The sequence below is a fragment of the Oncorhynchus masou genome, chromosome 17 (genome assembly GCF_036934945.1).
Source record: "Oncorhynchus masou masou isolate Uvic2021 chromosome 17, UVic_Omas_1.1, whole genome shotgun sequence".
Classification (NCBI taxonomy): Eukaryota; Metazoa; Chordata; class Actinopteri; order Salmoniformes; family Salmonidae; genus Oncorhynchus; species Oncorhynchus masou.
Window position 1 is genome coordinate 41,891,835 of NC_088228.1, and position 144,179 is coordinate 42,036,013.

Here is a 144,179-nt window from a genome sequence, read left to right on the forward strand (position 1 = left end):
GATGACATAGGGATGTCTGGGCAGTGATACTGGTACCTCTCCATCGCTCGTTTGGGTTGATTTCAGAATGTCGCTTTTGGTGATGGTACCTCACCGCTTAAACATATTGCTAATGGACAAGAGTCACCTGCAAGTCACCGTCCATCAGTCAATTTGATATCATTCTGACACCAAACTGATACAAACTGACACCAAACCCACTTTTCCCAACTCATTTAGGAGCCAAGTATAACATACTTCAGAGCTGGCCCAAAATTCACAAGGCCTTCGGTACAAAACATTAAAAAACCATAAAACACATAGTTACTTTCTAGCTGCGGGGCCAGTTCGGACATTATGTGTAGTCCTGTGAGGCGACCCCGAATCCCGAGTTTCGGCCCGATAGGTCATTTGGTGTCCGAGTAAAAGCCTAATTGGTGCTGAAAATCCACTTTTTTCAATGCCTTGCTACGGGGTCCTTGAATGAGCTATCGGACCGAGATGTTGGGTTCTGTCTCTATGGGCCGAGACGGTCACAATGCACCTAGTCTTGTGTCTCTGGGACATTTCTAAATGTCGCCATTTTCGTAATGGTCAAAATGAATTGAAGTCATTGCAAATGTTCGACGCTGTTTCTCGGTCCGAGAACCTCCTAGAGCGCCGTAACTCACCACGCACTATCTACCTGAGGTCTAGAACAGGATTCTAAAGTTTCGGAACTCTAGGTCTGACGGTTCTTTTTTAGCTCGAACAAAGCTAACTATTGGAGGCACTGTCAGTCTCTACACACCCCAATACGTCCCTCCATCCAAGTTGTGTATCTGTGTGATTTATTTTTCCTTTGAATTTTTATGGGAAAAATGACTGATTTACAGTTCATGGGGGTTGTCTAATCACACATATGAAGTTTTGGACAGATCTGATTTTTTTAACCCTTCCAAACAGCCCCTGAGACACCAATTATGGCACTTCCGGTTGGCACAGGAAGCTATAAATACACACATGTCTTGACTGACATAGAAACCTAGGGAATCCTGAGTTTTAAGTCTTTAAGTTGAGAATTGACTGATCTACACAGGGTTGAATAATGCAGAGGCCTCGGCACCTTTCGAGGTGATGTACATCCAAATACCTTTTGGGTCAATTTAACCACTTCCGGTTGCTCCAGGAAGCTTAGAATCGACACAGGTAGACCTCATAGTGGTCTGATGGAATGTCATAGAAGACAGGTTCATACAGCATTCATAACCCATAAAGACCCCAGGTTGTATTTAGGGGAGCAGGCAATGTATTCCTATGGGGAGAGAAGTCAATGCACACTGTTTTTTTGTAAACACCTTCTTTTAACTGTGAAAGGTTAATGCCACACAGTCAAGGTTAGGCTTGCACAGATCGGGAGGACCTTAGGAACAGTCCTGTGTTTGAATTGTCCTTCTAAACCTAACGGTTCCGCCGCTGTCACCCAAAATCCAATGACATTGTGGTGCAGGCATCATTGTGGGCCTATTTTTCTCATGGTCGCTGCGCTCAGACCGAGCGAGCTACGGTCAAGAGGGGCACCTCGTTGGACTCGGCACGGCCTTGGGATTATGTTTATGCCATTGCCTGCTCTCTGTGTCTTTAAACACCACGCTTTGTCACTCCATCCTTGCTGTGTGTGTGTGTGAGAGCTTTTCTTTGACATCTGTTGGGAAAAATGACTGATTTACAGTTCATGGGGGTTGTCTAATCACACATATGAAGTTTTGGACAGATCTGATTTTTTTAACCCTTCCAAACAGCCCCTGAGTCACCAATTATGGCACTTCCGGTTGGCACAGGAAGCTATAAATACACACATGTCTTGACTGACATAGAAACCTAGGGAATCCTGAGTTTTAAGTCTTTAAGTTGAGAATTGACTGATCTACACAGGGTTGAATAATGCAGAGGCCTCGGCACCTTTCGAGGTGATGTACATCCAAATACCTTTTGGGTCAATTTAACCACTTCCGGTTGCTCCAGGAAGCTTAGAATCGACACAGGTAGACCTCATAGTGGTCTGATGGAATGTCATAGAAGACAGGTTCATACAGCATTCATAACCCATAAAGACCCCAGGTTGTATTTAGGGGAGCAGGCAATGTATTCCTATGGGGAGAGAAGTCAATGCACACTGTTTTTTTGTAAACACCTTCTTTTAACTGTGAAAGGTTAATGCCACACAGTCAAGGTTAGGCTTGCACAGATCGGGAGGACCTTAGGAACAGTCCTGTGTTTGAATTGTCCTTCTAAACCTAACGGTTCCGCCGCTGTCACCCAAAATCCAATGACATTGTGGTGCAGGCATCATTGTGGGCCTATTTTTCTCATGGTCGCTGCGCTCAGACCGAGCGAGCTACTGTCAAGAGGGGCACCTCGTTGGACTCGGCACGGCCTTGGGATTATGTTTATGCCATTGCCTGCTCTCTGTGTCTTTAAACACCACGCTTTGTCACTCCATCCTTGCTGTGTGTGTGTGTGAGAGCTTTTCTTTGACATCTGTTGGGAAAAATGACTGATTTACAGTTCATGGGGGTTGTCTAATCACACATATGAAGTTTTGGACAGATCTGATTTTTTTAACCCTTCCAAACAGCCCCTGAGTCACCAATTATGGCACTTCCGGTTGGCACAGGAAGCTATAAATACACACATGTCTTGACTGACATAGAAACCTAGGGAATCCTGAGTTTTAAGTCTTTAAGTTGAGAATTGACTGATCTACACAGGGTTGAATAATGCAGAGGCCTCGGCACCTTTCGAGGTGATGTACATCCAAATACCTTTTGGGTCAATCTAACCACTTCCGGTTGCTCCAGGAAGCTTAGAATCGACACAGGTAGACCTCATAGTGGTCTGATGGAATGTCATAGAAGACAGGTTCATACAGCATTCATAACCCATAAAGACCCCAGGTTGTATTTAGGGGAGCAGGCAATGTATTCCTATGGGGAGAGAAGTCAATGCACACTGTTTTTATGTAAACACCTTCTTTTAACTGTGAAAGGTTAATGCCACACAGTCAAGGTTAGGCTTGCACAGATCGGGAGGACCTTAGGAACAGTCCTGTGTTTGAATTGTCCTTCTAAACCTAACGGTTCCGCCGCTGTCACCCAAAATCAAATGACATTGTGGTGCAGGCTTCATTGTGGGCCTATTTTTCTCATGGTCGCTGCGCTCAGACCGAGTGAGCTACGGTCAAGCGGGGCACCTCGTTGGACTCGGCCCTGCCTTGGGATTATGTTTATGCCATTGCCTGCTCTCTGTGTCTTTAAACACCACGCTTTGTCACTCCATCCTTGCTGTGTGTGTGTGTGTGAGAGCTTTTCTTTGACATCTGTTGGGAAAAATGACTGATTTACAGTTCATGGGGGTTGTCTAATCACACATATGAAGTTTTGGACAGATCTGATTTTTTTAACCCTTCCAAACAGCCCCTGAGACACCAATTATGGCACTTCCGGTTGGCACAGGAAGCTATAAATAAACTCATATCCTCATTGGGGTATGCCTTTACAGAATCCTGAGTTTTAAGTCTTTACGTTAAGAACTGAGTTATTTACGGAGGGTTTAGTGAGTGTGTGTTATTTCAGAAAATCATAGAAAATCACAGAAATGTCGCAGAGCTCCGCAGCACATTTTAAAAATACTCGTATGAACACCCTGCAACTGGATCTGTAACCGTTGAAAAAAAAAAACACCTATATCTGAACATCACGATCTGGTCAACGTACGATTTCTCGTAAATGACGATAGATAAATGGCCGATTTTTTTTTTTTATTGACACCGGAGGCTCCTTGACTTTGACGTGAAGTGAAAAAATCTTTTCTCTATTTTCATTTTGGACCTTTAATCCCAGAAATATGGCCATAACTCAAAAACCGTTGAGGCCTAGACGCCATCTTGTTCGGGGCCATCTTCCCATAATGCCAAACCTACGCTCACCAAGTTTCGGCTTCGAAATATTTTCGGTTTCCGAGATATGGCACGTCGTGATTCGTGATGTTTTGTCCAATAGCAATATGATTGCTTATGCCCTCTTGTGGGATATTTCGGCATTGCGCAAAAATGGGCTAAAATTTGTTTATTTTATTAAACGAAAACCGAATGTCCGACAAAGTTCATTTGATGACTTCCCGGTAGGTCTGGCCCTACCGCTCGGCCCGACGCCGTCCCCGAATTTCTAAAATGTTTTCGGACGTCTAGTAAGGGACCGTACAGTTCCAATAGGGACTTTCTCACTAACTATACGGTGATTGTCGAAATGTTCCCTTAAGGTATGTAATGTCCTTAAAACAAGTCAAAATGAGGCTCAGTAGTGTGTGTGTGTGGCCTCCAGGTGCCTGTATGACCTCCCTACAACGCCTGGGCATGCTCCTGATGAGGTGGCGGATGGTCTCCTTAGGGATCTCCTCCCAGACCTGGACTAAAGCATCCGCCAACTCCTGGACAGTCTGTGGTGCAACGTGGTGTTGGTGGATGGAGCGAGACATGATGTCCCAGATGTGCTCAATTGGATTCAGGTCTGGGGAACGGGCGGGCCAGTCCATAGCATCAATGCCTTCCTCTTGCAGGAACTGCTGACACTCTCCAGCCACATGAGGTCTAGCATTGTCTTGCATTAGGAGGAACCCAGGGCAAACCGCACCAGCATATGGTCTCACAAGGGGTCTGAGGATCTCGTCTCGGTACCTAATGGCAGTCAGGCTACCTCTGGCGAGCACATGGAGGGCTGTGCGGCCACCCAAAGAAATGACACCCCACACCATGACTGACCCACCGCCAAACCGGTCATGCTGGAGGATGTTGCAGGCAGCAGAACGTTCTCCACGGCGTCTCCAGACTCTGTCACGTCTGTCACGTGCTCAATGTGAACCTGCTTTCATCTGTGAAGAGCACAGGGCGCCAGTGGCGAATTTGCCAATCTTGGTGCTTGCTGGCAAATGCCAAACGTCCTGCACTGTGTTGGGCTGTAAGCACAACCCCCACCTGTGGACGTCGGGCCCTCATACCACCCTCATGGAGTCCATTTCTGACCGTTTGAGCAGACACATGCACATTTGTGGCCTGCTAGAGGTCATTTTGCTCTGGCAGTGCTCCTCCTTGCACAAGGGCGGAGGTAGCGGTCCTGCTGTTGGGTTGTTGCCCTCCTACGGCCTCCTCCACGTCTCCCGATGTACTGGCCTGTCTCCTGGTAGTGCCTCCATGCTCTGGACACTACGCTGACAGACACAGCAAACCTTCTTGCCACAGCTCTCATTGATGTCCCATCCTGGATGAGCTGCAATACCTGAGCCACTTGTGTGGGATGTAGACTCCGTCTCATGCTACCACTAGAGTGAAAGCACCGCCAGCATTCAAAAGTGACCATAACATCAGCCAGGAAGCATAGGAACTGAGAAGTGGTCTGTGGTTAGAGAACCACTCCTTTATTGGGGGTGTCTTGCTAATTGTCTTTAATTTCCACCTGTCTATTCCATTTGCACAACAGCATGTGAAATGTATTGTCAATCAGTGTTGCTTCCTAAGTGGATAGTTTGATTTCACAGAAGTGTGATTGACTTGGAGTTACACTGTGTTGTTTAAGTGTTCCCTTTATTTTTTTGAGCAGTGTATATATTTTTAGATTAGTCCCGTCTGGTTTGCTTAAAATAAGGAATTTAAAATTATTTATACTTTCACTTTTTATACTTAAATACATTTTAGCAATTTGTCACCTGTACTCCCTCTCTGGCTTCTAGGTCATCAGGCTGTTGATTATCCTGTACACCTGTCACCTATACTCCCTCTCTGACCTCTAGGTCATCAGGCTGTACACCTGTCACCTATACTCCCTCTCTGACCTCTAGGTCATCAGGCTGTACACCTGTCACCTATACTCCCTCTCTGACCTCTAGGTCATCAGGCTGTACACCTGTCACCGATACTCCCTCTCTGACCTCTAGGTCATCAGGCTGTACACCTGTCACCTATACTCCCTCTCTGACCTCTAGGTCATCAGGCTGTACACCTGTCACCTATACTCCCTCTCTGACCTCTAGGTCATCAGGCTGTACACCTGTCACCTATACTCCCTCTCTGACCTCTAGGTCATCAGGCTGTACACCTGTCACCTATACTCCCTCTCTGACCTCTAGGTCATCAGGCTGTACACCTGTCACCTATACTCCCTCTCTGACCTCCAGGTCATCAGGCTGTTGATTATCCTGTACACCTGTCACCTATACTCCCTCTCTGACCTCTAGGTCATCAGGCTGTACACCTGTCACCTATACTCCCTCTCTGACCTCTAGGTCATCAGGCTGTACACCTGTCACCTATACTCCCTCTCTGACCTCTAGGTCATCAGGCTGTACACCTGTCACCGATACTCCCTCTCTGACCTCTAGGTCATCAGGCTGCTGATTATCCTGTACACCTGTCACCTATACTCCCTCTCTGACCTCTAGGTCATCAGGCTGTACACCTGTCACCTATACTCCCTCTCTGACCTCTAGGTCATCAGGCTGTACACCTGTCACCTATACTCCCTCTCTGACCTCTAGGTCATCAGGCTGTACACCTGTCACCTATACTCCCTCTCTGACCTCTAGGTCATCAGGCTGCTGATTATCCCATACACCATTGTCAAGCGCACCAACGCCTCCTTGATTGTCTTCCCTGTATCTGTCACTCCCCTTGGTTCTTTCCTCAGGTGTTATTGACTCTGTTTCATGTCGGAGCGTTGTTTGTTTCGTGTTTATGCCTTTATTTAATAAAACACTCACTCACTCCCTGTACTTGCTTCCTGACTCTCAGCACTTGTTACACAAGTCCATTTACTTTTGATAATTAAGTATATTTAAAACCAAATACTTTTATTAGACTTTTACTCAAGTAGTATTTTATAGGGTGACTCACTTGAGTCATTTTCTATTAAGGTATCTTTACTTTTACTCAAGTATGACAATTGAGTACTTTTTCCACCACTGGTGTTTACAAACTTGAATTGTTTGAAATAGTATTTACACACAATGGCACACTTTACATGTTGTATTTCCAAAGCTACATGTGAAGTGGCTCACAATCACACCTGACAATAATCCTCCAGACTGGATGTGAATGAACTCCCATGGTTGAGTGCTCAACTCCTTTCTGCCTCGAGTCCTTTTGGATGTGAATGAACTCCCATGGCTGAGTGCTCAACTCCTTTCTGCCTCGAACTAGTCCTTTTGGATGTGAATGAACTCCCATGGTTGAGTGCTCAACTCCTTTCTGCCTCGAACTAGTCCTTTTGGATGTGAATGAACTCCCATGGTTGAGTGCTCAACTCCTTTCTGCCTCGAACTAGTCCTTTTGGATGTGAATGAACTCCCATGGTTGAGTGCTCAACTCCTTTCTGCCTCGAACTAGTCCTTTTGGATGTGAATGAACTCCCATGGTTGAGTGCTCAACTCCTTTCTGCCTCGAACTAGTCCTTTTGGATGTGAATGAACTCCCATGGTTGAGTGCTCAACTCCTTTCTGCCTCGAACTAGTCCTTTTGGATGTGAATGAACTCCCATGGTTGAGTGCTCAACTCCTTTCTGCCTCGAACTAGTCCTTTTGGATGTCAATGAACTCCCATGGTTGAGTGCTCAACTCCTTTCTGCCTCGAACTAGTCCTTTTGTATGTGAATGAACTCCCATGGTTGAGTGCTCAACTCCTTTCTGCCTCGAACTAGTCCTTTTGGATGTGAATGAACTCCCATGGTTGAGTGCTCAACTCCTTTCTGCCTCGAACTAGTCCTTTTGGATGTGAATGAACTCCCATGGTTGAGTGCTCAACTCCTTTCTGCCTCGAGTCCTTTTGGAAGTTTTTCTTGGTAAGCCCTTTTCCAATGGGGCAAAAGGAGATCTCCACCTATGATACCCAAACATTAACAATCCCTTATAGCTAGTACTGTGGCACCAATCCAATGTTGAACTCCAATGGGGCAAAAGGAGATCTCCACCTATGATACCCAAACATTAACAATCCCTTATAGCTAGTACTGTGGCACCAATCCAATGTTGAACTCCAATGGGGCAAAAGGAGATCTCCACCTATGATACCCAAACATTAACAATCCCTTATAGCTAGTACTGTGGCACCAATCCAATGTTGAACTCCAATGGGGCAAAAGGAGATCTCCACCTATGATACCCAAACATTAACAATCCCTTATAGCTAGTACTGTGGCACCAATCCAATGTTACTGATAGAATATCTGTCTGATGTAATGGGATATAATGCATCTAATCGCCCTAATCTTAACCCTGTTGTTGATCTTTTATCTATCTGAATAGTAGACAAGTAACTGAATAACATACTTTTGTTTTCTTCTTTTTATGGCCATTTTGAATTTTCAACATGTCCAATAGACACAGATTCACAGATTTGTTCCTGGAACTTCATGGTCTAGGTCTGGAACCAAAAAGGGTTCTACCTGGAACCAAAAGGGGTTCTTCTTTTGGGACAGCCAAATAATGGAAAATAGTTTGGCTGAAACAATGGTTTTGGCAGAGGAGATATATATCTTATTAAATGTTTTAAAAATGAATAAAAATCACCAAACTATTCCTGAGATATTTACGTACTAGAAACAATTTGAAAATCAAACTCGCAAAAATAATGACACAATTATACGCATTTCCATCAATACATGTATTTTTAAAGCCCTTTTTACGCCAGCAGAGTTGCAAAGTGCTTATATTATATGCAGATGTAGAAGCACTGTGGCTACGTTCCAAACTTCTGCCATCTAAGAATGATGGAGGCCACTGTGTTCTTGGGGACCTTCAATGCTGCAGACATCTTCTGGTTCCCTTCCCCAGATCTGTGCCTCGACACAATCCTGTCTCAGTGCTCTACGGACAATTCCTTCCACTTCATGGCTTGTTTTTCGCTCTGACATGCACTGTCAACTGTGGGATCTTATATAGACAGGTGTGTGCCTTTCCATATAATGTCCAATCAATTGAATTTACCACAGGTGGACTCCAATCAAGTTGTAGAAACATCTCAATGATGATCAATTAGAAACAGGATGCACCTGAGCTCAATTTTGAGTCTCATAGCAAAGGGTCTGAATACTTATGTAAATGAGGTACTTCTAAAAACATATTTGCTTTGTCATTATGGGGTACTGTGTGTCGATTGACGAGAACATTTTTTTTTAGAACAAGGCTGTAACGTAACAAAATGTGGAAGCAGGGAAGGGCTGAAAACTTTCTGAATATAACATAGTCACTGGGGCACAGGGAGTGTTCAGTTTAGATCTACCATTGAAACATGTGTAGAGAAGCGCCTCAGATGTAAGCCTATGCTTAAGTAGCTTTTTGTCGAGCATAACTGTCCGACCCGGAGTACAGAGACCCTGTACACTGTAGAATTTCCTGCTGTGGGGTGGCTCTCTGACATGTGTAGAAGGGCACCTCACATATATAGAATGGTGTCTTTGTTAGTACCAAATACTAATCTCACTGCATCCCCCCTCCATGGCCCACTAAACCGACAGGTAGTAGCCTTTTACTTCTTGCCGTTTCTTGTTGCACTTGGTGGAACGTATCTTCATCGGGAAGTCAGGCCAAGACTTACAGTCTTGTTTGAAGTGTCCATCCTCTCTGCATTTATAGCAGAAGAAACCAGGTCTACCTTCATCCTTGGTAGGACCTTGAAATGGATCAGCATTCTTCTTTCTGACTTCGACAGTGGAATCTGACTTCTCAGTGGATGTGTCAGGCATCCCTGTGGTGACAGCAGTGGACCTAAGACAAGTCATCTCAGTTTTCAAGCCACTCATTCCTTTTCTCAGCAACTCGATGTCACTGTTAGATTCTGTGGTTGCAGCAACAACTGTAGTGACAGCTGCTGACATCACAACACTTGTGGGAACATTCCTGTCTTGAATCATGTCTTCCTCCTCCCTTACCTCGGAAAGCCGCTCTGAGAAGGCAGGTGGAAGGTCATCCGTATGTGTAGAGCAACCATGTTGTGTGACAGTGCACCTCTCGCTTTCTGTTCAGTGTGTTTGCGATTCATCTCAGACAGTTGAATTCCTCCGTGGCGAAACACGCTGCGCAGCAGTTTGTTTAATCTCAGCACATATGTAGACAGCTTCTCTCCCTCATTCTGGAACGTGCTTCTGAACCTTTCCATCAGATCGGATGCACTCTGTGTTGCCGAATGCAGTATCAAGAGCATTCGTGTAAAAGCAGTAGCAGTGGGATTCCCAATGTCAGCAACAGGGTCCTTTAGTCTCAACTATTCTCTGCTTCTTCACATTTTCAGTACACTGCCATTCATCCAGCAGATGAGTGGTCTGCTCAGCCCAAGCATCATACTCCTCTTCTAGACTGGGAGTAGGCTTCACACCAGAACACATGCGTAGCTTGCAGTAACCTGGCATATTAGTAGGTACACAGTGACATTTCTTCACCAATGAGCTAACGGCACTAAACAACTCAGTGTTCAGATCAACAGCAAGGGAGGGACTTATCAGGCCTTTAACAGTAACAATCTTCCCTCTCAGCAGCAGATGCAGGTGATGCACAGGCCAGGGACCAACCCCTCCCTACAACATCTGGTTTAGGTTAACAAGTATACACAATACACCAGTATCGTTCAAGGAAAACAACTGAATTACATCCCAGACAGAGGCCCCAAAAATGAAACCCTCTGAAATCAAATTTTATTAGTCACATGCTCCGAATACAACAGGTGTAGACCTTACAGTGAAATGTTTACATGAGCCCCTAACCAACAATGCAGTTTTAAAAAATACAGATAAGAATAAGAAATAAATGTAGCAAGTAATTAAAGAGCAGCAGTATTATAACAATAGAGAGACTATATACAGGGGGTACTGGTACAGAGTCAATGTGGAGGGTATATTCAGGGGGTACCGGTACAGAGTCAATGTGGAGGCTATATACAGGGGGTACCGGTACAGAGTCAATGTGGAGGCTATATACGGGTATACCAGTACAGAGTCAATGTGGAGGCTATATACAGGGGGTACCGGTACAGAGTCAATGTGGAGGCTATATACAGGGGGTACCGGTACAGAGTCAATGTGGAGGCTATATACAGGGGGTACCGGTACAGAGTCAATGTGGAGGCTATATACAGGGTGTACCACTACAGAGTCAATGTGGAGGCTATATACAGGGGTACCAGTACAGAGTCAATGTGGAGGCTATATACAAGGGGTACCGGTACAGAGTCAATGTGGAGGCTATCTACAGGGGGTACCACTACAGAGTCAATGTGGAGGCTATCTACAGGGGGTACCACTACAGAGTCAATGTGGAGGCTATATACAGGGTGTACTGGTACAGAGTCAATGTGGAGGCTATATACAGGGGGTACCGGTACAGAGTCAATGTGGAGGCTATATACAGGGGGTACCGGTACAGAGTCAATGTGGAGGCTATATACAGGGGGTACCGGTACAGAGTCAACGTGGAGGCTATATACAGGGTGTACCAGTACAGAGTCAACGTGGAGGCTATATACAGGGGGTACCAGTACAGAGTCAATGTGGAGGCTATATACAGGGTATACCAGTACAGAGTCAATGTGGAGGCTATATACAGGGGGTACCGGTACAGAGTCAATGTGGAGGCTATATACAGGGGGTACCGGTACAGAGTCAATGTGGAGGCTATATACAGGGTGTACCACTACAGAGTCAATGTGGAGGCTATATACAGGGGTACCAGTACAGAGTCAATGTGGAGGCTATATACAAGGGGTACCGGTACAGAGTCAATGTGGAGGCTATCTACAGGGGGTACCACTACAGAGTCAATGTGGAGGCTATATACAGGGGGTACCACTACAGAGTCAGTGTGGAGGATATATACAGGGTGTACCACTACAGAGTCAATGTGGAGGCTATATACAGAGGGTACCGGTACAGAGTCAATGTGGAGGCTATATACAGGGGGTACCGGTACAGAGTCAATGTGGAGGATATATACAGGGGTACCACTACAGAGTCAGTGTGGAGGATATATACAGGGTGTACCACTACAGAGTCAATGTGGAGGCTATATACAGGTGGTACCGGTACAGAGTCAATGTGGAGGCTATATACATGGGGTACCGTTACAGAGTCAATGTGGAGGCTATATACAGGATGTTACGGTACAGAGTCAATGTGGAGGCTATATACAGGGGGCACCACTACAGAGTCAATGTGGAGGCTATATACAGGGTGTACCACTACAGAGTCAATGTGGAGGATATATACAGGGTGTACTGGTACAGAGTCAATGTGGAGGCTATATACAGGGGGTACCGGTACAGAGTCAATGTGGAGGCTATATACAGGGGGTACCGGTACAGAGTCAATGTGGAGGCTATATACAGGGGGTACCGGTACAGAGTCAATGTGGAGGCTATATACAGGGTGTACCACTACAGAGTCAATGTGGAGGCTATATACAGGGGTACCACTACAGAGTCAATGTGGAGGCTATATACAAGGGGTACCGGTACAGAGTCAATGTGGAGGATATATACAGGGTGTACCACTACAGAGTCAATGTGGAGGCTATCTACAGGGGGTACCACTACAGAGTCAATGTGGAGGCTATATACAGGGTGTACTGGTACAGAGTCAATGTGGAGGCTATATACAGGGGGTACCGGTACAGAGTCAATGTGGAGGCTATATACAGGGGGTACCGGTACAGAGTCAATGTGGAGGCTATATACAGGGGGTACCGGTACAGAGTCAATGTGGAGGCTATATACAGGGTGTACCGGTACAGAGTCAACGTGGAGGCTATATACAGGGGGTACCAGTACAGAGTCAATGTGGAGGCTATATACAGGGTATACCAGTACAGAGTCAATGTGGAGGCTATATACAGGGGGTACCGGTACAGAGTCAATGTGGAGGCTATATACAGGGGGTACCGGTACAGAGTCAATGTGGAGGCTATATACAGGGGGTACCGGTACAGAGTCAATGTGGAGGCTATATACAGGGTGTACCACTACAGAGTCAATGTGGAGGCTATATACAGGGGTACCAGTACAGAGTCAATGTGGAGGCTATATACAAGGGGTACCGGTACAGAGTCAATGTGGAGGCTATCTACAGGGGGTACCACTACAGAGTCAATGTGGAGGCTATCTACAGGGGGTACCACTACAGAGTCAATGTGGAGGCTATATACAGGGGGTACCACTACAGAGTCAGTGTGGAGGATATATACAGGGTGTACCACTACAGAGTCAATGTGGAGGCTATATACAGAGGGTACCGGTACAGAGTCAATGTGGAGGCTATATACAGGGGGTACCGGTACAGAGTCAATGTGGAGGATATATACAGGGGGTACCACTACAGAGTCAGTGTGGAGGATATATACAGGGTGTACCACTACAGAGTCAATGTGGAGGCTATATACAGGTGGTACCGGTACAGAGTCAATGTGGAGGCTATATACATGGGGTACCGTTACAGAGTCAATGTGGAGGCTATATACATGGGGTACCGTTACAGAGTCAATGTGGAGGCTATATACAGGATGTTACGGTACAGAGTCAATGTGGAGGCTATATACAGGGGGCACCACTACAGAGTCAATGTGGAGGCTATATACAGGGTGTACCACTACAGAGTCAATGTGGAGGATATATACAGGGTGTACTGGTACAGAGTCAATGTGGAGGCTATATACAGGGGGTACCGGTACAGAGTCAATGTGGAGGCTATATACAGGGGGTACCGGTACAGAGTCAATGTGGAGGCTATATACAGGGGGTACCGGTACAGAGTCAATGTGGAGGCTATATACAGGGTGTACCACTACAGAGTCAATGTGGAGGCTATATACAGGGGTACCACTACAGAGTCAATGTGGAGGCTATATACAAGGGGTACCGGTACAGAGTCAATGTGGAGGATATATACAGGGTGTACCACTACAGAGTCAATGTGGAGGCTATATACAGGGGGGTACCAGTACAGAGTCAATGTGGAGGCTATATACAGGGAGTACAGGTACAGAGTCAATGTGGAGGCTATATACAGGGTGTACCGCTACAGAGTCAATGTGGAGGCTATATACAGGGGGTACCACTACAGAGTCAATGTGGAGGCTATATACAGGGGGTACCACTACAGAGTCAATGTGGAGGCTATCTACAGGGGGTACCAGTACAGAGTCAATGTGGAGGCTATATACAGGCTGTACCACTACAGAGTCAATGAGGAGGCTATATACAGGGTGTACCAGTACAGAGTCAACGTGGAGGCTATATACAGGGGGTACCAGTACAGAGTCAATGTGGAGGCTATATACAGGGTATACCAGTACAGTGTCAATGTGGAGGCTATATACAGGGGGTACCGGTACAGAGTCAATGTGGAGGCTATATACAGGGGGGTACCGGTACAGAGTCAATGTGGAGGATATATACAGGGTGTACCACTACAGAGTCAATGTGGAGGCTATATACAGGGTGTACCACTACAGAGTCAATGTGGAGGCTATATACAGGGTATTACGGTACAGAGTCAATGTGGAGGCTATATACAGGGGGGTACCACTACAGAGTCAATGTGGAGGCTATATACAGGGGGTACCGGTACAGAGTCAATGTGGAGGCTATATACAGGGGGTACCGGTACAGAGTCAATGTGGAGGCTATATACAGGGGTGTACCGGTACAGAGTCAATGTGGAGGCTATATACAGGGGGTACCGGTACAGAGTCAATGTGGAGGCTATATACAGGGGGTACCGGTACAGAGTCAATGTGGAGGCTATATACAGGGGGTACCACTACAGAGTCAATGTGGAGGCTATATACAGGCTGTACCACTACAGAGTCAATGAGGAGGCTATATACAGGGGGTACCGGTACAGAGTCAATGTGGAGGCTATATACAGGGTGTACCACTACAGAGTCAATGAGGAGGCTATATACAGGGGTACTGGTACAGAGTCAATGAGGAGGCTATATACAGGGTGTACTGGTACAGAGTCAATGAGGAGGCTATATACAGGGGGTACTGGTACAGAGTCAATGTGGAGGCTATATACAGGGGGTACTGGTACAGAGTCAATGTGGAGACTATATACAGGGGGTACTGGTACAGAGTCAATGTGGAGGCTATATACAGGGTATTACGGTACAGAGTCAATGTGGAGGATATATACAGGGTGTACCACTACAGAGTCAATGTGGAGGCTATATACAGGGTGTACCACTACAGAGTCAATGTGGAGGCTATATACAGGGGGTACCAGTACAGAGTCAATGTGGAGGCTATATACAGGGTGTACCGGTACAGAGTCAATGTGGAGACTATATACAGGGTGTACCACTACAGAGTCAATGTGGAGGCTATATACAGGGGGTACCGGTACAGAGTCAACGTGGAGGCTATATACAGGGTGTACCAGTACAGAGTCAACGTGGAGGCTATATACAGGGGGTACCAGTACAGAGTCAATGTGGAGGCTATATACAGGGGGTACCGGTACAGAGTCAATGTGGAGGATATATACAGGGGGTACCACTACAGAGTCAGTGTGGAGGATATATACAGGGTGTACCACTACAGAGTCAATGTGGAGGCTATATACAGGTGGTACCGGTACAGAGTCAATGTGGAGGCTATATACATGGGGTACCGTTACAGAGTCAATGTGGAGGCTATATACAGGATGTTACGGTACAGAGTCAATGTGGAGGCTATATACAGGGGGCACCACTACAGAGTCAATGTGGAGGCTATATACAGGGTGTACCACTACAGAGTCAATGTGGAGGATATATACAGGGTGTACCACTACAGAGTCAATGTGGAGGATATATACAGGGTGTACTGGTACAGAGTCAATGTGGAGGCTATATACAGGGGGTACCGGTACAGAGTCAATGTGGAGGCTATATACAGGGTGTACCACTACAGAGTCAATGTGGAGGCTATATACAGGGGTACCACTACAGAGTCAATGTGGAGGCTATATACAAGGGGTACCACTACAGAGTCAATGTGGAGGCTATATACAAGGGGTACCGGTACAGAGTCAATGTGGAGGATATATACAGGGTGTACCACTACAGAGTCAATGTGGAGGCTATATACAGGGGGGTACCAGTACAGAGTCAATGTGGAGGCTATATACAGGGAGTACAGGTACAGAGTCAATGTGGAGGCTATATACAGGGGGTACCACTACAGAGTCAATGTGGAGGCTATATACAGGGGGTACCACTACAGAGTCAATGTGGAGGCTATCTACAGGGGGTACCAGTACAGAGTCAATGTGGAGGCTATATACAGGCTGTACCACTACAGAGTCAATGAGGAGGCTATATACAGGGTGTACCAGTACAGAGTCAACGTGGAGGCTATATACAGGGGGTACCAGTACAGAGTCAATGTGGAGGCTATATACAGGGGGGTACCGGTACAGAGTCAATGTGGAGGATATATACAGGGTGTACCACTACAGAGTCAATGTGGAGGCTATATACAGGGTGTACCACTACAGAGTCAATGTGGAGGCTATATACAGGGTATTACGGTACAGAGTCAATGTGGAGGCTATATACAGGGGGGTACCACTACAGAGTCAATGTGGAGGCTATATACAGGGGGTACCGGTACAGAGTCAATGTGGAGGCTATATACAGGGGTACCGGTACAGAGTCAATGTGGAGGCTATATACAGGGGTGTACCGGTACAGAGTCAATGTGGAGGCTATATACAGGGGGTACCGGTACAGAGTCAATGTGGAGGCTATATACAGGGGGTACCGGTACAGAGTCAACGTGGAGGCTATATACAGGGGGTACCAGTACAGAGTCAATGTGGAGGCTATATACAGGGGGTACCGGTACAGAGTCAATGTGGAGGATATATACAGGGTGTACCACTACAGAGTCAATGTGGAGGCTATATACAGGGTGTAGCACTACAGAGTCAATGTGGAGGCTATATACAGGGTATTACGGTACAGAGTCAATGTGGAGGCTATATACAGGGGGGTACCACTACAGAGTCAATGTGGAGGCTATATACAGGGGGTACCGGTACAGAGTCAATGAGGAGGCTATATACAGGGGGTACCGGTACAGAGTCAATGTGGAGGCTATATACAGGGGTGTACCGGTACAGAGTCAATGTGGAGGCTATATACAGGGGGGGTACCGGTACAGAGTCAATGTGGAGGCTATATACAGGGGGTACCGGTACAGAGTCAATGTGGAGGCTATATACAGGGGGTACCACTACAGAGTCAATGTGGAGGCTATATACAGGCTGTACCACTACAGAGTCAATGAGGAGGCTATATACAGGGGGTACCGGTACAGAGTCAATGTGGAGGCTATATACAGGGTGTACCACTACAGAGTCAATGAGGAGGCTATATACAGGGGGTACTGGTACAGAGTCAATGAGGAGGCTATATACAGGGTGTACTGGTACAGAGTCAATGAGGAGGCTATATACAGGGGGTACTGGTACAGAGTCAATGTGGAGGCTATATACAGGGGTACTGGTACAGAGTCAATGTGGAGACTATATACAGGGGGTACTGGTACAGAGTCAATGTGGAGGCTATATACAGGGTATTACGGTACAGAGTCAATGTGGAGGATATATACAGGGTGTACCACTACAGAGTCAATGAGGAGGCTATATACAGGGGGTACCGGTACAGAGTCAATGTGGAGGCTATATACAGGGGGTAACGATACAGAGTCAATGTGGAGGCTATATACAGGGGGTACCGGTACAGAGTCAACGTGGAGGCTATATACAGGGGGTACCAGTACAGAGTCAATGTGGAGGCTATATACAGGGGGGTACCGGTACAGAGTCAATGTGGAGGATATATACAGGGTGTACCACTACAGAGTCAATGTGGAGGCTATATACAGGGTGTACCACTACAGAGTCAATGTGGAGGCTATATACAGGGTATTACGGTACAGAGTCAATGTGGAGGCTATATACAGGGGGGTACCACTACAGAGTCAATGTGGAGGCTATATACAGGGGGTACCGGTACAGAGTCAATGTGGAGGCTATCTACAGGGGGTACCACTACAGAGTCAATGTGGAGGCTATATACAGGGGGTACCACTACAGAGTCAGTGTGGAGGATATATACAGGGTGTACCACTACAGAGTCAATGTGGAGGATATATACAGGGTGTACTGGTACAGAGTCAATGTGGAGGCTATATACAGGGGGTACCGGTACAGAGTCAATGTGGAGGCTATATACAGGGTGTACCACTACAGAGTCAATGTGGAGGCTATATACAGGGGTACCACTACAGAGTCAATGTGGAGGCTATATACAAGGGGTACCGGTACAGAGTCAATGTGGAGGATATATACAGGGTGTACCACTACAGAGTCAATGTGGAGGCTATATACAGGGGGGTACCAGTACAGAGTCAATGTGGAGGCTATATACAGGGAGTACAGGTACAGAGTCAATGTGGAGGCTATATACAGGGGGTACCACTACAGAGTCAATGTGGAGGCTATATACAGGGGTACCACTACAGAGTCAATGTGGAGGCTATCTACAGGGGGTACCAGTACAGAGTCAATGTGGAGGCTATATACAGGCTGTACCCCTACATAGTCAATGAGGAGGCTATATACAGGGTGTACCAGTACAGAGTCAACGTGGAGGCTATATACAGGGGGTACCAGTACAGAGTCAATGTGGAGGCTATATACAGGGGGTACCGGTACAGAGTCAATGTGGAGGATATATACAGGGTGTACCACTACAGAGTCAATGTGGAGGCTATATACAGGGTGTACCACTACAGAGTCAATGTGGAGGCTATATACAGGGTATTACGGTACAGAGTCAATGTGGAGGCTATATACAGGGGGGTACCACTACAGAGTCAATGTGGAGGCTATATACAGGGGGTACCGGTACAGAGTCAATGTGGAGGCTATATACAGGGGGTACCGGTACAGAGTCAATGTGGAGGCTATATACAGGGGTGTACCGGTACAGAGTCAATGTGGAGGCTATATACAGGGGGGGTACCGGTACAGAGTCAATGTGGAGGCTATATACAGGGGGTACCGGTACAGAGTCAACGTGGAGGCTATATACAGGGGGTACCAGTACAGAGTCAATGTGGAGGCTATATACAGGGGGGTACCGGTACAGAGTCAATGTGGAGGATATATACAGGGTGTACCACTACAGAGTCAATGTGGAGGCTATATACAGGGTGTAGCACTACAGAGTCAATGTGGAGGCTATATACAGGGTATTACGGTACAGAGTCAATGTGGAGGCTATATACAGGGGGTACCACTACAGAGTCAATGTGGAGGCTATATACAGGGGGTACCGGTACAGAGTCAATGAGGAGGCTATATACAGGGGTACCGGTACAGAGTCAATGTGGAGGCTATATACAGGGGTGTACCGGTACAGAGTCAATGTGGAGGCTATATACAGGGGGTACCGGTACAGAGTCAATGTGGAGGCTATATACAGGGGGTACCGGTACAGAGTCAATGTGGAGGCTATATACAGGGGGTACCACTACAGAGTCAATGTGGAGGCTATATACAGGCTGTACCACTACAGAGTCAATGAGGAGGCTATATACAGGGGTACCGGTACAGAGTCAATGTGGAGGCTATATACAGGGTGTACCACTACAGAGTCAATGAGGAGGCTATATACAGGGGGTACTGGTACAGAGTCAATGAGGAGGCTATATACAGGGTGTACTGGTACAGAGTCAATGAGGAGGCTATATACAGGGGGTACTGGTACAGAGTCAATGTGGAGGCTATATACAGGGGGTACTGGTACAGAGTCAATGTGGAGACTATATACAGGGGTACTGGTACAGAGTCAATGTGGAGGCTATATACAGGGTATTACGGTACAGAGTCAATGTGGAGGATATATACAGGGTGTACCACTACAGAGTCAATGAGGAGGCTATATACAGGGGGTACCGGTACAGAGTCAATGTGGAGGCTATATACAGGGGGTAACGATACAGAGTCAATGTGGAGGCTATATACAGGGGGTACCGGTACAGAGTCAACGTGGAGGCTATATACAGGGGGTACCAGTACAGAGTCAATGTGGAGGCTATATACAGGGGGTACCGGTACAGAGTCAATGTGGAGGATATATACAGGGTGTACCACTACAGAGTCAATGTGGAGGCTATATACAGGGTGTACCACTACAGAGTCAATGTGGAGGCTATATACAGGGTATTACGGTACAGAGTCAATGTGGAGGCTATATACAGGGGGGTACCACTACAGAGTCAATGTGGAGGCTATATACAGGGGGTACCGGTACAGAGTCAATGTGGAGGCTATATACAGGGGGTACCGGTACAGAGTCAATGTGGAGGCTATATACAGGGGTGTACCGGTACAGAGTCAATGTGGAGGCTATATACAGGGGGGGTACCGGTACAGAGTCAATGTGGAGGCTATATACAGGGGGTACCGGTACAGAGTCAATGTGGAGGCTATATACAGGGGGGTACCACTACAGAGTCAATGTGGAGGCTATATACAGGCTGTACCACTACAGAGTCAATGAGGAGGCTATATACAGGGGGTACCGGTACAGAGTCAATGTGGAGGCTATATACAGGGTGTACCACTACAGAGTCAATGAGGAGGCTATATACAGGGGGTACTGGTACAGAGTCAATGAGGAGGCTATATACAGGGTGTACTGGTACAGAGTCAATGAGGAGGCTATATACAGGGGGTACTGGTACAGAGTCAATGTGTAGGCTATATACAGGGGGTACTGGTACAGAGTCAATGTGGAGACTATATACAGGGGGTACTGGTACAGAGTCAATGTGGAGGCTATATACAGGGTATTACGGTACAGAGTCAATGTGGAGGATATATACAGGGTGTACCACTACAGAGTCAATGAGGAGGCTATATACAGGGGGTACCGGTACAGAGTCAATGTGGAGGCTATATACAGGGGGTAACGATACAGAGTCAATGTGGAGGCTATATACAGGGAGTACCACTACAGAGTCAATGTGGAGGCTATATACAGGGTGTACCACTACAGAGTCAATGTGGAGGCTATATACAGGGGGTACCAGTACAGAGTCAATGTGGAGGCTATATACAGGGTGTACCGGTACAGAGTCAATGTGGAGACTATATACAGGGTGTACCACTACAGAGTCAATGTGGAGGCTATATACAGGGAGTACCGGTACAGAGTCAACGTGGAGGCTATATACAGGGTGTACCAGTACAGAGTCAACGTGGAGGCTATATACAGGGGGTACCAGTACAGAGTCAATGTGGAGGCTATATACAGGGTGTACCACTACAGAGTCAATGTGGAGGCTATATACAGGGGTACCAGTACAGAGTCAATGTGGAGGCTATATACAAGGGGTACCGGTACAGAGTCAATGTGGAGGCTATCTACAGGGGTACCACTACAGAGTCAATGTGGAGGCTATATACAGGGGTACCACTACAGAGTCAGTGTGGAGGATATATACAGGGTGTACCACTACAGAGTCAATGTGGAGGCTATATACAGAGGGTACCGGTACAGAGTCAATGTGGAGGCTATATACAGGGGGTACCGGTACAGAGTCAATGTGGAGGATATATACAGGGGTACCACTACAGAGTCAGTGTGGAGGATATATACAGGGTGTACCACTACAGAGTCAATGTGGAGGCTATATACAGGTGGTACCGGTACAGAGTCAATGTGGAGGCTATATACATGGGGTACCGTTACAGAGTCAATGTGGAGGCTATATACAGGATGTTACGGTACAGAGTCAATGTGGAGGCTATATACAGGGGGCACCACTACAGAGTCAATGTGGAGGCTATATACAGGGTGTACCACTACAGAGTCAATGTGGAGGATATATACAGGGTGTACTGGTACAGAGTCAATGTGGAGGCTATATACAGGGGGTACCGGTACAGAGTCAATGTGGAGGCTATATACAGGGGGTACCGGTACAGAGTCAATGTGGAGGCTATATACAGGGGGTACCGGTACAGAGTCAATGTGGAGGCTATATACAGGGTGTACCACTACAGAGTCAATGTGGAGGCTATATACAGGGGGTACCGGTACAGAGTCAACGTGGAGGCTATATACAGGGGGTACCAGTACAGAGTCAATGTGGAGGCTATATACAGGGTATTACGGTACAGAGTCAATGTGGAGGATATATACAGGGTGTACCACTACAGAGTCAATGAGGAGGCTATATACAGGGGGTACCGGTACAGAGTCAATGTGGAGGCTATATACAGGGGGTAACGATACAGAGTCAATGTGGAGGCTATATACAGGGGGTACCGGTACAGAGTCAACGTGGAGGCTATATACAGGGGGTACCAGTACAGAGTCAATGTGGAGGCTATATACAGGGGGGTACCGGTACAGAGTCAATGTGGAGGATATATACAGGGTGTACCACTACAGAGTCAATGTGGAGGCTATATACAGGGTGTACCACTACAGAGTCAATGTGGAGGCTATATACAGGGTATTACGGTACAGAGTCAATGTGGAGGCTATATACAGGGGGTACCACTACAGAGTCAATGTGGAGGCTATATACAGGGGGTACCGGTACAGAGTCAATGTGGAGGCTATATACAGGGGGTACCGGTACAGAGTCAATGTGGAGGCTATATACAGGGGTGTACCGGTACAGAGTCAATGTGGAGGCTATATACAGGGGGTACCGGTACAGAGTCAATGTGGAGGCTATATACAGGGGGTACCGGTACAGAGTCAATGTGGAGGCTATATACAGGGGGTACCACTACAGAGTCAATGTGGAGGCTATATACAGGCTGTACCACTACAGAGTCAATGAGGAGGCTATATACAGGGGGTACCGGTACAGAGTCAATGTGGAGGCTATATACAGGGTGTACCACTACAGAGTCAATGAGGAGGCTATATACAGGGGGTACTGGTACAGAGTCAATGAGGAGGCTATATACAGGGTGTACTGGTACAGAGTCAATGAGGAGGCTATATACAGGGGTACTGGTACAGAGTCAATGTGTAGGCTATATACAGGGGGTACTGGTACAGAGTCAATGTGGAGACTATATACAGGGGGTACTGGTACAGAGTCAATGTGGAGGCTATATACAGGGTATTACGGTACAGAGTCAATGTGGAGGATATATACAGGGTGTACCACTACAGAGTCAATGAGGAGGCTATATACAGGGGGTACCGGTACAGAGTCAATGTGGAGGCTATATACAGGGGTAACGATACAGAGTCAATGTGGAGGCTATATACAGGGAGTACCACTACAGAGTCAATGTGGAGGCTATATACAGGGTGTACCACTACAGAGTCAATGTGGAGGCTATATACAGGGGGTACCAGTACAGAGTCAATGTGGAGGCTATATACAGGGTGTACCGGTACAGAGTCAATGTGGAGACTATATACAGGGTGTACCACTACAGAGTCAATGTGGAGGCTATATACAGGGGGTACCGGTACAGAGTCAACGTGGAGGCTATATACAGGGTGTACCAGTACAGAGTCAACGTGGAGGCTATATACAGGGGGTACCAGTACAGAGTCAATGTGGAGGCTATATACAGGGTGTACCACTACAGAGTCAATGTGGAGGCTATATACAGGGGTACCAGTACAGAGTCAATGTGGAGGCTATATACAAGGGGTACCGGTACAGAGTCAATGTGGAGGCTATCTACAGGGGGTACCACTACAGAGTCAATGTGGAGGCTATATACAGGGGGTACCACTACAGAGTCAGTGTGGAGGATATATACAGGGTGTACCACTACAGAGTCAATGTGGAGGCTATATACAGAGGGTACCGGTACAGAGTCAATGTGGAGGCTATATACAGGGGGTACCGGTACAGAGTCAATGTGGAGGATATATACAGGGGGTACCACTACAGAGTCAGTGTGGAGGATATATACAGGGTGTACCACTACAGAGTCAATGTGGAGGCTATATACAGGTGGTACCGGTACAGAGTCAATGTGGAGGCTATATACATGGGGTACCGTTACAGAGTCAATGTGGAGGCTATATACAGGATGTTACGGTACAGAGTCAATGTGGAGGCTATATACAGGGGGCACCACTACAGAGTCAATGTGGAGGCTATATACAGGGTGTACCACTACAGAGTCAATGTGGAGGATATATACAGGGTGTACTGGTACAGAGTCAATGTGGAGGCTATATACAGGGGGTACCGGTACAGAGTCAATGTGGAGGCTATATACAGGGGGTACCGGTACAGAGTCAATGTGGAGGCTATATACAGGGGGTACCGGTACAGAGTCAATGTGGAGGCTATATACAGGGTGTACCACTACAGAGTCAATGTGGAGGCTATATACAGGGGTACCACTACAGAGTCAATGTGGAGGCTATATACAAGGGGTACCGGTACAGAGTCAATGTGGAGGATATATACAGGGTGTACCAATACAGAGACAATGTGGAGGCTATCTACAGGGGTACCACTACAGAGTCAATGTGGAGGCTATATACAGGGTGTACTGGTACAGAGTCAATGTGGAGGCTATATACAGGGGGTACCGGTACAGAGTCAATGTGGAGGCTATATACAGGGGGTACCGGTACAGAGTCAATGTGGAGGCTATATACAGGGGGTACCGGTACAGAGTCAATGTGGAGGCTATATACAGGGGGTACCGGTACAGAGTCAACGTGGAGGCTATATACAGGGTGTACCGGTACAGAGTCAACGTGGAGGCTATATACAGGGGGTACCAGTACAGAGTCAATGTGGAGGCTATATACAGGGTATACCAGTACAGAGTCAATGTGGAGGCTATATACAGGGGGTACCGGTACAGAGTCAATGTGGAGGCTATATACAGGGGGTACCGGTACAGAGTCAATGTGGAGGCTATATACAGGGGGTACCGGTACAGAGTCAATGTGGAGGCTATATACAGGGTGTACCACTACAGAGTCAATGTGGAGGCTATATACAGGGGTACCGGTACAGAGTCAATGTGGAGGCTATATACAAGGGGTACCGGTACAGAGTCAATGTGGAGGCTATCTACAGGGGGTACCACTACAGAGTCAATGTGGAGGCTATCTACAGGGGGTACCACTACAGAGTCAATGTGGAGGCTATATACAGGGGGTACCACTACAGAGTCAGTGTGGAGGATATATACAGGGTGTACCACTACAGAGTCAATGTGGAGGCTATATACAGAGGGTACCGGTACAGAGTCAATGTGGAGGCTATATACAGGGGGTACCGGTACAGAGTCAATGTGGAGGATATATACAGGGGGTACCACTACAGAGTCAGTGTGGAGGATATATACAGGGTGTACCACTACAGAGTCAATGTGGAGGCTATATACAGGTGGTACCACTACAGAGTCAATGTGGAGGCTATATACAGGGTGTACCACTACAGAGTCAATGTGGAGGATATATACAGGGTGTACTGGTACAGAGTCAATGTGGAGGCTATATACAGGGGGTACCGTTACAGAGTCAATGTGGAGGCTATATACATGGGGTACCGTTACAGAGTCAATGTGGAGGCTATATACAGGATGTTACGGTACAGAGTCAATGTGGAGGCTATATACAGGGGGCACCACTACAGAGTCAATGTGGAGGCTATATACAGGGTGTACCACTACAGAGTCAATGTGGAGGATATATACAGGGTGTACTGGTACAGAGTCAATGTGGAGGCTATATACAGGGGGTACCGGTACAGAGTCAATGTGGAGGCTATATACAGGGGGTACCGGTACAGAGTCAATGTGGAGGCTATATACAGGGGGTACCGGTACAGAGTCAATGTGGAGGCTATATACAGGGTGTACCACTACAGAGTCAATGTGGAGGCTATATACAGGGGTACCACTACAGAGTCAATGTGGAGGCTATATACAAGGGGTACCGGTACAGAGTCAATGTGGAGGATATATACAGGGTGTACCACTACAGAGTCAATGTGGAGGCTATATACAGGGGGGTACCAGTACAGAGTCAATGTGGAGGCTATATACAGGGAGTACAGGTACAGAGTCAATGTGGAGGCTATATACAGGGTGTACCGCTACAGAGTCAATGTGGAGGCTATATACAGGGGGTACCACTACAGAGTCAATGTGGAGGCTATATACAGGGGGTACCACTACAGAGTCAATGTGGAGGCTATATACAGGCTGTACCACTACAGAGTCAATGAGGAGGCTATATACAGGGTGTACCAGTACAGAGTCAACGTGGAGGCTATATACAGGGGGTACCAGTACAGAGTCAATGTGGAGGCTATATACAGGGTATACCAGTACAGTGTCAATGTGGAGGCTATATACAGGGGGTACCGGTACAGAGTCAATGTGGAGGCTATATACAGGGGGGTACCGGTGCAGAGTCAATGTGGAGGATATATACAGGGTGTACCACTACAGAGTCAGTGTGGAGGATATATACAGGGTGTACCACTACAGAGTCAATGTGGAGGCTATATACAGGTGGTACCACTACAGAGTCAATGTGGAGGCTATATACAGGGTGTACCACTACAGAGTCAATGTGGAGGATATATACAGGGTGTACTGGTACAGAGTCAATGTGGAGGCTATATACAGGGGGTACCGTTACAGAGTCAATGTGGAGGCTATATACATGGGGTACCGTTACAGAGTCAATGTGGAGGCTATATACAGGGGGTACCGGTACAGAGTCAATGTGGAGGCTATATACAGGGGTGTACCGGTACAGAGTCAATGTGGAGGCTATATACAGGGGGGGTACCGGTAGAGAGTCAATGTGGAGGCTATATACAGGGGGTACCGGTACAGAGTCAATGTGGAGGCTATATACAGGGGGGTACCACTACAGAGTCAATGTGGAGGCTATATACAGGCTGTACCACTACAGAGTCAATGAGGAGGCTATATACAGGGGGTACCGGTACAGAGTCAATGTGGAGGCTATATTCAGGGTGTACCACTACAGAGTCAATGAGGAGGCTATATACAGGGGGTACTGGTACAGAGTCAATGAGGAGGCTATATACAGGGTGTACTGGTACAGAGTCAATGAGGAGGCTATATACAGGGGGTACTGGTACAGAGTCAATGTGGAGGCTATATACAGGGGGTACTGGTACAGAGTCAATGTGGAGACTATATACAGGGGGTACTGGTACAGAGTCAATGTGGAGGCTATATACAGGGTATTACGGTACAGAGTCAATGTGGAGGATATATACAGGGTGTACCACTACAGAGTCAATGAGGAGGCTATATACAGGGGGTACCGGTACAGAGTCAATGTGGAGGCTATATACAGGGGGTAACGATACAGAGTCAATGTGGAGGCTATATACAGGGAGTACCACTACAGAGTCAATGTGGAGGCTATATACAGGGTGTACCACTACAGAGTCAATGTGGAGGCTATATACAGGGGGTACCAGTACAGAGTCAATGTGGAGGCTATATACAGGGTGTACCGGTACAGAGTCAATGTGGAGACTATATACAGGGTGTACCACTACAGAGTCAATGTGGAGGCTATATACAGGGTGTACCACTACAGAGTCAATGTGGAGGCTATATACAGGGGGTACCAGTACAGAGTCAATGTGGAGGCCATATACAGGGGGTACCGGTACAGATTCAATGTGGAGGCTATATACAGGGGGTACCAGTACAGATTCAATGTGGAGGCTATATACAGGGTGTACTGGTACAGAGTCAATGTGGAGGCTATATACAGGGGGTACCAGTACAGAGTCAATGTGGAGGCTATATACTGGGGGTACCCGTACAGAGTCAATGTGGAGGATATATACAGGGGGGTACCAGTACAGAGTCAATGTGGAGGATATATACAGGGGGGTACCAGTACAGAGTCAATGTGGAGGCTATATACAGGGGGTACCAGTACAGAGTCAATGTGGAGGCTATATACAGGGGGTACCGGTACAGAGTCAATGGGCGGGGGGCACCGGTTAGTTGAGGCTCTCACCAAAGGCTCAGATAAATCAACATGGAAAATATGGTGAAAAGGAAATCTCTGTAAATAACAAATGTGGTAAGACAACTCGGTAAGGGGAACACAAAAAATACCAAGAGTCCAGAGACATACTAGAATGTATTATATGATACACATACAAATACATAAAATATACAACAACACATGCAATACAAAATGTCCTGCATATGCAACCAAGAAACGATGTCCAGCTTCACAGAAGTCCCCAGATCATCTCTGACCAAGCCATCCACTCCAGCTCCTGGTCTGGAGAAATCTAGGCTACAAAACGACTGGAGCCTCAATTCAGCACAGCGGCAGTTGAATCCAGTAAATTCAAGACTACCCTTTTTAACTATTTTTTTAGTAAGGTAATAATAAGTATTTCTGCTGAAAACAAATCGTATTTTCACATATAAAAATACAGTTTAAACTCAACAACAACTATTGTGTTCCTACCGCTCCTCCCTCTCGACCGATATCACCTGCGCAGAGTCCCGTGTCCCCACAAACCCGACTCTCCAGATCACCAAAATCGCATGCACCGGAGTGAAAAATTATTAAATGGGCAGTACATTACAGAATTCAACCAACATGTTTCAAATGATTTCCCTTAAGTATATTTGTGAAATGTAGACATAAAATAAAAACTCAAGCGTTTGCAACCCAAAAACAATATAGGTTCAACATCAAACTGATTATTTTAAATGTTTTATTTATTTAACTAGGCAAGAACAAATTCTTATTTACAATGACTGAGAGCCTACACCAGCCAAACCAGGACGATGCTGGGCCAATTGCGCGCTGCCCTATGGGACTCCCAATCACGGTCGGTTGTGATACAGCCTGGATTCGAACCAGGGTTTATGTAGTGACTCGGGAGCACCAAACGATTTGCGTTGGTAGGGAATTACACCATAGAGCTTCAAATACATGTGCTTACAAGATATTACATAAACGCAAATAATAACCCTAAAATGTATTAAGTGATTTCTGTCCTTTCCCCACTTTGCAGACATAACATTCTCTGTGTTCCAAGTGACCACAAAAGGTATGACGATGCGTTGGAGTCGTTACTCCGGCAACAGCTCCTACAAAATCACCGCAACGCCAAAGAACTCTCCTGAACCGTCCATCTTCGCCCAGTTCCGCGAAAACTCCGTAATGGGCTCTGTCAACTCTCTCCCCCCCAATACGGTGTACAACATGCGTGTCGAGGCCATGGATAACACCGGCAACGTCCTGGCTGCGCAGAGTTGGAGAGGAGCTCGTGTATGTAGGCTACTGTATGCACGCCTAATGGACATGAAGAAAGAACAAATGACAGGCGTCTTTATTCTATTCTGTCATATTTTATGAATAGCACTGGTGGTAACACTCCCCGGCACAAGTCACATTATACTATGCCCTACCAGAGACCGTGGTTCAATCCCCGCGTCCATCTTTCCCACTGTTGCTACCACCTACCTGTATCCCCTTCTGATTTCCAAACTGTCTCAATAAAAATGTGAAATTCCCCCAGACCCATTTAACAAATCATCTTTCTTTTTATATATAATGTACTGTCTATATATATATATATATATATATATATATATATATATATACACACACACACACACACATACTGTCTATATTTATATACCTACAGTACCAGCCAAAAGTTTGGGACACACCTACTCATTCAAGGGTTTTTCTTTATTTGACTATTTTCTACATTGTATATTAATAGTGAAGACATCAAACCTATAAAATAATACATATGGAATCATGTAGTAACCAAAACAGTGTCAAACAAATCAAAATAGATGATGTATTTTATATTCTTCAAAGTAGCCACCCTTTGCCTTGATGACAGCTTTGCACACGCTGGGCATTCTCTCAACCAACTTCACCTGGAATGCTTTTTCAACAGTCTTGGAGTTCCCACATATGCTGAGCACTTGTTGGCTGTTTTTCCTTCACTCTGCAGTCCAACTCATCCCAACTCACCCCAAACTTTTGACTGATACTGTAGATATATACACTTGAAGTCAGAAGTTTACATGCACCTCAGCCAAATACATTGAACCTCAGTTTTTCACAATTCCTGACATTTAATCCTAGTAAAAATTCCCTGTCTTAGGTCAGTTAGGATCACTGCTTTATTTTTAGAATGTGAAATGTCAGAATAATAGTAGAGAGAATGATTTATTTCAGCTTTTATTTCTTTCATCACATCCCCAGTGGGTCAGAAATTTACATACACTCAATTAGTACTTGGTAGCATTGACTTTAAATTGTTTAACCTGGGTCAAACGTTTCAGGTAGCATTCCACAAGCTTCCCACAATAAGTTGGGTGCATTTTGGCCCAATCCTCCTGACAGAGCTGGTGGAACTGAGTCAGGTTTGTAGGCCTCCTTGCTCCCACACGCTTTTTCAGTTCTGCCCACACATTTTCTATAGGATGGAGGTCAGGACTTTGTGATGGCCACTCCAATACCTTGACTTTGTTTGTCCTTAAGCCATTTTGCCACAACTTTAGAAGTATGCTTGGGGTCATTTTCCATGATGTCTTGAGATGTTTCTTCAATATATCCACATAATTTTCCTCCCTCGTGATGCCGTCTATTTTGTGAAGTGCACCAGTCCCTCCCGCAGCAAGCACCACCAAACATGATTCTGCCACCCCTGTGCTTCACGGTTGGGATGGTGTTCTTCGGCTTGCAAGCCTCCCCCTTTTTCCTCCAAACATAATGATGGTCATTATGGCCAAACAGTTCTATTTTTGTTTCATCAGACCAGAGGACATTTCTCCAAAACGTACGTTCTTTGTCCCCATGTACAGTTGGAAACCGTAGTCTGGTACGTTCATCTCTCGGAGACAGAACGCGTCTCCTTCCTGAGCGGTATGGCGGCTGTGTGGTCCCATGGTGTTTATACTTGCATACTATTGTTTATACAGATGAACATGTTACCTTCAGGCGTTTGGAAATTGCTCCCAAGGATGAACCAGACTTGTGGAGGTCTACAATTTTTTTCTGAGGTCTTGGCTGATTTATTTTGATTTTTCCATGATGTCAAGCAAAGAGGCACTGAGTTTGAAGGTACACCTCCAATTGACTCAAATAATGTCAATTATCCTATAAGAAGCTTCTAAAGCCATGACAACATTTTCTGGAATTTTCCAAGCTGTTTAAAAGCAGTCAACATAGTGTATGTAAACTTCTGACCCACTGGAATGTGTAAACAATTGTTGAAAAAAAATCTGTAAACAAAAATCTGTAAACAATTGTTGAAAAACTTACTTGTGTCATGCACAAAGTAGATGTCATAACCAACTTGCCAAAACTATAGATTGATATCAAGAAATTAGTGGAGTGGTTGATGACCAAGTTTTAATGACTCTAACCTAAGTGTATGTAAACTTCCCACTTCAACTGTAGATCATCCTCTTCCCTACCAGTTTCCCCTGGCTGCTGCTGTTCTCATCGGTCCTCCTCCTTGGTTCATCTGAAAGGTAGCAAGATAGAGGTGCAACTTGTCACTGGTTAGTTTAAGGGAAACTGCAGTTCCTGATTTCGACTTGTTTTAGGTTTGCGTCATTAAGAAATGCTAGTGGCCATGACTGAATTCAAACGTGAGTTGGTTTTCGGGTGTGGTTTGATGTGGGTGTTTCGTGTGTGTGTGTTCGCAGGTGGTAAGAGTTAGTAAAATGATTTCGCCAATTAGAGGAAAGGAAGAACTAGTCAATTATACAACTGAATGTGTCTTACGCATTTAACCTATAATTGCCATTCATGTCTTCTTCGCCCAGGGAACAGTGGGTTAACCGCCTTGCTCAGTGGCAGATTTTTACCTTGTTCCAGGGAATGTATTCTCCCTTCACACTGTAAGGCAAAGAAAGTAAAAGTTCCCCCTCTCCTACCTTACCTGCCTACCCACTGGGTACCTATTCTTAGCACCACCTGGCACGCTACACAATGTTGTTTCATGCCTCTTTATATTCATATAGCCTAGGGGCTATGTAGCTTACAGAACATTATATAACAGAACATTATATAACTTAAGTCCTATGTATTTCCAATGTTTTGTTCACCCACATTCTAACCACAAAGCTTGTCAACTTTTCCCCTGTCTTTCTGGCTGACGCCTTCCCTTCTAATTTCAAGTTAAACTTAGTTTATTTTTGCATATATACATGGAGTGGGTACACAGTGAAATGAAATGCTTGCTTGCAGGTTAACCTCGAGAACCCCCCCAAATTACAATGAAATAGCTGTGAAAAAAAGAGTAACAAAAAAAAAACTCATTCAAATATTTTACGAATTTAATAATGGGCAGTTTTTTAAAACAAATAGTTACATAGCCTATATGGAAATAACAAACATGAGACAAGCATTTTTACCTGTAAAATAGAATAGGTTATAAGACCTCTATGAATAATATAATTTAGTCAATTCTACCACATCAACATTTCTGAAGTTTAACAGGGTTAACTATAATGTTGGAGTAAAGTTCAGCTTCAGTCCACAGGGGGGCACTGTGTCAGTCAGAAGATATGCGCTTCAGTCAGAAAAACGTTCTCATCTCTTTGGTCTCAGCTAGCTAGCCAGTAGCTACCCTAGTGAATAGCCAGCCAAGACAGCTACACATTTTGTATTTTTTATTCAACCTTTATTTAACTAGGCAAGTCAGAGACAAAACCCATCAAATTCACTCTCTAGAAATAAACACGAATGTATACACTAAATAAACACTTAATATCAGGCCTTATATCAGCATCCTTAGCTTGCCCATTCACCAAATATACTGTTAAATAACTCTGACACCCAATAGCGTAAAAGGATGTTGAGCTCTAGTTTATTAGCATTAGCAAACAATTATGCTGAGGGAGACGAGCTAGTTATCTACCAGCAACCCTGCTGCTTCACTTTGACTTTCTGGCTGGTCTGCCCTCGCCACCTCATTCACTGCTGCCTCAACCTGCTAGTTTTTTTGCAACTCTTCTGGAAGGTCAGAGTATCCAGACTCTGAGTGAAAGGCCTTTTGCTGAGTGATGACTGATATCTAACCAGTGATATATAACTAAGTCACACAAGACAAGTTTGTATCAGTAAAAAAACACTAAGTAACAGACCATTCTTTAAGTTGTAATTTACCCCCACAGATGCATGTTTTAAAATATTTGTGCTCTGTAGAGGCCTCCTTTTCACTCTGTCATAGACAAGATTGGGTGAGTTCTGAGGAACAAGACCTTACCAAGCACTGGGATCCAGACAACGCGTGGGTCTAATCCTGAATGCTGATTGGTTAAAACCGTATTCCAGCCGGTGTCTATTCCACAAGTTACCACCGGCGAAATCAATGATGTGAAATGTTAATGTTTGTTGGTGCGTATGTAAACTTCGGACGACAAATGTGTTTCAGAGTAGAGATATCAACTCTTGAGTACTGGCCGTGTCTGCTGTGGCAGTTGGGAAGGGGCAAGTTACCTGAAAAATATCTCAATGTTCATCTTAAAGTGCACTAAATTCATGCATTTACCTGTTGAAATTAATTTCTTTGCTGGGGGGAGAATGCCCCCCTTAGCCCTACTGGTGTTGGGCTAAACCCCCATTGTCTTCAAATCCGAGAAACGCCCGATTCACACAATTACACTATTTATAAGCATTATAAAAATCACTATTTTAGGACAAACAAGCAACAAAATCATATTTAGAGTTCCTGATCTAGCTAATGATTAGCCCCTTGGGGTAAATAATGCAGAGAAGCAACCCCATGCTTTAGCCATGATGCTGCACCATACTGGTGTTGATGCTCATTGCTAGAATAGCACACCAATGTTATTGGGCTCATTTCTGGATGGGAATATATTTTTTGGGGGGGGGGGGGGTTACATGGTTTTTAGATCAGCTTTTATGGTTGGCTATAGAAGGTATTTTCCCAGACTGCAAATGAAAATCACTCACGATTGAAACTTGCTTTCCTGGGATCTTGACCCTCGCCACTAATTATCATTCAGGCCAGCAGTTTTCACTCTGTACTGGTCCGATGTGCCACTGGCAAATTTACTTGAATGTCAAGCCCTGGACTGGTACCCGGCTAACTGCCTTCCACTTGAATACATTTTCATTAACCAGATATGGCAGCTCTAACATAATGGATCACCTGTGGTCACACAACTGAAATGTGTTAGTCATGCAATTGGCACAAAGGGGTGCGCTGCATCATTCGTGGGGGACATGTTCCCTGTTACCTTGTTTCAAACATTCTGTTCCAAAAAATATACAAATTAATCCCCTTTCATTGATGTAGATATAGTACTTAAACAGTTCATCTCTGTTTGGGGCAATGCACAATGGGTCATGACGCTCTTCAAAACGTCCACTCAGGGTAATTACTACATTAATTGTAATGTAGGGTAATTGCTTAAGAGATAGTGCCAGAAACTCACTCACTGATTAAAATGTTGTCAATGGTGCCGATTGAATCAGAGCCTTTTCAATAGCTCAACGGGTTTGTATGTTCTAACGTTTGAGCAGTGGTACAAACAGGGAGAGTGGAGGAAGTGATGTTTGCTGCACAGCGAAGCCTGTTAAGATTTGTAGTGGTCTGCATTAGGAATTACAGTATCTACAAAACTACAATCAGAATTCTCCTTTCATAAAAGTAGTTTTATTAGAAAACAAAATGCCAAATACAGCACGGCTCGGTGCGGAGTACAAACTCCCCTTGGGAGGCTGCTCTGTAGGATTTAAAACATTCTCAGATCCATATGTACAAAGCAAGTTGGAACTTTCCAGACAAAAACAAAGTACCATAGACTGAAATTACTACAGTAGAGAGAAGAGTAACGCTAGTCTAGAAAGGGATGATAAGGCAGAGAGAAAGATCTACAAAGTTACGATTGCCAAAGACAAGTCCAGGTCTTTCTTGTTGTTTAAAAACAAGTGACAGAATGCATGACCAAGTAAAAATAAATGTAAGGAAGAGAAAGGATGGCGGGAGAGTTGGGCTCAGCACGAGTTCACACTCATCGCTCTGTGCTCTGGCTCATTTTACACTCCCTGTGTTTCCCCTGGTCTTTCCCATTGCTGGGCTCACGTGGCCGATGGCTCCGCTCTTTACTGCGGCTGTGTTTGTGAGCGCGCTGCTCCCCCTCCCGGCTGCACTGCTTCTTCCTACTCTTCTCCTTCTCCTCAGCCCCGCCTCTGCTCTCTTCATGGACTTGTCGCTTTATGGACTTCTTGTGTCTCCTTTCCCTGCTTGCACTCCGACTGGAGCGCCTGGCCTTCCTCTCCTCCCTGTGACCCCTCCTCTCATCTCTCTCTTCTTTTTGTCTCCTGTCCTCCGCTTCTCCCTTGCTCCTCTTGTCCTTGGACCTCTCCCTCTCGCTACCCCCATCTTTATGGTACTCCCTGTCCTTCCTCCTGTCCTTCTCCACGCCCCCCTGTCCATCTTTCTGCTCCCGGCTCCTGCGACGTTCCCGGCGCTCCTGGGTACGGTCTGCGCTGCGGGACCGACGCCTCTCCCTCTCTTCTCCTTTCCCGTCCCCAGAGTCCCGCTCTTTCCTCTGGCGGTCGCGTTCCCTCTCCAGCTCGCGGTCGAAGCTGGGGCCGCGGCTCCTGGACCGTTGGGGAGTCCTCCTGGGGCTGGGGGTAGGTCTGGGGCTCCTGACCAGAAACAAGCATCAGCTGCATTAAGACAGGTGTGATCAACACAGTATTATCGGTCATGGCGGCACTCCCTTTCCTACCTGGACCGTCTACGGCCCTCCGCTGGTGGTTCCTCTGGCTCCTCTACCTTCTCAGGAACCTTCCGGGGCCTTGCCTTCATCTGCGTGTCGATCAGCTTCTGCACGGGCACCGGGATGCGTGGAAAGAGAGTGGAGAACCACTCCAGCTTGGTGAGGAACGACCGGACCATCTCTCCGATTGTCATAACGCAGCCGCCTCCGGCCTTCACATCCAGCTCCTGAGAACATGGGGGTATTCAGAACTTTATTAACACAGATGCAAACAGAAGTATAAAAGGCATTGATTGTATTTAGAATCGTATTCATTTAAATGTTTGGCATTTAGCAGACACTTATCCAGAGCGATTTACAGGTATATCTTACTAGTCCCTGCTTTTTAACCTCCATTACTCAATTAGAAAGGAAATATAATTTGTGATGACCATGTACTGAACCTTCACCTCCGTTTTCATCTAGCTTAATATGCGCACATACAAATCATTATCATGCGTTTGCATAAAAATGTAGCTTAGTGCATGATACTATAGGAAATAATAGGGAAATGGAAAAATAGTTGCTGTCATCTAATCTGTCTGGCTGTCCTCAAGAGTCTGTACTTACAAAGATACACTACATCACCAAAAGTATGTGGACACCTGCTCAAACATCTTACTCCAAGATCATTAATATGGAGTTGGTCTCCCTTTGCTGCTATAACAGCCTCCACTCTTCTGGGAAGGCTTTCCACTAGATGTAGGAACATTGCTGCTATAACAGCCTCCACTCTTCTGGGAAGGCTTTCCACTAGATGTTGTGGGGGCTTTCTTCCATTCAGCCACAAGAGCATTAGTGAGGTCGGGCACTGATTTTGGGCGATTAGACCTGGCACGCAGTCGGTGTTCCAATTAATCCTAAAGGAGTTCCATGGGGTTGAGGTCAGGGCTCTGAGCAGGTCAGTCAAGTTCTTCCAATTTCGACAAACCATTTCTGTATGGACCTCACTATGTGCACATGGACATTGTCATGCTGAAACAGGAAAGGGCCTTTCAAACTGTTGCCACAGTTGGAAGCACAGAATCATCTAGAAAGTCAGTGTATGCTGTAGAGTTAAGATTCCCTTCACTAAGGGCCCGAACCATGAAAAACAGCACCACAAAAACTTTAGTTGGCAGTATGCAGTTGGGTAGGTAGTGTTCTCCTGGTATCGGCCAAACCCAGATTCTTCCGTCAGACTGCCAGATAGTGAAGTGTGATTAATCACCCCAGAGAACACGTTTCCACTGCCCCAGAGTCCAATGGCGGTGAGCTTTACACCACTCCAGCTGACGCTTGGCATTGAGCATAGTGATCTAAGGCTTGCGGCTGCTCGGCCAAGGAAACCCATGAAACTCCCAACGAACAGTTATTGTTCTGACATTGCTTCCAGAGGCCGTTTAGAACTCGGTATTGAGTGTTGCATCAGAGGACAGATGATTTTTACACGCAGCAGCACTCAGCGGTCCTGTTCTGTGAGCTTGTGTGGCCTACCACTTTGCTCTTCGGTACGGCCCATTCTACTGCCAATGTTTGTCTATGGAGATTGCATGGCTGTGTGCTCGATTTTATACCGTCGGCAACGTGTGAAGCTGAAATAGCCGAATCAACTAATTTTAAGGGGTGTCCACATACTTTTGTATATATTGTGTATGCTGTCAAAATAACAAAACCTGGGGTGCATCTCAATAGTCTAAAGTGGCTTCCTCTTCTCTTCTCCACTAGAATTAAAATGAGTAGTAAAGGTGGAGATGAAACAAGGAGAGAAAACGACTTTAAACAATGGAGATCGCTCCGTGGACAGTGAAGAAAGGTTTAAGAGTTGTGCTTCCTCCTTCCTCGACAGTCCAGGGAGACATTGGCCACAGTGCAAGTACAGAGTAGAGGAGGTAGATAAGTAGGTAGGTGCACACCAGCTAGAGAGAGAACAGGTTTGAATGGGTAGAGAACTGAACATCCGTTTTGCACTCACACACGCAAACCAACAGTGCTGAGAGATACATTATCCAATTCACCTGCTGCACAAGGGGCATCTAAAGAAGAGAACATGGGAATTAGCCAGTTAGGTAGGTTGTCAGAGGATGTAAGGTTAAAATACTGCATCAGAACAAGAAAGTAGGCCTGGATGCACAGTCTGACAAACACTATCCAGCCAATTGAAGGTGCACAGAGAAGATAAATCTATTACAAGATTCTCCCCAGGAAATAATTAAATTGTGCTAAGTAGACGTGTGTGTGTCAGTGAGAAGAAAACAAAGGATTGATGTGTTAAAGGTATATTTTCTAATAAAATTTTAATTTTTTACAAAACAAGAAGTGATCTGTGAAGTGGTAGGACCAGGGAGGAACCATGTTATACATTTCAGAGTAGTGGTCAAGTTTGGTACATTTGTTTTGTGCAATAAGTCCTGATAAAGGCATGCCCAGATGTAAACAGAATTTGACTACGGTCAAATATACTTACCCTGACAAAAACAGGCAGCACAGCAGAGTGAATTACCTAGCTACCCAACTTTGGGGAGAGGGACTAGGGGGGGGCAATTAAGCCAAATGAAGGCAAAGGTGAAAAATCAGCTCTGAGCATCACAACGAGGAGAGAACTGAGCCAACAGTTTGGATCATGCCAGACTAGTTAGTGAAAGGTAGAGAAATGAAGGTATTACCCGTGTGGACATACCTCCTCATCATCCAGGAAACCATCATACCAGTCCACCAGGTCTGCAGGGGGCTGGGTGTATCTGCATAAACAAACACACCATGAGCATCTACTTATGAACATCCCATCCAATAACACATGTCCATGTTTTGGACTAGCGCCATGTTTTGGACCTACACAATAGTAGGTTTTGGTAGACAGAAAAGGAGTAAATTGGTCATCAAAAAGATGTACATGCCATACAAATAAAGGCATTTTAATTACATGGAGTGCCTTGGTCTTCCTTTTTGATAACTGTAGTGTTGTATGTGAATCAGATTTGATCCAAAGTAACTCACCATTCCAGGAAAGGACAGGTAAGAGAAACGGGGACACTTGGTCAGTTGTACAACATTCAACTGAAATGTGTCTTCCGCATTTAACCCTGCCTTAATCAACATCCACGCCATCGGCTCCCGGGGAACAGTGGGTTAATGGCCTTGCTGAAGGTCAGATTTTTATCCATCTTCTGTATACCACCCCTACCTTGTCACAACACAACTGATTGGCTCAAATGCATTAAGGAAATACATTCCACTACTACAAGGTACACCTGTTACTTGAAATGCATTCCAGATGACTACCTCAAAGCTGGTTGAGAGAATGCCAAGAGTGTGCAAAGCTGTCAAGGCAAAGGATGGCTATATGAAGAACCTCAAATATAAAATCTATTTTGAATTGTTTAACACTTTTTGGTTACTACATGATTCCATAGTTTTGATGTCTTCACTATTATTCTACAAACGTAGAAAATAGTCAAAAGAAAAAACCATGCATGAGTAGGTGTACATTATTTTATTGTATATTTATTTATTTATTATTTAATATATTTATATATTTTATACATACATTTTTTTATGTATATCCTCTTTAGGCATTAAACTTACATTTTTTTCCTGGCAGCGGTGACCTTCAGATGACTCGAGGCTTGCTAAGGTTTGTGGGTTGCCTAGAGCAAAACGGTGAACACCATGGTGTTTGTGAAACTATCAGCTGTCCACGTAGGGGTCATATTAGTGTGTATCCCAAACTGTTCGGACACTGAAGACAGAAGTTGGCAAGAGGCTGTACCGACTTCAGACGAGTCTTGTGCGCATCCTAGAGCAAAACGGTCTCTTCTTTCAATAGAGTGGTTATAATACTTCGTAGGCCAAACCGTTCCAACGTTACAGGTTTGTGTGAGAAGACCGATTGGTCTGACACACACAGCTCTAGCTTTGCCACCTTTCAGAGCAGATGCGAAAGGGCGATATTGGTGGATGCTGTGGATTGAGACGATATCACTAGCTTAGACTGATGGGGATTTTTTTATTATGTTCATTTGAATTTCAGCGGGACACAGAAATTGTAGGCTCAGGGTTAAAGGTCAAGAACAGTCAAAATCATGTTTTTCATGTAATTTGAGACATTTGGATAAAACCAGATCAAAGTATGAAAAGTACTACTGCTTCTACATTCACTGCTAACATATTATCATAAAGTTACTTGTCAAAACGTGGCTTCAGGAGGCAGGACTGTTCAGGGAATATCACCCCACTGTCATTTTAATGGTGTGATATCTATACACCTTATTCTCTTATTTAAATAAGTACCGCCTTGGAACCATCATCCAAACAGGCTTACAGAGGGGCTTATACAGCTACTCAACTGGTGCCAAAGTGTTACTGTCGGGTGGCAGAAAATGATATAAAAAGTTTGCCCTATTCATCTATGGCAAAGACACACGTTTCCCATTTCAGGGACAGTAAATGACCAACGTTGGCGTTGCCCCTGTTCCAATACTACACGAGGTGGCAGTGGGCACCCTTTCAGTTTGTTTGCCAACTCATAGTAGTAGAATACTACTGACTTCATCAAAGTGGGGATGGCCTCAATGGCGCTGCATCTCACAGAAGCCATAATGGGACAGATACATGCATGCACCTAAACACCGCAAAATGACTGCTGAGCGTTTCACAAACAGGTTGCAACACTAAGGTAGGGCGATTGAAATGTATTTGCAGCCATAAATAGATGCAATGGGTCCTATCCTTCTGTATAAACACATTTTTACATAAACCAACATTAAAACAGAGTTGTACCTTATGTACATAAAGCCAAGTGCTCTGATGTAGGGTGAGTCGTTGTGAGTGATCAGTCCCATCACCTGTTTACGGGTCATCTTGATGGAGAACAGTTTATACAGCAGGCAGAAGGCTGTGGACACAATGCCGCCGGTCCCGACTCCCCGCACCTGAGGACAACAGAGGTTCAGGAGTCAGACATGTTCTTTTTGGGAGCAGTGCTCCTTAACATCTCAAGTTGACCTCTAAGTTTTGGGGTGAGCCATTATCAGTTTTCAACACGGCCCTACTCCACAGCTAAGGTAAGTATGTTGCTTGCATTCAACTGTCAACTACAGACAGACAGACCGCGCCCCCCCCCCCCCCCACATACAAACAACTTCGACGCACGCCAACAATGACTACATCTCCTCTGCCCAGACCCGCATGCTCACACCCCCATTCCTAGTGCCTGCATTACTGTTTGCCACTTGGCCTTCAATTCAGTTTGTTTTTCCTCAGTCACCCATGCTATTTAAATCAGTTGATATTTTTCAATACTTTTTTTATACTGTCCAGCCCACTGGGTATCTTACTACATCCCCATATGCCATGTCTTAAACAATGCAGATTAAAAGTATGTTTTCATTGTAACATTTCCAACAGCCAACTTTCAAGCTGACTTTTGATGTGTATATGTAGCCAGGTCAAATTATTGACCCCCTTGATAAAGAAGAGCAACAACAAAAAAAATATCTAAAATAAATTAAAATAGAGCTATTTTATATGCACCCAAAACATTGGGAGTTCTTATACTAATAGCATTACATAGAAAAAGATTGGCACTCCAGTGTCAATAACATTCAAAAGCTCACCTTGCCAGGATAACCGCACAGCTTTTTAAAAATGTTTTCTGAGATTGGAGAACACGGGGGGGGGGCTGTTTGAATGAATGTTTACCCGCCTGCCTCTGCCTACCACCGCTCAGTCAGATACTTGTATGCTCAGTCAGATTATATGCAACGCAGGACACGCTAGATAATATCTAGTAATATATCAACCATGTGTAGTTAAATAGTGATTATGATTGATGTTTTTTTATAAGATAAGTTTAATGCTAGCTAGCAACTTACCTTGGCTTACTGCATTTGTGTAACAAATGCGAGAGGGACTCCTTGTGGAGTGCAACGAGAGAGGCAGGTCATTATTGCATGAACTAGTTAACTGCAAGATTGGATCCCCCGAGCTGACAATGTGAAAATCTGTCTTTCTGCCCCTGAACTAGGCAGTTAACCCACCGTTCCTAGGCCGTCATTGAAAATAATGTGTTCTTAACTGACTTACCTAGTTAAATAAAGGGTCAAAAAAAGTTTATTTTTTTAAACATTTTCTTTTTAAACAAATCGGCGCACAAAAATACAGATTTCCGATTTTTATGAAAACTTGAAACCGGCCATTCCGATTAATCGGTCGACCTCTAGTATCAACTACTAATTTGGGTCTGGTCAGAAGTAGCAGCTAGCAAAATTGAATACAATATTCTAGGCACTCAGATTTTCCCTTGCCAGTAAGCTCGGGACAGACAGCTGTAGACTATTTGTGAAATGGATAAGAAGCAGTGCTGGACTTGGGCAGGAGCTCACCAGAGCAGAGTTCCTCTTACAGAATATAGTGGAGCTCAGGCACCTAAAAATAAACAGTACCAGCACCCAAACCTATTTCAGTCCAAGCACTGAACAAGTAGAAGTCAGGTAGGGCTATTTTAATTAAGTTTCCACTGGACCAGAGCATGACATTTGTCCCTTTAACACAGTGGGTATGAAAAGGGAGAGAACTGGAAAGAATTTTCTAATACATTGAGGAACTGTCATTCTCAGTTGATGTAAAAAAAAAAAAAAAAAAAATTAGTTTGATAACTCTTTGAGGTGAAGAAAACATTACTTTGAGAAGCTCCACCACTCATTAGCCAATCAGAAATACAATCAGAGCCCCAAATGGGCACATTTATATGCCTACATTCGCGCTCAGGCCAAGATGCCTATGGGCCTACTTCTAAGCGTAATCAGGTGTGCGTCTTACTCAACATTGACAGGAGCTCTCCAGACAGGAGACATTGATTAAATTGATGAAACTCATAAATGCAATGAATCAAAACTTGTTTCTCACAAGTGTTACATAACCAAACACATGTAGATTAGAAATTAAGGGTAAATGTAACTACTGGTGATATATGCAAAGGGGAATTGATATACACCAACAATCAAATGCAAACAATTCACACAAATCAATTATGAAACAATGAATGTGCACAAATTGGCGGGAGTGCATTCTGGAGAAAGAGGTGCCAGATGAGGTTAGGGCATTCATACTTGATGCGTATCAGGTGAATAGTTACATCCATATTAATTGACAACAACAATCAACATTTTGCAGTGGCCATCTGTCTCCAGACTTCAACCCTGTTGAAAACCTGTGGTTTTAAATGAAGAGCCCATAGGCACAGACAAATTATATCAATGAAAGATTATGTATGAAGGAATGGTTTAAGATCCCTCCCAATGAAAAAAGCTCAGTGCCATTATCCTCACAAGGTGAGGTATTCAAAATAGGGGTGACAATAATTTTACCCTTTGAGGAGAAAATGGCATTACTTGTTAAAAACCTCATTCTGAGCAATTGTATTAGGTTAAAATAATTGCCCGATTTTTTTAGCATACAACAGCTCAGTTGAATTCATTTTATACCGAAAAAAAAAACTTTAGCACGGATGCCAACAATAGTCCAATTCAAAACTGCTGGGGCACTTTTTATTTCCACTAGTGCCGAGGGATTTTAGGTTACTCAACTAATTGACCGGCGTTTGTTCAATTTAGGGCAGACCCCAATTAGTCAACTGGTCGATTGTTTGGCCTTTAGGCTGTTGGATGACAGATCTTTGTCGAGCAGTAGAAAATATATATTTATGGCACTCGAGACAGTCTTATTCACGCTCATCTCAGTGAACTAATCCATTGGGTAGGCTGAGACTAATCCATTGCGGAGGATGCAAGGAAACGCCACAGCCCAAGAATAAGGGAAATGTCACAACTCAAGTCTCTCTCCAGAATGTGCTCTCCTGCCAATTTGCACACATTGTTCCGTAACTTCATTCTGTGAACTGCTTGCCTGTTAGTCTATCAATTCCATACACCACCAGTAGTACATTTACCATTAGTTCCCAATCTACAGTGTTTGTTAGGTTACGGTAATCTCTGCTAATGCATTCAATATATTATTCCAGTCTTTTACCAGTTATTGTTGGAGAGGACATGTTTGCAGGGCACACAACCTATGCTACACTTGTGAGAAACAAGTTTTGGTTTATTTCATTACATTTATGAGTTAATGAGGTCAGTGTCTTGTTTGGCACACTCCTGTCAAAGTTGAGTAATCACTTGATTATGCATAGAATTAGGCCTATAGGCTACCTGCCCTGCATGCAATAATGCCCATTTGGGAATCTAATAGTATTTCTGATTGGCTTAACTCACCACCACTAATGAGCTGTGGCGCTTCTCAAAGTAATGTTGTTTTCTTCACCTCAAACAGCAAGCAAACCAAATCCGTTTTACATCTATTGAAAATGACAATAGTTCCTCAATATATTTGAAAATCGCTCCAGCTCGCTCTCCTTCGCTAAAAAAAACGGCATGCTCTCATCCAGTGGAAATGTCATAAAATAGGCCTACCTGATAGCCTACAGCTGCATCTGTCCCGAGCTCTCATCCAGTGGAAATGTCATAAAATAGGCCTACCTGAGCCTAAAGCTGCATCTGTCCCGAGCTCTCATCCAGTGGAAATGTCATAAAATAGGCCTACCTGATAGCCTACAGCTGCATCTGTCCCGAGCTTACTGGCGTGGGAAACATAGGGCCCAGAAGTTAGTTTGCTAGTGAGCTCTGGCAAGACCCAAGTTAATACAATGTTTCAAGTTCGTGGCAGACAGGCCACACCCCTGTGATTTATAGGATATTTATGTTTATCCAGATATTTTATACCTCCAGGCTGCAATGTTTATTTGTTGGCTATTTGTAGGCTAATTTTACATGGTTGGCAATAGAAGTTGCTTTTTAGGTTTGAAATCATAGAAATAGTCGATCGTTATGCCACAGGAGAAAAGTTGCAGATTCCACGTTTTACATATCACCAGCAACTTAATGTCAGAATCTGCAGTCAGCAGGAGGATGGTTTGGGATCAGGCAAGTTTAGCGTAGAAATGTGGCAAATAACTACAATGACCACAATCCATTACTCCTGATCTTTCCTGGATGGGCCAGAGTTGGATACACTGTTGGGCCAGTAACCAAAAGTTTGCTGGTTAAAATCCCAGAGCCGGCAAGGTGGAAAGATCTTGAGCAAGGCAGTTAACCAGCAACAACTGCTCACCGGGCGCCGATGACGTGGATGTCAATTAAGACCCCGCACCGCCCTGGTTCAGAGGGGTTGGATTAAATGCCTAACACATTTTGGTTGAATGCACTCAGTTATGCAACTGACTAGGTATCCCCTTTCACACCTGTTAGGTTCGATAGACTGCATACGTTGCCGCATGAGAAGGAAATGAACACAACGATACGTGGAAAGGATAAGACATACTTTCAAGAACGAGTCAAATGATTGTCAGACAGCTCTGCAGCATAGTTGGGCAGTCTAGCTGAATAGGATGACGACAGACAGTATGGGGAGAACAGATTGTCGTCTGGCTGTTACTGCCTGAGCTCAGATGACTAAGGAATTAAAAGGTCTAATAAAACTAAGTTATATTTTATTATTTCATAGTAAATTCTTGTTTTTCTATGTGGACCTGACAGACAATGGAATACTTTACCTTTTGGTCAATTTATTTCTGGCTTTGGAATTTCCATTAACAGCTTGAATCATTTTAAGGTCAAATAATCGAAACCCATGATTGGTATTTAAACTTTTTTTCTCCCCAATTTTGTGATTAACTGGTAGGTACAGTCTTGTCCGTACGGGCGTTGCAGCGATGGGACTCGGGAGGAGCGAAGTTCGAGAGCCATGCATCCTACTGAACACGACCCCGCCAAGCCGCACTGCTTCGACACCGCTCACTTAAACCAGAAGCCAGCCGTACCCTTGTGTCGGAGGAAACACCGTACAGCTGGCGGCCAAATTCAGCATACATGTGTCCGGCGGCCACAAGGAGTCACTAGAGCGCGATGGGACAAGGACATCCCAGCCGGCCAAACCATCCCCTAACCCGGACGACGCTGGGCCAATTGTGCATCGCATCATGGGATCGAACCCAGATCTGCAGTGACTCCTCTAACACCAATGCGCCACTCGGGAATGATTATCTTTAATAATAGTAGCGAAATCTAACGCAACTCAGCACAACCTGGTCCTGGGGCCCTTGTTAAGGGCAACAGCATCATTAACTCTGCCCAGTAGCTCCCCGGCCAGGAGCCTGAAACTTTGCCTCAAGTGGATTGTCCAGCAATACAATAACCCCAAGCACACATCCACAAAGAAATTGTTAATTGTCCACAAAAATCGCCAAGTTGATCCCTCCTAATGTGTTCTTCAATCTCAGAAAACATTTTAGAAAAAGGCTGTGCCTATTATCCTGGCATGGTGAGTTATTGAAAGGTTTGAAAACAGGGGTCTCAATTTTTACCCCCATCCTTTTTTTTTGGAAAAGGAATTACTTGTTAAACAAAATCTCTTTATCTGAGAAATTGTATAATAATGTGTTTCATCTTGTATTTTTTTTGCTCATCTTTATCAAGGGGACCAATATTTTTAAAATTCTATTTCACCTTTATTTTAACCAGGTAGGCCAGTTGAGAACAAGATCTCATTTGCAACTGTGACCTGGCCAAGATAAAGCAAAGCAGTTTGACACAAACACAGAATTACACATGGGATAAACAAATGTACAGTCAATAACAATATAAAAATCTGTAGAGAGTGTTGGAAATGAAGGAAGGAGGTAAGGCAATAAATAGGCCATAGTGGTAATTACAATTTAGCAATTAACACTGGAGTGATGTGCAGATGATGTGCAAGTAGAAATAATGGTGTGCAAAAGAGCAAAAAAACAATATGGTGATGAGGTAGGTATTTGGATGGACTATTTACAGATTGGCTGTGTACGGCTCCAGTGATAAGCTGCTCTGACAGCTGGTGCTTAATGTTAGTGAGGGAGATATGAGTCTCCAGCTTCAGTGATTTTTGCAATTTGTTCCAGTCATTGGCAGCAGAGAACAGGAAGAAAAAGCAGACAAATGAGGTGTTGGCTTTAGGGATGACCAGTGAGATATACCTGCTGGAGCGCGTGCTACGGGTGGGTGTTATGGTGACCAGTGAGCTGAGAAGGCGGAGGTTACCCTAGCAAAGACATATAGATGACCTGGAGCCAGTGGGTCTGGCGACGAGTATGTAGCGAGGACCAGCCGACGAGAACATACAGGCCGCAGTGGTAGGTAGCATATGGGGCTTTGGTGACAAAACAGGTGGCGCTGTGATGGACTACATCCAATTTGCTGAGTAGAGTGTTGGGGGATATTTTGTAAATGAAGTCGCAGAAGTCAAGGATCGGTAGGATAGTCCGTTTTACGAGGGTATGTTTGGCAGCACGAGTGACGGAGGCTTTGTTGTGAAATAGGAAGCCGATTCTAGATTTAATTTTGGATTGGAAATGCTTAATGTGAGTCTGGATAGAGAGTTTACAGTGTAGCCAGACACCTAGGTATTTGTAGTTGTCCACATATTCTAGGTCAGAACTTAGAATCTAGAGTAGTGATGCTAGTCGGGCGGGCGGGTGTGGGCAGCGAACGATTGAAAAGCAGGCATTTCATTTTACAAGCATGTAAGAGCAGTTGGAGGTCATGGAAGTAGTGTTGTATGGCATTGTAGCTCGTTTGGAGGTTTGTTAACACATTGTTCAAAGAAGGGCCAGATGTATACAGAAGAGGTGCATAGAGGTGTACCAGAGAATCACCCACAGCAAGAGCAACATCATTGATATATACAGAGAAAAGAGTCAGCCCGAGAATCTAACCCTGTGTCACCCCCATAGAGACTGCCAGAGGTCCAGACAACAGGTCCTCCGATGTGAACTCTGAGAAGCAGTTAGCGAACAAGGCGAGACAGTCAGAGAAACCAAGGCTGTTGAGTCTGCCGATAAGAATGCGGTGATTGACAGTCGGAAGCCTTGGCCAGATCAATTTAGACGGCTGCACAGTACTGTCTTTTAATCTATGGCGGTTATGATATCATTTAGGACTTTGAGCGTGGCTGAGGTGCACCAGCTCAGAAACAGGGTAAGTTTGGACCAGACTGTATGTGATGCACTTATGAACCTGAGTTGGCAAAGACTTGCATGGATTTTACTCTCAGCTGCAGAAATAACCCAGGCAGCATCAGAGAGATAAAAACACGGTTAGGCAAAAGGCACGTACTTTCTAACTTACCCCTCCGCACATTCCAGTCTGTCCGGCAGTCTTCCTACTGCCTTTCTCCCAGGGCTCAACATGAGTAACCTAGTGAGAAAATAACATGGTGACTCAAGGATGCAAAAATCATTGTGGCGTTGGTTGGCTGCCTCAAAGTTAAGCAATAAGTGACAAATCTCACCACATGCATAGGTTGATGGCGTTGTATTCTCATGCAATTATTACCGCTCACTAGTCAACATAACTTGACTAGCTAGCTAGTGTTATGTAATCTAACGTTGGATATTTAGCTAGTCGGTCTCGCTAACGTAAGCTAGGTTTGTCTAGAAAGTGTAGTTAACTACTTTAACGTTACTTCCAACACAATATTCCCAATTATCAGCAGTCGACTTAACTATAGGAAACCACCACAACTGGGGATTGTTCTAGCTAAATATAGCTAACACGTTAGCTAACCGCTCAAATGTGTCAACAGAACAGAAACGTGTCCGTTTAGCTGTGGAATTAACATTGAGATAGTTACATACTGACACATTAAAACAAGTTAGGCCAAAGTTAGTTAACGTTACCTGACAATTAATAATTTAGCTAGCCATTTCCCCCTTTAAAAAAAAATTTCAAACCGCTAGCTATGAAGCTAACCAAGGTTAGCTAGCTAACGTTAGCCAGCCTTGTAGCATGGGTCGTTACCTTGAAATAGATCTCATCCACCACCTCATGGTAGGTTTTCAATTCATACAGCTGCACTTTGAAATATGGAGATGAGAGAACGTTGGTGAGGACCATAGGGTTCAGGTTCATAGTCTTTTCGTTGCCCCAGAGAGGCAAGTTGTTGCCATGTTTTCCAGCGTTAGGGCCAATCCTGCTCACGGCCTGTGGTTGCTGTTGGTTCGCGGCGACAGTGTTGTTGGCCATAATGCGAGGATCCCACGCTGTCGATTCAACAATGCGGGAAATTAGCCGCTAACGTTAGCTTTCTTACACAATAGATGCTTCCGACTACAACGCCATTAAAACGCGATATGAAACCTTCAATAGTCACGGTAAATAAACTATTCTCAACAATAACCTAGCGCACGATTTTAGACCGCCAAACCCTACTTTCTATAACTATATGTCTGGCTAGCCGAGGTTCTTCGACAAGAAATGTGCACGTAACAACCGCTGCCAGTAAAAGACAGTAAAACGCAACGACAAACTAACGCCGTGCGCCTTCTTCTTTACGCTTTTATTGCCGGATCGCAACCAACTGACAGCTGCTTACATCGCCACCTACTGTACTGGAGGAGTGTGAGGCCGGTCACGAGCCACTGTATCCATACGACAGGAGGTTGTGACACCTTTAATAGGTGAGGACGGTACACATGGTTTAATGCCATTCCATATACTCCGTTCCAGCCATGAGCCATTCCCGCCTCAGCAGCCTCCACTGATTTATACCACGATATTATTATCTTAAAACTAACCCTGAATTTCTGATGATTTGATAAAATCAAATCATTCCCTACAAACCTCACGACTCCCATCACCCCCACACAAAATGTCACCCACTCCCCATTCCCTTCCAACCTCTCTGACCCTGTCAAACAAACTCTCCCTTTCTACGTCACACATTTCACGAAATAATCATACATGTTCATTTTTTTCCTCTACCATGCAGCCATGACAGGGAAATGTGTCTTCCGCATTTAACCCAACCCTTCTGAATCAGAGGTGCAGGGGGCTGCCATAATCGACATCCACGTCTTCAGAGCCCGGAGAAGAACTGCCTCGCTCAGGGGCAGAACGACAGAGTTTTACCTTGTCAGCTCGGGGATTCGAGCCATCATCCTCTTTAACAATTTCCACACATCCCCCAATTGTTTCCCTTCCTATAGAAGAACAGAATTCCCGCTGTGCACCTTTCTTTGCATTCTTAATGACTTTCCAAGCCAACGCTATCTTTCTCTGAAAGACTATCATCAAATGTAAAATTATTCTTGAAAGTTTTAAAAGCATTTTCACGATCAGGGAAACCAGTTCCCTTTTCTGGAAACATTCGTCAAAGTCTATGCTGAACCTAACTGGGAAATGATTCATGCCAATCTTCACATCCCATTCACAATACCAGAAATGGAGGAGGACGTCAATGTACGATCGAAACATGACGATGTACCTCTAGTCATATTTACCCATGTCCCCCGACTATAATTTAGACAAACTAGTCCCCTCCGCTCCATGAAATCTTCAGCTATTAAACCATTGGCATCCGTGGCAGTGCTACCTCACAAGCTGATACGCGCATTGAAATCTACACACCATATCTCCTTATCACCTGAACTGGATTTCTCAACTGTGTCTAATTCACACACATAATTGGGTTTACAAGGATTACAGTAATTAAACAACGTGATAACACCCCCTTCTCTACACATCTCCACCGTCACACAAATCATGTTCTTTGAAACCATTAATCACTCTGTGCTACACCTTCTTTGGTAAATGTAGCACACCCACCACCCGAGCACTCTATCACTTCTCAGATATAAACCCAGGTATAATATAATCGAATTGAGGTTTAAACCATGTTTCCTGTATACACATCACGCCTGGTAAAACATCTAAATCATGTATATGAACAAAAATATTACTGAGTTACAGTTCATAAGGAAATCTGTAAATTTAAATAAATTCATTAGGCCCATAATACAAATACAAAAATTGGGTTCAGCATCCCAATACCAATCCAGTGCAGCAGCTGTCGGAGCTAGTAACACGAGCATTCTGCTGCTCTGTCGGAGCTAGTAACACGAGCATTCTGCTGCTCTGTCGGAGCTAGTAACACGAGCATTCTGCTGCTCTGTCGGAGCTAGTAACACGAGCATTCTGCTGCTCTGTCGGAGCTAGTAACACGAGCATTCTGCTGCTCTGTCGAGCTAGTAACACGAGCATTCTGCTGCTCTGTCGGAGCTAGTAACACGTGCATTCTGCTGCTCTGTCGGAGCTAGTAACACGAGCATTCTGCTGCTCTGTCGGAGCTAGTAACACGAGCATTCTGCTGCTCTGTCGGAGCTAGTAACACGAGCATTCTGCTGCTCTGTCGGAGCTAGTAACACGAGCATTCTGCTGCTCTGTCGGAGCTAGTAACACGAGCATTCTGCTGCTCTGTCGGAGCTAGTAACACGAGCATTCTGCTGCTCTGTCGGAGCTAGTAACACGAGCATTCTGCTGCTCTGTCGGAGCTAGTAACACGAGCATTCTGCTGCTCTGTCGGAGCTAGTAACACGAGCATTCTGCTGCTCTGTCGGAGCTAGTAACACGAGCATTCTGCTGCTCTGTCGGAGCTAGTAACACGAGCATTCTGCTGCTCTGTCGGAGCTAGTAACACGAGCATTCTGCTGCTCTGTCGGAGCTAGTAACACGAGCATTCTGCTGCTCTGTCGGAGCTAGTAACACGAGCATTCTGCTGCTCTGTCGGAGCTAGTAACACGAGCATTCTGCTGCTCTGTCGGAGCTAGTAACACGAGCATTCTGCTGCTCTGTCGGAGCTAGTAACACGAGCATTCTGCTGCTCTGTCGGAGCTAGTAACACGAGCATTCTGCTGCTCTGTCGGAGCTAGTAACACAAGCATTCTGCTGCTCTGTCGGAGCTAGTAGCACAAGCACTTCACCTACTAGAACATTGCAAATCTGTGAACACAATCAATAAACTTTAATTTGATTTTTTTTGTAGCTGGGAAGGAAGAGTAGGCAACAGTTTAGCAGAGGAAAGACAAAAAACAACTATTGAGCAAAAAAAAACCATTGTTTACTAAATAAATGGAATTGTTTGATTAAGATGTTGTATTGTCACATACACTGGATACGTGCAAGGAAATGATTTTTTATTCTTTTACAGAGTACTTTACAGTACAACAGCATGTGTTTGTGAATTGGGATACAGTATTGAAATAACCATCTTCCAACATTTAAAAAATTAAACAATGTGGAACCAGCACTTGCAACATCAATCTACAGAAATAACCAGAAAAGCAACTAACAAAGTAGTACACCAACATCATAAAGACATGCTATAAAAAGGTTTCATTGTGGTAAAATAGACAAATAAGAAAAAGTCATTAAAAATTTAACATTATGAAAATCAGAATAATTTTTTTTTCTCTTCTCTAATCTGTATTCATACCGATAAAATGCAGACAGTATCAACATACACAAATACAACAACTGGTCTGCTAATTGAATGTGAGGTTGAATGAGGTAACACTTACCATACTGCATCATGGACATAAACTCCACAAACAATATTTCAACAAGGCACTAAACAAAAAGGTCACATTTGGCCTTGCAGATGCTTGTCAGAACTCTAGCATCCTGGTTTGATCACTGTACTTGACTGACTCCATCTTTCCTTGAATGAACCTAACCGGGCCCCACTTTCCACAAGCAAAATATCAACAAAAGGTTCACTGTCCCCAAATCAGTTCTCCCTCCTACTTACTACTACAGAATCAAAAGAAGCTTTCTGAATAGAATAAACATCTGATTTGATGTCTGGACAAGGAGGCCTCTCCAAATACTTCCAAATACAATTTTGTAAATCAAAGCAAGTGAACTGTTGTCAATATTGGGATCATATTGAAGCTACTATATAACCGTTTTGCTGAGGATTCAATACCTAAACACCAACCTACATGTCTGTCTAGTAACTAATTCAGTTACAAGGACATAGTCAACTCCTTCTGATGTTAACACTCCTCCTCCTCCTCTCATCACTTCATCATAAAGGAGCCAAGCAGCAACTCCATCTGATGTTAACACTCCTCCTCTCATCACTTCATCATAAAGGAGCCAAGCAGCAACTCCATCTGATGTTAACACTCTTCCCCCCTCTCACCATATGTAATTCCGCTGCTTATAGAGCCTTAATTCACTGCTCGAGTCTTCATGTATAGCTGAACATACTGTCAGTTCCTCTTTGTTCACACGACAGAATCAGGCACCTGTAGGTCGATGACATCACACAACCTGTGTGTGTATAGTTCTTTAGTCAGTTTTAAGGTCATTGTGGGAAATTATCACATTTTGTCAGTTAAAACACCTGTATGCGCACGTGTGGAACACTACACATTTGTTACATTTTTCATTCGTTGATAAACTGATCATTCCCTATACTTTCAATGCATTTTTTATTCGTTGATAAACTGATCACTCCCTATACTTTCAATGCATTTTTCCGCAAAAGGTAGGTAAACTGTTGCACCAAAAAAATAGCTGGGTCAACTTTGTTGACTTGCGTTTATCCTCCATTACACCCCCTGCACATTTTACAAGGTGAACATGTCAAGCAGCAACATACAACTGTAAATTACAACATGCCTCCCAGAGTAATAACCTAGAACCATTTGACTTCTGTAAAAAAATCACAAGCCCTTTTTGTTGTAAGGGCACAATATTCTCCTACCTATCTAAAATGTTGCATAAGGCCTGCAGGATTGAACCACTACCCCCTCTGGGTAGAGAGAACATTATACTGCTCCACTCTAGTCCATACAGTGCATTCGGAAATCATTCAGACCCCATGACGTTTTAGACTGTTACATTACAGCCTTACTCTAAAATTGATTAAATCGTTTTTTCCCCTCATCAATCTACACACAATATCCCATAATGACAAATATATTTACATAAGTATTCAGACCCTTTGTTGAAGGACCTTTCGCAGCAATTACAGCCTCGCGTCTTCTTGGGTATGACACAACAAACTTGGCACACCTGTATTTGTGGAGTTTGTGGTTTCTCCCATTCTTCTCAGCAGATCCTCTCAAGCGATATCAGGTTGGATTGGGAGAGTCGCTGCACAGCTATTTTCAGGACTCTCCAGAGATGTTCGATTGGGTTCAAGTCCGGGCTCTGGCTGGGCCACTCAAGAACATTCAGAGACTTGTTCCGAAGCCACTCCTGGGTTGTCTTGGCTGTGTGCTTAGGGTCGTTGTCCTGTTGGAAGGTGAACCTTCACCCCAGTCTGAGGTCTGGAGCAGGTTTTCATGAAGGATCACTGTACTTTTCTCCGTTTATCTTTCCCTCGATTCTGACTCGTCTCCCAGTCCCTGCTGCTGAAAAACATCCCCACAGCATGATGCTGCCACCACCACCATGCTTCACCGTAGGGATGGTGCCAGATTTCCTCCAGACGTGACGCTTGGCATTCCGGCCAAGGAGTTCAATCTTGGTTTCATCAGACCAGAGAATCTTGTTTCTCATTGTCTGAGAGTCCTTTTGGTGCATTTTGGCAAACTCCAAGCGGGCTGTCATATGCGTTTTACTGAGAAGCATTCTTCTGTCTGGCCACTTCACCACAAAGGGGGAGTCTGGCCCTTCTCTCCGATTGCTCAGTTGGCCAGGGAGGACAGCTCTAGGAAGAGTCTTGGCGGTTCCAAACTTCTTCCATTGAAGAATGATGGAGGCCACTGTGTTCTTGAGGACCTTCAATGCTGCAGACATCTTCTGGTTCCCTTCCCCAGATCTGTGCCTCGACACAATCCTGTCTCTGAGCTCTACGGACAATCCTTTCGACCTCACGGCTTGGTTTTATGATCTGACATGCACGGTCAACTGTGGGACCTTATATAGACAGGTGTGTGCCTTTCCAAATCATGTCCAATTGAATTTACCACAGGTGGACCAACCAAGTTCTATAAATATCTCAAGGATGATAAATGGAAACAGGATGCACCTGAGCTTAAGTTCGAGTCTCATAGCAAAGGTCATGACTTTTTCTCCCCAATTTCTTGGTATCCAATTGGTAGTTACAGTCATGTCTCATCGCTGCAACTTCCGTACGGACTCGGGAGAGGCGAAGTTCGAGAACTGTGCGGCCTCCGAAACACAATCCAACCAAGCCGCACTGCTTCTTGACACAATGCCCACTTAAACCGGAAGCCAGCCACACCAATGTGTCAGAGTGCGCATTGGGACAAAGACATCCCTGCCGGCGAACCCTCCCCTAACCCGGACGACGCTGGACCAAGTGTGCGCCGCCCCGTGGGTCTCCCGGTCACGGTCGGCTGCGACAGAGCCTGGACTCGAACCCAGAATCTCTAGTGGCACAGCGCCTTAGACCACTGGACCACTCGGGAGGCCAGGGTATGAATATTTAAGGTATTAAGTAGGTAAGGTTTTTCTGTTTTTTAAAAACCTGTTGTTTTCACTGTCATTATGGGGTATTGCTTGTAGATTGATGAGGAAAACATGTAATTTAATATATTTTAGAATATAACATGTGGGAAAGGAAAGGGTCTGAACACTGTATATCCTCCTCTTTCTTCTCAAAAACAAGTTGACATGAACCTCAGGTCACCTTCTTCCTTTAACACTAGGGGAAGCAGTCTCACATGTCCGCTCCCCTGGGGGCTAGCGTTTGATCACCACCTGCTCGTAGGGCCCAGCCCCAACCCTGAAAGAGGACACCAGACACATGTTATCTCACCAACAAGTGAAAGGGCATTACTGAACACTCTTCACAACCAACAAACAGTCTATCAATCAAATATTCCTTAACTAGCGATTGGCCCTTGTGCAGTTAAAAAAGGTGACAGTGGCTGTTGTGTCATTCTATTTCTGATGCATTAGGTAATGATGTCACCAACCTGGTGTGTTGGCTGCCCAGCGCCGTGCTTCCACCAGGACCAACAAACAGCTTGAGCCCCTCCTCTGTAACACACAAAAACAAGTAAGTTACTGTCAATCAACGCAAGGTCGCAGCGCTGCAAAAATGGCTTAGGAACCAACAATGAGCCATCTAAAAATAAGTGGTTATTGACAAGAGTGTTATTCACAATGAGAAAGACGCATGGCATAGAGCTTTAGCAGCAAAGAACGAGAAATGTGTTACTTGAAAATGGCAAATATAGTATATCTGTTAGCCCATTAGTCTAATCCATGTCTAAACCAGGGGAGGGGGGGTTCTACTAAACTATAATGAATTGTTTTAAGAAGGTCATACCAAGGATCATTTTACTATTTGATTTCAAATTTTAAGACCCCTTGTTGTATTGAAAAAAAAAAAGACAATTATTTAATGGAAAATCTGATTTGGCCTTACTGCCCATACAAACGCATTGAATAACAGATTCACTACAACATCAAATTGATCAGAAATACAGTGTAGACATTGTTAATGTTGTAAATGACTATTGTAGCTGGAAACGGCTGATTTTTTATGGAATATCTACATAGGCGTACAGAGGCCCGTTGTGTTAGCTAATCCAAGTTTATCATTTTAAAAGGCTAATTGATCATTAGAAAACCCCTTTGCAATTATGTTAGCACAGCTGAAAACTGTTGTGCATTCAAGTTTTTTAGCAAGCGTCTATGACAAATCGGGACATGTCGTTTCACTGAGCAGCCATTACGAACAGAGGCTGTAAAGCAGTGATCACTAAGGTCATTACAGAAAACACCAGACTGATATCTATCAGGATTATTTGTGAGGGTGACATCAAGGAGAGTCGCCTTTTCTGGGTGTTTGGAGTCATACCTTGTGGGATTGGTAATAATCTGGGAGAGATTTAGGGAGTCCCATTGCTTTAGGACTTGGTTAGGTGGTTTAAGCATGTCCCAGTTTAGGTCACCAAGCAGAACAAATTCAGACTTAGTGTAAGGGACCAGGAGAGAGCTTAGGGCAGGTTGGGTACAGGCCGGTGCTAATGGTGGACGATAACACTCAGCAACAGTCAACAAAGAGCTATTTGAAAGTTTAATGCTTAAAACCAGCAAATCAAACTGGTTGGGGGCAGACTTGGTGGAGACAACCGAGCACTGAAGGTGATCCTTGGTAAAGACTGCCAATCCCCCACGGAGCTAAGCCTAACCCTATCCCTCTGAACTAAAGCCAGGGCTTGTGAGTGTACCCTCAGTGCTGGAGTCCAGTAGGCCGTGGCTGAAGTCCTGGCTCTGGAGGATCTTATCCACAACGTCGTCCGCATCCACCCGGGTAGCATCCACTCTCTTCAGCTGAGACTCCACTGAGTTCTGCTTCATCAGATGCCTAAGGCACACACACACACGTAAGGAAAAAAGCATTGGTGGATGAGATGGAAAGAAGGACTCCTGTTGATTACATTGCGATACTTATCTCGGACCTTTCAACAAAGTATGTGAATATTACCTGCTCAGTCTCTCGGAGGCAGAGCTCTTTGCGGGGGTGGGGGGATATTCAGGCACGGGGAAGTAGGCACAGGTGACAGAGACCGGGGGTGTAGAGCGGGCCTCCTTCTCCCCCCTCTCAGTCCCCCGGTCCTCTCTGGGTTCAAGAATGCTGGCAATACCCGTCGAGGCGGAGCCTGCTGAGGGGTTCCTCTTGTGCGTGAGCTCTGATAGGCTGGAAGAGCGCGAGTGACCTGTGCTGTAGCCTATGGGGAATGAGATGGTAATGTTACCCTCCAGACAACAGAGACACAGATTTCAAAACAAGAACCATAACTTTGACAGCAAGCTTATAGCTTTTCAGAAATTCATGCCTACTGTTCATATCTTATTTAGTTCATGACACAAGTCATAGCCTTTTCTCATCCACATTTGGTTCAGACCTACCTGAGACTTTGGACTGTTGGCTGGCGTAGCTGGACGTTCTGGAATGGCCACATGCTCCCAGTTCATCAGGAAACGACGCACACTTTCCTGGGGCCTCTGAGCCGGAGAGAACAGCAGTACAATATTTGGACAATGTCAATACACAACATTAGCACTAATGATTACTGATTAACAGGGTTTAATTCTGCAATCAAAGTGGTATGTGTACAGAGCCGGCGGGAGGTATGTGTGTGTGTGTGTGTAGTGTACCTGGGACGGGGAGGCAGGGTGTTGGTGTGTGTGTGTCCCCTCCCTTCCTGTCTTCGTGGAGACACTCTGCCTCAGCCTGCTGGAGGCCCAGTTTCATGGCCGTGGACGGTGGCCTGCAGGGACATTGTCAGCCACATCAACTGCTTTCACTGACCCAATCAGCTGCTTTACAAACAACACCATCTGTTCCAAACCCACTACTCCCTACCATGCATGGTTGTTGATTGGTTTGAGTCTTTGGTCCAAATGGTTATTTCAAAGTCAGTGGCTGAATTGAATACATGTTACTGTAACATCTAAAGCCATAATGGCATAGCCATTTAAAGCCATTTTTTTGTGAATGCAAAGTTCTTCTGTGGAACTGGAACATGTGAGTCATATCCTATCAGAAGTGCTGATCTGTTAGTGATTTTATGAGCTGTATATCAGGTTGCCGGAGCTTCACGTTCATCTTTAATAACCCCACTTTCACAACACAGGAAACCACCAGGTCTCACTTCTTTTATTTCTTAGATGAACGGGTCTAACTCAAGGTTGGAGAGGGGGTGGACTCACATTACATACCAGAGACCAAATGATATACAAGAGACAGAGACCGTGAAAGTGAGGGAGAATAAAAGAGTGGGAGAGACATTAAAAGAGAGACACTGGAAGGAGACAAAGTTAGTCAAAGGACCAGTGCAGTCAAAATTATGTTCTTGCTGATAGAAACTAACACTGTAAAAGTGTGAGAGAAAATGTATCAGTGTTATTTCCTGATTGTATTTTCAACCAGCAACTATCTACACAGGACCTTCTAATTCAGCCTGTTTGCACGGGCGGAAGTTTCAGTTTGCCACCACATCAAATCTTATGTCACATGCGCTGAATACAACAGGAGTAGACCTCACAGTGAAGCGCTGAATACAACAGGTATAGACCTCACAGTGAAGCGCTGAATACAACAGGTGTAGTAGACCTCACAGTGAAACGCTGAATACAACAGGTGTAGTAGACCTCACAGTGAAGCGCTGAATACAACAGGTGTAGACCTCAAAGTGAAACGCTGACTACAACAGGTGTAGACCTCACAGTGAAGCGCTGAATACAACAGGTGTAGTAGACCTCACAGTGAAGCGCTGAATACAACAGGTGTAGTAGACCTCACAGTGAAACGCTGACTACAACAGGTGTAGACCTCACAGTGAAACGCTGACTACAACAGGTGTAGACCTCACTGTGAAGCGCTGAATACAACAGGTGTAGTAGACCTCACAGTGAAGCGCTGAATACAACAGGTGTAGACCTCACAGTGAAGCGCTGAATACAACAGGTGTAGACCTCACAGTGAAGCGCTGAATACAACAGGTGTAGACCTCACAGTGAAGCGCTGAATACAACAGGTGTAGACCTCACAGTGAAGAGCTGAATACAACAGGTGTAGACCTCACAGTGAAGCGCTGAATACAACAGGTGTAGACCTCACAGTGAAACGCTGAATACAACAGGTGTAGACCTCACAGTGAAGCGCTGAATACAACAGGTGTAGACCTCACAGTGAAGCGCTGAATACAACAGGTGTAGACCTCACAGTGAAGCGCTGAATACAACAGGTGTAGACCTCACAGTGAAGCGCTGAATACAACAGGTGTAGACCTCACAGTGAAGCGCTGAATACAACAGGTGTAGACCTCACAGTGAAGCGCTGAATACAACAGGTGTAGACCTCACTGTGAAATGCTGAATACAACAGGTGTAGACCTCACTGTGAAATGCTGAATACAACAGGTGTAGACCTCACTGTGAAGCGCTGAATACAACAGGTGTAGACCTCACAGTGAAGCGCTGAATACAACAGGTGTAGTAGACCTCACAGTGAAACGCTGACTACAACAGGTGTAGACCTCACTGTGAAGCGCTGAATACAACAGGTGTAGACCTCACTGTGAAATGCTGAATACAACAGGTGTAGACCTCACTGTGAAATTCTTACTTACACGCCCCTAACCAACAATGCAGTTTTAACAAAAATACGTGTCAAGTAAAGAAATAGCACAGCAGTGAAATAACACTTGTGAGGCTATATACAGGCAGAGTCAATGTGCACCGTGTGGTAAATTGGTTAATGATAGACCAATAAAGATGATTTATTATTATTATTAGGATCCCCATTAGTCGACGCCAATGGCGACAGCTAGTCTTACTGGTGTCCGACATAACAAAAAATACATTACATACAAATTACTTTAAATCTAGCTGTTATTGGCACATTTGTAAGTTTCCCCTTCCCTTCTACAGAGCTCTTACAATACTCCCAACACACACACACACATTGTGTGTGAGACACATTCTGTAGGAGGAAAGCTCAGTAAAAGACAGACACACTCTGTGGGGGACACCGAGGAACACTGAGGCACACTAGCACTTCATGATTGCATGAAAGCTTTCTCCCAGAATCTCTCCACTGTGTCATCAGAGGCATTGGCCAAGGCAACCCTCCCACACTCCCTGCATTAGTGAGGACTGATTCTAAGTCTATTTTCACCCCCTCCTCCATAGTAAAATATAAAGGCTCTGTAAACGTTATTCGGTTTCCTCCACTGTGGGATTCAGACAATAGAGTGACGTGTCCCGAGAGAGAGCACTGGGGTGGTGCAGTAGAGTGTGATTCAGTGTGTGTGTTTGTTTACGAGGGTGTCCAAAGTAAAGGCGCTGCCAGGAGTGTGTGGGCACGTCATGCTCAAATCAGTCCTTCCTAACAGACAGAATCTGTGAGGAAGTTCTCTTATCATATTGAAACAATGTAATTCTTGCTATTCATTTTCAACGGCAGAAGTTGGTTCGATTTGAGTCCACAAGTATAACTTGACTTCAAATTGTTCATGTGCTGCTGAGGAAACTGTGCCAATGCTTGAACTTTTGTAAACACGGGACGGTAATTAACCCCCTGTGTTTCTGTGACTCTGTTTCATAAAGCCACAGCGATAGCAGCCGTGTCTGGATGTACTCAGAGACAGGATGCTGAATGCATATGTAGGTTGGTGGTTTGCTCTGTGGTCTGGCCAGATGCAGACTTCTGTCTGTCGGTCTGTCACATCAATGTTTCCTACATACCTTTACTGAATAATGGGCCAAAACTGTATTCATTTCCGATAAGCTAATCCTGCAGTTGTACCACTGATCCAAAATCAGTGAAGTACAAAAAAAAGTTCTGATGCAACCCACCAGAAGGGTTGAACAAAAACGGCAATGAAAGGTGCACTTACGTTTTAAAGCAGGGGTCCCCAGACATGAGCAGTGTACTAATGACAACCTGTGACAGAGGTGACAAAAACAATGTTAGCCAAAAAAAAGCATCCACAGGCCCTATGAAATAGGATGAAGTGATCCTAGACCTGTGTCGAAGTACAAATTCTACCCGAAGCATGTACAGTATACATTCATGACACAGCTACTTCTCCAATATCACAGAGGTGCCGGTCGTCACGTACATGTTAGAGCAGTTGCATCATTAGAATACCTAATCCTGAATGGAGACTAGGGGGCGGAGGAGGGTGATAGCTAACCATGTGCTTACTCCCAATGTGTGCCAATACTTGGGTATGTTGGCTATGACCCAATACTCTCACATGGTTCCCTTCCTGGTCTCCTCTCCCTCATGAACACTCATTAGTAAGACTGGATAGCTGACGTTGTGTAGGCTAATCCGTGTATTTCTTTCATCTATCCAGTCCTTTAAGAGCAGTAATCCCTGTGTAGACAAGTAGGTCTCCTCATTCTAGAGTGATAGGACAGAGCCAAGTGGACTAGGGCAGAGGAGGACAGACTCCAGTGTCATACACACGTCCTATACAGTAGATGTTTTGGAGGCCTGTCTAACTGTACCGAAGTGTACCTTGAGTATAGAGTTGTCCTGTCTGCAGTTCTTGGTGTCGTAACCCTCTAGTAGACATCGGCGCGTCGTTCTGCCAGAGCCAGCAAACTCTGACAGGTTCAGGTCAGCAAAACCCAGCTGCAGAATAGAGAGATCTTTTCAGGTTTATGGTAACCACTTTTCAACAGAGCCTCAGTTCCATAGAGTTCTAATACAGAGCACTCTGTTTCTAACAATCACATCTGTAAGAAGCTATTGTAGTGGTCTTTAACCATTACATTCGTCAGCCGGTGATTGTCAAGCAAATAACTCCTGGTAATTGACCGTTAACACATTTAGCACCTCCTGGTTTCCACGCATAGCCTACTGATGTAGACCTTTGGAACATCTACATTTAAAAAAAGTCTAGTACATCCATGTAATATAGCCTACACCTTCACAATAAATCCAATTTTTATTTTAGGTCTAAAGAAGCATGATAAAAAAAACGTACAGAATAGTATACTCGTCAGTTGTCCTTTTGTTAGGTTCTGATGTGGCTATGCCAAATCTGTGGGCTATACTAGTTATATATTAAGCAAGACTTGCTTACAATTCTGTGGCATTATTTTATGTCATTTTATAGTTTAAAGAATACAATTGAACAAATCTGAAAAAAATAAACATTTTCCCCAAACGATTTGAGGGAGTGCGCACATGCGGCTATTCTGTGTTGAGCGGTTAACAAAGAAATAGATCATTAATAACTCTAAATTAAGCATATAGGAGAAACTTTAGTTGTTCTACAAATGTTAGGCTCTATGTTTAGATTTTTAATACATTGTAAGGCTGCATGATGAGACTAATGATTTGAAAAAAGTAGCTTGAAAGGCATGAGCTCTGCTTTGTTTCTTTGTGCTGTACACACTTCATTAGTCTCATTCACAATTTGACGAGCACTTGATAATGCCTCAAATTATCACGGTGGCATCCCCTTGGTGTGGCCGTAACGCAACCTAAAAACAAAACAAAACTCCATGCCTTTTGCGGCTAGTGGCCGTTGTGCCCTTGGCCCGGAGTGCTGCGTTGTGCTCTTCACCCCGTGCACTGCGCGCTCCGAATAGCCTCTCACTCACATCTCCATCACGTGATCAGGTCTTTCTCACAGGCTACAAGTGAAGACAGACACATCGGGAAGGTAACTGCGCACGTCCTTATCCAATTCCGAGGTGCATATTGAAGATATTGGAAAAACTGTCCACATTTACTTTGTTAGCCAACAAGTTGAGTAGGCCTAACGAATAGCAAAAGCCCTAGCCTATGTCAATCTACTATCACCATAGTACAAAAGTTTACCTATTCTGTGAGAGAAATAAATATTCCTAACAGTCTGGGGACAGTTGTGGGATGCAATAAATCCCAAATTAATACAACCACTAGCATTAAAAACAACTTTTTTACACAATGTGGCTGATGCAACAGATCAGAACACTAGCTTAAAATGATAAATGATTATGCTATTTCTTCATATTATAAGCGCAGCAATGCGCACATGGCACTAGCCATGCTGTTGTAGGGGTCTGTCTAACCCAGCTGTAGTTAGTAGTGGTCAGTGTCTCTTTCTTAAAAGAGCGCAAATGTTCTATTAGCGGGAAAACACCATTATCAAAAATGACAGCAAATGCGATTATTATGCATGTAATGATATATCATTCACACTTGATAGGCTAATATCGTCACTCAGACTATTCTTGATTTAATCTTGTCCTAAATAATATGTGTGAAATTTGTTTTGATTTAGAACGGACCATTATCATGTACCTGTCTCGAAACAAGGGCAGCGTGAAAAAAATGCACGTCATCTATGCACTTAAATAGTGCATAGTGGACTCTTTTCCCCTGGTTCATTTTCATACCAGCCAGGTAGGCTATGATACTGTTGTTAAGAAAAGCAATGTGCTTCATATTAGGAAAGTTGAGAAATAAATATATTAGGCCTAGTCTATAGAAAGCCGATGGGAGCCTCCTCTATTTAGTAGAGGCCATCACTGTTTTCTAATGCAATTGCATAGCCTATTGAAAAGTTGCACAACGTGCTCATGAACTATCATGAAGTGTTTGATTAGATTTTCCATGACATTTGCATTGATGTCAGAGTGATTAGAGGGACAATAGAGTGCTGAGTACCAGGCAGTTATTAAGTTTGGTAGGCTACTAATGACCACCAGCAGCATCAGAGCCAAGTCTAAGTCCAAAAGGCTCCTTAACAGCTTCTACCCCCCCCAAGCCACAAGACTGCTGAACAATTAATCACATGGCCACCCAGACTGTTTACATTGACATCCCCCCCTCCCTTTTTTTTTTTACACTGCTGCTACTCGCTGTTTGTTATCTATAGTATGCATAGTTACTTCACAAATGACCTCAACTAACCTGTACCCCCGCACATTGACTCGGTACCGGTACCCCTGTAATAGCCTCCCTATCGTTATGTCATTTTCTTGTGTTACTGACAAGTGATGGCCGGTGTGGCAGTAATACGGCAACAGCCCTACTTTCAATGTACTTCCCTTTTAAGAATGAGTCATGTGGTCGTGACGTCATTCTTTAGTTATTGCCATATAAGGATTAATGACTGCTTAAGGACAGATAAGTGTTAAACAGCAATCAGTAACCAAAGACGGAAGTTCGCAGTAACAGGCAAACTATCCTCTTTAACCTCACCTTTACTGACAAGGGACAAGTTACTTTCAGGCGGTGAATGACTAACTATCATTTGCATTATGATAAGAATGTTCTGTTGTGTACTTACTTTAAAATGTCAGCATGCCAAGATGGTCATTGACTGAATTCAAAAGCAAAAAGATTACCTTGGCAAAGGTCTTTCCACCCTTCATTTCCTAAAATGATGAAAAAAATGTTATCCATCAAACAAACAATCCTTGTGTGCAACAAGTACATCTCCACTTCGATCTCAAAACACAGATTTTGTAGCAATAGTCTTAACAGTGATTGACATCTTGACAGCCTGTAGTTGTAGACATATTTTAGCAGTAGACCTATTAGTATACCTACCAGTAGTATACCTATTCTTGTCATCAATTGACCTTGACACAGCATTCACATAACTTTGGCAGCATTGTTGTAGTGAGTGAGTCCTGTACCTTGCGCACAGACACCCGACACACACAGGGGTCCAGTACTCCTGTCCCAGCGTTGGCACTCATCTTACACAGGAAAGAGAACCTCTTCCTCCAGCGCACACAGTTAGCCTGGACCTGCTCCCTGGAGAAGACAAAGTTAGTAGCAGTACAGTCAACAACAAAAACCAGAACTGTGTGACAGTTGATTGGAATGTTTAGGTACAGTACACATTCATCCCGTGATCTGATTAATGGCTAAGATAAATCTAGGCTGTCAACAAAGAACACAGTCAATGAGAAGATCCTGTGTGCGAGAGATGAGACATGGAACATAAAAGCCTTGAAGTAAAAATAACAAACTTCCCCATGCTCTTTCCCTTCCTATGGATTAGTTTCCCATAAATAGATGTAGGCTAGGCTAAGTGAATTATAGATTTTGAAATGTGATGGCAGTGTTCTGCGCCTCTGGCCCCTCAGTGACAGATGTAGGCTCCGGGAATGAAGAACACTATGCATTGGCTCTTTAGAGCCAGTGATATGCAAGGTGCTTCAGCATTAAAAACTGAGTTGTATTCACGCATGACTATTTCGCTTTGGATAAAAGCATCTGCTGAATGGCATATATATGTACCATTCAGAAATATGGACACCGACTCATTCAAAGGTTTTTTTGATTTGTACTATTTTCGACATTGTAGAATAATAGTGAAAACAAATATATTAAATAACATATATGTAATCATGTAGTAACCAGAAAAAGTGCTAAACCAATCAAAATATATTTTAGAGTCTTCAAAGTAGCCACTCTTTCCCTTGATTACAGCTTTGCACACTCTTGGCATTCTCTCAACCAGCTTCACCTGGAATGCTTTTCCGACAGTCTTGAAGGAGTTCCCACATAATGCTGAGCACTTGTTGGCTGCTTTTCCTTCACTCTGCAGTCCAACTCATCCCAAACCATCTCAATTGGGTTGAGGTCAGGTGATTGTGGATGCCAGGTCATCTGATGCAGCACTCCATCACTCCCCTTCTTGGTAAAATAGCCCTTACACAGCCTGGAGGTTTGTTTTGGGTCATTGTCTATTGAAAAACATTGATAGTCCCACTAAGTGCAAATCAGATGGGATGGCGTATCGCTGCAGAATGCTGTGGTAGTCATGCTGGTTATTAAGTGTGCCTTGAATTCTAAATAAATCACAGACAGTGTCACCAGCAAAGCACCCCCACACCTCCTCCTCCTCCATGCATCGCGGTGGGAACCACACACGCGTAGATCATCTGTTCACCTACTTTGCATCTCACAAAGATATGGCGGATGGAACCTAAAATCTCACATTTGGCCTCATGAGACCAAAGGACAGATTTCCACCGGTCTAACATCCTTTGCTTGTAGTTCTTGGCCCAAGCAAGTCTTTTCATCTTATTGGTGTCCTTTAGTAGTGGTTTCTTAGTAGTAATTCAACCACGAAGGCCTGATTCATGCAGTTTCCTCCGTACAGTTGATGTTGAGATTTGTCTGTTACTTGAACTCTGAAGCATTTATTTGGGCTGCAATTTGAGGTGCAGTTAACTCTAATGAACTTATCCTCTGCAACAGAGGACACTCTGGGTCTTCCTTTCTTGTGGCGGTCCTCATGAGAGCCAGTTTCATTAGCGCTTGATGTTTTTTGCAACTGCACTTGAAGAAACTTAACATTTTCTGGATTGACTGACCTTCATGTCTTAAAAGTAATGATGGGACTGTCAATTCTCATCTCCACAGAGGAACTCTGGAGCTCTGTCAGAGTGACCATCAGGTTCTTGGTCACCTCCCTGACCAAAGACCTTCTCCCCCAATTGCTCAGTTTGGCCGGGCAGCCAGCTCTAGGAAGAGTTTTGGGGGTTCCAAACTTCCATTTAAGAACGATGGAGGCCACTTTGTTCTTGGGGACCTTCAATGTTCAATGAAAGGTTTTGGTACTCTTCCCCAGATCTGTGCCTGACATGATCCTGTCTTGGAGCTCTATGGACAATTCCTTCGACCTCATGGCTTGGTATTTGCTCTTACATGCACTGTCAACTGTGGGACCTTATATAGACAGGTGTGTGGCATTCCTAATTATATGCAATCAATTGAATTTACCACAAGTGGACTCCAATCAAGTTGAAGAAACATCTCAAGGATGATCAATGGAAACAGGATGCACCTGAGCTCAATTTCGAGTCTCATAGCAAAGGGTCTGAATACTTATGTAAATAAGGTACTTCTGTTTGAACTTCTAAAAACCTGTTTTCACTTGGTCATTATGGGGTAAGAATATTATTTTATAGTCCATTTTAGAATAAGGCTGTAACGTAACAAAAGTCAAGGTGTCTGAATACTTTCAGAATTCACACACACACAAAATTCTCAACTGGGTAACGGTTAGACTTCCCTCATAGAACATTAGAGAGAGTTCAAGGAGCGGTCGAACAGACATCGGCTGTCGACCAAAGCAGACAGGTATTCAAGTAAAAAGGCTTTTAAATAATCACGTCACTCAGTGCTGCCTTCTCCATTCTTTCAACTCAATCACACATTCAGTGACTGAGGAGGCTGATGGCCTGTCGGTGTGCGTGTTCCAATGAGCCTAAGGAAACTTATCATATTAATAGAGCAGAAAAAAACATTTCTCTAACAAGATACTCAACCAAAACCTCTTCACGGGTTAAAAATAACAAGACAATGGCCTGAGTCATGGCTATGTACAGTATGGTACATTTACATAATTGGACAAATGCAGGTAGTTCCTCTGGGAATGCCAACCGAGGCGAACATTAACTGGAGCACGTGCTCCAGTTGTGTCCACTACTTTCCAGTGACTGACTCATTTAAGTGCAGTCCTACTCAGTGCGGTTGAGTGGCTTGACATGTGACTCTCTTAAAATACCACAAGGATCCATTGGAGCTGTTAGATCGGACTCTCTTGGGAAAACAAGTCTGTGTTCAAATGGCACGGACAAAGTCCTATCCTGAATTCTGAGGAGGGGATGTTCCAGAGTCTAAACAGGAAGGAATGGTGAATGGGTAACATGAGAGAAATGGATAACATGAGAGAAATGGATAACATGAGAGAAATGGATAACATGAGAGAAATGGGTAACATGAGAGAAATGAGTTAGACGCTGTTAACGTGACTTGACTGATCCAATCTTTAACTGATTCGAAACTAGTTTTTAGACAATATGTCTAGCCATCTCAATGGCTCTGGATCCTTGGAGAGCAAGTAGCTCTTGTTGCATCAACTGATGTTGAGTGGGATAATGAGGTTTTAGGAAATGAATGGGACACCCTTTAAAAAGTCTCATATGATGGGTTTCTTGAAACATGTTACTTGTAAGAAAAATATACATTTTCCAGCAAAGTGTTGAATGTGTGTTTGTTATAGAGTTCACTATGCGTAAAATCTCTAAATGTACCATGAAAACAGGTTTGGATTGGGGATGAATGATTTCCAAGTTTTTGCAACTATTCTGATCAATAAGACCCTAGCCAGTCTAAACTACGAGATATTGGAATATCGGTTTTAACAAAATGATAAGCAAATCCATTACTTTTCCTTGGCATTTCAGAGTGGGAAATGGAATCTAGCGAACGTTAATACTGACCTTCAGTTGCCAGACGTTTTAAGGTAGGCTACATAAAATGTTAGATATGACAGATGAAGCAAGCCGCACACGTGCAGCCATGTTTGACAGTGAGTCTCGTGACTGAGGGTGTTTTGCTGTGTCAATCACTCAGTCAGAACAAGATGGCAGACGAGTTACCATGGAAACTACGTCAAAATAACACACAGGTAGAAATACTAGGCTACATATTGAATAACGTTAATACATGAAGAGATACATTGTTAGCTATTAACTTACACCCAGCACATTATTCACATGCACCCCACTGTCTTCGTGACTAAGCTAGCTAGCTAGCGGGTGAAGTTAGTTAGCTAACTATAGCTGCTAACTGTATCTGGCTAACAATGCCACTACTTCCAGCAGTTATCGCTCTCACCTCTGTACGCTGCTTAAAATAGGAAAGGCGTTCTTACCGAGAGGACTCTTTTGTAAAGCCACGGTCTAGCAGTCGTACTTTGCAGAACAGGACCCCGTTAACAAAGGGAACAGAAGATAGTTCGTCCAACTCGAAATCTACCTTAAATTTGAATTTCTTTTTCTTCATCATAATGAACGACATTATGCTAAAGTAACTTGGTGCCTAATTATAATAGTATCTATAGCTAGCCAAAGGTCGAGCTTCTTGACTGTCACTTCTCCCACTTGTCACTGGCTGTCTGAGTTCATTTAGCGTTTGACGTTGAGTTCAAATACTTCTCGCCCCCTTACCTATATCTAGGGTTGATAAGTAGCAGAGCGACACGGCGCAGTGAGTGTTAACACTAAAGCGACAAGCGACCATTTGAGAGGAGGCGTTCTAGTGCATGTTCAAAGAATGCAAGTAACGAGGGGTGGAGTTAGGGTAGATAGCCCGTCTACTCAGTTGCACTTCTAGAACCGGATACTGACAAATAAATGACCATAGGACATCAAATCTCATGTTATTGGTCACATACACATGGTTAGCAGATGTTATTGCGAGTGTAGCGAAATGCTTCTGCTTTTAGTTCCCGAGAGTTGCAGCAATATCTAACATGTAATCTAACAATTCCACAACAGCTACCTAATACACACAAATCAAAGTAAAGGAATGAAATAGGAATATATACATATAAATATATGGATGAGCAATGACAGAGTGGCATAGGTAAGATGCAATAGATGGTATAAAATACAGTATACACATATGAGAGGAGTAATGCAAGATATGTAAACATTATTAAAGTGACTTGTGATCAATTTATTAAAATTATGTCAAGTTTGTATGTAGGCAGCAGCCTCTCTGTGTTAGTGATGGCTGTTTAACAGTCTGATAGAAGCTGTTTTTCAGTCTCTCGGTCCCAGCTTTGATGCACCTGTACTGATCTCGCCTTTTGTATGGTTGTTGGGTGTACAGGCAGATGCTCGGGTGGTTGTTGTCCTTGATGATATTTTTTGCCTTCCTGAGACATCGGATGCTGTAGGTGTCCTGGAGGGCAGGTAGTTTGCCCCCGGTGATGCGTTGTACAGACCGCACTACCCTCTGGAGAGCCTTGCGTTTGTGGGTGGTGCAGTTGCCGTACCAGGCGGTGATGCAGCCTGCCAGGATGCTCTCAATTGTGAATCTGTAAAGGTTTGTGAGGGTTTGACGTGACAAGCCAAATTTCTTCAGCCTCCTGAAGTTGAAGAGGCGCTGTTGCTCCTTCTTCAACACACTGTCTGTGTGGGTGGACCATTTCAGTTTGTCCATGATGCGTACGCGTTTCCTGAAGTCCACGATCATATATGAATTATTATGTGAGGGCTTATGTACTGAAGCCTTTAAGGTGTTATAACTGCCAGAGGCTTGGGCATGTGGCAACAGCCTGTAAAGAGAAAAAGAGGTGTGCCAGGTGTGGAGGGGAGCATGAGTATGGGAAGTGTGGGGAGGGTGTACAAACAAAGTGCTGCAGCTGTGGGAGTGCTCATATTGTGGCATATAGTGGGTGTGAGGCAGTGAAGCAGGCAGTGGAGGTGCAACAAGTGAGAGTGGAGAGAAGGGTGTCATGTTGAGGAAGTGAGGGTGCTCCAGGTACAGGGAGATACAGGTCCAAGGGAGAGAGGGTTAGGAGCATCTAAACCAGGGATTACGGGGCAGGTAGGAGGCGATATGGTATACATAGATAAGAGAAAGCTGGTGACGTTCATAGCAGGAGCTATCAATAGCACTGCTAAAGTAGAGTCTAAAACAGAGAGGATTCAGCTAATAGTGGAAGCTGCTGGGAGACATCTGAGGATGAAAGGGTTGACATGGAAAGAGGTTTGAGATGATCTCAGTCAGCCGAGTCATGCATTACTGGATCTTAGTTATGGTGGTAATACTACAATGGAATGTTCAAAGCCTGTTGGCTAATGAGCAGGAGTTCAAGCAGTTCATTGTAGATATGCAAGCCAAGCCTGATGTGATTTGTGTGCAGGAAACATGGCTCAAATCAAATGTGGAGTTTATCATACAGGGATATGTAGTGGTTTGGAGGGACAGAGATGTGTGTGGGGGGGGGGCACCTTAATAAAGCAAGGACTTCCCTACAGGATGCTAGGCGAAGGTATTGAACAGGAATATGTGGTGGTGGAGGTGTGATTGAGAGGATTGGTGCTAGTGGTAGTGAACTACTATAATCCCTGTCATATTGGATCTTGAAGTGCTGGAGAGGGTGGAGGGCAAGAATAGAAGAAAGGTAATGTGGTGTGGGGATTTTAATGCCCACAACACACGCTGGAGGGGAACAGATGGATGGAAATGGGCAACTGATGGAAAATCTGATAAAAATTAAAGATCTGGTGTGCCAGAATGATGGCAGAGGGACCAGGTTTGATGTGGCCACAGGGAAAGAGTCTGCCTTGGTCCTCACTCTGGTATCTAGTGCAATGGCAGGAATCTGTGAGTGGGAGGTATAGTATGCACAGTAGGCTGGGGGGAGGAGGAAGTGTCAGTGGATGGAGTAGACAGGTGGGTGTTTGGAAGGGCAAAGTGGGATCAGTTTCAGGAGCTGAGTGAGCAGGTGATGGCTCGGGTGGATATGAATGGTATGAATAACTGGGTGAGAACAGTGTTAGTGGGGGCAGTATCAGAGGGAAAGAGAGCCTGAGATCTATAATGAGGGAGAAAGGGATACAGGAAATTCGTTTTTTAAAGAGTATATTGAGTAGAAAGTCATTAGATATAGTCTCAAATATTTTGTTATCTTTTTTTTAAGAGCAACATGGCTGGCAGGAAGGATTTAGATTCTCCCTGTCTCTGGTCAACACTCCAGTACAGTAGGTGGCGGTAATGCACCATAAAGTTTGATGTTGCCACCGATAAACCCCACCGAAGAAGAAAAAGAAAAAGAAAAAGAAGAAGAATTTATGATGTTCTACAAACTAGAGGTCGACCGATTATGATTTTTCAACACCGATACCGATTATTGGAGGACCAAAAAAGCCGATACCGTTTAATCGGCCCATTTTCTTTTTTTGTAATAATGACAATGACAACAATACTGAATGAACACTTACTTTAACTTAATATAATACATCAATAAAATAAATTTAGCCTCAAGTAAATAATGAAACATGTTCAATTTGGTTTAAACAATGCAAAAACAAAGTGTTGGAGAAGAAAGTAAAAGTGCAATATGTGCTATGTAAGAAAGCTAACGTTTCAGTTTCTTGCTCAGAACATGAGAACATATTGTAACGACCCTGGGTTTATAAGTGCGGAAATCGACTCTGCCGCACGAGCATGCTTTTGCGGCAGAGTCGATAGCACGCCAGACCTCAGGCTAGAAGGTCGAGGGTTCGAGACCTGCTCCCTGCTGTGTCATTACACTATGAAAGCTGGTGGTTCCTTTTTACATGAGTCTTAAATATTCCCAGGTAAGAAGTTTTAGGTTATAGTTATTATGGGAATTATATGACTATTTCCCTCTATACCATTTGTATTTCATTAACCTTTGACTATTGGATGTTCTTATAGGCACTTTAGTATTGCCAGTGAAACAGTATAGCTTCCGTCCCTCTAGTTAGCGCGCACTAACTAGCTAGCCATTTCACTTCGGTTACACCAGCCTCATCTTGGGAGTTGATGGGCTTGAAGTCATAAACAGCGCAATGCTTGACGCACAACAAAGAGCTGCTGGCAAAATGCACGAATGTGCTGTTTGAATTAATGTTTACGCGCCTGCTTCCGCCTACCACCGCTCAGTCAGATACATGTATGCTCAGTCAGATTATATGCAACGCAGGAAACGCTAGATAATATCTAATAATATCATCAACCATGTGTAGTTAACTAGTGATTATGATTGATTGTTTTTTATAAGATAAGTTTAATGCTAGCTAGCAACTTACCTTGGCTTACTGCATTCGCGTAACAGGCAGTCTCCTTGTGGAGTGCTACGAGAGAGAGGCAGGTCGTTATTGCGTTGGACTAGTTAACTGTAAGGTTGCAAGATTGAATCCCCCGAGCTGACAAGGTAAACATCTGTCGTTCTGCCCCTGAACAGGCAGTTAACCCACCGTTCCTAGGCCGTCATTGAAATTAAGAATGTGTTCTTAACTGACTTACCTAGTTCAATAAAGGTATATTTTAAAAAATCCCTGTCATTCGCATGAGGAAGAGAAACAGAGATATCGGGGATGTAGGTCAGGGTGCCTTGTAAGGATCTGACTGCGAGTGAGTAATCCCCCTCTACCATCAGTCTTATTAACCAAGACTATCATACCAATGGCACATTAAAAACTGTAGTATCTTGTGTTTCACCGAGTCGTGGCTGAACAACAAAATGGATAACATACAGCTGGGCTGGCTGAGTTCTGCTCATCGGCAAGATAGAACAGCTGCCTCCGGTAAGACAAGGGGTGGTAGTCTGTGTCTATTTGTAATTAACATCTGGTGCACAAAATCTAATATTATGGAATTGTCAAGGTTTTGCTCACCTGAGGTAGAGTATCTCTTGATAAGCTGTAGACTACACTTGTCATAGGCGTGTGTATAGGTGGCAAGGAAGTCAGGCGCAGGAGAATCGAACTTAGTAAAATGGAGTAGTTTAATATCTTTTAAAAAACATAACTCCAAAACCATGAATAAATAAACAAAACAAAGTGGGTACGAGGACCCATCACGCACCAATACAAACAACACGAAACAATAACGAACAATCTCTGACAAAGACATGAGGGGAAACAGAGGGTTAAATACACAACAGGTAATGAATGGGATTGAAACCAGGTGTGTAGGAAGACAAAACCAATGGAAAATTAAAAATGGATCAATGACGGCTAGAAGACCGGTGACGTCGACCGCCGAGCACCGCCCTAACAAGGAGAGGCATTGACTTCGGCAGAAGTCGTGTCAACACTATTTACCAAGAGTGTTCATCTATATTTTTCGTAGCTCTCTATTTACCACAAACCAATGCCGGCACGAAGACGGCACTCATTGAGCTGTATAAGGCCTTAAGCAAACAAGAAAACGCTCATCCAGAGGCGGTGCTCCTAGTGGCCGGGGACTTTAATGCAGGGAAACTTAAATCCATTTTACCTCATTTCCACCAGCATGTTAAATGTGCAACCAGAGGAAAAAAACTCTAGACCACCTTTACTCCACAAACAGAGACGCGTACAAAGCTCTCCCTCGCCCTCCATTTGGCAAATCTGACCATAACTCTATCCTCCTGATTCCTGCTTACAAGCAAAAACTAAAGCAGGGAGTACCAGTTAATCGTTCAATAAGGAAGTGGTCAGATGACGCAGATGCTAAGCTACAGGACTGTTATCCTTGCACAGAATGGAATATGTTCCGGTATTCTTCAGATGGCATTGAGTAGTACACCACATCAGTCACTGGCTTCATCAATAAGAGCATTGATGACGTCGCACAGTGACTGTACGTACATACCCCAACCAGAAGCCATGGATTACAGGTAACATCCATACTGAGTTAAAGGGTAGAGCTGCCACTTTCAAGGAGCGGGACTCTAGAAATCCTGCTATGCCCTCCAACGAACCATCAAACAGGCAAAGCGTCAATACAGGACTAAGATTGAATTGTACTACACCTCTCGTCGGATGTGGCAGGGCTACAAAGAAAAGCACAGCCGCGAGCTGCCTAGTGACACGAGCCTACCAGACGAGCTAAATAACTTCTATGCTTGCTTCGAGGCAAGCAACACTGAAGCATGCGTGAAAGCGTCAGCTGTTCCAGAAAACTGTGTGATCACGCTCTGTGTAGCTGATGTGAATAAGACCTTTAAACAGGTCAACATTCACAAGGCCGCAGGGCCAGACGGATTACCAGGACGTGTACTCCGAGCATGCGCTGACCAACTGGCAAGTGTCTTCATTGACATTTTCAACCTGTCCCTGATCGAGTCTTTGTATGATTGAGTGTAGTCTGGCCCAGGAGTGTGAAGGTGAACGGAAAGGCTCTGGAGCAACGAACCGCCCTTGCTGTCTCTGCCTGGCCGGTTCCCATCTTTCCACTGGGATTCTCTGCCTCTACCCCTATTACAGGGGCTGAGTCACTGGCTTACTGGTGCGCTTTCATGCCGTCCCTAGGAGGCGTGTGTCACTTGAGTGGGTTGAGTCACTGATGTGATCTTCCTGTCTGGGTTGGCACCCCCCTTGGGTTGTGCCGTGGCGGAGATCTTTGTGGGCTATACTCGGCCTTGTATGATGGTAAGTTGGTAGTTGAAGATATCCCTCTGTGGGGTTATATCCTTCCTGTTTGGCCCTGTCCGGGGGTATCATCGGATGGGGCCACAGTGTCTCCTGACCCCTCCTGTCTCAGCCTCCAGTATTTATGCTGCAGTAGTTTATGTGTCAGGGGGCAAGGGTCAGTTTGTTATATTTGGAGTACTTCTCCTGTCCTATTTGGTGTCCTGTGTGAATTTAAGTATGCTCTCTCTAATTCTCTCTTTCTTTCTCTCTGGCAGGACCTGAACCCTAGGACCATGCCTCAGGACTACCTGGCATGATGACTCCTTGCTGTCCCCAGTCCACCTGGCCGTGCTGCTGCTCCAGTTTCAACTGTTCTGCCTGTGATTATTATTATTCGACCATGCTGATCATTTATGAACATTTGAACATCTTGGCCATGTTCTGTTATAATCTCCACCCAGCACAGCCAGAAGAGGACTGGCCACCCCTCATAGCCTGGTTCCTCTCTGGGTTTCTTCCTAGGTTTTGGCCTTTCTAGGGAGTTTTTCCTAGCCACCGTGCTTCTACACCTGCATTGCTTGCTGTTTGGGGTTTTAGGCTGGGTTTCTGTATAGCAATTTGAGATATCAGCTGATGTATGAATGGCTATATAAATACATTTGATTTGAAAGGGATGCTGGCCTTCTAGGCAGAGTTCCTCTGTCCAGTCTCAACGTCAGCAGTGAAGAGATGACTCCGGGATGCTGGCCTTCTAGGCAGAGTTCCTCTGTCCAGTGTCTGTGTTCTTTGGCCCATCGTATTATTTTATTTTTATTGGCCAGTCTGAGATATGGCTTTTTCTTTGCAACTCTGCCGAGAAGGCCAGAATCTCGAAGTCTCCTCTTTACTGTTGACGTTGAGACTGGTGTTTTGGGGGTACTATTTAATGAAGCTGCAAGTTGAGGACTTGTGAGGCATCTGTTTCTCAAACTAGACGCTCTAATGTACTTGTCCTCTTGCTCAGTTGTGTACCGGGGCCTCCCACTCTTTCTATTCTGGTTACAACCAGTTTGCACTGTTCTGTGAAGGAAATAGTACACAGAATTGTACCAGATCTTCAGTTTCTTGGCAATTTCTCACATGGAATAGCCTTCATTTCTCAGAACAAGAATAGACTGATGAGTTTCAGAAAAAAGGTATTTGTTTCTGGCCCTTTTGAGCCTGTAATTGAATCCACAAATGCTGATGCTCCAGATACTCAACTAGTCGAAAAAAGGCCAGTTGTATTGCTTCTTTAATCAGAACAACAGTTTTCAGCTGTGCTAACATGATTGCAAAAGGGTTTTCTAATGATCAACTAGCCTTTTAAAATGATTAACTTGGACTAGCTAACACAACGGGCCTCTGTTCACCTATGTAGATATTCCATTAAAAATCAGCCGTTTCCAGCTACAATTGTCATTTACAACATTAACAAGGTCTACACTGTATTTCTGATCAATTTGGTGTTATTTGTAATGGACAAAAAAAATGTGCTTTTCTTTCAAAACCAAGGATATGTGGTGAGTCAAAAGAGTGAGTGCAAAAAGGATACATGCTGATAGTCCGGGTAGCTATTGGTTAACTATTTAGCAGTCTTATAGCTTGGGTGTCGAAGCTGTTCAGAGTCCTTTTGGTTCCAGATTTGGTGCATCGGTGTCTGAAGTCTTTGAACATTTTAAGGGCCTTCCTCCTACACCGCCTGGTATAGAGCTCCTGGGTGGCAGTGAGCCTGGCCCCAGTGATATACTGTGCCGTATGCACTACCCTCTGTAGTGCCTTGTCGTCAGATGCCAAGCAGTTGCCATACCAAGCGCTGATGTAGCCAGTCAAGATGCTCTCGATGGTGCAGCTATAGAACTTTTTGAGGATCTGAGGGCCCATGCCAAATAATTTCAGCCTCCTGAGGGGTAAGAATCATTGTTGTGCCCTCTTCATGACTGTGTTGGAGTGTGTGTGTTGGAGTTTGTGGACCATGATAGTTCGTTAGTCATGTGGACACAGAAGAGCTTGAAGCTCCCGACCTGCCCCACTACAGCCCCATCGATGTGGATGGGGGTGCGCTCGGCCCTCCGTTTCCTGTAGTCCACGATCAGCTCTTTTGTCTTCCTGACAGGTCTCTGACCTCCCTGTAGGCTGTCTCATCGTTGTCGGTGATCAGGCCTACCACCTTCGTGTCGTCTGCAAACATAATTGTGGCGTTGGAGTCATGCGCAAACAGGGAGAACAGGAGGGGACTAAGCACACACCTCTGAGGGGCCCCGTGTTGAAGGTCATTGCAGTACCCTCACCACCAGGGCCGGCCCTCAGGAAGTCCAGAACCCAGTTGCAGAGGGAGGTGTTTAATCCCAGGTACCAGGGTTCATACAGACAATAACAAGTCAAATTTGAGGACTTTCCAAGTACTTTTTCAAGCACTAATATTTATTTTCAAGGAACATCAATTTCTAATAGTTAATATTATGCAATTGTTTCTAGTCACCATCAGATGGCAGTATAGCACCACAACCTCATGAAAAATAAAAACCTTAATTTTCATCACCACCTTACAAGCTCTACTCAATAATAATAAACTCAGCAAAAAAAGAAACATCCCTTTTTCAGGACCCTGTCTTTCAAACATAATTAGTAAAAATCCAAATAACTTCACAGATCTTCATTGTAAAGGGTTTAAACACTGTTTCCCATGCTTGTTCAATGAACCCTAAACAATTAATGAACATGCACCTGTGGAACGGTCGTTAAGACACTAACAGCTTACAGACGGTAGGCTATTAAGGTCACAGTTATGAATACTTAGGACACTGAAGAGGCCTTTCTACTGACTCTGAAAAACACCAAAAGAAAGATGCCTAGGGTCCCTGCTCATCTGTGTGAACGTGCATTAGGCATGCAAACTGCAGATGTGGCCAGGGCAATACATTTCAATGTCTGTACTGTGAGACGCCTAAGACAGCACTACAGGGAGACAGAACGGACAGCTGATCATCCTCTCAGTGGCAGACCACGTGTAACAACACCTGCACAGGATCGGTACATCCGAACATCACACCTGCGGGACAGGTACAGGATGGCAAGAACAACTGCCTGAGTTACATTAGGAATGCACAATCCCTCCATCAGTGCTCAGACTCTCCACAATCGGCTGGACTGAGGGCTCACCAGACATCACCGGCAACAATGTCGCCTATTGGCAAAAACCCACCGTCGCTGGACCAGACAGGACTGCCAAAAAGTGCTTGTCTATGACGAGTCAAGGTTGTCTCACCAGGGGTGATAGTCGGATTCGCTTTTATCGTCGAAGGAATGTTCGTCACATGTCTGTGGAACTTGTTCAGTTTATGTCTCATTTGTTGAATCTTGTTATGTTAATACAAATATTTACACATGTTAAGTTTGCTGAAAATAAACGCAGTTGGCAGTGAGAGGACGTTTCTTTTTTTGCTGAGTTTACAAGGAATTTTTAAAGTGACCCCAAATTTTTGAACGGTAGTGCATGTCCTTTGATTTTAAAGAATAACACCTTGCTGAGTTTAGTACAACTGTCTTACCTTATCATTACCAAAACACCTATGATGCATTTGCTCAATTGTTTACATTTTTATTGTTGGCCCATTCTATTTGAGGGTTATGTGGATTGTGGGTCCAAATCACAGAAAAGAGTGTACAATTAGTCCGGAAGAAGAATGTAAAGTCATTGTAAATAATGACGTAAAATGACAAAAAAATATATATACTTCATTAGCCTATCCATTTCACAGCCTACAGAATATCTACTACAGTGAATCCATGTTCTGTCATTGGAGGTTCCATCTTCCGTCTATCTAAGGCGATCCAAGCATAAAAGGCCACCGAGTGAGCAATATTTTCAAAGCGTGAAAGGCAGCTAGAAATTTGACACCTACATGTTTTAAAATAAAAGGTCTCTGCTCAATCCAGACCACCAAGCCAACACCCCTAACAAAGTAACCGCATCCTGCACAGTGCAAGCTATTGTAAAGGCCACCTTAGTTATAAAACACGTTATTAACGTTGACAGGTTATTAGCCTACTTATTGCACTGCACAGCCAGGGGCTCTCACTACATAAAGCGGTGTGCCAACCCTCAGCCTTTGCGTGTCTTCTACATTACCGTGCTCCAAACAGCAGGATGTTATGTTAGTAGCACGATCGCGACTACATTTTATTTCAAAATAAGAGTCTCCCTGCAAAGATACGCTAAATTGGGAATTTAGTAATCTAGTGCAGTACCAGTTTTTTTTCACACAGCATTGCTACCACCTTTTAACAAATAAATTGATAACTTTATTTTACTGGTATGTTGAAAGCCAATGTGTAGGCTATATTTAAAGTACACTTTTAATAATATACAAATATATGTTATTGGAATTACTCTAAATAGAGTCATGATGTAAATCGGTCTCTTGTGCTGGGCAAAGGGTTTAATTCACAGTGCTGGTGAGTAATTACTCCGCCCACTCCATTCACTGCAATGCAATACACTGTATATGGGATACTTATTGGTTTGTAGAGAAAAAACCTGTCTCATATCAACTGGGGTGGGAAATACTCAGTTGGGTCTCTACTAACCAAATATGGTTAGATTTTGGGGGAGGACTGTGTCACACGGCCTGCTGCTAGCTTTTCACTCTGCCCCCTCCATAGCCCCCAATGCAATACACTGTAATAAACTTTACATGGGATACATATTGGCTTGAAGAGAGAGCACTTACAGTTGAAGTCGGAAGTTTACATCCACATAGGTTGGAGTCATTAAAACTTGTTTTTCAACCACTCCACACATTTCTTGTTAACAAACTATAGTTTTGGCAAGACGATTAGGACATCTACTTTGTTTATTTCCAACAATTGTTTACAGACAGACAGATTATTTCACTTATAACTCACTGTATCACAATTCCAGTGGGTCAGAAGTTTACATACACTAAGTTGACTGTGCCTTTAAACAGCTTGGAAAATTCCAGAAAATTATGTAATGGCTTTAGAAGCTTCTGATAGGATAATTGACATCACTTGAGTCAATTGGAGGTGTACCTGTGGATGTATTTCAAGGATGTATTTCAAGGCCTACCTTCAAACTCAGTGGCTCTTTGCTTGACATTATGGGGAAATGAAAAGAAATCAGCCAAGACCTCAGAAAAATATTGTAGGCCTCCACAAGTCTGGTTCATCATTGGGAACAATTTCCAAATGCCTGAAGGTATCACATTCATCTGTACAAACAATAGTACGCAAGTATAAATACCATGGGACAACGCAGCCGTCACACCGCTCAGGAAGGAGACGTGTTCTGTCTCTTAAAAATTAACGTACTTTGGTGTGAAAAGTGCAGATCAATCCCAGAACAACAACAAAGGACCCTGTGAAGATGCTGGAAGATATAGATACAAAAGTATCTATATCCACAGTAAAACAAGTCCTATATCGACAACCTGAAAGGTAGCACAGCAAGGAAGAAGCCACTGCTCCAAAACCACCATAAAAAAAGCCAGACAACAGTTTGCAACTGCACATGGGGACAAAGATCGTACTTTTTGGAGAAATGTCCTCTGGTCTGATGAAACAAAAATAGAACTGCTTGGCCGTAATAACCATCATTATGTTTAGAGGAAAAAGGGGAGGCTTGCAAGCCGAAGAACACCATCCCAACTGTGAAGAACGGGGGTAGTAGCATCATGTTGTGGGGGTGCTTTACTGCAGGAGGGACTGGTGCACTTCACAAAATAGATGGCATTATGAGGAAAGAAAATTATGTGGATATATTGAAGCAACATCTCAAGACATCAGTCAGGAAGTTAAAGCTTGGTCACAAATGGGTATTCCAAATGGACAATGACCCCAAGCAAACCCCAAGCAAACTTCCAAAGTTGTGGCAAAATGGCTTAAGGACAACAAAGCCAAGGTATTGGAGTGGCCATCACAAAGCCCTGACCTCAATCCCATAAAAAATTTGTGGGCAGAACTGAAAAAGCAAATTATTTTGAAGATGACTGAGATAAACAGACGGCAATCAAAAACATGTAGGACCATTGATAAGCACGTAAACACTTGAGTGTAATGATTTTGTGGATGAAGTAGATAAACAGCCTATAATTCAAGCAAGGTCAAGAACACTCCAGTGTGTTTTGTCAGCTGAAACAACTTTTAAGCAATTTAGGCAGGAAACTGCAAGTAAGTCAGTGTTAATGAATGGGAAAAAGTCCATTCACAAAGAGGTGTCAGGAATTTTAAGACATAGCTGGGAAGGCTTATGTGCAGCAGAAGTAAAGGAAAAAAAATCCCTAAGGTACAATTATTTAAAGGAATCACCACTTTTCCGTAAGTAAAAAAATGCAGTGAAACAGGACAGGCTACACAACCTTTGCTTGAGCGCTTCACATGCATACTGAATCCTCTGGTAGCCAACGTCGATCCAACCCCTGCAGCAGCTTGCTTGATGGACACAAGCGTGTCTGGCACTTCGCTCAACAGATATGGAGCCAATGATGAGAGAAACAGAGACTTTTGCACTTTAGTTAATCAGAGTTCAGTCGTGGAGCAACAGGCCACCAGGAAGATGCCAGCATGATGAATCCAGCAAGCATCTTGGCCACAGTGCTTCAGACATGTGTCTTCCTATCGAGGATTGTGTCAGGAGTCACTGTCCAGCCAGAGGGTCAACCTGGCAGGGCATTATCATGATCCTATGCTTGAGTGCAAAATGCTATGATAAACGTTCAAAAGTCTTGGTGGCGGTTGATGGGCATAAGGACAATATAACTTCATTCTTCTTTCACTCACGAGGTGCTGGACATAGGTGAGAGCTTTGCCATCCCTGATGAGTTCACAGAGGAGGAGAAGACCTCTGGTGGCTGGTGGAAACAGCTGGCTGCCGGGGCGATGGCTGGGGTGGTCTCTCGCACAGGCACCGCCCCCCTGGACAGGGTGAAGGTCTTCATGCAGGTTGAGTACTGGAAGGGTTGTTACTAAAGAGGACGGGAATATAATGCTTTATAACTACAGGTATGATTTAACCACAACCCTTATTCCTAACATCCTACCTTGTGAAAAAAGACTACAGTACAACGAATGCAAACATTTCATCAAAATGGTGTATTCTCCAACCCTTGTGGTTGTGTTTCAGGTCCACTCCTCCAAGTCCAACCGGGTCACCCTGCTGGGAGGATTCAAGCAGATGATTAAGGAAGGGGGCGTGGCCTCATTATGGCGAGGGAACGGGGTCAACGTGTTAAAAATAGCCCCTGAGACTGCTATCAAATTCATGGCCTACGAACAGGTTGGACACCGTTTCTTCTGTTTTTAGTTTGATGGACGGAGGGGGACGAGCAGGGGGAGAGAGAGACCTATAGAGGAAGTTACAGCGAGACATTTACAACAGGAAGTAAATAATACAATGATGGCGGGAATAGGAAATGGGACAGAAAGGGGAAGACAGACAGGGAAAATGAACACCTACAGTATGTGAGAATTCTGTTCATTGACCACAGCGCAGCGTTCAACAGCATAGTGCCTTCCAAGCTCATCACTAAACTATGGACCCTCAAGAGTAGGTTAAAGTACTTGAGTTTGGCACTGAAATTCAAGTACTGGTATACCTTGAAAATCAGACATTTTCTCAAGTTGACACTTGAAAGTACTTGAATTAAAATGAGGGGAGAACAGATGATCAAATATGTTTATGAAAAATTATAGAACAATGTATTGGTTTTGCAAACTATTTTTAAAATTCCCAGGGCGCCCGCGATATTCCACTTTATCAAGCGGCAGCTGTAGTCCTGCTGTTCTGGTGGCCATTCATGTGCTGTTTTCCTCATACAGCCCTCCCGCCCTTCTCCAGTAGGCATGTCCCAAAACTCTGCTCATCACTACTCAAATTACAAAATCATCAGTACTGACTTACCACTCATGTATGTAGTAAATAAACAGTGCATTATTGAGTAGAACTTGTAAGGTAGTAATGAATATTATGTTTATTTTATTTTCATGAGGTTGTGGCGCTTTACTGCCATCTGGTGGTGATTAGTAACAATTGCATAATATTAACTATTAGAAATTTATGTTCCTTGAAAATAAATATTAGTGCTTGAAAAAGTACTTGGAAAGTCCTCGAATTTGACTTGTTATTGTCTGTATGAACCCTGGACCCTGGGATTAAACACCTCCCTCTGCAACTGGGTCCTTGACTTCCTGACGGGCCGGCCCTGGTAGTGAGGGTAGGCAACAACACATCCGCCACGCTGATCCTCAACACGGGGCCCCTCAATGGTGTGTGCTTAGTCTCCTCCTGTACTCCCTGTTTGTGCACCACTCGAACACCACAATTAAGTTTGCAGACGACACGAAGGTGATAGGCCTGATCACCGACAACGATGACAACGCCTACAGGGAGGTCAGAGACCTGTCAGCAAGACAAAAGAGCTGATCGTGGACTACAGGAAACAGAGGGCCGAGCACACCCCCATCCACATCGATGGGGCTGTAGTGGGGCAGGTCGGGAGCTTCAAGCTCTTCTGTGTTCACATCATTAACGAAGTATCATGGTCCATACACACACACACACTCCAACACAGTCATGAAGAGGGCACAACAATGCCACCATTGAGAGCATCCTGACTGGTATGGTAACTGCTCGGCCTCCAACCACAAGAAACAGCAGAGGGTAGTGCGTACGGCCCAGTATATCACTGGGGCCAGGCTCACTGCCATCAAGGACCTCTATACCAGGTGGTGTCAGAGGAAGGACCTTAAAATGTTCAAAGACTCCAGCCACCGATGCACCAATTCTGGAACAAACAGGACCCTGAACAGTTTCTACACCCAAGACTGCTACATAGTTAACCAACCTGGACTATCCACATGCCTTTTTTGCACTCACTCTTTTGACTCATCACATATGCTGCTGTTACTGTTTTTCCTGTTGCCTCGTCACTTTATGTACATATCTACCTTTCACTGCTAGTCTACGGCTGTTGTTTACAGAGGGAGAGAGGGGTTCTAATAGTATCTCTGTGTTATCCTCGTGGTGTTATCCTCGTGGTGTATCTCAACTCTCTCCCCCATCAGTATAAGAAGCTGCTGACACCAGAGGGAGGGAAGGTCCAGACCCACCAGAGGTTCATGGCTGGCTCTCTGGCAGGAGCCACCGCCCAGTCATCCATCTACCCCATGGAGGTGAGAGGACCACCCACTGTTACCGAGGGTCTCTGTCACTGTCAGATCCATGGAATTAATTTGATCAAGTAGCATTCCCATAGTACAGCAACATGAATCAGTCAACTGCATTCACGTTAGCAGGTGGTATACAATTCATTTAACATAAGAAACACTTTATCTCAGGTAGAAATATGTCCCTGAAAATACATTTGTCTGGTACATTTTGAACTTAAAAGTTTCAACTTAAATGTTAGTGTAACCGAACATACAAACGTTTCATGGGAACGTTGCAGGAACATTTCTGTGTCTCAGTTGTCAGGACGTCACCTGATGGTCCCAAAGAAGGTCGTTTTCTTTCATTACACGTCACACCTTGTTACTGTTGCCGAGTCAATCAAGGCCCTGATTGGTGAACCACTGATCCATTCACAGCTCTTTGTTTTTGGCAAGGTTAGGGAAACTCACACACAGTGCATTTAACATACAGTATGAAAGTTGAAAACACTATCTGACACACGTTGACATGGTTACATTGTGCATTTTCATTCATACAGTCATTATTATGCAGTGTGCAAATCTGTCATCAAGGCAAAGGGTGGCTGGTATATAAAATATACTTTGATTTGTTGAACACTTTGTTGGGTTACTACATGATGTTATTTAATAGTTTTGATGTCTTCACTATTAATCTACAATGTAGAAAATAGTCAGTTAAGAAAAACCCTTGAATGAGTAAAACTTTTGATCGGTAGTGTATTTTAATGTAATTATTTGGCAAACACCCTGAACTGATCGAATTCTAATCAGTTTCTCATTGAAAGATTGCAATTTGTAGGATCAGCACACATTATGACAGCATTTCCACTACCTCTCATAAACTATCAGTACTTATTATTTCTATATAGCTGAGCATCATCTCTCCATTGTCTTCTTTCTCCTTCAGGTGATGAAGACCAGACTGACTCTGGGGAAAACTGGCCAGTATAATGGAATGTTTGACTGTGCCAAGAAGATTCTGAGGAAAGAGGGCATCAAAGCCTTCTATAAAGGCTACACTCCCAACATGATCGGCATCATTCCCTATGCTGGCATCGACCTAGCTGTTTACGAGGTCTGACGATTTCTATCATAGAGTCAATGCTGTTTCTCATTCCACATTGTAGTACTGCAATGATTTACAGTTCACTGCCGTGTATTACTGAAAACAGAGTTTCATAATGTTGGACGTTTTTCAGGACTCAAGATGGAATCCACTGAATTGTGTTCATCGAACGTCTCGTTATTCTAAATGAGAGAAGGCTGACCACATTAATGTGACCACTGTCTGAACACCGATTCTCTTTGGCGCCAGTCACATGATGATACTAAATGATGATACTTCCCTTACCCCACCCTCTCTTTGTGCACCCTAGAGCCTGAAGAATGCATGGTTGTCCCGCTATGCCAAAGACACAGCCAACCCTGGCATCTTGGTGCTGTTGGGCTGTGGCACCATCTCCAGCACCTGTGGCCAGCTGGCCAGCTACCCCCTCGCCCTGCTTCGCACACGCATGCAGGCACAAGGTAGTAAATACATCTGCAACTAGATGAGATATTCTTTATTTATTGAAGCCGAAAAACATTCCAAATCATCTCTCCAGCAGCACAGAAAGAAATCTTTGACGAATGGAACCAGTTGCTACAGACAGTGTATGTCCTCATATGTAGGCTGCTACTGATATGTCCTGATATGTAGGCTGCTACTGATATGTCCTGATATGTAGGCTGCTACTGATATGTCCTGATATGTAGGCTGCTACTGATATGTCCTGATATGTGGGCTGCTACTGATATGTCCTGATATGTAGGCTGCTACTGATATGTCCTGATATGTAGGCTGCTATTGATATGTCCTGATATGTAGGCTGCTACTGACAGTATATGTCCTGATATGTAGGCTGCTACTGATATGTCCTGATATGTAGGCTGCTACAGACAGTATATGTCCTGATATGTAGGCTGCTACTGATATGTCCTGATATGTAGGCTGCTACTGATATGTCCTGATATGTAGGCTGCTACTGATATGTCCTGATATGTAGACTGCTACAGATATGTCCTGATATGTAGGCTGCTACTGATATGTCCTGATATGTAGGCTGCTACTGATATGTCCTGATATGTAGGCTGCTACTGATATGTCCTGATATGTAGGCTGCTACTGATATGTCCTGATATATGTAGGCTGCTACAGACAGTGTATGTCCTGATATGTAGGCTGCTACAGACAGTGTATGTCCTGATATGTAGGCTGCTACTGATATGTCCTGATATGTAGGCTGCTACTGATATGTCCTGATATGTAGGCTGCTACAGACAGTGTATGTCCTGATATGTAGGCTGCTACAGACAGTGTATGTCCTGATATGTAGGCTGCTACTGATATGTCCTGATATGTAGGCTGCTACTGATATGTCCTGATATGTAGGCTGCTACAGACAGTGTATGTCCTGATATGTAGGCTGCTACTGATATGTCCTGATATGTAGGCTGCTACAGATATGTCCCGATATGTAGGCTGCTACTGATATGTCCTGATATGTAGGCTGCTACAGACAGTATATGTCCTGATATGTAGGCTGCTACTGATATGTCCTGATATGTAGGCTGCTACTGATATGTCCTGATATGTAGGCTGCTACTGATATGTCCTGATATGTAGGCTGCTACTGATATGTCCTGATATGTAGGCTGCTACTGATATGTCCTGATATGTAGGCTGCTACTGATATGTCCTGATATGTAGGCTGCTACTGATATGTCCTGATATGTAGGCTGCTACTGATATGTCCTGATATGTAGGCTGCTACTGATATGTCCTGATATGTAGGCTGCTACTGATATGTCCTGATATGTAGGCTGCTACTGATATGTCCTGATATGTAGGCTGCTACTGATATGTCCTGATATGTAGGCTGCTACAGACAGTGTATGTCCTGATATGTAGGCTGCTACTGACAGTATATGTCCTGATATGTAGGCTGCTACTGATATGTCCTGATATGTAGGCTGCTACTGATATGTCCTGATATGTAGGCTGCTACTGATATGTCCTGATATGTAGGCTGCTACTGATATGTCCTGATATGTAGGCTGCTACTGATATGTCCTGATATGTAGGCTGCTACTGATATGTCCTGATATGTAGGCTGCTACTGATATGTCCTGATATGTAGGCTGCTACTGATATGTCCTGATATGTAGGCTGCTACAGACAGTGTATGTCCTGATATGTAGGCTGCTACTGATATGTCCTGATATGTAGACTGCTACTTATATGTCCTGATATGTAGGCTGCTACTGATATGTCCTGATATGTAGGCTGCTACAGACAGTATATGTCCTGATATGTAGGCTGCTACAGACAGTGTATGTCCTGATATGTAGGCTGCTACAGACAGTGTATGTCCTGATATGTAGGCTGCTACAGACAGTGTATGTCCTGATATGTAGGCTGCTACAGACAGTGTATGTCCTGATATGTAGGCTGCTACTGATATGTCCTGATATGTAGGCTGCTACTGATATGTCCTGATATGTAGGCTGCTACAGACAGTGTATGTCCTGATATGTAGGCTGCTACAGACAGTGTATGTCCTGATATGTAGGCTGCTACAGACAGTGTATGTCCTGATATGTAGGCTGCTACTGATATGTCCTGATATGTAGGCTGCTACTGATATGTCCTGATATGTAGGCTGCTACTGATATGTCCTGATATGTAGGCTGCTACAGACAGTGTATGTCCTGATATGTAGGCTGCTACTGATATGTCCTGATATGTAGGCTGCTACTGATATGTCCTGATATGTAGGCTGCTACTGATATGTCCTGATATATAGGCTGCTACTGATATGTCCTGATATGTAGGCTGCTACTGATATGTAACTCGATATGTAGGCTGCTACTGATATGTCCTGATATGTAGGCTGCTACTGACAGTATATGTCCTGATATGTAGGCTGCTACAGACAGTGTATGTCCTGATATGTAGGCTGCTACTGATATGTCCTGATATGTAGGCTGCTACAGACAGTATATGTCGTGATATGTAGGCTGCTACTGATATGTCCTGATATGTAGGCTGCTACAGACAGTTTATGTCCTGATATGTAGGCTGCTACAGACAGTGTATGTCCTGATATGTAGGCTGCTACAGACAGTATATGTCCTGATATGTAGGCTGCTACAGACAGTATATGTCCTGATATGTAGGCTGCTACTGATATGTCCTGATATGTAGGCTGCTACTGATATGTCCTGATATGTAGGCTGCTACTGATATGTCCTGATATGTAGGCTGCTACTGATATGTCCTGATATGTAGGCTGCTACTGATATGTCCTGATATGTAGGCTGCTACTGATATGTCCTGATATGTAGGCTGCTGATATGTCCTGATATGTCCTGATATGTCCTGATATGGCTGCTACTGATATGTCCTGATATGTAGGCTGCTACAGACAGTATGTATGTCCTGATATGTAGGCTGCTACTGACAGTATATGTCCTGATATGTAGGCTGCTACTGATATGTCCTGATATGTAGGCTGCTACTGATATGTCCTGATATGTAGGCTACTGATATGTCTGATATGTAGGCTGCTACTGATATGTCCTGATATGTAGGCTGCTACAGACAGTATATATGTCCTGATATGTAGGCTGCTACTGATATGTCCTGATATGTAGGCTGCTACAGACAGTTTATGTCCTGATATGTAGGCTGCTACAGACCTGATATGTGGCTGCTACAGACAGTATATGTCCTGATATGTAGGCTGCTACTGACCTGATATGTATATGTCCTGATATGTAGGCTGCTACTGATATGTCCTGATATGTAGGCTGCTACTGATATGTCCTGATATGTAGGCTGCTACTGATATGTCCTGATATGTAGGCTGCTACTGATATGTCCTGATATGTAGGCTGCTACTGATATGTCCTGATATGTAGGCTGCTACTGATATGTCCTGATATGTCCTGATATGGGCTGCTACTGATATGTCCTGATATGTAGGCCTGATATGTCCTGATATGGCTGCTACTGATATGTCCTGATATGTAGGCTGCTACTGATATGTCCTGATATGTAGGCTGCTATGTCCTGATATGTAGGCTGCTACTGATATGTCCTGATATGTATGTCCTGATATGGGCTGCTACTGATATGTCCTGATATGTAGGCTGCTACTGATATGTCCTGATATGTAGGCTGCTACTGATATGTCCTGATATGTAGGCTGCTGATATGTCCTGATATGTAGGCTGATATGTAGGCTGCTACTGATATGTCCTGATATGTAGGCTGCTACTGATATGTCCTGATATGTAGGCTGCTACAGACATGTCCTGATATGTCCTGATATGTCCTGATATGTAGGCTGCTACTGATATGTCCTGATATGTATGCTACTGATATGTCCTGATATGTAGGCTGCTACTGATATGTCCTGATATGTAGGCTGCTACTGATATGTCCTGATATGTAGGCTGCTACTGATATGTCCTGATATGTAGGCTGCTACAGACAGTATATGTCCTGATATGTAGGCTGCTACTGATATGTCCTGATATGTAGGCTGCTACAGACAGTTTATGTCCTGATATGTAGGCTGCTACAGACAGTGTATGTCCTGATATGTAGGCTGCTACAGACAGTATATGTCCTGATATGTAGGCTGCTACTGATATGTCCTGATATGTAGGCTGCTACTGATATGTCCTGATATGTAGGCTGCTACTGATATGTCCTGATATGTAGGATGCTACTGATATGTCCTGATATGTAGGCTGCTACTGATATGTCCTGATATGTAGGCTGCTACTGATATGTCCTGATATGTAGGCTGCTACTGATATGTCCTGATATGTAGGCTGCTACTGATATGTCCTGATATGTAGGCTGCTACAGACAGTGTATGTCCTGATATGTAGGCTGCTACTGACAGTATATGTCCTGATATGTAGGCTGCTACTGATATGTCCTGATATGTAGGCTGCTACTGATATGTCCTGATATGTAGGCTGCTACTGATATGTCCTGATATGTAGGCTGCTACTGATATGTCCTGATATGTAGGCTGCTACTGATATGTCCTGATATGTAGGCTGCTACTGATATGTCCTGATATGTAGGCTGCTACTGATATGTCCTGATATGTAGGCTGCTACTGATATGTCCTGATATGTAGGCTGCTACTGATATGTCCTGATATGTAGGCTGCTACTGATATGTCCTGATATGTAGGCTGCTACAGACCTGATATGTGGCTATGTCCTGATATGTAGGCTGCTACAGACCTGATATGTAGGCTGCTACAGACAGTATGTCCTGATATGTAGGCTGCTACAGACAGTGTATGTCCTGATATGTAGGCTGCTACAGACAGTGTATGTCCTGATATGTAGGCTGCTACTGATATGTCCTGATATGTAGGCTGCTACTGATATGTCCTGATATGTAGGCTGCTACTGATATGTCCTGATATATAGGCTGCTACTGATATGTCCTGATATGTAGACTGCTACTTATATGTCCTGATATGTAGGCTGCTACTGATATGTCCTGATATGTAGGCTGCTACTGATATGTCCTGATATACAGACAGTGTATGTCCTGATATGTAGGCTGGCTGCTACTGATATGTCCTGATATGTAGGCTGCTACTGATATGTCCTGATATGTAGGCTGCTACTGATATGTCCTGATATGTAGGCTGCTACTGACAGTATATGTCCTGATATGTAGGCTGCTACAGATATGTAGGCTGCTACAGACAGTGTATGTCCTGATATGTAGGCTGCTACTGATATATGTCCTGATATGTAGGCTGCTACTGATATGTCCTGATATGTAGGCTGCTACTGATATGTCCTGATATGTAGGCTGCTACAGACATGTCCTGATATGTCCTGATATGTATATGTAGGCTGCTACTGATATGTCCTGATATGTAGGCTGCTACAGACATGTCCTTATGTCCTGATATGTCCTGATATGGCTGCTACAGACAGTGTATGTCCTGATATGTAGGCTGCTACAGATATGTCATATGTAGGCTGCTACTGATATGTCCTGATATGTAGGCTGCTACTGATATGTCCTGATATGTAGGCTGCTACTGATATGTCCTGATATGTAGGCTGCTACTGATATGTCCTGATATGTAGGCTGCTACTGATATGTCCTGATATGTAGGCTGCTACTGATATGTCCTGATATGTAGGCTGCTACTGATATGTCCTGATATGTAGGCTGCTACTGATATGTCCTGATATGTAGGCTGCTACTGATATGTCCTGATATGTAGGCTGCTACTGATATGTCCTGATATGTAGGCTGCTACTGATATGTCCTGATATGTAGGCTGCTACTGATATGTCCTGATATGTAGGCTGCTACTGAGACAGTGTCCTGATATGTAGTGCTACTGACAGTGATATGTAGGCTGCTACTGTCCTGATATGTAGGCTGCTACTGATATGTCCTGATATGTAGGCTGCTACTGATATGTCCTGATATGTAGGCTGCTACTGATATGTCCTGATATGTAGGCTGCTACTGATATGTCCTGATATGTAGGCTGCTATGTAGGCTGCTGATATGTCCTGATATGTAGGCTGCTACTGATATGTCCTGATATGTAGGCTGCTACTGATATGTCCTGATATGTAGGCTGCTACTGATATGTCCTGATATGTAGGCTGCTACTGATATGTCCTGATATGTAGGCTGCTACTGATATGTCCTGATATGTACTGATATGTCCTGATATGTAGGCTGCTACAGATATGTCCTGATATGTCTGCTGTCCTGATATGTAGGCTGCTACTGATATGTCCTGATATGTAGGCTACTGATATGTCCTGATATGTAGGCTGCTACTGATATGTCCTGATATGTAGGCTGCTACTGATATGTCCTGATATGTAGGCTGCTACTGACATGTCCTGATATGTCCTGATATGTCCTGATATGGCTGCTACAGACAGTGTATGTCCTGATATGTAGGCTGCTACTGATATGTCCTGATATGTAGGCTGCTACTGATATGTCCTGATATGTAGGCTGCTACAGACAGTATGTCCTGATATGTCCTGATATGTCCTGATATGGCTGCTACTGATATGTCCTGATATGTAGGCTGCTACAGATATGTCCTGATATGTAGGCTGCTACTGATATGTCCTGATATGTAGGCTGCTACAGACAGTATATGTCCTGATATGTAGGCTGCTACTGATATGTCCTGATATGTAGGCTGCTACTGATATGTCCTGATATGTAGGCTGCTACTGATATGTCCTGATATGTCCTGATATGGATATGTCCTGATATGTAGGCTGCTACTGATATGTCCTGATATGTAGGCTGCTACTGATATGTCCTGATATGTAGGCTGCTACTGATATGTCCTGATATGTAGGCTGCTACTGATATGTCCTGATATGTAGGCTGCTACTGATATGTCCTGATATGTAGGCTGCTACTGATATGTCCTGATATGTAGGCTGCTACTGATATGTCCTGATATGTAGGCTGCTACTGATATGTCCTGATATGTAGGCTGCTACTGATATGTCCTGATATGTAGGCTGCTACTGATATGTCCTGATATGTAGGCTGCTACTGATATGTCCTGATATGTAGGCTGCTACTGATATGTCCTGATATGTATGTATGTCCTGATATGTAGGCTGCTACTGATATGTCCTGATATGTAGGCTGCTACTGATATGTCCTGATATGTAGGCTGCTGACTATGTCCTGATATGTCCTGATATGTAGGCTGCTACTGATATGTCCTGATATGTAGGCTGCTACTGATATGTCCTGATATGTAGGCTGCTACTGATATGTCCTGATATGTAGGCTGCTACTGATATGTCCTGATATGTAGGCTGCTACTGATATGTCCTGATATGTAGGCTGCTACTGATATGTCCTGATATGTAGGCTGCTACTGATATGTCCTGATATGTAGGCTGCTACTGATATGTCCTGATATGTAGGCTGCTACTGATATGTCCTGATATGTAGGCTGCTACTGATACAGTGTATGTCCTGATATGTAGGCTGCTACTGATATGTCCTGATATGTAGGCTGCTACTGATATATGTCCTGATATGTAGGCTGCTACTGATATGTCCTGATATGTAGGCTGCTACTGATATGTCCTGATATGAGGCTGCTACTGATATGTCCTGATATGTAGGCTGCTACTGATATGTCCTGATATGTAGGCTGCTACTGATATGTCCTGATATGTCCTACTGATATGTAGGCTGCTACAGACAGTGCTATGTCCTGATATGTAGGCTGCTACAGTCCTGATATGTAGGCTGCTACTGATATGTCCTGATATGTAGGCTGCTACTGATATGTCCTGATATGTAGGCTGCTACTGATATGTCCTGATATGTAGGCTGCTACTGATATGTCCTGATATGTAGGCTGCTACAGATATGTCCTGATATGTAGGCTGCTACTGACAGTATATGTCCTGATATGTAGGCTGCTACTGATATGTCCTGATATGTAGGCTGCTACCTGATATGTATGTCCTATGTCCTGATATGTAGGCTGCTACTGATATGTCCTGATATGTAGGCTGCTACTGATATGTCCTGATATGTAGGCTGCTACTGATATGTCCTGATATGTAGGCTGCTACTGATATGTCCTGATATGTAGGCTGCTACTGATATGTCCTGATATGTAGGCTGCTACTATGTCCTGATATGTAGGCTGCTACTGATATGTCCTGATATGTAGGCTGCTACTGATATGTCCTGATATGTAGGCTGCTACTGATATGTCCTGATATGTAGGCTGCTACTGACAGTATATGTCCTGATATGTAGGCTGCTACTGATATGTCCTGATATGTAGGCTGCTACAGATATGTCCTGATATGTAGGCTGCTACTGTCCTGATATGTAGGCTGCTACAGACAGTGATATGTCCTGCTACTGTATGTCCTGATATGTAGGCTGCTACTATATGTCCTGATATGTAGGCTGCTACAGATATGTCCTGATAGTGCTACTGATATGTCCTGATATGTAGGCTGCTACTGATATGTCCTGATATGTAGGCTGCTACTGATATGTCCTGATATGTAGGCTGCTACTGATATGTCCTGATATGTAGGCTGCTACTGATATGTCCTGATATGTAGGCTGCTACTGATATGTCCTGATATGTAGGCTGCTACTGATATGTCCTGATATGTAGGCTGCTACTGTATGTCCTGATATGTAGGCTGCTACTGATATGTCCTGATATGTAGGCTGCTACTGATATGTCCTGATATGTAGGCTGCTACTGATGTATGTCCTGATATGTAGGCTGCTACTGATATGTCCTGATATGTAGGCTGCTACTGATATGTCCTGATATGTAGGCTGCTACTGATATGTCCTGATATGTCCTGATATGTAGGCTGCTACTGATATGTCCTGATATGTAGGCTGCTACTGATATGTCCTGATATGTAGGCTGCTACTGTCCTGATATGTAGGCTGCTACAGACAGTATATGTCCTGATATGTAGGCTGCTACTGATATGTCCTGATATGTAGGCTGCTACAGACAGTATGTCCTGATATGTAGGCTGCTACAGACAGTGTGATATGTCCTGATATGTCCTGATATGTAGGCTGCTACAGACAGTGCTATATGTCCTGATATGTAGGCTGCTACTGATATGTCCTGATATGTAGGCTGCTACTGATATGTCCTGATATGTAGGCTGCTACTGATATGTCCTGATATGTAGGCTGCTACTGATATGTCCTGATATGTAGGCTGCTACTGATATGTCCTGTATGTAGGCTGCTACTGATATGTCCTGATATGTAGGCTGCTACTGATATGTCCTGATATGTAGGCTGCTACTGATATGTCCTGATATGTAGGCTGCTACTGATGTAGGCTGCTATGTCCTGATATGTAGGCTGCTACTGACAGTATATGTCCTGATATGTAGGCTGCTACTGATATGTCCTGATATGTAGGCTGCTACTGATATGTCCTGATATGTAGGCTGCTACTGATATGTCCTGATATGTAGGCTGCTACTGATATGTCCTGATATGTAGGCTGCTACTGATATGTCCTGATATGTAGGCTGCTACTGATATGTCCTGATATGTAGGCTGCTACAGACAGTGTATGTCCTGATATGTAGGCTGCTACTGATATGTCCTGATATGTAGGCTATATGTCCTGATATGTAGGCTGCTACTGATATGTCCTGATATGTAGGCTGCTACTGATATGTCCTGATATGTAGGCTGCTACTGATATGTCCTGATATGTAGGCTGCTACTGATATGTCCTGATATGTAGGCTGCTACTGATATGTCCTGATATGTCCTGATATGTAGGCTGCTACTGATATGTCCTGATATGTAGGCTGCTACAGATATGTCCTGATATGTTTACTGTCCTGATATGTAGGCTGCTACAGACAGTGTATGTCCTGATATGTAGGCTGCTACTGACATATGTAGTATATGTCCTGATATGTAGGCTGCTACTGATATGTCCTGATATGTAGGCTGCTACTGATATGTCCTGATATGTAGGCTGCTACTGATATGTCCTGATATGTAGGCTGCTACTGATATGTCCTGATATGTAGGCTGCTACTGATATGTCCTGATATGTAGGCTGCTACTGATATGTCCTGATATGTAGGCTGCTACTGATATGTCCTGATATGTAGGCTGCTACTGATATGTCCTGATATGTAGGCTGCTACTGAGACAGTGCTATGTCCTGATATGTAGGCTGCTACTGACAGTATATGTCCTGATATGTAGGCTGCTACTGATATGTCCTGATATGTAGGCTGCTACTGATATGTCCTGATATGTAGGCTGCTACTGATATGTCCTGATATGTAGGCTGCTACTGATATGTCCTGATATGTAGGCTGCTACTGATATGTCCTGATATGTAGGCTGCTACTGATATGTCCTGATATGTAGGCTGCTACTGATATGTCCTGATATGTAGGCTGCTACTGATATGTCCTGATATGTAGGCTGCTACTGATATGTCCTGATATGTAGGCTGCTACTGATATGTCCTGATATGTAGGCTGCTACTGATATGTCCTGATATGTAGGCTGCTACTGATATGTCCTGATATGTAGGCTGCTACAGACAGTGTATGTCCTGATATGTAGGCTGCTACAGACAGTGTATGTCCTGATATGTAGGCTGCTACTGATATGTCCTGATATGTGCTACTGTCCTGATATGTAGGCTGCTACTGATATGTCCTGATATGTAGGCTGCTACAGATATGTCCTGATATGTAGGCTGCTACTGATATGTCCTGATATGTAGGCTGCTACAGACAGTGTATGTCCTGATATGTCCTGATATGTAGGCTGCTACTGATATGTCCTGATATGTAGGCTGCTACTGATATGTCCTGATATGTAGGCTGCTACAGACAGTCCTGTATGTCCTGATATGTCCTGATATGGCTGCTACTGATATGTCCTGATATGTAGGCTGCTACTGATATGTCCTGATATGTAGGCTGCTACTGATATGTCCTGATATATAGGCTGCTACTGATATGTCCTGATATGTAGGCTGCTACTGATATGTAACGATATGTAGGCTGCTACTGATATGTCCTGATATGTAGGCTGCTACAGACCTGATATGTGTATGTATGTCCTGATATGTAGGCTGCTACAGACAGTGTATGTCCTGATATGTAGGCTGCTACAGACAGTGTATGTCCTGATATGTAGGCTGCTACTGATATGTCCTGATATGTAGGCTGCTACTGATATGTCCTGATATGTCCTGATATGGCTGCTACTGATATGTCCTGATATGTAGGCTGCTGACAGTGTCCTGATATGTCCTGATATGTCCTGATATGGCTGCTACTGATATGTCCTGATATGTAGGCTGCTACTGATATGTCCTGATATGTAGGCTGCTACTGATATGTCCTGATATATATGTAGGCTGCTACTGATATGTCCTGATATGTAGGCTGCTACTGATATGTAATATGTCCTGATATGTAGGCTGCTACTGATATGTCCTGATATGTAGGCTGCTACTGACCTGATATGTATGCTATGTCCTGATATGTAGGCTGCTACAGACAGTGTATGTCCTGATATGTAGGCTGCTACTGATATGTCCTGATATGTAGGCTGCTACTGATATGTCCTGATATGTAGGCTGCTACAGACAGTATATGTCCTGATATGTAGGCTGCTACTGATATGTCCTGATATGTAGGCTGCTACAGACAGTTTATGTCCTGATATGTAGGCTGCTACAGACAGTGTATGTCCTGATATGTAGGCTGCTACAGACAGTATATGTCCTGATATGTAGGCTGCTACAGACAGTATATGTCCTGATATGTAGGCTGCTACTGATATGTCCTGATATGTAGGCTGCTACTGATATGTCCTGATATGTAGGCTGCTACAGACAGTATATGTCCTGATATGTAGGCTGCTACTGATATGTCCTGATATGTAGGCTGCTACTGATATGTCCTGATATGTAGGCTGCTACTGATATGTCCTGATATGTAGGCTGCTACTGATATGTCCTGATATGTAGGCTGCTACAGACAGTGTATGTCTTGATATGTAGGCTGCTACAGACAGTGTATGTCCTGATATGTAGGCTGCTACTGATATGTCCTGATATGTAGGCTGCTACTGATATGTCCTGATATGTAGGCTGCTACTGATATGTCCTGATATGTAGGCTGCTACTGATATGTCCTGATATGTAGGCTGCTACTGATATGTCCTGATATGTAGGCTGCTACTGATATGTCCTGATATGTAGGCTGCTACTGATATGTCCTGATATGTAGGCTGCTACTGATATGTCCTGATATGTAGGCTGCTACAGATATGTCCTGATATGTAGGCTGCTACTGATATGTCCTGATATGTAGGCTGCTACAGACAGTGTATGTCCTGATATGTAGGCTGCTACTGACAGTATATGTCCTGATATGTAGGCTGCTACTGATATGTCCTGATATGTAGGCTGCTACAGATATGTCCTGATATGTAGGCTGCTACAGACAGTGTATGTCCTGATATGTAGGCTGCTACTGATATGTCCTGATATGTAGGCTGCTACTGACAGTATATGTCCTGATATGTAGGCTGCTACTGATATGTCCTGATATGTAGGCTGCTACAGACAGTATATGTCCTGATATGTAGGCTGCTACTGATATGTCCTGATATGTAGGCTGCTACAGACAGTTTATGTCCTGATATGTAGGCTGCTACAGACAGTGTATGTCCTGATATGTAGGCTGCTACAGACAGTATATGTCCTGATATGTAGGCTGCTACTGATATGTCCTGATATGTAGGCTGCTACTGATATGTCCCGATATGTAGGCTGCTACTGATATGTCCCGATATGTAGGCTGCTACAGATATGTCCTGATATGTAGGCTGCTACTGATATGTCCTGATATGTAGGCTGCTACTGATATGTCCTGATATTTAGGCTGCTACTGATATGTCCTGATATGTAGGCTGCTACTGATATGTCCTGATATGTAGGCTGCTACTGATATGTCCTGATATGTAGGCTGCTACTGATATGTCCCGATATGTAGGCTGCTACAGACAGTATATGTCCTGATATGTAGGCTGCTACTGATATATCCTGATATGTAGGCTGCTACAGACAGTATATGTCCTGATATGTAGGCTGCTACTGATATGTCCTGATATGTAGGCTGCTACTGATATGTCCTGATATGTAGGCTGCTACTGATATGTCCTGATATGTAGGCTGCTACTGATATGTCCTGATATGTAGGCTGCTACTGATATGTCCTGATATGTAGGCTGCTACTGATATGTCCTGATATGTAGGCTGCTACAGACAGTGTATGTCCTGATATGTAGGCTGCTACTGATATGTCCTGATATGTAGGCTGCTACTGATATGTCCTGATATGTAGGCTGCTACTGATATGTCCTGATATGTAGGCTGCTATTGATATGTCCTGATATGTAGGCTGCTACTGATATGTCCTGATATGTAGGCTGCTACTGATATGTCCTGATATGTAGGCTGCTATTGATATGTCCTGATATGTAGGCTGCTACTGATATGTCCTGATATGTAGGCTGCTACTGATATGTCCTGATATGTAGGCTGCTACTGATATGTCCTGATATGTAGGCTGCTACAGACAGTTTATGTCCTGATATGTAGGCTGCTACAGACAGTGTATGTCCTGATATGTAGGCTGCTACTGATATGTCCTGATATGTAGGCTGCTACTGATATGTCCTGATATGTAGGCTGCTACAGACAGTGTATGTCCTGATATGTAGGCTGCTACTGATATGTCCTGATATGTAGGCTGCTACTGATATGTCCTGATATGTAGGCTGCTACTGATATGTCCTGATATGTAGACTGCTACTTATATGTCCTGATATGTAGGCTGCTACAGATATGTCCTGATATGTAGGCTGCTACTGATATGTCCTGATATGTAGGCTGCTACAGAGAGTATGTGTCCTGATATGTAGGCTGCTACAGAGAGTATGTGTCCTGATATGTAGGCTGCTACTGATATGTCCTGATATGTAGGCTGCTACTGATATGTCCTGATATGTAGGCTGCTACTGATATGTCCTGATATGTAGGCTGCTACTGATATGTCCTGATATGTAGGCTGCTACTGATATGTCCTGATATGTAGGCTGCTACTGATATGTCCTGATATGTAGGCTGCTACAGACAGTGTATGTCCTGATATGTAGGCTGCTACAGACAGTGTATGTCCTGATATGTAGGCTGCTACTGATATGTCCTGATATGTAGACTGCTACTGATATGTCCTGATATGTAGGCTGCTACTGATATGTCCTGATATGTAGGCTGCTTCTGATATGTCCTGATATGTAGGCTGCTACTGATATGTCCTGATATGTAGGCTGCTACTGATATGTCCTGATATGTAGGCTGCTACTGATATGTCCTGATATGTAGGCTGCTACTGATATGTCCTGATATGTAGGCTGCTACTGATATGTCCTGATATGTAGGCTGCTACTGATATGTCCTGATATGTAGGCTGCTACTGATATGTCCCGATATGTAGGCTGCTACTGATATGCCCCGATATGTAGGCTGCTACAGACAGTGTATGTCCTGATATGTAGGCTGCTACAGACAGTGTATGTCCTGATATGTAGGCTGCTACAGACAGTGTATGTCCTGATATGTAGGCTGCTACAGACAGTGTATGTCCTGATATGTAGGCTGCTACTGATATGTCCAGATATGTAGGCTGCTACTGATATGTCCTGATATGTAGGCTGCTACTGATATGTCCTGATATGTAGGCTGCTACTGATATGTCCTGATATGTAGGCTGCTACAGACAGTATATGTAGGCAGTATATGTCCTGATATGTAGGCTCCTGATATATAGGCTGCTACTGATATGTCCTGATATGTAGGCTGCTACTGATATGTCCTGATATGTAGGCTGCTACTGATATGTCCTGATATGTAGGCTGCTACTGATATGTCCCGATGTGTAGGCTGCTACTGACAGTATATGTCCTGATATGTAGGCTGCTACTGATATGTCCTGATATGTAGGCTGCTACTGATATGTCCTGATATATAGGCTGCTACTGATATGTCGTGATATGTAGGCTGCTACTGATATGTCCCGATGTGTAGGCTGCTACTGATATGTCCCGATGTGTAGGCTGCTACTGATATGTCCCGATGTGTAGGCTGCTACTGATATGTCCCGATATGTAGGCTGCTACTGATATGTCCCGATATGTAGGCTGCTACGGATATGTCCCGATATGTAGGCTGCTACTGAAATGTCCCGATATGTAGGCTGCTACTGATATGTCCCGATATGTAGGCTGCTACTGATATGTCCCGATATGTCGGCTGCTACTGATATGTCCCGATATGTAGGCTGCTACAGACAGTGTATGTCCTGATATGTAGGCTGCTACTGATATGTCCCGATATGTAGGCTGCTACTGATATGTCCCGATATGTAGGCTGCTACTGATATGTCCCGATATGTAGGCTGCTACAGACAGTGTATGTCCCGATATGTAGGCTGCTACTGATATGTCCCGATATGTAGGCTGCTACTGATATGTCCCGATATGTAGGCTGCTACAGACAGTGTATGTCCTGATATGTAGGCTGCTACAGACAGTGTATGTCCTGATATGTAGGCTGCTACAGACAGTGTATGTCCTGATATGTAGGCTGCTACAGACAGTGTATGTCCTGATATGTAGGCTGCTACTGATATGTCCAGATATGTAGGCTGCTACTGATATGTCCTGATATGTAGGCTGCTACTGATATGTCCTGATATGTAGACTGCTACTGATATGTCCTGATATGTAGGCTGCTACAGACAGTATATGTCCTGATATGTAGGCTGCTACTGATATGTCCTGATATGTAGGCTGCTACTGATATGTCCTGATGTGTAGGCTGCTACTGATATGTCCTGATGTGTAGGCTGCTACTGATATGTCCTGATATGTAGGCTGCTACTGATATGTCCTGATATGTAGGCTGCTACTGATATGTCCTGATATGTAAGCTGCTACTGATATGTCCTGATATGTAGGCTGCTACTGATATGTCCTGATATGTAGGCTGCTACTGATATGTCCTGATATGTAGGCTGCTACTGATATGTCCTGATATGTAGGCTGCTACAGACAGTATATGTCCTGATATGTAGGCTGCTACTGATATGTCCTGATATGTAGGCTGCTACTGATATGTCCTGATATGTAGGCTGCTACAGACAGTATATGTCCTGATATGTAGGCTGCTACTGATATGTCCTGATATGTAGGCTGCTACTGATATGTCCTGATGTGTAGGCTGCTACTGATATGTCCTGATGTGTATGCTGCTACTGATATGTCCTGATATGTAGGCTGCTACTGATATGTCCTGATATGTAGGCTGCTACTGATATGTCCTGATATGTAGGCTGCTACTGATATGTCCTGATATGTAGGCTGCTACTGATATGTCCTGATATGTAGGCTGCTACTGATATGTCCTGATATGTAGGCTGCTACTGATATGTCCTGATATGTAGGCTGCTACTGATATGTCCTGATATGTAGGCTGCTACTGATATGTCCTGATATGTAGGCTGCTACTGATATGTCCTGATATGTAGGCTACTACTGATATGTCCTGATATGTAGGCTGCTACAGATATGTCCTGATATGTAGGCTGCTACTGATATGTCCTGATATGTAGGCTGCTACTGATATGTCCTGATATGTAGGCTGCTACAGGCCCCAGCCGACTTGTAAGTCGCTTTGGACAAAAGCGTCTGCTAAATGGGATATATTATTATTATTATTATGTAGGCTGCTACTGATATGTCCTGATATGTAGGCTGCTACTGATATGTCCTGATATGTAGGCTGCTACAGATATGTCCTGATATGTAGGCTGCTACTGATATGTCCTGATATGTAGGCTGCTACTGATATGTCCTGATATGTAGGCTGCTACAGATATGTCCTGATATGTAGGCTGCTACTGATATGTCCTGATATGTAGACTGCTACTGATATGTCCTGATATGTAGGCTGCTACAGATATGTCCTGATATGTAGGCTGCTACTGATATGTCCTGATATGTAGGCTGCTACTGATATGTCCTGATATGTAGGCTGCTACTGATATGTCCTGATATGTAGGCTGCTACTGATATGTCCTGATATGTAGGCTGTTACTGATATGTCCTGATATGTAGGCTGCTACTGATATGTCCTGATATGTAGGCTGCTACTGATATGTCCTGATATGTAGACTGCTACTGATATGTCCTGATATGTAGACTGCTACTGATATGTCCTGATATGTAGACTGCTACTGATATGTATATGTCCTGATATGTAGGCTGCTACAGATATGTCCTGATATGTGGGCTGCTACTGATATGTCCTGATATGTAGACTGCTACAGACAGTGTATTTCCTGATATGTAGGCTGCTACTGATATGTCCAGATATGTAGGCTGCTACTGATATGTCCTGATATGTAGGCTGCTACTGATATGTCCTGATATGTAGGCTGCTACTGATATGTCCTGATATGTAGGCTGCTACTGATATGTCCTGATATGTAGGCTGCTACTGATATGTCCTGATATGTAGACTGCTACTGATATGTCCTGATATGTAGACTGCTACTGATATGTCCTGATATGTAGACTGCTACTGATATGTATATGTCCTGATATGTGGGCTGCTACTGATATGTCCTGATATGTAGACTGCTACAGACAGTGTATGTCCTGATATGTAGGCTGCTACTGATATGTCCAGATATGTAGGCTGCTACTGATATGTCCAGATATGTAGGCTGCTACTGATATGTCCTGATATGTGGGCTGCTACTGATATGTCCTGATATGTGGGCTGCTACTGATATGTCCAGATATGTAGGCTGCTACTGATATGTCCAGATATGTAGGCTGCTACTGATATGTCCTGATATGTAGGCTGCTACAGATATGTCCTGATATGTGGGCTGCTACTGATATGTCCTGATATGTAGACTGCTACAGACAGTGTATGTCCTGATATGTAGGCTGCTAATGATATGTCCTGATATGTAGGCTGCTACTGATATGTCCTGATATGTAGGCTGCTACTGATATGTCCTGATATGTAGGCTGCTACTGATATGTCCTGATATGTAGGCTGCTACTGATATGTCCTGATATGTAGGCTACTACTGATATGTCCTGATATGTAGGCTGCTACAGATATGTCCTGATATGTAGGCTGCTACTGATATGTCCTGATATGTAGGCTGCTACTGATATGTCCTGATATGTAGGCTGCTACAGATATGTCCTGATATGTAGGCTGCTACTGATATGTCCTGATATGTAGGCTGCTACTGATATGTCCTGATATGTAGGCTGCTACAGATATGTCCTGATATGTAGACTGCTACTGATATGTCCTGATATGTAGGCTGCTACAGATATGTCCTGATATGTAGGCTGCTACTGATATGTCCTGATATGTAGGCTGCTACTGATATGTCCTGATATGTAGGCTGCTACTGATATGTCCTGATATGTAGGCTGCTACTGATATGTCCTGATATGTAGGCTGCTACTGATATGTCCTGATATGTAGGCTGCTACTGATATGTCCTGATATGTAGGCTGCTACTGATATGTCCTGATATGTAGGCTGCTACTGATATGTCCTGATATGTAGACTGCTACTGATATGTCCTGATATGTAGACTGCTACTGATATGTCCTGATATGTAGACTGCTACTGATATGTATATGTCCTGATATGTGGGCTGCTACTGATATGTCCTGATATGTAGACTGCTACAGACAGTGTATGTCCTGATATGTAGGCTGCTACTGATATGTCCAGATATGTAGGCTGCTACTGATATGTCCAGATATGTAGGCTGCTACTGATATGTCCTGATATGTGGGCTGCTACTGATATGTCCTGATATGTGGGCTGCTACTGATATGTCCTGATATGTAGGCTGCTACTGATATGTCCAGATATGTAGGCTGCTACTGATATGTCCTGATATGTAGGCTGCTACAGATATGTCCTGATATGTGGGCTGCTACTGATATGTCCTGATATGTAGACTGCTACAGACAGTGTATGTCCTGATATGTAGGCTGCTACTGATATGTCCAGATATGTAGGCTGCTACTGATATGTCCAGATATGTAGGCTGCTACTGATATGTCCTGATATGTAGACTGCTACTGATATGTCCAGATATGTAGGCTGCTACTGATATGTCCTGATATGTAGTCTGCTACTGATATGTCCTGATATGTAGGCTGCTACTGATATGTCCAGATATGTAGGCTGCTACTGATATGTCCTGATATGTAGTCTGCTACTGATATGTCCTGATATGTGGGCTGCTACTGATATGTCCTGATATGTAGTCTGCTACTGATATATCCTGATATGTGGGCTGCTACTGATATGTCCTGATATGTAGGCTGCTACTGATATGTCCTGATATGTGGGCTGCTACTGATATGTCCTGATATGTAGGCTGTGTAACCTTTTCTTTCCTTCTGCATCCTTTTGTTCATTTACTGTCTCTCTCAGCAACTCTGGAAGTGTCGGACAAGTCCACCATGACTGGACTGATGAAGGGGATCATGGCTAACGAGGGTTTCTTTGGACTGTACCGGGGTATCCTGCCCAACTTCATGAAAGTGATTCCTGCTGTGAGCCTCAGCTATGTGGTCTACGAGTACATGAAGACCGGCCTGGGGATCTCCAAATGACGCAGGGACAGTCAGACAGGATGTTCAGTCTAGGTGTTTTTGGACAGTTTAGTTGGAACTTAGTGATCAGCACAGACTTTTATGATCTCACGTGGACAACCAAACGTTGCCATCTTGTTATCACTCTGTGTACTGGGCCTTACGAGGAGAACCATGAAATCAAGTTTGGGTCTGAGATAGGCCATAGCATTAGACTCTCCAAAAATGATGCTCTCCTCTTTAACTCAAGGTGAAATTCCAATATGGTGCAATATACCTGTCAAGAACTGCATTATGGATCTTAAAACATAGAGGACGAGGTATCGATGTCTTCCGGTGAACACTGAACGAGGTTCAAGAGCTTTGTCCAAACTATTTTTATTCCACTGTGATGTTAGACGCTCCATGCGCACATTTTAGAGAATCCCACACTACTACAGTTTGCTATAGAATTCTGTGGTAAATTGTAGTCTGGGTACCAGTCAATTTAGCTAACGTTCCACTACCTGTACTCCGTGTCATATGCCTAAGATATATTTAAAGAATGAAGAAAGACCTGTCTCTTTGGCATATCACGTGGAGTAGGCTACAAGGAGTGGAATGTTAGCTAAATAGACTGGTCCCCATCATCAACGATCACTCGGGTTGAGTATGATTGTCCTCCTGGTGGGTCCTGCTTGTGGGTCTTCAGATGGCTGAAGAGGCCGATCCGGGAGCCACATATTTTGATGCGTTATGGGCCAGGGTGAGTGGTGGTGGTGGTGGGTGGGCGTTCTTGATGGGAAGTCTGTCCTTTAAAAGTTGCCACTTGTCCTCTGCGGCACGACAGAGATTTTCTTTGTACCATGCAACTTCGTCATGGACAGCTTTTCTCCATGTCGACCTGTCGAGGAGTGGAATATTAGCCAAAAAGGCTGGTACCCAGGCTAAGTAAACTGTAGAATACTATACTACACACGGTAGTATCCCTCGATCAGGGGTGGATGTCAGAAGGTGAATTCACCAATTTGTAAGTCGCTCTGGATAAGAGCGTCTGCTAAATGACTTAAATGTAAATGTAATGGGTATTACTTAATATATAATTTGGTAGAATACTATACTACACAGTGTGGTATTCCTCATTCATGTGTAGTACTTACTGTAGAATTCTGTAGTGAACTGTAAAATATTTGAATATGCCCAGCCAATTCCCCATTTTCCAATTTGTGCCACCCGTGAGTGAGAAGCCTACATGCCAGGTATAGACCATATGTTGTGTTCCCTACAGGTTATGGGAAATGTGCTCTTAGTATTTCTCCAGTAGGTTTCCTCAAGGAGAAAGCCCCCACTTCTATAGCAAAGATAATAAAACAAAAGCACTATAGTAAATACTACAGTAATGTCTAAAAAACACCACAGTAAATACTATAGTATATATTCTACCATTTTTTAACAAAGTAATATTACAGTATGCTATAATAAATTGTAAATACTATAGTATATTAGTAATATATGCATTAAACACTATAGTAAATAGTACAGTAATGTCCACAGAACACTGCAGTACATACTATAGTTTTTTAACTATAGTAATACTACAGTATTTATAAGTGTGGCTTACCCTGAGTTCAATATCATATGTTTCTATCTTATTTGGTTGGTTCTATTTATTTGTACAGGTTCGTGTCATTTACAACTGCTGTTTTAATGCTATGTTTTCACGTGTTTTAACAGATGATTTACAAACATGTCTATTTTTACTTTGTGCTTTTCTTTAAAGACAATGCCTACCTTGTTGTTGACTGTTAAGCTGAATCACAAGCAAAAAATATTCATAGTTACAAAAGCTTGCATGCAAATATTGTCTATGAATCATTACTGGAGCTGAGGGGGGAGTCCTAAAAAAAACTTTTTTTGCTAAGCTTGACTGAAATTCAAGTAGGTTGTGCACACTGTCAGTACTGGTTTCCAATTCAGAATCACTTCAGGATCCGCCATACACACACTCCACATGCCATGCACCCACTAAAGATGTTTACTACTTGAGGCCAATGGTTGTTATGTTGCCTCAATGTCTTATGTCTTAATTATGTTTGAATATGTAATAGGTCTACTATGCCTGAATCAATTGACATTGTGAGAGTTGTATGAATGTCCTCACAAAGCTTAGACTGAAAGAAAAGCAATGCGTGTGTTATGGGTCGAAACAAATGTTTACAGATGGTTGTCCAGGTATAAATAAATATTCACAATGGAATGTTTTCAATTGAATTTAAATGAATAGTGCACACCCAGTGCAACGCCAACTCCAAATTGTCAATGCTGTGTGCATGTCGCATCTAGAGGTCTTGCAGTGCACGTTTGTGAATGCTTATTCCGCGAATGATTTAATTGAACTGTGTCAATCAACTCTAGATCATCGTCATCCCTGCGCGGACATCCAAAAACCTATCCAATCAATTTACCGTGTACCTTTAAAAAAAAAATATATTTTTCATAATACAAAAATCAACAACTTACATCAAACATGTCTAACAAAACAAAACACAGGTATTAACAAGAAAATACTCAAACATACAAAAAATATCAATAAAATAATAAAAATAACTATTCTAGTGCAATTGTATCACTCTGAGAAAATGTCATGATTAAGGAAGATGTTATTCACTAGGGATAATGTCTTAAGAGAATTCAATCAAAAATATGTGTAATTTTGGTATTGAAATCTGGAATTTTTGTTGGTTTATAAAGTATTTGGCAACAAGAATTTTTAAAAATCCAACAATTTCAATGGTCTTGTTATCATTGCAATAGTACCATATTATATCCTTCATGTCAAAAACATGGGTAGTGTTCATAATGGTACATAAGTATTCTGCAAGGTTTTCACAGAATTCGGACACATTTACATTCAAAGAACGAGTCAGACGCTCACTTTTTTCACAGAAAACGCAGATATCATCAATAGCCACAAATTTGGACAACAGAATTTACATGGATATATCTTATATAGAATTTTAAAGTGCACTTCCTTAAATTTGTTTGGTATACAATAACCAAGCTTTTTCTAGACAATGTCAGGAATAAGCACGTTCCATAAAGATTTTCCTCTCGTTGTAAGTTGGTTTTGGGAATGAAGAATTTGTCTTTATATATTTATTACAACTAGATTTCTCAAGTAAACCCACACCTTCCAATCTCAGTTCTGGATAAGCTCTGCGATCATTACCAAAGCTAAGATGACTTTTCATTAGTGTAGTGAGACCACTGGGAATGGCTTTGATCACAGAAATAAACTCTCTGGAAGGTATTGGAAATTCATTCAATGTTATAAATTGTTCATATGTAAGAATATTACCTCTGATGTCAAAAACATCAAGAACAAAGTCATTATTCCTCTCATGCCAACTGGGGTAGAACAAGGACTTATTCCTTACAGTTATGTCTGAATTATTCCACAAAAGATCTTTACGTGTGGAAAAATTGTTCAGGAAACATTTCCCAGGCCATTAAAGCTTGTTGGTGAAACCTAGCCAATTTAGTGGTTAATCATTCAGGAATATAATTACATTTCAGTAAAAATGTAACTTATTAAACACATTATTTGGAATGAAATACCACATTGAATCGGTACTAATCAAACATATTTTCAACCAGTTTTCAACCAAATCCAACCAACACTTCCAGACCGCCTTCAGCTCTTTTATTAGAGTTTATTATTTTTCCAGATGAAGTCTAGAAAGGTCTTGTTGATCTCTTTACAACTAGAGGGACTTACACATAACGATAATGAGGGGTACACGAAACGAGACAGTCCGACTAAGTGCTTTTTTTAACAGATGTATTCCTAAATATGTAACACAGTCCTTTACAGAAATGTTTTCTATGTCTTTATCATCAGTCATATAAGATTTCACATTTAGAAACGTTCCGTTTTAATCCTGATGCAATAGAGAATGCAGTGATAGCATTAAGGGAATGGGCGACCTGGTTTTTGTTTCTTAAAAAAAAGAGTATCAGCAAGTTGGGAAATTTGGATTTCTTTGTTAAAAATGGTTAAGCCATACAGATTTGCATTATTCAGAATATCTAGAGAAAGAAGTTCCACAATCAAAATGAATACAAATGGCATCTCTGTTGTACACTTCTGTTGATACGGAATCTTTTGGATGTATTAAGGTTTAGTAACACAGAACTCTTTATATAGTTGTAAAACATGCGAATGACTTTGATAACATTTTCACCGAAGCCAAAAAGTTTACCGATTGAAGCAAATCGATGTTGATGTCGTAATCGATCGAACGCGATGAACGAACAAATGTTTTTGAAATTAAACACAATATAGATTTAAACAGTGCCACAAAAACGTTTATTCATAGATAACTGTTCGCTATAGAGCTCAGCTTACTACTGAATATGGTAAATTGTTGTTCATCATGTTTACTGAGCTTTCAAGAATGTACTGTATTTGTAATCTGTCTCTCGCTATTTGCATAGGAGAAACCCTGGGTGAAAGAACTGAAATGGGTACTAGAGGATTTGAAGGATGACCATAAGAAAGCTGTCTATCGACCAAGCAGCAGGACCGAAGTTAAGAAAATTGTAAGACCTTTCTAAATGCGCCATCAACCATAATATGGAGGAAATTAACTATACATTTAACACATAAGGATAATCACTTCACCCCTACCTATATCCTATATGTACAAATTACCTCGATTAGCCTGTACCCCCGTACACTGACTCGGTACCGGTACCCCAGTATATAGCCTCGTTAGTGTTATTTTATTGTGTTACATTTGATTATTTTTTACTGGAGTTTATTTGGTAAATATTTTCTAAACTCTTCTTGAACTACACTGTTGGTGTAAAGGGCTTGTCAGCATTTCACGGTAAGGTCTACTTGTTGTATTCTGCGCATGTGACAAATACAGTTTGATTTGTTTGATTTGACTTGAAGTAACTAATGAGATCAATTTAGGTCTGCATTATTGATGATTATGGAGACGATAATGTATTCAGCACATGTTATTCTTATTCTTCCAGAATCCTTATATTTGATATACACATTCTCTAACTAAAGACATTTCTTCTTACAGTACATAACCGCTGATAATCAAGAGTATCTGAAGGTTAAGAAGAGGACCAAACAAAAGTCAGAGAAGGTATCTAGAGATATATTTTACATGCTGATGATGCCATTCATAGGTGATTATTTTATTCAACACATCCATACAATCAATAGATTTTATTTATTTATTTACTTAGTTCAACTTTATTTAACCAGGTAGGCAAGTTGAGAACAAGTTCTCATTTACAATTGCAACCTGGCCAAGATAAAGCAAAGCAGTTCCACACATACAACGACACAGAGTTACACATGGAGTAAAACAAACATACAGTCAATAATACAGTATAAACAAGTCTATATACGATGTGAGCAAATGAGGTGAGATAAGGGAGGTAAAGGCAAAAAAAGGCCATGGTGGCAAAGTAAATACAAAATAGCAAGTAAAACACTGGAATGGTAGATTTGCAATGGAAGAATGTGCAAAGTAGAAATAAAAAGTATGGGGTGCAAAGGAGCAAAGTAAATAAATTAATTAAATACAGTAGGGAAAGAGGTAGTTGTTTGGGCTAAATTATAGGTGGGCTATGTACAGATGCAGTAATTAACAATGCCTTGTGCCATTTTGTGAATGAAATGCGTCTCAGTTAATGTATTAGGCGTCTAAGCTCAAAACACAACTTTGATAGAATAATCAAGAGAAAGTCCTAACATATAACTGGTAAACCCAATGCCTTGTCTACATGTTCTCTACCCCTCAGTCCTATCCCCACTCCTCCAGAAGCAGGGCAGTGATGACCCCAGTTGTCCCTATAGCTCTGGGGGAGCTGGAGTCCCCTGGGACCAGTGATGATGAGGAGGCCACAGACCGGAAGGAGAGGGTCTCCAGTGCCAGGGAACGGCATGAGCAAGCCAGAGCCATGATGGACACATTCACTGAGAAGTTCCACTCTATCACAGAGGATCTCCAAGGGATGAAGGTACGGGTCAGGGAAGGGACCGGTGGTCTCCAACCCTAGACTTTGAGATTGACAGAGTATGCATCAACCTTTGTTTCTACCCAGCACTAACTGATTCTACTGATCATCAAGACCTTCATGAGCTGAACCATGTTGGTTAGTGCTGGGCTTTAAACAAAACCTTGTACACCCTGTGGTTCTCCAGGACCAGGGTTGGCGACCACTTAGAACTCTCCACCATAGGGCTGTAGATCGCTAGTTTGTCAGCATAGATATGTGTGAAAACCCTGCGCCGTTGAAGATATACTATGTTTATATCAGAATCCTACATGAGCTGTAGAACTGTGATGTGCTACTTTCCCCCTTGACTGCACCTAGATTCCCAGGAAGAGGTCCACTCGACTGCGGTCATCATGCTCCCAGTCTGCCAATGAGGATGGATCCCCCCTGGCCTCTACCCAATCAGATAAGGCCCTGAGGCGAGACTGGTCGCGAAATATGATTACAGCCGGAGAGGCCGGTGGTGACATCATTCGAACACCTTCATCAGCGTCATTATTCTCTTTGCCAACCATTTATGAGGTCGTTAAGGGGAGCAGGGAGTCCAAACCTGATGTATCCGGAGATGATGTCAAAAAGAGCAAGACGTCCAAATGTAGAGTCAGGCAAGGCTTTCGCTATTTCACCAAGGCTTTGACTGGACTGTTGGTTAGTACGTTTTATTTAAAAAAACTAATTACAGCTTTTTTCCTCTGTGTCTGGTATGATACCTTAACTGTGAGTGTAATTGGTATTGTTAGGAGAAATAACCACACAAGTTTTCCATCGGTGCTATGCTTCTGCTGGTCTACAGTATCCTCCAAAACACGTTACAAATGCCGTGGTCTATTGATTGAGTCATTCATTGTAAGTTCCTTATTTCTATGAAATAATGAATGACTTCATGTCTCTCTTACTTTTCATGAACCTCCCAAAGCGTACAAAAGATGACCATACTGGAGATGGACGGATTGCGCAAAGTGTGCCACCATCCAATGACACACTCAAGATGGTCATGGCTCCTCCACATTCACTCACTCACTGGCATTTGTGAACTACATTCAGACAAAAAGGCAACCGCATTTTGTATGGATGATATTTAGCAGAGGATATGTTTTTCTTATATAAAGGATACAAATGAATAATAGAACTGTTCTGTTGGGAGTAGCGGTGTGTGTGTGTGTGGAATCACTGGGAAGCTAGAAAAAAGCCATATTACAACCTATGTGTTGTGATAATTGCGTTGTTTGCTCTATAAATCCTGTTCATGTGCATTGCGACCGTGATATACAGCTCTGTAAAGAAATGGAGACCACTGCAAAATTATCAGTTTCTCTGGTTGTACTATTTATAGGTATGTGTTTGGGTAAATTTAAAATTTTTGTTTTATTCTATAAACTATTGACAACATTTATTCCAAATAAAAATATTCTAATTTAGAGCATTTATTTGCAGAAAATGACAACTGGTCAAAATAACAAAAAAGATGCAGTGATGTCAGACCCCGAATAATGCAAAGGAAAATAAGTTCATATTCATTTTTAAACAACACAATACTAATGTTTTAACTTAGGAAGAGTTCAGAAATCAATATGTGGTGGAATAACCCTGATTTTCAATCACAGCTTACATGCGTCTTGGCATGCTCTCCACCAGTCTTTCACATTGATGTTAGGTGACTTTATGCCACTCTTGGCGCAAAAATTCAAGCAGCTCGGCTTTGTTTGATGGCTTGTGACCATCCATCTTCCTCTTGATCACATTCCAGAGGTTTTCAATGGGGTTCAGGTCTGGAAATTGGGCTGGCCATGACAGGGTCTTGATCTGGTGGTCCTCCATCCACACCTTGATTGACCTGGCTGTGTGGCATGGAGCATTGTCTTGCTGTAGAGCATTGCCTTGCTGAAGCACCCCCAGATCATCACCGATCCTCCACCAAATTTCACATAGGTTGCGAGATCTGGAGAGGCCTACAAGCCACAGTGTCTCGCACCCACTGTGAAATTTGGTGGAGGATCGGTGATGATCTGGGGTTGCTTCAGCAAGGCTGGAATCGGGCAGATTTGTCTTTGTGAAGGACGCATGAATCAAGCCACGTACAAGGTTGTCCTGGAAGAAAACTTGCTTCCTTCTGCTCTGACAATGTTCCCCAACTCTGAGGATTTTGTTTCTCCAGCCGGAGAGCACTAAACATTTTCGGACCACTACACAACTATTGATATAGAACCACAGAGAGTCACCGCAAGTCGCAAATAAAACAGGAGCTGCCTCCTCTATTCCAGCACCATTTCAACATCATCAAACCGCCTCTGGTTAGTCTAATACAGTGACAACTATACGATACCAAAAACGATTTAGTCCTAACGTAAGCTAAATATTATGCGGCTGTCCATGGTTCTGATATTTGTGTGCTTGTGCGTGTGTGCACATTCATGCAAGTAGAAAAAACGTGTTTACCCACCCTACTTATAGAGGAACGCATGCTGACGAAAGTGTCTATCACTCCGTCATACATATCAGGCTTTTATTTTTTGTTTTCCTCGGCTACCTGGCTAAAATGCATGCTTGTTTTCCTCTGCTACCTGGCTAAATGCATGCTTGCGAGCCGAACTTCCTTTCATGGGCAACGTTAGCTAGTTAACATTAGCCTTCTAACATCTATCTACATATTGAACTCTCAGGCCCAGGGGCACAATGTATGAATGAATGTGTGGATCAGGATCACAGTTATAATCATTGGCCAATACGGAGAATTAAGTAAAACCACAAGTCCAAATCCCTATCTCACATCCATTGCTAATTTAGGAAAGGGGCCATTTTAGCTGGCTGGCTAGCAACCGGAGGACAACAACACAATAAGATGCAACAATTCAAGTTGTTTCTGTTAATAACGTATGCTCTCAATGCGGTTTGATAGGAGTGACTGGCTTCCCTCGTAGAACAGCTAAAGCGCTTTGTTAAATACTTTTTAGCCCTTCCGCGTCACTTTACTCACAGAAAATGTCTGCTAAATATAGAATCACATGGTTTATCCGTCTCTCTGTAACTGCCCATAACTTCTCAACAAAGTTGCCAATGTCTGCAATTGATACAAACCATCAACGTATGAAGGTATAAAATACAAACAGTTTCATAATTCAATCATATTGAAAAACATTTAATGTTCACTCAATTGAGTTATATGTTGCTAATGTACGCTACTGTCTGTAATTTGTCTCAGTAAATTTCATAATGGGTAGCCTAACATCAAATAACATTTTATTTGTCACATACATGTGTTTAGCAGATGTTATTGCGGGTGTCGCGAAATGCTTGTGTTTCTAGCTCCAACATCCAGTGATATCTAACAATGCCCACAATCTAAAGGAATGGAATTAAGAATAAATAAATATTTGGACCAATGTCAGAGCGGCATAGACTAAGATACAGTAGAATAGGATAGAGTACAGTATATACAGTGGGGTAAAAAAGTATTTAGTCAGCTACCAATTGTGCAAGTTCTCCCACTTAAAAAGATGAGAGAGGCCTGTAATGTTCATCATAGGTACACTTCAACTATGACAGACAAAATGAGAAAAATATCCAGAAAATCACATTGTAGGATTTTTAATGAATTTATTTGCAAATTATGGTGGACAATAAGTATTTGGTCAATAACAAAGTTTATCTCAATACTTTGTTATATACCCTTTGTTGGCAATGACAGAGGTGAAGACAGAAAACATTTGACAAGGTTTTCACACACTGTTGCTGGTATTTTGGCCCATTCCTCCATGCAGATCTCCTCTCGAGCAGTGATGTTTTGGGGCTGTTGCTGGGCAACACGGACTTTCAACTCCCTCCAAAGATTTTCTATGGGGTTGAGATCTGGAGACTGGCAAGGCCACTCCAGGACCTTGAAATGCTTCTTACGAAGCCACTCCTTCATTGCCCGGGCGGTGTGTTTGGGATCATTGTCATGCTGAAAGACCCAGCCACGTTTCATATTCAATGCCCTTGCTGATGGAAGGAGGTTGTCACTCAAAATCTCACGATACATGGCCCCATTCAATCTTTCCTTTATACGGATCAGTCGTCCTGGTCCCTTTGCAGAAAAACAGCCCCAAAGCATGATGTTTCCACCCCCATGCTTCACAGTAGATATGGTGTTCTTTGGATGCAACTCAGCATTCTTTGTCCTCCAAACACAACGAGTTGAGTTTTTACCAAAAAATTCTAATGCTCTCTAGCAAACTTCAGACCGGTCTGGACACGTACTGGCTTAAGCAGGGGGACACGTCTGGCACTGCAGGATTTGAGTCCCTGGCGGCGTTGTGTGTTACTGATGGTAGGCTTTGTTACTTTGGTCCCAGCTCTCTGCAGGTCATTCACTAGGTCCCTCCGTGTGGTTCTGGGATTTTTGCTCACCGTCCTTGTGATTATTTTGACCCCACGGGGTGAGATCTTGCGTGGAGCCCCAGATCGAGGGAGATTATCAGTGGTTTTGTATATCTTCCATTTCCTAATAATTGCTCCCACAGTTGAATTCTTCAAACCAAGCTGCTTACCTATTGCAGATTCAGTCTTCCCAGCCTGGTGCAGGTCTACAATTATGTTTCTGGTGTCCTTTGACAGCTCTTTGGTCTTGGCCATAGTGGAGTTTGGAGTGTGACTGTCTGAGTTTGTGGACAGGTGTCTTTTATACTGATAACAAGTTCAAACAGGTGCCATTAATACAGGTAACGAGTGGAGGACAGAGGAGCCTCTTAAAGAAGAAGTTACAGGTCTGTGAGAGCCAGAAATCTTGCTTGTTTGTAGGTGACCAAATACTTATTTTCCACCATAATTTGCAAATAAATTCATTAAAAATCCTACAATGGGATTTTCTGGATTTTTTTCTCATTTTGTCTGTCATAGTTGAAGTGTACCTATGATGAAAATTACAGGCCTCTGTCATCGTTTTAAGTTGGAGAACCTGCACAATTGGTGGCTGACTAAATACTGTTTTGCTCCACTGTACATACACTGCTCAAAAAAATAAAGGGAACACTTAAAAAACACAATGTAACTCCAAGTCAATCACACTTTGTGAAATCAAACTGTCCACTTTGGAAGCAACACTGATTGACAATAAATTTCACATGCTGTTGTGCAAATGGAATAGACAACAGGTGGATATTATCGGCATTTAGCAAGACACCCCCAATAAAGGAGTGGTTCTGCAGGTGGTGACCAGACCACTACTCAGTTCCTATGCTTCCTGGCTGATGTTTTGGTCCCTTTTGAATGCTGGCGGTGCTTTCACTCTAGTGGTAGCATGAGACGGAGTCTACAACCCACACAAGTGGCTCAGGTAGTGCAGCTCATCCAGGATGGCACATCAATGAGAGCTGTGGCAAGAAGGTTTGCTGTGTCTGTCAGCGTAGTGTCCAGAGCATTGAGGCACTACCAGGAGACAGGCCAGTACATCAGGAGACGTGGAGGAGGCCGTAGGAGGGCAACAACCCAGCAGCAGGACCGCTACCTCCACCTTTGTGCAAGGAGGAGCAGGAGGAGCACTGCCAGAGCCCTGCAAAATGACCTCCAGCAGGCCACAAATGTGCATGTGTCTGCTCAAACGGTCAGAAACAGACACCATGAGGGTGGTATGAGGGCCCGACGTCCACAGGTGGGGGTTGTGCTTACAGCCCAACACCGTGCAGGACGTTTGGCATTTGCCAGAGAACACCAAGAATGGCAAATTCGCCACTGGTGCCCTGTGCTCTTCACAGATGACAGCAGGTTCACACTGAGCACGTGACAGATGTGACAGAGTCTGGAGACGCCGTGGAGAATGTTCTGCTGCCTGCAACATCCTCCAGCATGACCGGTTTCGCGGTGGGTCAGTCACGGTGTGGGGTGGCATTTCTTTGGGGGGCCGCACAGCCCTCCATGTGCTCGCCAGAGGTATCCTTGACTGCCATTGGGTACCGAGATGAGATCCCCAGACCCCTTGTGAGACCATATGCTGGTGCGGTTGGCCCTGGGTTCCTCCTAATGCAAGACAATGCTAGACCTCATGTGGCTGGAGTGTGTCAGCTGTTCCTGCAAGAGGAAGGCATTGATGCTATGGACTGGCCCGCCCGTTCCCCAGCCCTGAATCCAATTGAGCACATCTGCGACATCATGTCTCGCTCCATCCACCAACGCCACGTTGCACCACAGACTGTCCAGGAGTTGGGGAATGCTTTAGTCCAGGTCTGGGAGGAGATCCCTCAGGAGACCATCCGCCACCTCATCAGGAGCATGCCCAGGCGTTGTAGGGAGGTCATACAGGCACCTGGAGGCCACACACACTACTGAGCCTCATTTGGACTTATTTTAAGGACATTACATCAAAGTTGAATCAGCCTGCAGTGTGGTTTTCCACTTTAATTTTGAGTGTCACTCCAAATCCAGACCTCTATGGGTTGATAAATTTGATTTCCATTGATCATTTTTGTGTGATTTTGTTGTCAGCACATTCAACTATGTAAAGAAAAAAGTATTTAATAAGAATATTTCATTCATTCAGATCTAGGATGTGTTATTTTAGTGTTCCCTTTATTTTTTTGAGCAATGTATAATTAGTAATACGAAATATTTCAGCACTATTAAAGTGACTGGTGTTCCATTATTAAAGTGGCAAGTGATTTCAAGACTATGTACAGGGCAGCAGCCTCTAATATGCTAGTGATGGCTATTTAACATTCTGATGGCCTTGAGATAGAAGCTGTTTTTCAGTCTCTCGGTCCCAGCTTTGATGCACCTGCACCGACCTCGCCTTCTGGATGATAATGGGGTGAACAGGCAGTGGCTCGGATGATTGTTGTCCTTGATTATCTTTTTGACCTTCCTGAGACATCGGATGCTGTAGGTGTCCTGAAGGGCAGGTAGTTTGCCCCGGTGATGCGTTGGGCAGACCACACCACCCTCTGGAGAGCCCTGTCGTTGCGGGCGGTGCAGTTGCCGTACCAGGCGGTGATACAGCCGACAGGATGTTCTCAATTGTGCATCTGTAAAAGTTTGTGAGGGTTTTAGGTGCCAAGCCAAATTTTACAGCCTCCTGGGGTTGAAGAGTCGCTGTTGCACCTTCTTCACCACACTGTCTGTGTGGGTGGACCATTTCAGTTTGTCAGTGATGAGTACGCCAAAGAACTTGAGGCTTTCCACCTTCTCCACTGCGTTCCCATCGATGTGGATTGGGGGTGCTCCCTCTGCTGTTTCCTGAAGTCCACAATCAGCTCCTTTGTTTTGTTGCTGTTGGTTGAGGTTATTTTCCTGGCACCACACTCCCAGGGCCTTCACCTCCACCCTGTAGGCTGTCTCGTCATTGTTGGTAATCAGGCCTGCTACTGTTGTGTTGTCTGCAAACTTGATGATTGAGTTGGAGGCGTGCGTGGCCACACAGTCATGGGTGATTAGGGAGTACAGGAAGGGACTGAGCATGCATCCTTGTGGGGCCCAAGTGTTGAGGATCAGCGAAGTGGAGGTGTTGTTTCCTACCTTCACAACCTGGGGTGGCCCATCAGGAAGGTCAGGACCTAGTTGCACAGGGCGGGGTTCAGATCCAGGGTTCTCGACCTTAATGATGAATTTGGAGGGTACTATGGTGTTGAAGGCTGAGCTGTAGTCAATGAACAGCATTCTTACTTAGGTATTCCTCTTGTCCAGATGTGTGATAGCATCGTCTGTGGATCTATTGGGGCGTTAAGCAAATTGAGTTCGAGTTTATTTTATTTTTACAGGTACAGTGCACATTAATCAACATTTCAGTAAAAGTGCAGGTTTTAGCCAGCCGGTTAATTTTCTATCGCAGTCCCTGAGCAGGTTATTGAAAAACAATTACAATATAGACAATCATTGAGCAGTGAGCACACGCAGAGCAACAGAGCAACATAGGACAAGCAAGACGTAGCATACAGACAGAGCAACAGAACAAAAAGCAGCAAGACAAAATTCATAAAAGCAACAGTGTTTCCACACCTCACAAGCTACAGACAACATGGAAAGCGGCAATACACAGCTAGGGATTATGATCACAAACGTGATTAACCTTTAGCCATGTATTCATGCCTTTTGTGAAAGTGTGATAGGTGGTGCAGTTATGTGTGTCTGATGGCAGTGTATTCCAGACATGGGAAGCTCTCACAGTGAAAGCAGATTTACTAAAGGTGCTTTTCCTTAAGGAAAATACAGTCACCTCTCATGGCAGACCTGTGGATCTGCTGCCATATGTTTGGGTTTTCTGTTTAACAAAAATACTGAGTGGAGGGGGAGCCAGGCCATTTAGGATCTTGAATACAAGACATGCATCGGAATTACCTTTTTCACATGCTTTTTAAAAGAGAGGTTGGAAACAAGTATGATGCCAATGTACTTACAATCAGATACCACCTGGAGCTTCTCCCCTGACACATAGACATCTGGCTCAGTAGCATCAGATACCACCTGGAGCTCCTCCCCTGACACAGACATCTGGCTCAGTAGCATCAGATACCACCTGGAGCTTCTCCCCTGACACATAGACATCTGGTTCAGTAGCATCAGATACCAGCTGGAGCTTCTCCCCTGACACACAGACATCTGGCTCAGTAGCATCAGATACCAGCTGGAGCTTCTCCCCTGACACATAGACATACAGACATCTGGCTCAGTAGCATCAGATACCAGCTGGAGCTTCTCCCCTGACACATAGACATCTGGCTCAGTAGCATCAGATACCACCTGGAGCTTCTCCCCTGACACACAGACATCTGGCTCAGTAGCATCAGATACCAGCTGGAGCTTCTCCCCTGACACATAGACATACAGACATCTGGCTCAGTAGCATCAGATACCACCTGGAGCTTCTCCCCTGACACATAGACACACAGACATCTGGCTCAGTAGTATCAGATACCAGCTGGAGCTTCTCCCCTGACACATAGACATCTGGTTCAGTAGCATCAGATACCAGCTGGAGCTTCTCCCCTGACACATAGACATCTGACTCAGTAGCATCAGATACCAGCTGGAGCTTCTCCCCTGACACACAGACATCTGGCTCAGTAGCATCAGATACCAGCTGGAGCTTCTCCCCTGACACATAGACATACAGACATCTGGCTCAGTAGCATCAGATACCACCTGGAGCTTCTCCCCTGACACATAGACACATAGACATCTGGCTCAGTAGTATCAGATACCAGCTGGAGCTTCTCCCCTGACACATAGACATCTGGTTCAGTAGCATCAGATACCAGCTGGAGCTTCTCCCCTGACACATAGACATCTGGCTCAGTAGCATCAGATACCACCTGGAGCTTCTCCCCTGACACATAGACATCTGGTTCAGTAGCATCAGATACCAGCTGGAGCTTCTCCCCTGACACATAGACATCTGGCTCAGTAGCATCAGATACCACCAGGAGCTTCTCCCCTGACACATAGACATCTGGTTCAGTAGCATCAGATACCAGCTGGAGCTTCTCCCCTGACACATAGACATCTGGTTCAGTAGCATCAGATACCAGCTGGAGCTTCTCCCCTGACACATAGACATCTGGCTCAGTAGCATCAGATACCAGCTGGACCTTCTCCCCTGACACATAGACATCTGGCTCAGTAGCATCAGATACCACCTGGAGCTTCTCCCCTGACACATAGACATCTGGCTCAGTAGCATCAGATACCAGCTGGAGCTTCTCCCCTGACACATAGACATCTGGCTCAGTAGCATCAGATACCAGCTGGAGCTTCTCCCCTGACACATAGACATCTGACTCAGTAGCATCAGATACCAGCTGGAGCTTCTCCCCTGACACACAGACATCTGGCTCAGTAGCATCAGATACCACCTGGAGCTTCTCCCCTGACACACAGACATCTGGCTCAGTAGTATCAGATACCACCTGGAGCTTCTCCCCTCACACATAGACACATAGACATCTGACTCAGTAGTATCAGATACCACCTGGAGCTTCTCCCCTGACACATAGACACATAGACATCTGGCTCAGTAGCATCAGATACCACCTGGAGCTTCTCCCCTGACACATAGACATCTGGCTCAGTAGCATCAGATACCAGCTGGAGCTTCTCCCCTGACACACAGACATCTGGCTCAGTAGTATCAGATACCAGCTGGAGCTTCTCCCCTGACACATAGACATCTGGCTCAGTAGTATCAGATACCAGCTGGAGCTTCTCCCCTGACACATAGACATCTGGCTCAGTAGCATCAGATACCAGCTGGAGCTTCTCCCCTGACACATAGACATCTGGCTCAGTAGCATCAGATACCACATGGAGCTTCTCTCCTGACACATAGACATCTGGCTCAGTAGCATCAGATACCAGCTGGAGCTTCTCCCCTGACACATAGACATCTGGCTCAGTAGCATCAGATACCACCTGGAGCTTCTCCCCTGACACACAGACATCTGGCTCAGTAGCATCAGATACCAGCTGGAGTTTCTCCCCTGACACATAGACACATAGACATACAGACATCTGGCTCAGTAGCATCAGATACCAACTGGAGCTTCTCCCCTGACACATAGACATACAGACATCTGGCTCAGTAGCATCAGATACCAGCTGAAGCTTCTCCCCTGACACATAGACATCTGGCTCAGTAGCATCAGATACCACCTGGAGCTTCTCCCCTGACACATAGACATCTGGCTCAGTAGCATCAGATACCAGCTGGAGCTTCTCCCCTGACATACAGACATCTGGCTCAGTAGCATCAGATACCAGCTGGAGCTTCTCCCCTGACACATAGACATCTGGCTCAGTAGCATCAGATACCAGCTGGAGCTTCTCCCCTGACACATAGACATCTGGCTCAGTAACATCAGATACCACCTGGAGCTTCTCCCCTGACACACAGACATCTGGCCCAGTAACATCAGATACCACCTGGAGCTTCTCCCCTGACACATAGACATACAGACATCTGGCTCAGTAGCATCAGATACCAGCTGGAGCTTCTCCCCTGACACATAGACACATAGACATCTGGCCCAGTAACATCAGATACCAGCTGGAGCTTCTCCCCTGACACATAGACATCTGGCTCAGTAGCATCAGATACCACCTGGAGCTCCTCCCCTGACACATAGACATCTGGCTCAGTAGCATCAGATACCACCTGGAGCTTCTCCCCTGACACACAGACATCTGACTCAGTAGTATCAGATACCAGCTGGAGCTCCTCCCCTGACACATAGACATCTGGTTCAGTAGCATCAGATACCAGCTGGAGCTTCTCCCCTGACACATAGACATCTGGTTCAGTAGCATCAGATACCAGCTGGAGCTTCTACCCTGACACATAGACATCTGGTTCAGTAGCATCAGATACCACCTGGAGCTTCTCCCCTGACACATAGACACATAGACATCTGGCTCAGTAACATCAGATACCACATGGAGCTTCTCTCCTGACACATAGACATCTGGCTCAGTAGCATCAGATACCAGCTGGAGCTTCTCCCCTGACACATAGACATCTGGCTCAGTAGCATCAGATACCAGCTGGAGCTTCTCCCCTCACACATAGACACATAGACATCTGACTCAGTAGTATCAGATACCACCTGGAGCTTCTCCCCTGACACACAGACATCTGGTTCAGTAGCATCAGATACCAGCTGGAGCTTCTCCCCTCACACATAGACACATAGACATCTGGCTCAGTAGCATCAGATACCAGCTGGAGCTTCTCCCCTGACACATAGACATCTGGCTCAGTAGCATCAGATACCACCTGGAGCTTCTCCCCTGACACACAGACATCTGGCTCAGTAGCATCAGATACCAGCTGGAGTTTCTCCCCTGACACATAGACACATAGACATACAGACATCTGGCTCAGTAGCATCAGATACCAGCTGGAGCTTCTCCCCTGACACATAGACATACAGACATCTGGCTCAGTAGCATCAGATACCAGCTGGAGCTTCTCCCCTGACACATAGACATCTGGCTCAGTAGCATCAGATACCACCTGGAGCTTCTCCCCTGACACATAGACATCTGGCTCAGTAGCATCAGATACCAGCTGGAGCTTCTCCCCTGACATACAGACATCTGGCTCAGTAGCATCAGATACCAGCTGGAGCTTCTCCCCTGACACATAGACATCTGGCTCAGTAGCATCAGATACCAGCTGGAGCTTCTCCCCTGACACATAGACATCTGGCTCAGTAACATCAGATACCACCTGGAGCTTCTCCCCTGACACACAGACATCTGGCCCAGTAACATCAGATACCACCTGGAGCTTCTCCCCTGACACATAGACATACAGACATCTGGCTCAGTAGCATCAGATACCAGCTGGAGCTTCTCCCCTGACACATAGACACATAGACATCTGGCCCTGTAACATCAGATACCAGCTGGAGCTTCTCCCCTGACACATAGACATCTGGCTCAGTAGCATCAGATACCAGCTGGACCTTCTCCCCTGACACATAGACATCTGGCTCAGTAGCATCAGATACCACCTGGAGCTCCTCCCCTGACACATAGACATCTGACTCAGTAGCATCAGATACCAGCTGGAGCTTCTCCCCTGACACATAGACATCTGGCTCAGTAGCATCAGATACCAGCTGGACCTTCTCCCCTGACACATAGACATCTGGCTCAGTAGCATCAGATACCACCTGGAGCTCCTCCCCTGACACATAGACATCTGACTCAGTAGCATCAGATACCACCTGGAGCTTCTCCCCTGACACACAGACATCTGGCTCAGTAGCATCAGATACCACCTGGAGCTTCTCCCCTGACACACAGACATCTGGCTCAGTAGTATCAGATACCACCTGGAGCTTCTCCCCTGACACATAGACATCTGGCTCAGTAGCATCAGATACCACCTGGAGCTTCTCCCCTGACACACAGACATCTGGCTCAGTAGCATCAGATACCAGCTGGAGCTTCTCCCCTGACACATAGACATCTGGCTCAGTAGCATCAGATACCACCTGGAGCTTCTCCCCTGACACACAGACATCTGGCTCAGTAGCATCAGATACCACCTGGAGCTCCTCCCCTGACACATAGACATCTGGCTCAGTAGCATCAGATACCACCTGGAGCTTCTCCCCTGACACATAGACATCTGGCGCAGTAGCATCAGATACCAGCTGGAGCTTCTCCCCTGACACATAGACACATAGACATCTGGCGCAGTAGCATCAGATACCACCTGGAGCTTCTCCCCTGACACACAGACATCTGGCTCAGTAGTATCAGATACCAGCTGGAGCTTCTCCCCTGACACATAGACATCTGGCTCAGTAGCATCAGATACCAGCTGGAGCTTCTCCCCTCACACATAGACACATAGACATCTGACTCAGTAGTATCAGATACCACCTGGAGCTTCTCCCCTGACACATAGACACATAGACATCTGGCTCAGTAGCATCAGATACCACCTGGAGCTTCTCCCCTGACACATAGACATCTGGCTCAGTAGCATCAGATACCAGCTGGAGCTTCTCCCCTGACACACAGACATCTGGCTCAGTAGTATCAGATACCAACTGGAGCTTCTCCCCTGACACATAGACATCTGGCTCAGTAGTATCAGATACCAGCTGGAGCTTCTCCCCTGACACATAGACATCTGGCTCAGTAGCATCAGATACCAGCTGGAGCTTCTCCCCTGACACATAGACACATAGACATCTGGCTCAGTAACATCAGATACCACATGGAGCTTCTCTCCTGACACATAGACATCTGGCTCAGTAGCATCAGATACCAGCTGGAGCTTCTCCCCTGACACATAGACATCTGGCTCAGTAGCATCAGATACCACCTGGAGCTTCTCCCCTGACACACAGACATCTGGCTCAGTAGCATCAGATACCAGCTGGAGTTTCTCCCCTGACACATAGACACATAGACATACAGACATCTGGCTCAGTAGCATCAGATACCAGCTGGAGCGTCTCCCCTGACACATAGACATACAGACATCTGGCTCAGTAGCATCAGATACCAGCTGGAGCTTCTCCCCTGACACATAGACATCTGGCTCAGTAGCATCAGATACCACCTGGAGCTTCTCCCCTGACACATAGACATCTGGCTCAGTAGCATCAGATACCAGCTGGAGCTTCTCCCCTGACATACAGACATCTGGCTCAGTAGCATCAGATACCAGCTGGAGCTTCTCCCCTGACACATAGACATCTGGCTCAGTAGCATCAGATACCAGCTGGAGCTTCTCCCCTCACACATAGACACATAGACATCTGACTCAGTAGTATCAGATACCACCTGGAGCTTCTCCCCTGACACATAGACACATAGACATCTGGCTCAGTAGCATCAGATACCACCTGGAGCTTCTCCCCTGACACATAGACATCTGGCTCAGTAGCATCAGATACCAGCTGGAGCTTCTCCCCTGACACACAGACATCTGGCTCAGTAGTATCAGATACCAGCTGGAGCTTCTCCCCTGACACATAGACATCTGGCTCAGTAGTATCAGATACCAGCTGGAGCTTCTCCCCTGACACATAGACATCTGGCTCAGTAGCATCAGATACCAGCTGGAGCTTCTCCCCTGACACATAGACACATAGACATCTGGCTCAGTAACATCAGATACCACATGGAGCTTCTCTCCTGACACATAGACATCTGGCTCAGTAGCATCAGATACCAGCTGGAGCTTCTCCCCTGACACATAGACATCTGGCTCAGTAGCATCAGATACCACCTGGAGCTTCTCCCCTGACACACAGACATCTGGCTCAGTAGCATCAGATACCAGCTGGAGTTTCTCCCCTGACACATAGACACATAGACATACAGACATCTGGCTCAGTAGCATCAGATACCAGCTGGAGCTTCTCCCCTGACACATAGACATACAGACATCTGGCTCAGTAGCATCAGATACCAGCTGGAGCTTCTCCCCTGACACATAGACATCTGGCTCAGTAGCATCAGATACCACCTGGAGCTTCTCCCCTGACACATAGACATCTGGCTCAGTAGCATCAGATACCAGCTGGAGCTTCTCCCCTGACATACAGATATCTGGCTCAGTAGCATCAGATACCAGCTGGAGCTTCTCCCCTGACACATAGACATCTGGCTCAGTAGCATCAGATACCAGCTGGAGCTTCTCCCCTGACACATAGACATCTGGCTCAGTAGCATCAGATACCACCTGGAGCTCCTCCCCTGACACATAGACATCTGGCTCAGTAGCATCAGATACCACCTGGAGCTTCTCCCCTGACACACAGACATCTGACTCAGTAGTATCAGATACCAGCTGGAGCTCCTCCCCTGACACATAGACATCTGGTTCAGTAGCATCAGATACCAGCTGGAGCTTCTCCCCTGACACATAGACATCTGGTTCAGTAGCATCAGATACCAGCTGGAGCTTCTACCCTGACACATAGACATCTGGTTCAGTAGCATCAGATACCACCTGGAGCTTCTCCCCTGACACATAGACACATAGACATCTGGCTCAGTAACATCAGATACCACATGGAGCTTCTCTCCTGACACATAGACATCTGGCTCAGTAGCATCAGATACCAGCTGGAGCTTCTCCCCTGACACATAGACATCTGGCTCAGTAGCATCAGATACCAGCTGGAGCTTCTCCCCTCACACATAGACACATAGACATCTGACTCAGTAGTATCAGATACCACCTGGAGCTTCTCCCCTGACACACAGACATCTGGTTCAGTAGCATCAGATACCAGCTGGAGCTTCTCCCCTCACACATAGACACATAGACATCTGGCTCAGTAGCATCAGATACCAGCTGGAGCTTCTCCCCTGACACATAGACATCTGGCTCAGTAGCATCAGATACCAGCTGGAGCTTCTCCCCTGACACATAGACACATAGACATCTGGCTCAGTAGCATCAGATACCAGCTGGAGCTTCTCCCCTGACACATAGACACATAGACATCTGGCTCAGTAACATCAGATACCACATGGAGCTTCTCTCCTGACACATAGACATCTGGCTCAGTAGCATCAGATACCAGCTGGAGCTTCTCCCCTGACACATAGACATACAGACATCTGGCTCAGTAGCATCAGATACCACCTGGAGCTTCTCCCCTGACACATAGACACATAGACATCTGGCTCAGTAGTATCAGATACCAGCTGGAGCTTCTCCCCTGACACATAGACATCTGGTTCAGTAGCATCAGATACCAGCTGGAGCTTCTCCCCTGACACATAGACATCTGGCTCAGTAGCATCAGATACCACCTGGAGCTTCTCCCCTGACACATAGACATCTGGTTCAGTAGCATCAGATACCAGCTGGAGCTTCTCCCCTGACACATAGACATCTGGCTCAGTAGCATCAGATACCACCAGGAGCTTCTCCCCTGACACATAGACATCTGGTTCAGTAGCATCAGATACCAGCTGGAGCTTCTCCCCTGACACATAGACATCTGGTTCAGTAGCATCAGATACCAGCTGGAGCTTCTCCCCTGACACATAGACATCTGGCTCAGTAGCATCAGATACCAGCTGGACCTTCTCCCCTGACACATAGACATCTGGCTCAGTAGCATCAGATACCACCTGGAGCTTCTCCCCTGACACATAGACATCTGGCTCAGTAGCATCAGATACCAGCTGGAGCTTCTCCCCTGACACATAGACATCTGGCTCAGTAGCATCAGATACCAGCTGGAGCTTCTCCCCTGACACATAGACATCTGACTCAGTAGCATCAGATACCAGCTGGAGCTTCTCCCCTGACACACAGACATCTGGCTCAGTAGCATCAGATACCACCTGGAGCTTCTCCCCTGACACACAGACATCTGGCTCAGTAGTATCAGATACCACCTGGAGCTTCTCCCCTCACACATAGACACATAGACATCTGACTCAGTAGTATCAGATACCACCTGGAGCTTCTCCCCTGACACATAGACACATAGACATCTGGCTCAGTAGCATCAGATACCACCTGGAGCTTCTCCCCTGACACATAGACATCTGGCTCAGTAGCATCAGATACCAGCTGGAGCTTCTCCCCTGACACACAGACATCTGGCTCAGTAGTATCAGATACCAGCTGGAGCTTCTCCCCTGACACATAGACATCTGGCTCAGTAGTATCAGATACCAGCTGGAGCTTCTCCCCTGACACATAGACATCTGGCTCAGTAGCATCAGATACCAGCTGGAGCTTCTCCCCTGACACATAGACATCTGGCTCAGTAGCATCAGATACCACATGGAGCTTCTCTCCTGACACATAGACATCTGGCTCAGTAGCATCAGATACCAGCTGGAGCTTCTCCCCTGACACATAGACATCTGGCTCAGTAGCATCAGATACCACCTGGAGCTTCTCCCCTGACACACAGACATCTGGCTCAGTAGCATCAGATACCAGCTGGAGTTTCTCCCCTGACACATAGACACATAGACATACAGACATCTGGCTCAGTAGCATCAGATACCAACTGGAGCTTCTCCCCTGACACATAGACATACAGACATCTGGCTCAGTAGCATCAGATACCAGCTGAAGCTTCTCCCCTGACACATAGACATCTGGCTCAGTAGCATCAGATACCACCTGGAGCTTCTCCCCTGACACATAGACATCTGGCTCAGTAGCATCAGATACCAGCTGGAGCTTCTCCCCTGACATACAGACATCTGGCTCAGTAGCATCAGATACCAGCTGGAGCTTCTCCCCTGACACATAGACATCTGGCTCAGTAGCATCAGATACCAGCTGGAGCTTCTCCCCTGACACATAGACATCTGGCTCAGTAACATCAGATACCACCTGGAGCTTCTCCCCTGACACACAGACATCTGGCCCAGTAACATCAGATACCACCTGGAGCTTCTCCCCTGACACATAGACATACAGACATCTGGCTCAGTAGCATCAGATACCAGCTGGAGCTTCTCCCCTGACACATAGACACATAGACATCTGGCCCAGTAACATCAGATACCAGCTGGAGCTTCTCCCCTGACACATAGACATCTGGCTCAGTAGCATCAGATACCACCTGGAGCTCCTCCCCTGACACATAGACATCTGGCTCAGTAGCATCAGATACCACCTGGAGCTTCTCCCCTGACACACAGACATCTGACTCAGTAGTATCAGATACCAGCTGGAGCTCCTCCCCTGACACATAGACATCTGGTTCAGTAGCATCAGATACCAGCTGGAGCTTCTCCCCTGACACATAGACATCTGGTTCAGTAGCATCAGATACCAGCTGGAGCTTCTACCCTGACACATAGACATCTGGTTCAGTAGCATCAGATACCACCTGGAGCTTCTCCCCTGACACATAGACACATAGACATCTGGCTCAGTAACATCAGATACCACATGGAGCTTCTCTCCTGACACATAGACATCTGGCTCAGTAGCATCAGATACCAGCTGGAGCTTCTCCCCTGACACATAGACATCTGGCTCAGTAGCATCAGATACCAGCTGGAGCTTCTCCCCTCACACATAGACACATAGACATCTGACTCAGTAGTATCAGATACCACCTGGAGCTTCTCCCCTGACACACAGACATCTGGTTCAGTAGCATCAGATACCAGCTGGAGCTTCTCCCCTCACACATAGACACATAGACATCTGGCTCAGTAGCATCAGATACCAGCTGGAGCTTCTCCCCTGACACATAGACATCTGGCTCAGTAGCATCAGATACCACCTGGAGCTTCTCCCCTGACACACAGACATCTGGCTCAGTAGCATCAGATACCAGCTGGAGTTTCTCCCCTGACACATAGACACATAGACATACAGACATCTGGCTCAGTAGCATCAGATACCAGCTGGAGCTTCTCCCCTGACACATAGACATACAGACATCTGGCTCAGTAGCATCAGATACCAGCTGGAGCTTCTCCCCTGACACATAGACATCTGGCTCAGTAGCATCAGATACCACCTGGAGCTTCTCCCCTGACACATAGACATCTGGCTCAGTAGCATCAGATACCAGCTGGAGCTTCTCCCCTGACATACAGACATCTGGCTCAGTAGCATCAGATACCAGCTGGAGCTTCTCCCCTGACACATAGACATCTGGCTCAGTAGCATCAGATACCAGCTGGAGCTTCTCCCCTGACACATAGACATCTGGCTCAGTAACATCAGATACCACCTGGAGCTTCTCCCCTGACACACAGACATCTGGCCCAGTAACATCAGATACCACCTGGAGCTTCTCCCCTGACACATAGACATACAGACATCTGGCTCAGTAGCATCAGATACCAGCTGGAGCTTCTCCCCTGACACATAGACACATAGACATCTGGCCCTGTAACATCAGATACCAGCTGGAGCTTCTCCCCTGACACATAGACATCTGGCTCAGTAGCATCAGATACCAGCTGGACCTTCTCCCCTGACACATAGACATCTGGCTCAGTAGCATCAGATACCACCTGGAGCTCCTCCCCTGACACATAGACATCTGACTCAGTAGCATCAGATACCAGCTGGAGCTTCTCCCCTGACACATAGACATCTGGCTCAGTAGCATCAGATACCAGCTGGACCTTCTCCCCTGACACATAGACATCTGGCTCAGTAGCATCAGATACCACCTGGAGCTCCTCCCCTGACACATAGACATCTGACTCAGTAGCATCAGATACCACCTGGAGCTTCTCCCCTGACACACAGACATCTGGCTCAGTAGCATCAGATACCACCTGGAGCTTCTCCCCTGACACACAGACATCTGGCTCAGTAGTATCAGATACCACCTGGAGCTTCTCCCCTGACACATAGACATCTGGCTCAGTAGCATCAGATACCACCTGGAGCTTCTCCCCTGACACACAGACATCTGGCTCAGTAGCATCAGATACCAGCTGGAGCTTCTCCCCTGACACATAGACATCTGGCTCAGTAGCATCAGATACCACCTGGAGCTTCTCCCCTGACACACAGACATCTGGCTCAGTAGCATCAGATACCACCTGGAGCTCCTCCCCTGACACATAGACATCTGGCTCAGTAGCATCAGATACCACCTGGAGCTTCTCCCCTGACACATAGACATCTGGCGCAGTAGCATCAGATACCAGCTGGAGCTTCTCCCCTGACACATAGACACATAGACATCTGGCGCAGTAGCATCAGATACCACCTGGAGCTTCTCCCCTGACACACAGACATCTGGCTCAGTAGTATCAGATACCAGCTGGAGCTTCTCCCCTGACACATAGACATCTGGCTCAGTAGCATCAGATACCAGCTGGAGCTTCTCCCCTCACACATAGACACATAGACATCTGACTCAGTAGTATCAGATACCACCTGGAGCTTCTCCCCTGACACATAGACACATAGACATCTGGCTCAGTAGCATCAGATACCACCTGGAGCTTCTCCCCTGACACATAGACATCTGGCTCAGTAGCATCAGATACCAGCTGGAGCTTCTCCCCTGACACACAGACATCTGGCTCAGTAGTATCAGATACCAACTGGAGCTTCTCCCCTGACACATAGACATCTGGCTCAGTAGTATCAGATACCAGCTGGAGCTTCTCCCCTGACACATAGACATCTGGCTCAGTAGCATCAGATACCAGCTGGAGCTTCTCCCCTGACACATAGACACATAGACATCTGGCTCAGTAACATCAGATACCACATGGAGCTTCTCTCCTGACACATAGACATCTGGCTCAGTAGCATCAGATACCAGCTGGAGCTTCTCCCCTGACACATAGACATCTGGCTCAGTAGCATCAGATACCACCTGGAGCTTCTCCCCTGACACACAGACATCTGGCTCAGTAGCATCAGATACCAGCTGGAGTTTCTCCCCTGACACATAGACACATAGACATACAGACATCTGGCTCAGTAGCATCAGATACCAGCTGGAGCGTCTCCCCTGACACATAGACATACAGACATCTGGCTCAGTAGCATCAGATACCAGCTGGAGCTTCTCCCCTGACACATAGACATCTGGCTCAGTAGCATCAGATACCACCTGGAGCTTCTCCCCTGACACATAGACATCTGGCTCAGTAGCATCAGATACCAGCTGGAGCTTCTCCCCTGACATACAGACATCTGGCTCAGTAGCATCAGATACCAGCTGGAGCTTCTCCCCTGACACATAGACATCTGGCTCAGTAGCATCAGATACCAGCTGGAGCTTCTCCCCTCACACATAGACACATAGACATCTGACTCAGTAGTATCAGATACCACCTGGAGCTTCTCCCCTGACACATAGACACATAGACATCTGGCTCAGTAGCATCAGATACCACCTGGAGCTTCTCCCCTGACACATAGACATCTGGCTCAGTAGCATCAGATACCAGCTGGAGCTTCTCCCCTGACACACAGACATCTGGCTCAGTAGTATCAGATACCAGCTGGAGCTTCTCCCCTGACACATAGACATCTGGCTCAGTAGTATCAGATACCAGCTGGAGCTTCTCCCCTGACACATAGACATCTGGCTCAGTAGCATCAGATACCAGCTGGAGCTTCTCCCCTGACACATAGACACATAGACATCTGGCTCAGTAACATCAGATACCACATGGAGCTTCTCTCCTGACACATAGACATCTGGCTCAGTAGCATCAGATACCAGCTGGAGCTTCTCCCCTGACACATAGACATCTGGCTCAGTAGCATCAGATACCACCTGGAGCTTCTCCCCTGACACACAGACATCTGGCTCAGTAGCATCAGATACCAGCTGGAGTTTCTCCCCTGACACATAGACACATAGACATACAGACATCTGGCTCAGTAGCATCAGATACCAGCTGGAGCTTCTCCCCTGACACATAGACATACAGACATCTGGCTCAGTAGCATCAGATACCAGCTGGAGCTTCTCCCCTGACACATAGACATCTGGCTCAGTAGCATCAGATACCACCTGGAGCTTCTCCCCTGACACATAGACATCTGGCTCAGTAGCATCAGATACCAGCTGGAGCTTCTCCCCTGACATACAGATATCTGGCTCAGTAGCATCAGATACCAGCTGGAGCTTCTCCCCTGACACATAGACATCTGGCTCAGTAGCATCAGATACCAGCTGGAGCTTCTCCCCTGACACATAGACATCTGGCTCAGTAGCATCAGATACCACCTGGAGCTCCTCCCCTGACACATAGACATCTGGCTCAGTAGCATCAGATACCACCTGGAGCTTCTCCCCTGACACACAGACATCTGACTCAGTAGTATCAGATACCAGCTGGAGCTCCTCCCCTGACACATAGACATCTGGTTCAGTAGCATCAGATACCAGCTGGAGCTTCTCCCCTGACACATAGACATCTGGTTCAGTAGCATCAGATACCAGCTGGAGCTTCTACCCTGACACATAGACATCTGGTTCAGTAGCATCAGATACCACCTGGAGCTTCTCCCCTGACACATAGACACATAGACATCTGGCTCAGTAACATCAGATACCACATGGAGCTTCTCTCCTGACACATAGACATCTGGCTCAGTAGCATCAGATACCAGCTGGAGCTTCTCCCCTGACACATAGACATCTGGCTCAGTAGCATCAGATACCAGCTGGAGCTTCTCCCCTCACACATAGACACATAGACATCTGACTCAGTAGTATCAGATACCACCTGGAGCTTCTCCCCTGACACACAGACATCTGGTTCAGTAGCATCAGATACCAGCTGGAGCTTCTCCCCTCACACATAGACACATAGACATCTGGCTCAGTAGCATCAGATACCAGCTGGAGCTTCTCCCCTGACACATAGACATCTGGCTCAGTAGCATCAGATACCAGCTGGAGCTTCTCCCCTGACACATAGACACATAGACATCTGGCTCAGTAGCATCAGATACCAGCTGGAGCTTCTCCCCTGACACATAGACACATAGACATCTGGCTCAGTAACATCAGATACCACATGGAGCTTCTCTCCTGACACATAGACATCTGGCTCAGTAGCATCAGATACCAGCTGGAGCTTCTCCCCTGACACATAGACATCTGGCTCAGTAGCATCAGATACCACCTGGAGCTTCTCCCCTGACACACAGACATCTGGCTCAGTAGCATCAGATACCAGCTGGAGTTTCTCCCCTGACACATAGACACATAGACATACAGACATCTGGCTCAGTAGCATCAGATACCAGCTGGAGCTTCTCCCCTGACACATAGACATACAGACATCTGGCTCAGTAGCATCAGATACCAGCTGGAGCTTCTCCCCTGACACATAGACATCTGGCTCAGTAGCATCAGATACCACCTGGAGCTTCTCCCCTGACACATAGACATCTGGCTCAGTAGCATCAGATACCAGCTGGAGCTTCTCCCCTGACATACAGACATCTGGCTCAGTAGCATCAGATACTAGCTGGAGCTTCTCCCCTGACACATAGACATCTGGCTCAGTAGCATCAGATACCAGCTGGAGCTTCTCCCCTGACACATAGACATCTGGCTCAGTAACATCAGATACCACATGGAGCTTCTCCCCTCACACAGACATCTGGCCCAGTAACATCAGATACCACCTGGAGCTTCTCCCCTGACACATAGACATACAGACATCTGGCTCAGTAGCATCAGATACCAGCTGGAGCTTCTCCCCTGACACATAGACACATAGACATCTGGCCCAGTAACATCAGATACCAGCTGGAGCTTCTCCCCTGACACATAGACATCTGGCTCAGTAGCATCAGATACCACCTGGAGCTCCTCCCCTGACACATAGACATCTGGCTCAGTAGCATCAGATACCACCTGGAGCTTCTCCCCTGACACACAGACATCTGACTCAGTAGTATCAGATACCAGCTGGAGCTCCTCCCCTGACACATAGACATCTGGTTCAGTAGCATCAGATACCAGCTGGAGCTTCTCCCCTGACACATAGACATCTGGTTCAGTAGCATCAGATACCAGCTGGAGCTTCTACCCTGACACATAGACATCTGGTTCAGTAGCATCAGATACCACCTGGAGCTTCTCCCCTGACACATAGACACATAGACATCTGGCTCAGTAACATCAGATACCACATGGAGCTTCTCTCCTGACACATAGACATCTGGCTCAGTAGCATCAGATACCAGCTGGAGCTTCTCCCCTGACACATAGACATCTGGCTCAGTAGCATCAGATACCAGCTGGAGCTTCTCCCCTCACACATAGACACATAGACATCTGACTCAGTAGTATCAGATACCACCTGGAGCTTCTCCCCTGACACACAGACATCTGGTTCAGTAGCATCAGATACCAGCTGGAGCTTCTCCCCTCACACATAGACACATAGACATCTGGCTCAGTAGCATCAGATACCAGCTGGAGCTTCTCCCCTGACACATAGACATCTGGCTCAGTAGCATCAGATACCAGCTGGAGCTTCTCCCCTGACACATAGACACATAGACATCTGGCTCAGTAACATCAGATACCACATGGAGCTTCTCTCCTGACACATAGACATCTGGCTCAGTAGCATCAGATACCAGCTGGAGCTTCTCCCCTGACACATAGACATCTGGCTCAGTATCATCAGATACCACCTGGAGCTTCTCCCCTGACACACAGACATCTGGCTCAGTAGCATCAGATACCAGCTGGAGTTTCTCCCCTGACACATAGACACATAGACATACAGACATCTGGCTCAGTAGCATCAGATACCAGCTGGAGCTTCTCCCTGACACATAGACATACAGACATCTGGCTCAGTAGCATCAGATACCAGCTGGAGCTTCTCCCCTGACACATAGACATCTGGCTCAGTAGCATCAGATACCACCTGGAGCTTCTCCCCTGACACATAGACATCTGGCTCAGTAGCATCAGATACCAGCTGGAGCTTCTCCCCTGACATACAGACATCTGGCTCAGTAGCATCAGATACCAGCTGGAGCTTCTCCCCTGACACATAGACATCTGGCTCAGTAGCATCAGATACCAGCTGGAGCTTCTCTCCTGACACATAGACATCTGGCTCAGTAGCATCAGATACCAGCTGGAGCTTCTCCCCTGACACATAGACATCTGGCTCAGTAGCATCAGATACCACCTGGAGCTTCTCCCCTGACACACAGACATCTGGCTCAGTAGCATCAGATACCAGCTGGAGTTTCTCCCCTGACACATAGACACATAGACATACAGACATCTGGGTCAGTAGCATCAGATACCAGCTGGAGCGTCTCCCCTGACACATAGACATACAGACATCTGGCTCAGTAGCATCAGATACCAGCTGGAGCTTCTCCCCTGACACATAGACATCTGGCTCAGTAGCATCAGATACCACCTGGAGCTTCTCCCCTGACACATAGACATCTGGCTCAGTAGCATCAGATACCAGCTGGAGCTTCTCCCCTGACATACAGACATCTGGCTCAGTAGCATCAGATACCAGCTGGAGCTTCTCCCCTGACACATAGACATCTGGCTCAGTAGCATCAGATACCAGCTGGAGCTTCTCCCCTCACACATAGACACATAGACATCTGACTCAGTAGTATCAGATACCACCTGGAGCTTCTCCCCTGACACATAGACACATAGACATCTGGCTCAGTAGCATCAGATACCACCTGGAGCTTCTCCCCTGACACATAGACATCTGGCTCAGTAGCATCAGATACCAGCTGGAGCTTCTCCCCTGACACACAGACATCTGGCTCAGTAGTATCAGATACCAGCTGGAGCTTCTCCCCTGACACATAGACATCTGGCTCAGTAGTATCAGATACCAGCTGGAGCTTCTCCCCTGACACATAGACATCTGGCTCAGTAGCATCAGATACCAGCTGGAGCTTCTCCCCTGACACATAGACACATAGACATCTGGCTCAGTAACATCAGATACCACATGGAGCTTCTCTCCTGACACATAGACATCTGGCTCAGTAGCATCAGATACCAGCTGGAGCTTCTCCCCTGACACATAGACACATAGACATCTGGCCCAGTAACATCAGATACCAGCTGGAGCTTCTCCCCTGACACATAGACATCTGGCTCAGTAGCATCAGATACCACCTGGAGCTCCTCCCCTGACACATAGACATCTGGCTCAGTTGCATCAGATACCACCTGGAGCTTCTCCCCTGACACACAGACATCTGACTCAGTAGTATCAGATACCAGCTGGAGCTCCTCCCCTGACACATAGACATCTGGTTCAGTAGCATCAGATACCAGCTGGAGCTTCTCCCCTGACACATAGACATCTGGTTCAGTAGCATCAGATACCAGCTGGAGCTTCTACCCTGACACATAGACATCTGGTTCAGTAGCATCAGATACCACCTGGAGCTTCTCCCCTGACACATAGACACATAGACATCTGGCTCAGTAACATCAGATACCACATGGAGCTTCTCTCCTGACACATAGACATCTGGCTCAGTAGCATCAGATACCAGCTGGAGCTTCTCCCCTGACACATAGACATCTGGCTCAGTAGCATCAGATACCAGCTGGAGCTTCTCCCCTCACACATAGACACATAGACATCTGACTCAGTAGTATCAGATACCACCTGGAGCTTCTCCCCTGACACACAGACATCTGGTTCAGTAGCATCAGATACCAGCTGGAGCTTCTCCCCTCACACATAGACACATAGACATCTGGCTCAGTAGCATCAGATACCAGCTGGAGCTTCTCCCCTGACACATAGACATCTGGCTCAGTAGCATCAGATACCACCTGGAGCTTCTCCCCTGACACATAGACATACAGACATCTGGCTCAGTAGCATCAGATACCAGCTGGAGCTTCTCCCCTGACACATAGACATCTGGCTCAGTAGCATCAGATACCAGCTGGAGCTTCTCCCCTGACACATAGACATCTGGCTCAGTAGCATCAGATACCAGCTGGAGCTTCTCCCCTGACACATAGACATCTGGCTCAGTAGTATCAGATACCACCTGGAGCTTCTCCCCTGACACATAGACATACAGACATCTGGCTCAGTAGCATCAGACACCACCTGGAGCTTCTCCCCTGACACATAGACATCTGGCTCAGTAGCATCAGATACCAGCTGGAGCTTCTCCCCTGACACATAGACATCTGGCTCAGTAGCATCAGATACCAGCTGGAGCTTCTCCCCTGACACATAGACACATAGACATCTGGCTCAGTAGTATCAGATACCAGCTGGAGCTTCTCCCCTGACACATAGACATCTGGCTCAGTAGTATCAGATACCACCTGGAGCTTCTCCCCTGACACATAGACATACAGACATCTGGCTCAGTAGCATCAGATACCACATGGAGCTTCTCCCCTGACACAGACACACAGACATCTGGCTCAGTAGTATCAGATACCAGCTGGAGCTTCTCCCCTGACACATAGACATCTGGCTCAGTAGCATCAGATACCAGCTGGAGCTTCTCCCCTGACACATAGACATCTGGCTCAGTAGCATCAGATACCAGCTGGAGCTTCTCCCCTGACACATAGACACATAGACATCTGGCTCAGTAGTATCAGATACCAGCTGGAGCTTCTCCCCTGACACATAGACATCTGGTTCAGTAGCATCAGATACCACCTGGAGCTTCTCCCCTGACACAGACATCTGGTTCAGTAGCATCAGATACCACCTGGAGCTTCTCCCCTGACACACAGACATCTGACTCAGTAGTATCAGATACCAGCTGGAGCTTCTCCCCTGACACACAGACATCTGGCTCAGTAGTATCAGATACCAGCTGGAGCTCCTCCCCTGACACATAGACATCTGGCTCAGTAGCATCAGATACCAGCTGGAGCTTCTCCCCTGACACATAGACATCTGGCTCAGTAGCATCAGATACCAGCTAGAGCTTCTCCCCTGACATCTGGCTCAGTAACATCAGATACCAGCTGGAGCTTCTCCCCTGACACATAGACATCTGGCTCAGTAGCATCAGATACCACCTGGAGCTTCTCCCCTGACACATAGACATCTAGTTCAGTAGTATCAGATACCAGCTGGAGCTTCTCCCTGACACAGACACATAGACATCTGGCTCAGTAGCATCAGATACCACCTGGAGCTTCTCCCCTGACACACAGACATCTGGCTCAGTAGCATCAGATACCACCTGGAGCTTCTCCCCTGACACACAGACATCTGGCTCAGTAGCATCAGATACCACCTGGAGCTTCTCCCCTGACACATAGACATACAGACATCTGGCTCAGTAGCATCAGATACCAGCTGGAGCTTCTCCCCTGACACATAGACACATAGACATCTGGCCCAGTAACATCAGATACCAGCTGGAGCTTCTCCCCTGACACATAGACATCTGGCTCAGTAGCATCAGATACCACCTGGAGCTCCTCCCCTGACACATAGACATCTGGCTCAGTAGCATCAGATACCACCTGGAGCTTCTCCCCTGACACACAGACATCTGACTCAGTAGTATCAGATACCAGCTGGAGCTCCTCCCCTGACACATAGACATCTGGTTCAGTAGCATCAGATACCAGCTGGAGCTTCTCCCCTGACACATAGACATCTGGTTCAGTAGCATCAGATACCAGCTGGAGCTTCTACCCTGACACATAGACATCTGGTTCAGTAGCATCAGATACCACCTGGAGCTTCTCCCCTGACACATAGACACATAGACATCTGGCTCAGTAACATCAGATACCACATGGAGCTTCTCTCCTGACACATAGACATCTGGCTCAGTAGCATCAGATACCAGCTGGAGCTTCTCCCCTGACACATAGACATCTGGCTCAGTAGCATCAGATACCAGCTGGAGCTTCTCCCCTCACACATAGACACATAGACATCTGACTCAGTAGTATCAGATACCACCTGGAGCTTCTCCCCTGACACACAGACATCTGGTTCAGTAGCATCAGATACCAGCTGGAGCTTCTCCCCTCACACATAGACACATAGACATCTGGCTCAGTAGCATCAGATACCAGCTGGAGCTTCTCCCCTGACACATAGACATCTGGCTCAGTAGCATCAGATACCAGCTGGAGCTTCTCCCCTGACACATAGACATCTGGCTCAGTATCATCAGATACCACCTGGAGCTTCTCCCCTGACACACAGACATCTGGCTCAGTAGCATCAGATACCAGCTGGAGTTTCTCCCCTGACACATAGACACATAGACATACAGACATCTGGCTCAGTAGCATCAGATACCAGCTGGAGCTTCTCCCCTGACACATAGACATACAGACATCTGGCTCAGTAGCATCAGATACCAGCTGGAGCTTCTCCCCTGACACATAGACATCTGGCTCAGTAGCATCAGATACCACCTGGAGCTTCTCCCCTGACACATAGACATCTGGCTCAGTAGCATCAGATACCAGCTGGAGCTTCTCCCCTGACATACAGACATCTGGCTCAGTAGCATCAGATACCAGCTGGAGCTTCTCCCCTGACACATAGACATCTGGCTCAGTAGCATCAGATACCAGCTGGAGCTTCTCCCCTGACACATAGACATCTGGCTCAGTAACATCAGATACCACCTGGAGCTTCTCCCCTGACACACAGACATCTGGCCCAGTAACATCAGATACCACCTGGAGCTTCTCCCCTGACACATAGACATACAGACATCTGGCTCAGTAGCATCAGATACCAGCTGGAGCTTCTCCCCTGACACATAGACACATAGACATCTGGCCCAGTAACATCAGATACCAGCTGGAGCTTCTCCCCTGACACATAGACATCTGGCTCAGTAGCATCAGATACCACCTGGAGCTCCTCCCCTGACACATAGACATCTGGCTCAGTAGCATCAGATACCACCTGAGCTTCTCCCCTGACACACAGACATCTGACTCAGTAGTATCAGATACCAGCTGGAGCTCCTCCCCTGACACATAGACATCTGGTTCAGTAGCATCAGATACCAGCTGGAGCTTCTCCCCTGACACATAGACATCTGGTTCAGTAGCATCAGATACCAGCTGGAGCTTCTACCCTGACACATAGACATCTGGTTCAGTAGCATCAGATACCACCTGGAGCTTCTCCCCTGACACATAGACACATAGACATCTGGCTCAGTAACATCAGATACCACATGGAGCTTCTCTCCTGACACATAGACATCTGGCTCAGTAGCATCAGATACCAGCTGGAGCTTCTCCCCTGACACATAGACATCTGGCTCAGTAGCATCAGATACCAGCTGGAGCTTCTCCCCTCACACATAGACACATAGACATCTGACTCAGTAGTATCAGATACCACCTGGAGCTTCTCCCCTGACACACAGACATCTGGTTCAGTAGCATCAGATACCAGCTGGAGCTTCTCCCCTCACACATAGACACATAGACATCTGGCTCAGTAGCATCAGATACCAGCTGGAGCTTCTCCCCTGACACATAGACATCTGGCTCAGTAGCATCAGATACCACCTGGAGCTTCTCCCCTGACACATAGACATACAGACATCTGGCTCAGTAGCATCAGATACCAGCTGGAGCTTCTCCCCTGACACATAGACATCTGGCTCAGTAGCATCAGATACCACCTGGAGCTTCTCCCCTGACACATAGACATCTGGCTCAGTAGCATCAGATACCAGCTGGAGCTTCTCCCCTGACATACAGATATCTGGCTCAGTAGCATCAGATACCAGCTGGAGCTTCTCCCCTGACACATAGACATCTGGCTCAGTAGCATCAGATACCAGCTGGAGCTTCTCCCCTGACACATAGACATCTGGCTCAGTAGCATCAGATACCACCTGGAGCTCCTCCCCTGACACATAGACATCTGGCTCAGTAGCATCAGATACCACCTGGAGCTTCTCCCCTGACACACAGACATCTGACTCAGTAGTATCAGATACCAGCTGGAGCTCCTCCCCTGACACATAGACATCTGGTTCAGTAGCATCAGATACCAGCTGGAGCTTCTCCCCTGACACATAGACATCTGGTTCAGTAGCATCAGATACCAGCTGGAGCTTCTACCCTGACACATAGACATCTGGTTCAGTAGCATCAGATACCACCTGGAGCTTCTCCCCTGACACATAGACACATAGACATCTGGCTCAGTAACATCAGATACCACATGGAGCTTCTCTCCTGACACATAGACATCTGGCTCAGTAGCATCAGATACCAGCTGGAGCTTCTCCCCTGACACATAGACATCTGGCTCAGTAGCATCAGATACCAGCTGGAGCTTCTCCCCTCACACATAGACACATAGACATCTGACTCAGTAGTATCAGATACCACCTGGAGCTTCTCCCCTGACACACAGACATCTGGTTCAGTAGCATCAGATACCAGCTGGAGCTTCTCCCCTCACACATAGACACATAGACATCTGGCTCAGTAGCATCAGATACCAGCTGGAGCTTCTCCCCTGACACATAGACATCTGGCTCAGTAGCATCAGATACCAGCTGGAGCTTCTCCCCTGACACATAGACACATAGACATCTGGCTCAGTAGCATCAGATACCAGCTGGAGCTTCTCCCCTGACACATAGACACATAGACATCTGGCTCAGTAACATCAGATACCACATGGAGCTTCTCTCCTGACACATAGACATCTGGCTCAGTAGCATCAGATACCAGCTGGAGCTTCTCCCCTGACACATAGACATCTGGCTCAGTAGCATCAGATACCACCTGGAGCTTCTCCCCTGACACACAGACATCTGGCTCAGTAGCATCAGATACCAGCTGGAGTTTCTCCCCTGACACATAGACACATAGACATACAGACATCTGGCTCAGTAGCATCAGATACCAGCTGGAGCTTCTCCCCTGACACATAGACATACAGACATCTGGCTCAGTAGCATCAGATACCAGCTGGAGCTTCTCCCCTGACACATAGACATCTGGCTCAGTAGCATCAGATACCACCTGGAGCTTCTCCCCTGACACATAGACATCTGGCTCAGTAGCATCAGATACCAGCTGGAGCTTCTCCCCTGACATACAGACATCTGGCTCAGTAGCATCAGATACTAGCTGGAGCTTCTCCCCTGACACATAGACATCTGGCTCAGTAGCATCAGATACCAGCTGGAGCTTCTCCCCTGACACATAGACATCTGGCTCAGTAACATCAGATACCACATGGAGCTTCTCCCCTGACACACAGACATCTGGCCCAGTAACATCAGATACCACCTGGAGCTTCTCCCCTGACACATAGACATACAGACATCTGGCTCAGTAGCATCAGATACCAGCTGGAGCTTCTCCCCTGACACATAGACACATAGACATCTGGCCCAGTAACATCAGATACCAGCTGGAGCTTCTCCCCTGACACATAGACATCTGGCTCAGTAGCATCAGATACCACCTGGAGCTCCTCCCCTGACACATAGACATCTGG

General features: G+C 44.9%; 3 protein-coding genes across 3 annotated transcripts; 1 reads left to right on the forward strand and 2 right to left on the reverse strand.

Moving 5' to 3' along the window:
* Positions 1-34,721: 34,721 nt before the first annotated feature.
* On the reverse strand, positions 34,722-49,257 carry LOC135559062 (pre-mRNA-splicing factor 38B-like). The gene is made up of 6 exons (XM_064993413.1): positions 48,725-49,257; positions 48,053-48,121; positions 40,617-40,768; positions 38,518-38,578; positions 35,829-36,046; positions 34,722-35,745 (listed from the first exon to the last, which is right to left on the reverse strand). Exons 1-6 carry the CDS (start codon positions 48,947-48,949, stop codon positions 35,106-35,108), a joined length of 1,365 nt encoding a protein of 454 aa, XP_064849485.1. The 5' UTR covers positions 48,950-49,257; the 3' UTR covers positions 34,722-35,105.
* A 2,619-nt stretch (positions 49,258-51,876) lies between these two features.
* LOC135559063 (EEIG family member 2-like) lies at positions 51,877-69,292 on the reverse strand. Its single transcript, XM_064993414.1, has 11 exons — positions 68,890-69,292; positions 64,850-64,970; positions 64,556-64,585; positions 61,728-61,844; positions 61,099-61,145; positions 57,854-57,966; positions 57,605-57,700; positions 57,180-57,423; positions 56,923-57,059; positions 55,660-55,723; positions 51,877-55,466 (listed from the first exon to the last, which is right to left on the reverse strand). Exons 1-11 carry the CDS (start codon positions 69,033-69,035, stop codon positions 55,424-55,426), a joined length of 1,158 nt encoding a protein of 385 aa, XP_064849486.1. The 5' UTR covers positions 69,036-69,292; the 3' UTR covers positions 51,877-55,423.
* Positions 69,293-74,524: 5,232 nt separating this feature from the next.
* LOC135558276 (mitochondrial adenyl nucleotide antiporter SLC25A24-like) lies at positions 74,525-106,681 on the forward strand. The gene is made up of 8 exons (XM_064991993.1): positions 74,525-74,756; positions 77,269-77,485; positions 81,913-82,096; positions 82,278-82,430; positions 84,218-84,325; positions 85,251-85,418; positions 85,720-85,870; positions 105,556-106,681. The coding sequence occupies exons 1-8, from the start codon at positions 74,525-74,527 to the stop codon at positions 105,735-105,737; spliced, it is 1,395 nt and encodes a 464-aa protein (XP_064848065.1). The 3' UTR covers positions 105,738-106,681.
* The last annotated feature ends 37,498 nt before the right edge of the window (positions 106,682-144,179 follow it).

Bases quoted from the DNA above. Each gene is read 5' to 3' on its own strand.
- LOC135558276 (XM_064991993.1), top strand. From the start codon at position 74,525: ATGTGGCAGGGCTACAAAGAAAAGCACAGCCGCGAGCTGCCTAGTGAC. The intron at 77,486-81,912 runs GTACCAGGGTTC...AAGGACAATATA, and splicing joins AGGGAGGTGTTTAATCCCAG to ACTTCATTCTTCTTTCACTC. The intron at 82,431-84,217 runs GTTGGACACCGT...CTCCCCCATCAG, and splicing joins AATTCATGGCCTACGAACAG to TATAAGAAGCTGCTGACACC.
- LOC135559062 (XM_064993413.1), bottom strand. From the start codon at position 48,949: ATGGCCAACAACACTGTCGCCGCGAACCAACAGCAACCACAGGCCGTG. The intron at 48,122-48,724 runs GTAACGACCCAT...TTTTCTCACTAG, and splicing joins TGGATGAGATCTATTTCAAG to GTTACTCATGTTGAGCCCTG. The intron at 38,579-40,616 runs GTACAACTCTGT...TTGTTTATGCAG, and splicing joins CTTGGCTTTATGTACATAAG to ATACACCCAGCCCCCTGCAG.
- LOC135559063 (XM_064993414.1), bottom strand. From the start codon at position 69,035: ATGTCGTTCATTATGATGAAGAAAAAGAAATTCAAATTTAAGGTAGAT. The intron at 64,586-64,849 runs GTACAGGACTCA...TCATCATTTTAG, and splicing joins GTCGGGTGTCTGTGCGCAAG to GAAATGAAGGGTGGAAAGAC. The intron at 57,701-57,853 runs GTACACTACACA...TCTCCGGCTCAG, and splicing joins ACCCTGCCTCCCCGTCCCAG to AGGCCCCAGGAAAGTGTGCG.